Source organism: Zootermopsis nevadensis, unplaced genomic scaffold, assembly GCF_977971745.1.
Source record: "Zootermopsis nevadensis isolate Lab colony 2312 unplaced genomic scaffold, Znev_1.0 Znev_ptg000224l, whole genome shotgun sequence".
NCBI lineage: Eukaryota > Metazoa > Arthropoda > Insecta > Blattodea > Termopsidae > Zootermopsis > Zootermopsis nevadensis.
Window position 1 is genome coordinate 1 of NW_028259353.1, and position 132402 is coordinate 132402.

The 132402-nt window shown below is 37.4% G+C and overlaps 5 protein-coding genes, 1 long non-coding RNA gene, 3 other non-coding genes and 2 pseudogenes across 23 annotated transcripts; all 11 read right to left on the reverse strand.

The window, feature by feature from the left end:
• Window positions 1-4230: 4230 nt before the first annotated feature.
• Window positions 4231-4343, reverse strand: LOC147870670 (U5 spliceosomal RNA; annotated as a pseudogene).
• Window positions 4344-19116: 14773 nt separating this feature from the next.
• On the reverse strand, window positions 19117-19230 carry LOC147870671 (U5 spliceosomal RNA). Its single transcript, XR_015533254.1, has one exon. It is a non-coding gene; the product is annotated as a U5 spliceosomal RNA (small nuclear RNA).
• Window positions 19231-19658: 428 nt separating this feature from the next.
• On the reverse strand, window positions 19659-20796 carry LOC147870672 (uncharacterized). Its single transcript, XR_015533251.1, has 2 exons — window positions 20526-20796; window positions 19659-19765 (listed from the first exon to the last, which is right to left on the reverse strand). It is a non-coding gene; the product is annotated as an uncharacterized LOC147870672 (long non-coding RNA).
• A 4555-nt stretch (window positions 20797-25351) lies between these two features.
• Window positions 25352-34767, reverse strand: LOC147870673 (calcineurin-binding protein cabin-1-like). The gene is made up of 10 exons (XM_087342181.1): window positions 34756-34767; window positions 34164-34343; window positions 32611-32748; window positions 30649-30838; window positions 29950-30095; window positions 29360-29473; window positions 28866-29030; window positions 27297-27395; window positions 26624-26730; window positions 25352-25848 (listed from the first exon to the last, which is right to left on the reverse strand). Exons 1-10 carry the CDS (start codon window positions 34765-34767, stop codon window positions 25800-25802), a joined length of 1200 nt encoding a protein of 399 aa, XP_087198307.1. The 3' UTR covers window positions 25352-25799.
• Window positions 34768-38324: 3557 nt separating this feature from the next.
• Window positions 38325-66574, reverse strand: LOC147870674 (structural maintenance of chromosomes protein 6-like). Of its 12 annotated transcripts, none has more exons than XM_087342185.1 (11): window positions 66445-66574; window positions 63292-63397; window positions 53736-53895; window positions 53109-53304; window positions 52393-52551; window positions 51574-51734; window positions 49408-49497; window positions 48924-49106; window positions 47977-48099; window positions 41524-41714; window positions 38325-38756 (listed from the first exon to the last, which is right to left on the reverse strand). In XM_087342185.1, exons 2-11 carry the CDS (start codon window positions 63393-63395, stop codon window positions 38687-38689), a joined length of 1437 nt encoding a protein of 478 aa, XP_087198311.1. In that variant the 5' UTR covers window positions 63396-63397; window positions 66445-66574; the 3' UTR covers window positions 38325-38686. The 12 variants fall into 12 exon arrangements, with proteins under 12 accessions (XP_087198311.1, XP_087198313.1, XP_087198308.1 ...); XM_087342187.1 differs by lacking the exon at window positions 66445-66574 and adding an exon at window positions 66181-66229 and having other exon boundaries at window positions 53220-53304; XM_087342182.1 differs by lacking the exon at window positions 66445-66574 and adding an exon at window positions 66181-66229.
• On the reverse strand, window positions 63588-63700 carry LOC147870675 (U5 spliceosomal RNA; annotated as a pseudogene).
• A 14807-nt stretch (window positions 66575-81381) lies between the features above and the next one.
• LOC147870676 (uncharacterized) lies at window positions 81382-103160 on the reverse strand. 2 transcript variants are annotated; one of them, XM_087342196.1, is made up of 12 exons: window positions 100392-100408; window positions 99611-99695; window positions 89444-99472; window positions 86447-86843; window positions 85193-86061; window positions 84412-84496; window positions 84104-84273; window positions 83634-83718; window positions 83326-83495; window positions 82856-82940; window positions 82075-82159; window positions 81382-81936 (listed from the first exon to the last, which is right to left on the reverse strand). In XM_087342196.1, the coding sequence occupies exons 7-11, from the start codon at window positions 84228-84230 to the stop codon at window positions 82111-82113; spliced, it is 516 nt and encodes a 171-aa protein (XP_087198322.1). In that variant the 5' UTR covers window positions 84231-84273; window positions 84412-84496; window positions 85193-86061; window positions 86447-86843; window positions 89444-99472; window positions 99611-99695; window positions 100392-100408; the 3' UTR covers window positions 81382-81936; window positions 82075-82110. The 2 variants fall into 2 exon arrangements, 1 of the variants encoding a protein (XP_087198322.1); XR_015533252.1 differs by lacking the exons at window positions 81382-81936; window positions 82075-82159; window positions 82856-82940; ... (7 more) ...; window positions 99611-99695; window positions 100392-100408 and adding exons at window positions 101207-101408; window positions 103084-103160.
• Window positions 87032-87145, reverse strand: LOC147870677 (U5 spliceosomal RNA). The gene has a single exon (XR_015533256.1). It is a non-coding gene; the product is annotated as a U5 spliceosomal RNA (small nuclear RNA).
• LOC147870678 (U5 spliceosomal RNA) lies at window positions 100665-100778 on the reverse strand. Its single transcript, XR_015533255.1, has one exon. It is a non-coding gene; the product is annotated as a U5 spliceosomal RNA (small nuclear RNA).
• Window positions 103161-106900: 3740 nt separating the features above from the next.
• LOC147870679 (calcineurin-binding protein cabin-1-like) lies at window positions 106901-116312 on the reverse strand. Its single transcript, XM_087342195.1, has 10 exons — window positions 116301-116312; window positions 115697-115876; window positions 114144-114281; window positions 112182-112371; window positions 111499-111644; window positions 110909-111022; window positions 110415-110579; window positions 108846-108944; window positions 108173-108279; window positions 106901-107397 (listed from the first exon to the last, which is right to left on the reverse strand). Exons 1-10 carry the CDS (start codon window positions 116310-116312, stop codon window positions 107349-107351), a joined length of 1200 nt encoding a protein of 399 aa, XP_087198321.1. The 3' UTR covers window positions 106901-107348.
• A 6219-nt stretch (window positions 116313-122531) lies between these two features.
• On the reverse strand, window positions 122532-132360 carry LOC147870680 (structural maintenance of chromosomes protein 6-like). 3 transcript variants are annotated; one of them, XR_015533253.1, is made up of 5 exons: window positions 130973-131128; window positions 130486-130671; window positions 129528-129661; window positions 128789-128941; window positions 122532-123267 (listed from the first exon to the last, which is right to left on the reverse strand). XR_015533253.1 is itself a non-coding variant. In XM_087342197.1 (5 exons), exons 1-5 carry the CDS (start codon window positions 131069-131071, stop codon window positions 123215-123217), a joined length of 492 nt encoding a protein of 163 aa, XP_087198323.1. In that variant the 5' UTR covers window positions 131072-132356; the 3' UTR covers window positions 122532-123214. The 3 variants fall into 3 exon arrangements, 2 of the variants coding, with proteins under 2 accessions (XP_087198323.1, XP_087198324.1); XM_087342197.1 differs by having other exon boundaries at window positions 128922-128941; window positions 130973-132356; XM_087342198.1 differs by lacking the exon at window positions 128789-128941 and having other exon boundaries at window positions 130973-132360.
• Window positions 132361-132402: the final 42 nt, after the last annotated feature.

Consider the following 132402-nt stretch of genomic DNA (forward strand, 5'->3'; position numbering starts at 1 on the left):
ATTGGACGCACACTAAACTAACCAACCTATGCCACTTACGACTTTCGGTTTTGGACTTCGGGCTTTGGGTTCTGGGATTTCGGCTCTCGGCTTTTGGCTATTGCCTGTCGGCTTTGGGCTTTAGGCATTCTGCACTCCACTTTCAGCCTACGGCCTACCGGCTTCCGGCTTCGGGCCTCCAGCTTCCAGCGACAGGCTTCCGGCCTCCGGCCTCGGGCCTACGTCTTTAGGTTTCGGCCTACGGCCTACCGCCTTTGGGCTTTGGTCTTTGGAATTGGACTTTGGAATTTGATAAGAGATTCAACACATCTAGATACCCTTAACCTACTTCACATGCAGCCTTGACCAACATACGACTCCCAGCTGCTTGAAGCAGCCTCGGCTAAAGCACCTAATCACGTCAGCCGGTCGCCTACATTGGACGCACACTAAACTAACCAACCTATGCCACTTACGACTTTCGGTTTTGGACTTCGGGCTTTGGGTTCTGGGATTTCGGCTCTCGGCTTTTGGCTATTGCCTGTCGGCTTTGGGCTTTAGGCATTCTGCACTCCACTTTCAGCCTACGGCCTACCGGCTTCCGGCTTCGGGCCTCCAGCTTCCAGCGACAGGCTTCCGGCCTCCGGCCTCGGGCCTACGTCTTTAGGTTTCGGCCTACGGCCTACCGCCTTTGGGCTTTGGTCTTTGGAATTGGACTTTGGAATTTTATAAGAGATTCAACACAACTAGTTCCACCCCACCCCCCCACAAAAGACAGAAATGCATACAGAATCAGCACTCTTATTCTGCAGTTGATTGTACACCTACCGACAAATGAGAACACCAGATAATTCCGTAACCCACTTACAACCCAAGAGGCACACTGTTCCCACACAGAAACTTACAGCAATGATTCTTGCATTAAGGCATTTGAAGAGACTAAATATTTGCCATTATGAACTCAAAATCATTTTAGCATTCAAACATTAACTAAACCGAAGCACGACCTCACTACCAACCGAGACAAATATTCCCAATGCCAGTCTTCTTTCACATCTCTAAGAACGTGGCCACAAAGAATTATAGTGCCGACCCAAATGAACTACGTGATGCGCGGAAAGAACAGACCAGAGACATCACAGAACAAACTAGAAACCGAAACTCCCACATGGAAACATCCTCGCTACCAACTCGCTGCACATGAACTACATACGCCAGTCATGGCAGTAAGTTTCCTGTTCTGAAATCAACTCAGTCTGCCAACTGTTGCCGCACATACTCCAATGCTTCTCTGGCAAGCAGTACGCAGGTCAGGTGACACACAGCACGCCGCCCAGTAGAATCTGGAGGAACATTCTATTTCTTGTAATCCGCTACCCCTAGAAAGACAAAATACATTCACATTATACAAATCAAGATTCCTCCGTACATGCATCACACTCCTCTAAGAACAAAAAGTTTTACTTCTTCACACAGTTAACATTTCTACCTCAGCCAATGGACACACTCCTTCCACTTTCACAAGGCAAATTTTGTCATGATCACTACAAACAAACGGATACACAACTTACCAATTCAAATATGGGTATTGACACTCAAACAACAAGCTCCCTCTCTCACAGGCTCATACAAGAGCTCCTGACGTGTGCATGCCGCCCTAGGGAATGATTTCCCCTTCAATACTCTTTCACAAATTTTTGTACATAAACTGCATGTTTAATAACCTCTGCCTGTGTGACACAAACACAAATAAAATTCCAAGCAGAATACAACGTAATTTTATTATGTTCTACATAACTGGAGTAACATAACAGCAGTTCAGTTCAAATACTGGAAGGGAATAATGCTTGAAGCTTATAAGGTTAGATAAATAGCCAAACTCTTTCTTGTAGCCATATGAATGTTACTCCCTCATCCTGGCACTTGCTAAATTGAGGGACATGAATTCATTTGATTCTGCTACATAAATGGCACTAAACCAGAGTCATCACAGCAAAGACAGTAAAATAGTGGAAGCATGTGTGCGCATGAAACAAAATGGCTCTTTCCATTATCTTACACTACTTTTCTTATGCAATAGTTGGCCACCCTGATTCCAGAGTTAATATACACCCTATACATTTTTAAAACCAACAGTAACACCCACGCATCAAGGTCACAGGCACAGGTGATGCAACTACGGCAAACAGACCGGTGGACAAAACAGCCAAGTGCTCAATATAATGCACCAACATCCAGTGAGGTGTTACACAAATATGATTTTGTAAAGAACACGCCTTTTATGCTCAGTTAAAAACCATAATCTTTTTGACACTGATGACCTCTAGAGGTCAAAACCCATTTCGCATTAGCGTCCTTCAAAGTGGAGACAGTTTTGTTTGTATGCAAGGTTTTAAGATTACCTTTCAACCACACGACATGGCTGGCAACCTAAGAAGAATCTTACTTGCAAAGGAAAGCTCCAGGTCATACTGGCACTTACTTGTTACACTCCAGCTGCTACGACTACTTCTGCGCTCACCTTGAAGGCCCCAGGCTGCAACTGTTCCAGTCCTGAAAACAAAAATGTACAAAGTCCTTTGAAGACTAGTTGACTGGATTCCTGACATCACCATCACATTTTCTTCCTATTCCAGACACCAAATTCACCCTGAGCAACTTCTGTGGTAACCACTTTCATCTCTTAATTATTGTTATACACATTTTGGTTAATGTGTTTTTTCAGAAATACAATTATGTGAAAACTGAGCTCCAGAAAATGTTACTAGGAAGTGGAAAATGGCTGAGTGTTAATTGAAAGCACATTATCTTGGACCAACTAAACTCCCACATACAGTATGCACACGCACATAAAGAGGGGGCGAGTGACATGGGGTTTCTTAAGAACACAGGTCAAGTTTATGGTTGAATTTGGGTTGTGATATCATGTGGGCCCGCAAAGTGATGCTGCACTGCTCTTCAGACAAGCACAAACACAGGTGACACAATTTGCCACTCAGCAGACTCTGAAGAATTAAGTAAGCCTCTAGTACAGTGTTCCTAGAATGACAAAAAACATTCACATCCAAAATATCCAGTTTCCTGAATGCATACATACACAAACAATAACAGTAGAGATTCTTGGGCAATGACATTCCAGGCTTTTTACAAAAATAAAGTATGTTACAAACATATTTCCAACTCAGTCCTCAGTTATGAAGATGGCGATATGCGTTCAACCCACGAACAAAGGACAAGTAGCGGCTTTGTCATTACGCGTGAATCGAGTGAAGTTATTTACTTCTCAGAATGGCACGTGTAAAATACCCACAATATTAATGCATAAACGTACTCAATTTCCCTTGCCCAAGTCACATACATTCGAATATGCAGTCAATTTCTAGCGTTCTTCTTCCAATCACCGCCCGCACAACATTCGCAAACAACTCAACACAACACAACCTCAAATTGCAAAAAACGAATATGAACGTACGTTGCAGCGTCTTAAAGGATAACCGAATGACAACAGGAAAACCATAACGATCCACACTGCAATGAATATTCTGATTTAATACCTGGGTCCAAGAGTTACGAAGGGAACTGACCCTCAAAACACAAAGAAACTAAAACAAGGCGGGGTCCTGCGCAAGCGCAAGACATCGTCACTTGCCAGCAGTCACAAGTTTCGTGCAAGCAAGCCGCTCTCTCTCTCTCTCTCTCTAACCGAATTGCTCATGACTGAGCATCCTGACCCCACATGCGTTGCTTCAATAGGCCGTGTTCAATACACTCTCAATAAAGTATCACCACGGTACATAACACAGGAAAGCCGATTTCACTGCACTACACATCACTAGAAAATTATCAGGTCAAGACTTCCGATACACCTGGTGGTTTACTTTCATACTTTTACAGGTTCCCTGTGCTGAAAGAAATATTCTCTGTACATCGGAGAGAAGTAATGATGAACACTTACCCTTTAGACGGGCCGCTGGCACACGCAGCTGGATCTTCCTGCAAGCCAGACAGCTGATCCTGAACAACATGCTTTACTCTCTTTCTTGATGGACCAGGTTCCATTGCTGTGAACATACAACATGTATAAAGAAAATACAAGCAGTTTTCATCTAGGATTTGACATGGGCAATGGAATTTGTAATAGTGAATTGATAAGGACACGGTAGTGTTTGAGAATAATATTACGTTAGATCCCAAAACTGCACAGAAGTCTTCTTTTTTCTGACATTCTCAATACAACAAAGTTAAAAAAATAAATCAGTAATCTAAATGTAGGAATGAAACTGTATGAACCATATGTTCCCCTCAACAGAAATCTTCAGTAAAAGGCAAAAGATTTATGCGAATATCAAGGGAAACCTGAGTTTTTAAATAAGCTAAATAATGTAGAATAAAAAATTAGATAAAACCCCAAGCATTTGGGAAATGTGTGATTATTGACGTTGAAAGAAATACGAGTATAATGAAATAACAGTATGTAACGACGCCATGCTGCAGAATTCCGCCCCAAAACATGTAATGACACACACCCTACCACTTACAATCTGGTACCTTGAAACAGTGGGGTGCTTCCTCAAGTATAAACTTTAACCTTTTGCAGCTGAAACTCGTGCAAATAATATTTAAAAATCAACTTTCTTTTTCTAACAAAAAACAGCCTAATCAACTGGTGAATGCTCTTTAGCAAAATTATCAATGCTGATCAGCCTGCAAACTAGTATACCAATTCATCAATGAAGATGAACATGACAAAAATTTAAACCAATGGCAATGGTATATCACCTACGATAGATGTGACAGACATTAAGAGTGTCCCAAGTTACATCTGTCATTTCCATACGGTTATCTCTGCACGAATATCATAAAATGTAAATGTTGTGCATTGAGGGAATTTCTATAAAAGCCCATATTATATTGGACCAAATTGTATCCTTGTATTTAAATACGTGCTCAAAAGCTGTCATTACAATAAAAAAGTCATTCAAATTCTGAATGAAAGTTCTGTAACAAGTGAATAATATGGGCATGTGAATTCTTGCAAAGCAGAAGCAATCTCCTGACCAGCACATCAACATCCAGTCACAATCCCTGCAAGATTTCAACACTGGTATAGTGAAGATAGTTTCAACAAATGTTCTCAAACAAAATGAACAACAGCAAGACCAGCAACGAACATTCACATAAAAGACACACTGCACCTTAAATTCATGGGCAAGGTCTGTGTTGGAAAAGCTGGCAAACAAATCAAAAGAAAACACAAGATACACACACAGATTTCAAACTCGACGTAACATTTGGGTTGTGGGGCTTCCATAAAAATAAATCTGTAACAGGCACAGTATCTTCACTCTCAGTCTGAAGCCATTTTTCAGTTCACTGTCAATCTTTTCAAAACTTCTCATAGCACGCACCATGACATGAACTTTTGATTTCCTCATTTCTTACTAACTCTGGAGAAAGTTTCCCCATAATCAAACCAGTGTTACTGGACTCCCAGAAAACTATGCCCAAAATACGCCATCAGTAGGTCAGCCTGGTATATGGTGTTCTTTCAAGGATGGAATCACTCAATCCCTATCACATACTTTTATTATAAATTCTGTTGCCCATTTTCTGTTCTCAAATTTCCTAAGTACACGAAGCCTTTGTTTTACTGTCAGTAGAATTTTATTATGATTTTCATCCACCTTCTTTAGAACCCCCACCCCCACCCCACAAGTAAGTTGAAGGCCTATTTCACCTGTGCTTATTTAAAAAATTAGTAATGCATGAATATTCCAAACACTCATAATCAGGAGCTTACTGAACAAGTAAGAACCCATAAATTTCTCTTTCATGACATTATGCAATCATAATGTACAAAGTCAACAGATTTCTAGTACTTTCCTTTTGCAACCATGACAGGCCCAATATAGACAAGTTGGTGGGGAGTGGAAATATTCTACTTGAGTGTGCGCTTTGGAATACAGACAAATCACATATTGGATTAACTGACAATTCATCCTTAAATAGGAATGATCATACCAGACACGGATTACAACTTAATTCAGAAGGCAAGTAGAAGCTTGTGCAACTCACTGCTAATTAGATTAGGTGCAAACTGGATACCTGTAATCACTGATGTAAGATCTAACCCTTCTTTTAGGCTTAAGCCCAAATCTGTCACCAAATACCTGAAAGATGTCTACATCAATGCTAATAAACCAGTTCTAAATTCAGAATACAATCAAGATAACAATTCTGTGGTGCACCATCATAACATAAGAGGACTTTCAAACAAAACTGATCAACTATCAGTGTCCATTAATAATAAACACACACCCTAATCTGTGTTTAACCCAACACCAGAGGTAAAACTTGAAAATGTTACTTTTGGAAGTACTTACTCTAGATGAAACATGGTAAAAGAAGGTGCAAGTATTATTGCCAAAAAGAACCTAAAATTTAATTAGATAAATGTATTGTGTCACTAAAATAACAAGAAATAGATGCTGCATTGTGCAATTGGAATCTAAACATTCCAACATATATGTCCTAGCTATATATAGAGCCCCCACTGGCAATGCTGACTTTCCTAAACAAGTTACAAAGCATTATAAATTATCTTTATAAACCTACAGCACAACATCGTCAACTGTGGTCCCATTATCATCAATACAAATTATCTTATTGAAATTTACAATAAAAATGTGTAAAATGCTCGAGTAGCATCTTCCAATGTCATGGCAACAGTTAATTTCCCCATAAGAATCCAAAATTACTCCATCTGATCACGATGTATGACTTCTAGTAATATTAATAATAAAAAATCGATCTCCAGTTATCATAAGTACAGAATACCAATCAGACTCACAAATGAAGACACTATTAAAGAATGTATCTCTCATCGAATGAAAATTGGGAATGAGTATTAAACAGCCTTGATGTAGATTCAAAATTTAACACATTAATAAATAATCTCTTAAAAATGTATAAGCAAGTTTCACCACCAAAACAGTGATAAAATATCTGAAAAGAATGATTGGATCACAAAGATAAAAAAAGATTAACTAATTTGTCAATAGTGGAACAACCAAATAATGAAAATTCACTGCACGAAATATTTTAAAATACTTACTTCCTCGAGGTCTAAATCAGATTAAATGTGAGAATCAGACTAAACAACCTAGAGCAACCCAACAAAATAAAAGCAGTCTGGAAAACATGAAAAAATTAAATCATGGAAATATTCTACAGAAATATTGACCTCATTAATAAAGATAAATGATAATGTAATAAAAAATATTAAGCTCTTAGCAAATTATTTCAATATTTCTTAACAAATACAGAATAGATTAATAATCACGTTGCAAAAAAGAAGCAGAAGACGAACAAAATATGTTAGTTAAACAATCCCAAACACACGAAGTAGAATGATGGCGCCTTCGTCGTCGCGACCAGAGATGACATTATCAGAAACGCAGAGAGAACCACTATTCTCGTCAGCACTTCAAACACATGTGCAATATTTTTTGTTCTTCCTTTGTGTTCAAGTTGATTTTATTTTTCAAATTGTCTCCCTTTCTCTGTTGTTAAACATCAACTTTTCTCATGTTATACTGTTTAGGCTATCTCCATTCATCCTGTCTTGATTTTGCTACAACTGAAAACTATCCCCCTGCTATTAATGTTAATTTTCAGAATTCTTCATCAAAACATAGTTTATGCTGATTCAATTTGTAACTACATACATTCTCTTTGGTAGAGAATGTTAGGTTCACTATAACACTTTTTCAAATATTTCTGAAGTTGTAAAGTTGTTTCCTGGTCTTTAATATTCACACTGTGTACTTTCTTCGCATTAAATCTCTCCCTATTAAGCTTTTATGCTACTCACTGGTTTTGTAACAGTCACTCCCCAACTGTTGTAACCACTGGATATTGATCGTTATCTCAGTAAATTTCTAAGAAAGCTTTTATATCAAGTATAATTGAATGCTGTCTTTTGTCCAACAAGATGTGATGGATATGACTGTCTCTCTTCCTATCGGGAAACACCAAAATGTATTTATACATGTCTCAAAGTGGAACATCATATGCCTCACAGTCAGACTTTCCAATTTGGAAAATGTGTTATCTAATCACCCTAAACCTCTAAATTAGCACACTAAAATGAAGTGAAATTTTATTTATTTTCCTAATTCTTCTGTTTAGGGTAAAACTAAAGGATTTAATATAATTTAATTTATTTTTCACAATATGAAGCAATTAATTACATTTTATATTTTACGTAATTTTAAACACTGTTTTCAAGGCCACTTTCTCTGCTTTGCCATACCAAGGGTTCAAAAAACACTGCAGAATATCCACCATCCCAACAGGAGCCAAACCTTCTGCTGCATTAAAGATTTGTACCTATTCTATCTTCCTACTTATAAACAGGAACATAGTAAATTAGGACTCTACACTCAAATTCCAAAAATAGTGACCATCTTCATTTTCCACCACTTAAACTTCCTCTTTGGCCTTTCCTACCTCTCCTTCTTGTATCTGCCTAGTCTCTGTTCACCAGTCTACGTTTCTCATCCCCCTATCACGCTCAATCAAATTCAATGTTCACACAAATTCATACCCTGGACATATCAGGACAACCGTGAATGTTAGTATCATGTTCCCACTACCATTTGAGTCCCCAAAGTAACCACTTTCTAGATCGTTGCTAAAACACACACACAATTCCATTCAAATACTTATTATCACCATACAAGGTATCCATACAGCCTACAAACCACCTAATTCAGAAGCTGGCAAAGGAACTGCAACCAACGCTAAACATATAAATGACATACAGTTTATATGCTAAATAACCTATGAATATATCAGCACCAGAAAAACAAAAATCGTTTTCCCTTAACACACAACAGGCTATAAACTCTACATATTCAGCTCTCACAAAGCTACCTGCAAGAAGTGGGGTTCCTTCAATGTTATTGAAGAGATATATTACTGACCGCTGTCTAACAACTGACAATCTTGAAATATAGATAAGACATGAACTGCTCCGAAATCCGTAACACTTGATAACTATAAACAGAAGCAAAAGGGATACAACACTGTACCTCAGACACTTCAATATTCCTGTGACAATCTGACTTCAATGGTCTTATGCCTCGGCCCAGAATTGGAGTCCAGCTAGCAGCCTCAAGTATTCGCATTTAAATCCCTAGTTCTCATACATTAGAGGTTAACAAACTACTACCTCTGCATCTGCACCTCCACATTTCAAACGCACTAAGTCAAGTATGGCTCACATTCCCACAGAACATTCAACCCACTGCACCTCAAACTGAGGTCTCCCCATCTTGGGTTTGTGTGTGATATGTCACTACAGCTACACCAGGCATTGCCAAACATTTCAGCTCACGGGGTCCTCTTCAATGTTTTATGAGATTCCACACAGCAGCTCTCAAATCTCACAGTTTTAATATAAAATTATGTTTCAAATAACATGTCCGACAGCTACTTGTGTACTGCTGTTTAAATGAAATTCACATTTCATTAACATGTGGGAATATACAAGAATAACAAACAAACACCAAGTTTAAGCTTCGGAATTAGTAAAAATAGATGGTTATAATCTTTCATGCTCTTGTGATTGCCCCTAAAACTATTTTACCTCTTTCTAATGTGACCTATCGCAGACACTGACCCTGACACACTTGAGCTAAGCCATGACCAGAAGCCATGTTCCCTTGTGCTATATGCTCTGACCCGACCAATGAGACTTGTTAGCCAGGACAAACAGTAGCCACGTAGATGACACTAAACTGGGTCAAAAATAACAAAATTTAACATCTTCCCTCTTTTTATAAGTCTGCTTCCTCCTCCGAAACCCCAACAATTCCTGATGCATTTCTTGTCGCTTACACCCAAGCTAAAAGATCATCCAGCCTTCATTCGCATTAGAACCACTGAGTTTCAAACTGTTACTTCCTCATATTCATAATCACTCTCACATAAAATATTCAATTACACGACTTAATGGATTCAGGATTGTTAAATGCTCTTTCCTAGATCCTGCTGAAACTCTTATGCTCATTTAAGGTACAATATTATGCTTTCAAAGTTTTCCTATGCATGCTCTTTATGAACATTGAACTGTCTGCAATGAGTCCACACGTCAGGTTAAGGGAAACAAGCAGGAAACAAAATTAATTCAAAATAGACAACGACAATCTCAATCTGACTACTCTCTCCTTTTTATAACATTCAAGACAAAAATCTGACACCAACACGACAAGTGGGCATTAAACAACTGTTTCTGTGTGTGTGTTTACATTCATAGTTACTCAACCTGGTTCACACTCTCACAACCATTTCAGTAACATCCCCTCTTCTTCAAACTACTTGTTAATATGATCTTTGCCATCAGCTTTACATAACCTGTCTGTCCATTAAACAGTACAACTGCTTTATATTGCTAAATTATGAACATTATTGCTAACAAAAATTGTAAAACTGCACACGCATAGCTGCAAAGACATATAACTTTAAACAGAGTAATTCTTTGACAGATCCATAAGAAAATTCTACACTTGCCCTAAAAAAAGGGGAAACCTGGGATTCCACATGGACAACAAAGTATTCCTTACAACAAACAGTACAAACATCATCAATACTGGAAATTACATTTTAACTTTAAACGAAACAGTTTCTGACATGCCTTTAACCACTTTTACAATTTATATATATATATATTCAGAGATTATCAACAGTTTCTCAACACAAAGAAATAGCAAGCTTTGTTCTACAAAGACTTCTGACAGAACAGTGTATGTAATTTCTAATGCTGTGTGAAACCAAGAGATGAATTGTGTAACTATCACTGCACAAGGTATGTGATGTAGATTGGTTTATTTGTAAAGACAATCCCCAATAACTATTTGTCCCAGTGTGAGTACTTTCACCTTTCTTCAAGCATGTCTACCTTGAGGGTTTGTGACTTACAAAAGAAATGGCAATTTCACAAAGAGGCAAGCTTGGCCAATGTAAAATATTGCAATGTCATGCATTTCATGCAGGAGAATTGAAAAACAATTACCAGTAAAGGCGTGTAGAGGCACGCAGTGTTTCAAGTGACACAAGATAAGCAATGATACTTGTATTTTACCAGTCCTCAGACATCCTCCATCCATACTTCTGAAATTCAAGCAGAGTAATATGATCTTCTCAAAAACATTTAGCTGCTATACAGAGTAAAAACAGTATGCAATATTTTATCACAGCCAGTTATTTTAAATCCACGATCACATTCTTTCAAGGCCACTTGCCAAAACTGGGAAAAACTTCCCCAAATCCCTGTAAGACACCTCGATAATGAACTGTGGTTCAATAATGTGCTTGTGCCATTCATCATAGTCAGATGCCATAACAGAGAAGTTACTGGATATTTTATCCACACTAAACTTGATTATTCTTTAATGCATCCTTCTTTGAACACAAGGTATAGCAAATGAGGTTTACAGTAATACACCTTTACTCTAAGTATCTTAAAGCCAGTAATCACTAGGGGTTATAAGGACTAAATTAAAATTACAAATAGGTTGTAAATGCACAATAAGGGTGAAAGATACAGGCACTGTCAATTGAACATTCATGAATCCTTTCAAATCTGAACAACTTTTCAGTTACGCACAAGTCACATGTTGATATTTTAATGCCCAATTGTCTCTAAAAGCAAATATATCCTTATTTGCTCATTCATATCATATAGTGAATTATCACTAGTCTTTAACTATGCTTTTTCATTTTATTATACAATAAGTGTATAGTGAAAAGACACAATCACAACTCGTTTAATCAATACCTACTCATGAACATATAACGAACAATTCATGTCAATAAGGCAAACAGAACAGCAAAGCAATAACTCTGATCTGCCATTAAAAAAACTAACATAAATATAGGTATCCAAGAGCATGGCCCTATGGAAACTATGAAAACTATTCAGTATTGTTTTTGACATACAGGACTGCATATAAATACAAGAATAGCAAATTCCTATATAAATCTTGTGTATTATCATCAGGCATTCAACATCACGACAGTGACTGCAGATGCCTGCACTGTCCTCTTCTTCTGTGTCAAGCAAACGAGATCAAACTTTTAATTACTAAGAAAACTTTGTCTCTGGCACGCAACCTGATATATACTTAAAAGAACTCGACTCTATGATATTCAAACTGCAACATTCACTTCTACTCAACAGACGTCCATCCACATGGTTTCACCCATACATAAGAGATTCTTCACATACAAAAATCAATTCTCCATGAAATTTGTAAATACGGGTTCCAAAACTTTTAATGGTCACATTTCATGTACACTGTATAAGCATGTATGCACTTATTAGGTGTACATATATAAAGACATATATGCATGTATACATAAATGCAAAATGCTGCTCCATCAGTTTTCATTCATGGAAGACACATATACATATCAATTGCATGTAATACATGAAAATAGTAATATTACTAAATATCTCATATAATTTTGTAATTATATATATTTGCTTTAAACACATTAACTGGCTAGTTACTGTTGAAAACAATGTACATATGAAATAAGTTCCCTCTTTCAGTAATGCTTTGCTTTCTTAGCAAACATAATTTTATAATAATAATATATATATATATACATATAAACTATTTGAAAATGTGACTTCCTATATCACCATTCTTGAAAATCAAACATAATCACATAACTTGTAACATAACATAGTCAAAAGTATGATAATGATAAACTTTTCAAAACTGAACATCAGTCAGAAATGACTTGAAGCTTTCACAGTGACTAAATGTGATAAAATCTTCTCAGGCAACCAGCAGCATCAATCTGGAGCAAAGTCCAGCATTTCAGAAACCTACAGGGAATGATGCGACATGTCGCTGCTGTTTCTTGTTAAATACATAATCAATGCAGCCAGACCAATGAATGCATCTGGATCTTTGTGTCAGAAAGACCTGATCAGTATCGTCTAAAATCCACAAATCAGTCAAAAGTACCGCATCGTCTATTTTGTAGGATTATTTCACAGATCATGCAATTTCCAAACTTCTGCACGTAAAATATACAACGCCTCATCAAAATCAGCGTGAATACGAGCGCTTGAAGCATTTCAGTCAGTAATCACTTGTTTCACAGAAACGAGGCTACTAAACAAATGCTGACTCCATACTGTGCTATGGGCTCAAGAAGCCCTCCCTATTGTCATCAGCTAATTTGCAGATGCCTCAACAGCTGTCAAACACGTAAGATCATGCCATATCCATATCCACAAGACAGTCACTGTCAAGTTCATTACTTTTAGCTGGAACTTCTCTAGTTTTTTGTTAAACATTCCAAACATCCTGTTCATTTCACCTTATCAATTTGCTATTATTGCAATGTACGAGGTGCGATCAGAAAGTTTACAGACTGCGCCTATAAAAACCTGTACACTTATCTCAGGTATTAAATTCATCCATCACCCTCGGAGTAGTTCCCAGCGCCGCTGCCAAGCCTGGAAGCATCCCTGGAAATCTTTCTTTGTCAGCCTGTCAAGCACCATCTGCGATTCTGCCTGAATCTCTTCTATCGTCTCAAATCTCCTTCCCTTTAGCTGAATTTTCATCTTTGGCAAGAGGAAGAAGTCACACGGCGAATAAGGAGGGTGCGGGATGACAGCCATGGTGTTTGAGGCCAAAAACTGCCGAACTTTGAGGGCGGTGTGTGCTGGCGCGTTGTCATGATGCGTCGCATGTGGAGTTCTTCCTTTAGAATCAGCTGACAGGTCCCATAGCCTATCCCAACAATGTCGCACAAGTCGTTGATGGTACGACGTCGATCTTCGTAACATTTTCGGGCGTTGTGCTCGAAGATGGTCGTCCAGAATGCTCGTCATCATCGACAGAGGTTCGGCCATTTTTAAAACGTGAATGCCACACAAAAGTTTGCGGACTCCCCAAATGCTTGCTTTAGAATTTCATAGGTTTCCGTAGCCGTTTTGGCGAGTCTTTGGCAAAATGTGATGCACACGCCATTCCGAAATTGCAGGAGGGTCGGTGTAATGCACTACCAAAACGCCCGTAACTAAGAAACAAATGCTAATTCGATGATGCCGGCTGGCACACTGATTCACTATGATTGTAGGCCGCACCCCCTAGCGGCAGAAGCTCGTACTACATCCGGTTCGCCCTCTATTGACACAGTCTGGAAACTTTCTGATCGCACCTCGTAATCTGCAAACCGGATACTGTGCACCTGTTTTCCATTAATTTTTCTTGGAATAAACAGTGATAATTTCCCTCAAATGCACAGCTAACTGATATTCGTAACAGACACACGTTAAATTGCCTTTGAGGTATAAACTGCATTTTAAGTATTATTTACTGCTTACTTAAACCTCACAACAATAATGAATGACAATCTTATTATTAAGAAACAGATAAAACATAAACTGCAAGATTTGAGATTCTCAAATTGGCGAGTATGAAGATGGCTGTCATCCAGGTTGTAGTGCCGTGCTGGTAAACTTTCACCAGAATACACGACGCTACAATGCTGAAGACAGCCATTTTTAATGCTAAAATCCATTCAGAGACACTGGTAAACATCGCACACATTTTAGTGAACAAGGCTTGCAGGCATAACCTTGAAAACATAAAGAAGAAATGTTAAGCTTATTTCAGCAAGCTGATGACAGGATTATAGGAAGAGATGATTCACAGATTTCTTAGTGGCACTCACCTAAAGTAAGCAAACTAAAGTTATTATTGGTGTTTTCCCAGAACTGATAATTGTACCATTTGTGTGTTCATTTTTGTGCCTGTGCGTAACAGACATTTTCAAGCATATACAGTGAAACCTCGATGCATCGTTTCGGCGGGGGTGGGAAATAAAAACGATGAATACGGGAAAGCATTAAAAATTTAAAAAAAGCAATGTTTCTCTTTCAAAGTTACTTCTTTTTACCAAAAAAGTCTTTAATGGACAAATGGTTTGTCGAAACTTTACGTTTTAAGCCAAACAGAGACCTTTCCACATTCAAAATGTTTTCCTCGTCACGTTCAATAATATTATGCGCATAAAAGAAAGACTAAATCAAGCGTATGTAAACGCTCGTGCAATTTGCTGGATACTGCACGACTTTCACATTTCGTAGAAATGTCGTGTCCTTCGGATGAGCGGCACAATTATCTACAAACAGCAAAATCTTTCTGCCTTGTGTGCCCATGGAGGCATCCAGAGAACTTAAGAACGCCGTAAAGATGTCTGTGGTCATCCAAGCCTTTTTGTTGGCGTGATATTTCACCGGACGTTTTTTCATGTTTTTGAAACAACGCGGTTTTAGTGATTTTCCAACTACAATCGGAACCCGTTTGTCACTACCGTCACTGTTAACACACAGAAGAACAGTAATTCGGTGTTTTGCACGTTTTCCCCCGTGGCAAGATTCACCTTTCAATGCCAGCGTCCTATCCGGGAGGGCGTTGTAGAAAAGTCCTGTCTCATCCGCATTATAAATGTCCCTCCAGCAGACTCTCGAGCCACAGCTCCGTTCTTTCCACATCCACAGCAGCACTTTCGCCGGCTAACTTCTTGTAGACCATACCATGTCGTTCTTTAAATCTACTAATCCAGCCATTCGACGCTGCAAAATTTTCAATATTCAGTCTTGCGGCTATCGTCTTGGCTTTTTCCCGCAAGATGTTGCCATCAACAGGAATTCCTGAGGCCCGCGATTGCTGGTACCAAGTGAAGAGGACACTTTCTAGCTCACTGAAAGTTGATTTCCTTCCGGTTTTCCTTTTTTTGCATGAATTACCGCACTTGTCAGTTTGTTTTCGGATTTATTTCTTCTTTGCAATCATTGAATTTAAAGTAGATGGTGCTAATCCAAGGCGTTTAGCAAAGTCGATTCTTTTTTCAAATGCATTTTTCTCCACTTCTTCTATGATTTTTAATCTTTCTAGAAGAATTCTGACTTGTTTTACTGGGCGAGAGATGGTACAGGAATAATAACAAAATAATTAACAGTAGTAACAGGAATAACAAAATATTTACGGGAACAACTACAAAAGTATAGACTGGAACTATAACAGGAAGAATGGAAGTACTGTTACTGCCGAACACGACGAAACGTAGCCGTAGAAGACACTGAACCACTGGAAACGAGATGAACCAGAAGAATGAAAAGTGTCGCCGGCCTTTCCTTTGTACTTATAATAAAAGCATTTGTGAAGAAATTCACACTGCACATGCCATCTGGCATCGCTGGAACGAAATATGAGTGCACCCTGATTAAACTCATAAAATTTCTGACAATGAGCACCGACATTCACTCCAACTATCACCCCTGCACCGCTGACCACTCATTCCAAAAGAATCTGTGCTGGTTGGGCAACATAACATGTTACCGCTACTGCGTATTCCAAAAACATTGTGCGTCTTTCGGTATTAATTTATCTCAAAACCCAGCATTTTAAATTCTCAGAAACGATCATTGCGGGAAAATTGTGGGCCGGGACTAAGATTTTTAGACGATCGATGCCATAAAACGATAGAAGCGGGAAAATATAACATTATTTTATATGGGATGTATCCGGGACCGAACAAAACAGACGATGCATCCGGGAACAATGGATAGACGTTTCACTGTATGTAGACAAAATGTACCAGAAATTAAATTAAATTTACAGCACATGCAATAAGTGCGCTGCAACGATTATAAACAAAAATGATGAACACAACTTCGGACATCTTGTAGGTACAATTATCTGAATCTTATTATGAACCAATAAACAACTTGTCAATAATAACTTTTGCTGCTTCACTTTTGGCTCCATCTTCAGTAGATCCATATCCCACACCTGAGAACATACAGCATCACCTATTGGCATTTCTAACCTCATCATAGCATACACATTCACAAACATACCACTCTTCGTATACCCAGTGCTATGACTCAACTAACCAGTTTCCTGAAGCTTCAAATATTCTTCTTCTTGTTGCTTGATCACAATACACGTGTAGGTGTATAGGCCTCCCACAGCAACACCTCCTACATAGGAAGGAGCCGGCCAATTCCTGGAGAGACACATTGTCTCCAATGACGTAATGGGGTCGAGTGTGATGTCAGAGTTCCTAGCAAACAAAAGGACAGACGGTTATCAGGTCAAGACTTCAGATACACCTGGTGGTTTACTTTCATACTTTTACAGGTTCCCTGTGCTGAAAGAAATATTCTCTGTACATCAGAGAGAAGTAATGATGAACACTTACTCTTCGGAAGCAACTAAGATCCTGTCCAAAACTGATCTAGCAGCTGCTTCTGTTGCTTCCTCCGATGACCCTCCATACCCCACACCTGTGAACATACAGCATGTAGAAAGAAAATACAAGCAGTTTTCATCTAGGATTTAAGATGAGCAATGGAATTTGTAACAGTGAATTGATAAGGACGCGGTAGCGTTTGAGATTAATATTACGTTAGATCCCAAAACTGCAGAGTAGTCATTTTTGTCTGACATTCTCAATACAACAAAGTTAAAAATCAATCAGTAATCCAAATGTAAGAATGAAACAGTATGGTTCATATAAATATTAAAAATAATTTCAAAATTTTCTAGGGAAATTATAGATTACTATGACGACACAATATCATCACCTATTGGTATTCCTAACCACATCATAGCATACACATTCACAAACATAGCACTCATTGAATACCCAGTGCTATGACTCAACTAACCAGTTTCCTCAAGCTTCAAATATTCTTCTTCTTCTTCTTGCTTGGTAACAATACACGAACAGGTGTATGAGCCTTGCTCAGCGAGTCCTCCTTCATAAGAAGGAGACGGCCAATTTCGAGAGAGACACAAAGTATCTAGTGATATAATTGGGGTCGAGCGGGATGTCAGAATTCCTAGCAAACAAAAGGACAGACGGTTATCAGGTCAAGACTTCAGATACACCTGGTGGTTTACTTTCATACTTTTACAGGTTCCCTGTGCTGAAAGAAATATTCTCTGTACATCAGAGTGAAGTAATGATGAACACTTACTCTTCGGAAGCAACTAAGATCCTGTCCGAAACTGATCTAGCAGCTGCTTCTGTTGCTTCCTCCGATGACCCTCCATACCCCACACCTGTGAACATACAGCATCTATAAAGAAAAATCAAGCAGTTTTCATTTAGGATTTAAGATGAGCAATGGAATTTGTAACAGTGAATTGATAAGGACGCGGTAACGTTTGAGATTAATATTACGTTAGATCCCATAACTGCAGAGTAGTCATTTTTGTCTGACATTCTCAATACAACAAAGTTAAGAAATCAATCAGTAATCCAAATGTAAGAATGAAACAGTAAGGTTCATATAAATATTAAAAATAATTTCAAAATTTTCTACGGAAATTATAGATTACTATGACGACACAAAATCATCACCTATTGGTATTCCTAACCACATCATAGCATACACATTCACAAACATACCACTCTTCGTATACCCAGTGCTATGACTCAACTAACCAGTTTCCTCAAGCTTCAAATATTCTTCTTCTTCTTCTTGCTTGGTAACAATACACGAACAGGTGTATGAGCCTTGCTCAGCGAGTCCTCCTTTATAAGAAGGAGACGGCCAATTTCGAGAGAGACACAAAGTATCTAGTGATATAATTGGGGTCGAGCGGGATGTCAGAATTCCTAGCAAACAAAAGGACAGACGGTTATCAGGTCAAGACTTCAGATACACCTGGTGGTTTACTTTCATACTTTTACAGGTTCCCTGTGCTGAAAGAAATATTCTCTGTACATCAGAGTGAAGTAATGATGAACACTTACTCTTCGGAAGCAACTAAGATCCTGTCCGAAACTGATCTAGCAGCTGCTTCTTTTGCTTCCTCCGATGACACTCCATACCCCACACCTGTGAACATACAGCATGTAGAAAGAACATACAAGAAGTTTTCATCTAGGATTTAAGATGAGCAATGGAATTTGTAACAGTGAATTGATAAGTACACGGTAGTGTTTGAGATTAATATTACGTTAGATCTCATAACTGCAGAGTAGACATTTTTGTTCTGACATTCTCAATACAACAAAGTTAAAAAAATCAACCAGTAATTCAAATGTAAGAATGAAACAGTATGAATCATATGTTCCCCTCAACAGAAAACTTTAGTAAAAGGCAAAAGATTTATGCCTATTGTAGGGAAACCAGAGTTTTTAAATAAGCTAAATAATGTAGAAAAAAAATTAGATAAAACCCCACGCGCTGGGGAAACGTGTAATTATTTACGTTGAAACAAATACGAATTACATGAGTATGAATTACAGAATAATAGCCAAACTGATTTCAAGAAAATGTCTTTCATATTTTATACAATAATAACGAAGACATCACAGTTAAACAACTTTTCTTTTACAACCATAACCAAAAAAGTTAAGAGATTTCAAGAATTTCCCTTTCCCACCTGTTGTATTGATTATCAGGGCTAATGAAGGGTAGAAGATGCATAGATAATAAAAAAAGAGAGTTAATCCAAACTATTTTGTTTGGTGCATTCACAGAACTTCACAAACTGCTTAACGTTTCTTACACAACAGACCTTTTTTACGAAACAGTTTGTAATGCTCACTTGTTCTGAAATCTCTTTAGACTCTCCCTCATGACAGCATGAACTTCACTGTCATTTGTCTCACGGCAGCTCTTACAATGTCCGTCTGTCATGTGCCGGAAGTCCACTTCACACGCACCACTCTGAAGCCATTTTTCAGTTCACTGTCAATCTTTTCAAAACTTCTCATAGCACACACCATGACATGAACTTCTGATTTCCTGATTTCTTACTAGCTCTGGAGAAAGTTTACCCCATAATCAAACCAGTGTTACTGGACTCCCAGAAAACTATGCCCAAAATACGCCATCAGTAGGTCAGCAAGGTATATGGTGTTCTTTCAAGGATGGAATCACTCAATCCCTATCACATACTTTTATTATAAATTCTGTTGCCCATTCTTTGTTCTCAAATTTCCTAAGTACACGAAGCCTTTGTTTTACTGTCACTTGAATTTTATTATGATTTTCATCCATCTTCTTTAGAACCCCCAGCCCCACCCCACAGGCAAGTAAGATGTTGAAGGCCTATTTCACCTGTGCTTATTTAAAAAAGAAGTAATGCATGAATATTCCAAACACTCATAATCAGGAGCTTATTGAACAAGTAAAAACCCATAAATTTCTCTTTCATGACATTACGCAATCATAACCTACAAAGTCACCAGATTTCTAGTACTTTCCTTTTGCAACCATGACAAGCCCAATATAGACAAGTTGGTGGGGAGTGGAAATATTCTACTTGAGTGTGCCCTTTGCAATGCAGACAAATCACATATTGGATTAACTGACAATTCATCCTGAAATAGGAATGATCATACCAGACACGGATTACAACTTAATTCAGAAGGCAAGTAGAAGCTTGTGAACTCACTGCTAATTAGATTAGGTGCAAACTGGATACCTGTAATCACTGATGTAAGATCTAACCCTTCTTTTAGGCTTAAGCCCAAATCTGTCACCAAATACCTGAAAGATGTCTACATCAATGCTAATAAACCAGTTCTAAATTCAGAATACAATCAAGATAACAATTCTGTGGTGCACCATCATAACATAAGAGGACTTTCAAACAAAACTGATCAACTATCAGTGTCCATTAATAATAAGTACACACCCTAATCTGTGTTTAACACAACACCAGAGGTAAACTTGAAAATGTTACTTTTGGAGGTACTTACTCTAGATGAAATATGGTAAAAGAAGGTGCAAGTATTATTGCCAAAAAGAACCTAAAATTTAATTAGATAAATGCATTGTGTCACTAAAATAACAAGAAATAGATGCTGCATTGTGCAATTGGAATCTAAACATTCCAACATATATGTCCTAGCTATACATAGAGCCCCCACTGGCAATGCTGACTTTCCTAAACAAGTTACAAAGCATTATAAATTATCTTTTTAAACCTACAGCACAACATCGTCAACTGTGGTCCCATTATCATCAATACAAATTATCTTATTGAAAGTCACCATAAAAATGTGTAAAATGATCGACTAGCATCTTCCAATGTCATGGCAATAGTTAATTTCCCCATAAGAATCCAAAATTACTCCATCTGATCACGATGTATGACTCCTAGTAATATTAATAATAAAAAAGTCGATCTCCAGTTATCATAAGTACAGAATATCAATCAGACTCAGAAATGAAGACACTATTAAAGAATGTATAACACATCGAATGAAAATTGGCACTCAGTATTAAACAGCCTTGATGTAGATTCAAAATTCAACACATTCCTAAATAATCTCTTAAAAATGTATAAGCAAGTTTCACCACCAAAACAGTGATAAAATATCTGAAAAGAATGACTGGATCACAAAGATAAAAAAAGATTACCTAATTTGTCAATAGTGGAACAACCAAGTAATGAAAATTCACTGCACGAAATATTATAAGATACTTACTTTCTCGAGGTCTAAATCAGATTAAATGTGACAACCAGACTAAACAGCCTCGAGCAAAAAAACAAAATAAAAGCAGTCTGGAAAACATGAAAGAAATAAATCAGGGAAACATTCTACAGAAATATTGACCTCATTAATAAAGATAAATGATAATGTAATAAAAAATATTAAGCTCTTAGCAAATTATTTCAATATTTCTTAACAAATACAGAAAAGATTAATAATCACGCTACAAAACAGAAGCAGAAGTCACAACAAAATATCTTAGTCAAACAATCCCAAACACACGAAGTAGAATGATGGCGCCATCGTCGTCGCGACCAGAGATGACATTATCAGAAACGCAGAGAGAAAACCTACTCTTGTCAGCACTCCATTTCCACATCTACGAGCACACTTACAACGTATACCATTATTCGCGAGACTGTATTCAAACGTTCAACAGTCGACATACAAAGTACATCTCCACGATGCATTACCTTGATTTTCGCTTCTACGTTCTTTGGTCACCATACTCGAATACGTCACAAGATTTCGTAAAAGCATTCATAGCACGGACACATCATCAACAACACGAAGCTAAGAGTGCACGTGGTTTACGATAGCAATGAAAGCGACGTCGTGCGTTTAATCGGCCAGAATAAATTGTCAGTGACCTTGAAAGTGGTCGAAAATCAGGTTAAAGTTCTGATACTGTTACTATATAGTACGCGGGTTTACGGAACAATGAAACAACAATAACAAATCAAAATTTATTCACGACGGAATTAGGGGGAGGCTAAATTCCGAAAATGCCTGCTACTGCTCAGTTCAAAATATTTTGTCTTCACGACTGATTTCTAAGAACCTGAAGATTATAATATACGAAACAATAATTCTGCCAGTTGTCTTGCATCGGTTCAAAACGTGGTCTCTCACTCTAAGGGAGGATATTTGGGCCTAGGAGAGCAGACGATGGGGTCTGGAGAAAACTGCATAATGAACTTCAAAATTTATATTCCTCCCCCAATATTGTCAGGGTGATTAAGTCGAGAAGAATGAGATGGGCGGGGCATGTAGCGCACATGGATGAGACAAGAGGTGTGCACCGGGTACTGGTTGGGATACCCGAAGGGAAGAGACCGCTGGGTAGACCTAGACGTAGATGGGAGGATAATGTCAGGCGGGATCTATGGGAGACAGAAGTTGAAGGAGCCTGGATTTTGTTGGCCCAGGACAGGGCTTTGGTTAATTCGGTGATGAACCTTCGGGTTCGGTAAGCCATATAGTCAATTAGTTGGCGTCATAAGATATCATTTGCAAATAATATGTCGTGTAATTTGAAAGATGCAGTGTTGACAACCTTCTCTGACCCTTCAAAGTCCGGGCGTGCTGACCTCAGCGGGCCATTTGCAGCTGTGCATGTAATTGAAGACGAAACAATAAACTTGTCTTCAGTGGACAAGATAAAGACTTCCTGTCGCCCATATCAAAACAGTTGGTGATGGAAATCTTGAAAATGTATAAAAAGGTTTGCAATAACTACAAAATGCTTACCAAACCCCTTTCATCTTCTTATAGCTAATTACGTCTGTGTTACATTTGGTTAGTATCAGCCCTATAATTAGATGCGCGTACATAGGTATTCAACAATTAGTGAGATGCCAAGGTAACCCGCTCTAAAAAATGTCGAGCAAATGTGTGGAAACAAGCGCCGAAGTTGAGGCTTGAGTCATTAAATTGGTAATATTTGTCTCCTTGGCAACCTTAGATTTGTGCTGATGAGGAAATATCTTGATCACGTCCTGCTTGCAAAATGGCGAATTAAACACGTCCATGACGCAAAACCTTCTCTGAATACTTTGATATTCAGCTAGTCAAGAAATTTGTTTCTACAAAGGCTCATTTCCACGCTCACAGAAGATTAGGAGAGAAATGCATCTGCCAGAACATCATGCAGAAGTGATGGAATGATGACTGTAGGTGCTAAGGAGCTAGTTACTATGAGAAACTGGCAGAGTGCTGAGGCCACCAACCTGGTCACAAATACTTAGACACTCTGTACTGTGGACGTGGGGATTCCCCACTAAGTAAAGGAGAGCGCACCAAAATGCCTTACCTTGAGGAAACATCTCTCCATGACACACCAGCAGCAATCTCTATGAAACAACTTTAACAAGCAGAAACAGAACAGAATAAAGAATGCAACTTACCACAGAGGCCATTCCACAAAACAATACCTTTATATCTGACATTACGTCAATAAACAGTTTTACGATATGCGTTTTAGTGCACGCTGATTACTGAATTGACAGCGTGTCTACACAACAATTTCGGATTGTGGTCACAATGTTTATTAAGATCCCGGGACCCCTTCAACATGATAATCATATGCTGATTGACTACCCAATATCAAGATCAATAAGGTACCTTCTACCTCCAAGATTCATACGGAAAGGAATCTTCACTCACAGATGGCTCGAACACAAACATCCTGCAAAAGAGCTACACCACTTAAATTCCTCTCCCTTCCATTTCAGCATGTGCTTCTAAACCTGGTGAAAAAACTGTGTTTCTACTCTAGCTCAGACATCCCATGCTTCCTGGTAAATAACTCATATGAATAATCGTAAAGCATTTGCAATGGGTCCATGCGAAAGTTATCTGCTTCAAACATGTACACGACTTAGCAGTCTTGTCTCTTACATTCAAGCACTTAAAGAGACAATAGTGAAGATTAAAAATTAAGGTTTAAGCATGTAGTGGTCCTCAATAAACCATTCAACTTAAAAAAAATTTGTGCTGATGCAGTGTCAACCTCAATATATGTCAATAAATGTTTACCAGTCTGATAGCTTTTCTGATAAAGATTCATATGCAAAGGAATCTTTACTAACAGACAGCTCGAACACTCTAATATTTTAACAAACATCTTGCAAAAGAGCTATACCACAAGAAATACAACAACCAAGTTACAAAGGGCATTGTAATGATAAACAGTGCCACATATTCTTGGACAGACTTAACTCTATCACATGACAAGCACATCTAATACATCATATTGCTAGTGTACTTACACAATGCACGTCAAATTGAGACAGATACATCTGTAGAAGACAGGAGTGCCCTTCATGATCTCAGCCAATTTTCTGTTGAGATATGAAGTGAGCCTGCCAAGTGTACTGAACATAATCCACTGATTTCCTGGCAAGCAGTAGGCTGGTCAGGTGGCAGACAGCTTTCCCCCGAGTAAAATCCCAAGGATCAATTAATCTTCTTCTCCTCAGCTATTCCCATATTCTGTTTATTCCTGTGTCCCACTGCCTCAATTCCTACACTTGACCACCAATAAGAACACACGTAACTGTTGTTGTCAGTAACTTGCAAACGTTGTATTAAGAAGTAAAATATTACAACCTTTTGCGCTGCAGTGGCGTAACGCCGTCACGTCAATTGCCAGCTGACACTGGGTTACAAATTGTTAAAGAAGTTGCAATGAGGCATTCTTAAATATGTGCTCACAGTTGTTACTATATATAGTGCTTTATATTTAATAATAATCTAACCAGAGGCAAATCCAGACGTGCTTTCTTTGTAAATGGGACCTCTTCGAAAATATCCAAAGACACGGGCGGTCGTTTCTTCGTCACTCTCGGCTTTCCTAAAGCAAGTAAATACGGAATACGAAAGAAAATTATAAACCTGTTGAAACAACAGAGACATTTTAAGAGAATACTTACAAATATGGAACTAAAGAAAATTCTCAGTTTATTACAAACAACTTCCTAGTTCCACAAACATTTAAAAAGCCCCCACATAGTATTACAACAAAAATAAAAAAATTTGAAAATCATGTTTATTTCAGATAAAGACATGTTAAAATTAGCAGCTACAATCAATAAACACAAGCAAATTTCCACAAATGAATCACTCTTTCGCTCACTCACTTTCTGTTGGAATCTATAATTTAAAAGACTTGACAACAGTTTCGGGTACTCTAACAAAACTAATTCACAAGGCTGTCATACAACACACCTGCTGCAAGTTACTTTAATAAGCAATACGGTAGCTTATGACACAGAAACACGCTTACCCTTCTATTTCTCTCAAATTAGAAGCCATGAATGGTCCTGCGGCAGCATCCTTGAGCATTTTTTCAAACAGCGTCTTCAAATTGTCATCGAGCTTTCTGCCTTCATTCTGCTCCAAATATTTAAGTATGCAAGCGTGGATCCTATAGTAGACTTCTAAGGCTTCAACTGCCAAGTTCTGTGGATTACTGTAGCTTATCCTACGGGCATAACTAGCCTGCGTCTGATGAAGGTGTTCGCAAGCCTGCAATAAACGTCGCGTCTATATTCAACAGGCATACTCTTGTTCAGTTCATAGTTTGTTAATAAACCATTTTCTTATCAAGGGTTCTGGGCCTTTGTGCATATCAAGTGGTAGCACAGAGCGTGGTTTTGTGATTCTATCTAACTCAAGGTCTTCTGTTATTGCACTCACATTTTTTTCTTTTGTACTGATTATTGTGAATTGTTGTTAATCTGTCAGCTGTTTATCATCTTTACAATGGATCGTGCACTTCCGAATTTGGACTACCTCAGGAAGGATGAGCTGGAATATGAGATCAACATACGGAAGGTCACCGGCCTCCAAGAATATTTAGGTGATTAGCAGGCAGCGAGATTCACGCGTCCGCCTCGGACTCCATCAAACCTCTGGTGAGTTGTTAACCTTGTGCAATAAATTTAATCAGATCCAGGAAATAGAAACTTACATTTGGGCTGACAACATTTTTCCTAATCAGTACACCAGGATTATGATGCGCCTATGCCAGCTGACCTACGGGACTCGTGACCTTGCCGACAGGAAAGTTTCAGACCAGTCCAATCCTGCCTCCCTAGACAAATTGCCTGAGGGCATTTCCCACTTCGCGTCGTCTGTGGAGGAGTTTCAAAGCCATCTCTGCCAGCCCTCCCAGGATCCCACTCACAAACCCCATTCTCTTGATCATTTTACCTCTGACTCTAACCGGGCTCTTATTTCACAACACCAAGAATAATTATAATCCATTTATAAAAACACCAAGGAAGCCTACTGCTCTTACCTTTGCAAAATGGCTAAGGAAAACTCTTGGATTGTGGTCTCTCTTCTCTGCCACTTTACCCAGCGCTCATCTTGTATTCCACAATCCTCTCCTGCAGCATACCATATCTGTCAACATACACCAGTCCTGATATTTTAGCCACAAAAATTATAGCTGAAGTATAATCTATCATAGGACATATGACCGTCTAACAAAACAGCACGCCATTTCCGATGGACATGCGATTTCTCCTATTAAAGACAGGGCGAAGCATACCTAGTCTTTGAGCTGCCTTTCTGTATTTTGATGACAAATCAAAGGGAATTATCAAATGGGTAAACACGTGGAGAGATAAGAAATAGATACAAAATTTTAGTCAGAAAACTTGAAAGGAACAGACCACATGGAAGACAAAGGCTTGGATAAGGGATAATATTAAAATAGATTTTTAATAGTTCCTTAGGAATGGACTGGTCAGGGGCCAGTCGTACATACTTGGTCATCACGATAATGAACCTTCCGATCGCACGCAAGATGGGGAATTTCTTCATTACCCGAGAGACTACGAGCTTCTTACGATAAACTCTGCTCCATGGAGTTAGTCATATGAGATAAATGGCCTACATCTGCAATTTTAAAAATAAAAACACTCAGAACAGCGAAACAACAAACAAAGATTCACTTGACCGCTGACCTTGCTGGCAGTGGTGAAACACTTCTCTGCCGTGTCCAACATCTTCTCCTTTCGATTCTCCAATATCTCAAACATCTCCAGGCTGAGGCTGTCTGTTTCCTGCAGACACACAGTGTTCAATGGTTTACAAAAATTACAATGCAATAATGAGAATGTTTTGTTAATTAAATGGCTTCCCTGATGATGTGAAATTGTAGGTGCAGATAATGGCTATGTCTTCTGTTCTGTCTGTCAAAGATGACGCAGTGTTTCATCTCTGTGGAGAGTTTTGTTACAGCCAATCTCCAGTCTGGAGTCTCTAATGTGTTCCCAACTCCTGGTGGAGATATGAAGACCCATTTGGTCAAGTAAACCTTACTGCATTAGCAGAGGATCTTGTGCACGCCAATCTTTGAGTCTGGAGTCGTCTGCTTCGGTTCCACAGAGGACAGACAACTCCAAAATCAAGAACTGGGCATGTACAACAGGATCAGTCACACCTGCACCATCAGGGAAACCACTGAAATAAGAGAGCACCTTCAAAACTTCAACTGTAAAGATGTGTACAGACCGAGTAAAGACTCTTATCACCTTTCTAACCAGACCTACCACTCAGACACCTTCATCAAGCAACTGCTAAGCCTCACCAGCAGTGACTGACTCAGCAGAACTAACACACTTTCAACCACTGGGTCACTAAAACTCTTCCACCTACTTTCCTACTCACATGGTTCCTAAAATGTTTCTCATTGACTCTTCTCCTACTTCACTCTGAATTGCCTTTCTGTACTGTTCTGCTACAGCAAATGCGTCTGGGCCAAGTCTGAATGGTAAATAAAACATCGATGGAAATCATTCCAACAAGATGGCTATAGCACATCACAGATAAACCAGAGAGAGAGAGAGAAGCAAAAGACTGGCATGGTCACAATATCTCATACGCATTCCTCCTCTGGAGATATCAGCAAGTTTCTCACCACAAATAACATCAAGACAATGCAGTGGCTGAACAAGAAGAGTATTAACATACTGGGACAACTGAAAGATGATCTGGGAGGTGCAAGGACTGACTTTGAAGAGCTCACCAACATACTCCAAGAAACCACAGCAGGGTTAGGTTAGGTTCACAAGAATGTTGAATAACATTCAGAAAGGCCATCTTGCTTCTGAAGAAAAAACTATGCATGTCAGAAGGTCAGAAAAATATCATATAAGTGCGTCACTCTAACTTGTTTTTGCAAGTTTTGAATCAGTGAGCTTAATGGTGACGACATGAGTTTATACTTTACTCTGCATAAGTAACCTAACCTTCAAAGGTCAATGGTTGTCACAAATGTAGGCCCCAGTGAATCTGTAAATGTGTGTGTGTGTGTGTGTGTCAATAAACACCATTCCCTGATGGTGGAGATTATAAATCGTACCTCTGCTTCAAACTGATAGACCAATCACCTGAGAATATTCTATTGCGTACATCCTCCGTCATCAGCATCAAACAGTGGACAGCATTTTCAGTTACTTGTTATACGACTCTTGCTCTCAGTGAAGCTCAAAAGCGAGTTTACAGCTACAAGAAACGCTCTTTTATCTTACCTGTTTAAGCAGGCGGGAACAGAAGGAATGCACCATATAGACAAAGGAGCCGTACTCGATCCACATCAATGAATGATTCGCCTCAATATCCAGAGCACGCTGAAAGCAACGCTGAGCAGCAGACGCTTGACGCAAAAAGTCCATCTCGCTCTTCAATGGTTCACACTGCGACATAAAATTGTGTTGAACCTTACCTATTTACAAAATACTGATTGCTACTAGCAAAATTATACACATAGGAGTCTGCTCCCAGTGGCGGATCCGCTTTTCCCATGTGGCACTCCACTGGTCTCAGGACTCTGCCCCATGCAGTTGGCAAGTCAGAGTACACTCCAATGGCATAAGTCCATACCAAATTTCATCAAAATCCATCCAGTGGGTCTCAAGTTCAATCACGCAGACAGATATGACCAGCCACACACATGCATTCACTTCATGCACATCCTGCAAAAGTGATTACATTAAGTGGAACGCACTGTAAATATTTTACTTACAGAATTAAGTTTAGTTTCCAGTTGACTCCCACGAGCAAGCGCCATTCCTGCCCAGGAGTCGATGCGTACAGGATTGACACAAACATCCAGCAGGTAGTGCCTAATTGCCTTCCCCTGCAACAGACACTCCGCACTTTAACCTTGTGTTCACTGTTTCCACACTGCACGGCAATAATCGGTGTCAAAATCATTCAGATAACACTAAGGACTCTTCCACAAACACTTATGTATGTCCATTAATAATTCTGGAGAGGAACTTCAAAGGTTCGTGTTCGAGTCGAACATTTCATGTGCATGGCACAATTTTAAAATTTCAGTACAGAAAAGTAAGATATGGGTTTTACAGGAATTACCCCACACGACCTGAAGCAGTTACTGACAGGACTAAATTACAAGCTTCATACTTACAAGGACACTGAAGACAAAATCAAGGAAGAAATGCTAACAAAGTTTTGTAATGAAATGTCTGTCTTGGTGTTACAGTACAGAAGTGAAGCGAGGGCATTAAGGAAGGTAGAATATTCAAAAAGAGAATCCAAAGAAATTAAGATTAAAGGAAGCACAATTCACATATCTTATCAACTACTTACCCATTCATTAACTTTGAAATAATAGTCAGCCAAGAGGTAGAAGATCGCTGACATGGAGCGAGGCAACTGACTACGAGCATCTCCCAACACGGGAAAAGACGGGCTCGTCCCATCGATATATGCCATCACTTTTTCCACCAGATGTGCTGAAAGCAACACAAATTCATATCAGTTCTGTACGTGCTCGCAGTAGCCGATATAGATGGGGCAGAAGCAGGTACGTCAACATTGTGGAGCCCCTTGCGTGTGGTCGCTGTTACGACTAACAGCTGTTACCGGTACCGAAGTGTCAGAATGGAATACCATGCACGGTGGGCTAGCCAGCTCTTGGCAGATGTGGGCACAGAATTCTGCAGATGCTGCGATATTGTATGGCGAACAGACGGCATCCCGATCAGAGACACTTTGAGTGTCGCCGCGGGGTCGGGACCATTTGTGAAATATTTAAACACACAGCAGGGGGCTGCGCACGCTGATCGTTCTCAGATGGTGAAGACGGCCGGAGGCAAACTGGAGTTCCGTTTACAGTTTGCCTTACAATCCTTCGTATATGGCCTTACAGTACGACCCAACATGAAGATATTCCTTCTGCATTTCACGAAGTCAACCACGTCATTAAAGTGGCTATCACAGACAGCAGATATTGTCCTACAAAATTGCTTTTCTTTTTAAAAATCAGAGTAATAGTAAATATATCACCTGGATTATAATGAGGAGGTATCAGAGAGGCAATCCTTTTCAGCAGACATTCAACATCAGCGGTGATGCTAGTGACACGGTAGGAATCAAATTCTGGCAGTTCATCAGGCAGGTAGAACTGATATAACTGCATGCCCCGCACCCAAGTCAAGGGGACTTGAGGGACTCTGTGGTCCTGAAGGTAGCGCGCCTGTTGGGAGAAGAATGCCTTAGGACCTCAGTTTTGAAAAAAACATTTATGATGAAGTTAAGTATGATACAGCTTGTATTTTTGATTCCCTAAACGTCTGTGATAATAATGGATTCTTTATAAGAACGTTACTTCCGACAGTCATGTTTCACATTTACTGTGAATGCTGTTGTTGTTGTTTCCCCCCCCCCCCTTACTTCTGTCTTTCGTTTGCTGGTCTAGTCTTTGAGAGTACAAACTTTTTCATGATTCAAACACAGTTCATACATTTCAAACTTTCTAATATCTGTCGTATCCTAATTACGTTAGGTTAGTAGGTACCTTTCCCTGGTGACTTGTAACCGTCCCTTTCCGTCCACCACACGTCACACTGCTTGTTTAGTATACTCGTAGTCGTAGCCTGGTTTGCTCATATGATTACAGCTTCTTGACGTGGGATATGTAAAGATACAGAAAGGGATTGTTGATGATGGTGAGAGGTTGTCGGTGAGCACGAGTTTCCGACTCCCTGGGAATATACGGGAATTAGAAGGTGGAGCAGGTTTCTACACAAATGGACAACAAAGTCTTTCTGTGTTGCACTGATCGACGACACTTTATTTTTCCTTAATACGCGCAGGAACATATATATCTTTTAAGCACTATTCACGGAGGCAGCTGGATGGCTCGGCTGTTCCTTTGTTCTGTCGTACGTTTGTTAAGAAAAACACCCCCGCTCAACCGAAGGACCAAAACTTTAGAGAGCGCCCCGCAACCACGATCGCGCTTAAATACCCCTGCATTACGTAATTTGTCATTGAATTTGGCTTAAAAGCTGCGACCTGATTCGTTCCCCCACAACGGCGGGAACGCGCCTTAAGCTGAGCTCAAAGTCAATTGGTCCATCGCAATGATGCGATGGTCGTAATGCAGTCATCACCCCGCATCTGGAAGGGATGCACACTATTGGTTGGTTGGTGATCATTTCCTGTTAAGAGATTTTGGGCTCTATGAGATAATATTATAGCCATGGATATGTTGTTAAGGGCGTCCTACTATGTGCATGTACACAGTGTAGCACAGTTGTTACAACTTAGATATAAAATCATGTTTAAGACTGTACTACATTAAATCATACTACAATCTTAGTTAAGCAAAGATACATAGTGATTTTTTTGTTAAAAAAACATCAAATTTAAATTTTCATACAGTGATTTGTAAAAGAATAAAGAGAATGTGTTTTTAAGTATGACTTTAAATTTTTTTGCCATTCTTGATGGGAAATTTCCTAGTATTTGTAATCAACTATAATTCATCTTCAGAATTAACAAATTTAAACCTACACGCCCTTTTTTTTTGCTATCCAACTGGATCAGAATACGTGAAAGTGGGTGGTTCTTATGAACACAATAACCAACCTTAAGGTTCCTTATATACAGGGTAAATTCTTGGCCACATTAGCAGTTTTCAAATTCTTAAGATAGCTTATACGCTATGAAGTTAGTTAATTCGACAACCTAACTTTCATTTACTCTCTGATATACTTCTTGTTCATGAAGTTGAACAATCACCAAAGCAAAGATAACAATAGGTGCATACTGCTCCAAACAAAGTACACCAGTGTGTGAAGGGCACGGCACTGTGTAACGAATAGAGAACAACTATTTTAAGCATTTTTATATCAGTAGCTTCAAGTACAGTAAAGAGTAAATCATTATCAATTGTTTTAGAGTACTTAACAAATGCATAAGCTATAATGAATCCATGTGAAATCAGTAAAATTTTTACAATACCAATAGTGTTGTTCTTCTAAAGATTAAATGTTCCAATCTCAAGGAACCGTCCTCGATGGGCAAGACAGCGTACAGAGGCCAGCAGCATTTCCTCAGTGAGGGAGTTGAAAACAAGGTCCACACCTCTACCATTTGTCTCTGACATGATGAGTTGCTCAAAAGAGGTTTCTCGAGAGCTGCCAATATTGCGGTCCGTCAACTGGGAAAGAAGATTATATGCACACATGTTTGACAATTTGTATGCATTAAAAGCAAGAGAACTACCTTCAAATTACAAAACATTCTCAAAACGGAGCATAAGATGACTTTACACATCCATTGTGAAAACACTCTAGGAATCTTACCTTCAAGGCCAAGTCCTTTCAATACCTGTTATGGTTGCATGTCTTAAAAGCATATTATTTTACTTTTCATTTTCTGTCACTGTAGTCTAACCAGTGTTATAAATAGGGAAACCTGGAGGAAGAAAAATTTCCATTTCTGAATTTACATTCTGGACAGTAACGAATATTATGTATTCTATAAGGAACATACATCCATTTATAACTTGCAGGTCTAGAGAAAAAGTTCTGCACTTTCTTTAACAGTGATGTAACAGATTCTCCTTGCTGAACAGTCTCAACATCATACCAATGCAAATCCCTATAACATATGTGGTAAGTTAAAAACATTCCAGAATATTTCAAACAGTGTACTGTGCCTGGGTCAAAGGCATGGATCCTGTACTATCTCAATGCATGAATGAGAATATTAATTATGGTAAAAACAGAATTTATGATTCTAGCCACAGAACCAGTACTCAGTTCCTTGGTCCTAGACATTCTTGATCATCTCTCATATGTACAAAGAAAAACAGTATTTTGCCCAACACAGAGAAAACCAAAATGTCCCACAATCTTCTCATGTTGAGGCCCAAATTTCCCCCCATACTAAACACCAAAAATTCAGATTAGATATTTGGAACTTATGACAGCTGCTGCCACGTCATGCATCACTGAGAACCCCCAGAGTCCATCCAGGCCAAAAACAAAAATTTACAACCAAGAAACCAGACAAAAATTATGAATGTTCCTGGTGGAGGTATGGGAACATAATCTAACAGGACAAGCTGACAGCTGCCCCACAATCAGAAAGAATAAAACAAAGAATATAAATAGGAAAATAGCACACACGTTCAGTCCTCCAGCAGATGGCTGAGACAGTAACGCTGTCATGTGAGAAATTCCATAACAGAGCACATACTTCATTATTTGAAAGGGAACTCATTTGTTGCATTGTGACTAGAAATGTTTTGGCACTGACAGGCTTTCGTAGAAGGTGATTATGTGTATGCCCAACTGTTTGGTCATGATGTTGCCACAAGCAGGCAATGCAGAAAGCTGAGCGGGGATGGGGAGCAGTATTTGAGTTCTGTGACAGTATGTTTCACATCGAAACTTCGATTTTTAATGAAATTCACACATAACACTCAGAATCTGTAAAATAATTCAATTTATCATGGCGGAAAATCTCCCCTATGTGTGCATGAGATAGGAAATAGGCTGTTGAAATACCTGTGGAAACTGTTTCTTCATGAATGCCCGTTTCTCCTGCGTGCCAACAGTAGTGAACACTGTACAACCTGCGTGCAGACAGATGTTGATGGCTGCCTGGCCTACACCCCCGCTCTCTAAGTGGACCAGCACAGACTCACCCTTTCTCATGTGACCGATCATCTCAAGTGCATAGTAAGCCTGTTCACAATAAAGCAAAGCAATAAGTTTTTCTTTTTATGTTAAATTCTCTTTAGGTATAAAGGTGGCTCTGTTCTGGGTTGTTGCACTGTGTAGTTTGGTAGAGGTCTGCTGGTGTTTCGGAGGTGCATGTTTCCTGATGGTGGTGGCACCAGCCACCTCTGAAAGATCACAACTTTTATGAGCCTATACAGTAAAAGAACTCAGAAGATGAAGATTGCTGTCTTTTGGGTTGTTGCTCCCTGTAGTCTGATAGATTTCCACCAACATTTCAGAGGTCATACTGCCTGTCATCAGGGCAATGAATGTTAATCGCCCTTTTGACGGAGACAGTATGACTTCTGAACCGTTGGTGGAAATCTACCAGAGTACATAGCGTAACAACCCAGAAGATAGCCACTGCCATTTATACCTGAAATCTCATTTTCTTTAGGGGACTGGCCCTTGCCCAAGTACCATGTCATAAAGATAAATACAAGGTGTGAATGTTAAGATTCACAGTTTCTTGATCTCAAGATCACTAGTAGACCTGGGGGCATGATGAATCTCTTTTAAACTTACATGGGCTGGAAAACTTTACAAAAAAAAAACATCTGTTTTTTCAAACTTGTTAAATAGTTATACATACATCATACAGCTTTAATATGTTCCATTGATCCATAAGTTAGTGAGATGACAGTAGACATAATAAACCATGGATATTAAAAAAACACAATTCACAATTTATACATTGTTAAATAATTATCAATTATTTGCACTGACTGGAAATTCTTTTTAGATAACAAAATACATAATAATTCTGTTAATAACAATTGGAAAGTGTGTGTTGATTCACACATTAAACTGAATTTTGAGTGGATTCCATCTGACTTCACCATATCCAGTTATACATATTAATATATGAAAGTATTCAATATTATGTATTCGAAACCAAAGAACTTCAATTTATGTCAATAACTTGATCTATTATTTAGTTTAGATTTATTTCGGTGCAAATAAACCCTTCGTATCTTATTTTGTCGTCTGTTACAAGAAAGACATTCAAAAGTAAGCATGTTGCTTTGACAACAAAATAGTAATACAGAAGCTAGTAGAAGCAATTTCCACCAAAAATACAGCAGTTACATATGGCACGGGAGAAACAAATTTCTGCGAATAAAGAAATGAAACAATAACTGTTCTACCTATCATTATTCAAACAACTTTTTTAATTTGTTATAAATGAAACCACAGAAAGATAATGTGGATAGTTTTCTTTTGTCTAGATCTCGAATATATTATTTAAGCTACCTGAACATATTCACGCTGTAAGACACGAGGCCACGTGTTAGGAATAAGGTAACAAAGATGGAATTGACAAAATATGTAGTATATGCAGGAACTAATAAAAAATACATACAGACGTTTAGTTGGAAATAATAGTCACAACAGATATGCAGGCACAGAACTGACTATAACATTACAACAGAAATCAGAGACATAAATTTCAAATGGAGAGCCCAGAGGTGTCCTGTAACTCGTTGCCCATTCTGGTTATGTCCAGAGAACTCTAGCCCTTCAACACAAAAATTCTTTAGTAACAAATTCCAAGTTTTCCTGAAATACAAAAAAATTTGATGTAATATATAAAACAAACTATTACATTATGTGACATGGAGACATATATACGTGTGTGTGTGTGTGTGTCTGTGTGTCCCTCAGAATTTCATGTTGATTGTGCAATTTCTCACGAGGGCACAGGACGTTCTTTAATAGTGAATGGAGAAACCAGCATATAGACACAGAGGACAGCGTAGATTTTGAAAGCTGACAAGAGAATTGATGAGCAGTAGACTATTATTTAACTACATAATAATTACTATTGGTTGGTTGGTGATCATTTCCTGTTAAGAGATTTTGGGCTCTATGAGATAATATTATAGCCATGGATATGTTGTTAAGGTCGTCCTACTATGTGCATGTACACAGTGAGGCACAGTTGTTACAACTTAGATATAAAATCATGTTTAAGACTGTACTACATTAAATCATACTACAATCTTAGTTACGCAAAGATACATAGTGATTTTTTTTTGTTAAAAAACATTAAATTTAAATTTTCATACATTGATTTGTAAAAGAATAAAGAAAATGTGTTTTTAAGTATGACTTTAGATTTTTTCGCCATTCTTGATGGGAAATTTCCTAGTATTTGTAATCAACTATAATTCATCTTCAGAATTAACAAATTTAAACCTACATGCCCTTTTTTTTTTTTTTTTTGCTATCCAACTGGATCAGAATACGTGAAAGTGGGTGGTTCTTATGAACACAATAACCAACCTTAAGGTTCCTTATATACAGGGTAAATTCTTGGCCACATTAGCAGTTTTCAAATTCTTAAGATAGCTTATACGCTATGAAGTTAGTTAATTCGACAACCTAACTTTCATTTACTCTCTGATATACTTCTTGTTCATGAAGTTGAACAATCAAGCAAGCTCACTTGGCATTAAATTTTAAGTACATTTATTCTGGTCCCTCATCACTATAATGGAACTTTAAAGTAATCACATTACTGTGTACAAGAGTTGATCAACACCTGTCAGGGTCCAGATTTCCCTCCAGCCACCTGAAGCTGGAGAAATCTCCTCGGGTCATTATGCTGACATAGGCATGTGGCACAGTAACAGTGGCACAGCTGTCTAGTGGCAGGTGTCGGTATGACCCCCACTTTCCATCACTGTGTACATTCATAACAAGATCTTTAATGGGCGTGCTGATGTATCCAGAATAAAATAACACCTGAAAATATATACAAAATGTTTCAGAGATCTCATACTGAAATATACCTTCTGCTTGTTCACTTATATATTTAAGTTTCCTTGGCTTACGAGTTCACAATACCTCAGATTGGAAGAAACACATCGAGTATATTATTATTCCCAAATTAAGCTCTGCGTGCCTTGCCATGAGAACAGTCATACCACCCATGACAATAGATACTTTAAAGCTAGTTTACTTTGCTTATTTCCACTCTGTGGTGTCTTATGGATTAATCTTTTGGGGGAATTCAACAGACAGTAATAAAGTTTTTTACATGCAAAAGAAAATAATTAGAATAATGGCCGGTGTCAAAAGCAGGATATCCTGTAGAAAATTATTTCGTAAATTTAATATACTTCCACTTGCAAGTGAATTCATACTCTGCTTGCTATAATTTGTGGTGGAAAAATTGGATAATCTTAAAAGAAATACAGATGTACATAATTTAAATACAAGACGTAAACATGACCTATGTGTGCCAAATGCTAACTTTACTAAATATCAGAAAGGGGTGTACTATACAGGTATCAAGTTGTTTAATAATCTTCCACCAACAATTAAAAGTCTAAATTATGATATAAAGGTATTCAAGCCTGCATTGAAAGGTTACCTCTTCACTCACTCTTACTATTCTGTAGACGCTTTCATCTCTGCTGAAAATCCGTAAGCTTTATGTATATCTATAATCTATATGTAAAGTCACTTTTGTATTTCTATTTAAAATTCTCAGTATATGTACATTGATATGTGAAACACGTACTTGTTATTGTGTCGAAAATACAGAAGTTTATGTATATTGAATGAAGTCCTGAGGTTTATGTATATTGCAGAAAATGACTTGTTCTCCATCCTTTGATTGAGTCCTAAGAAGGATCTATGGAATGTAAATAAACTCTACGCTCTAACATACCTGAATACTGCACTTTCCTATCCAAGTCACAAACACTCCAGGTGCCTCATTCTGTCTGGTTCTTCACATCTCCAACTCCAAATAAGCTGCTTCCCCATCACGCACACAACTGATCTTCTGAAACACTGACATTCAGATAACTTTGTCTGCCATCTCTTGGTAATATTACTCCACACACTACAGATACAGTTCACGAGAAAGTTGCCACTAAGCACATCCCCTGATCTCAAACTCCTCTTTCAGACAGACAAGGCACTCACACTGAATCTATAACCGTACACCTCCTCCGAAAGCAAGGAGATCACACGAGGGCCTGAGGTCTTCCTTGTGGCATTGTGAGGCATGCTACTAACTCGTGATACTTGGTCACTAGGAATCTAAAGTGTGCGACCGTGGTGTGGTGGCCACATAACCAACATTACAACCTGTAACCCTAGCTGATTACTTCTACCTTGTCCACTGCGATAGGCTCTTACACAAACTTAAATAAACAGCTACTGAATTTCCACAAGCAAGTCACTAAAACTGAGGCTGCCAACACGTGTCTGTGGATCATCCCAACCGCATCGCCTGATGAATTGTGTCCATCATGCACAATGATCATGTCAGCTCCCGGTGCAAAGTCTTGCTACCTCTGTAGTAATGATGGACTCGTAAATGCGTAACGTCTATAGTATCCCATATGCTTGCAGGCACGCCTACCTGAAACAAAACCATGTACCGAAATAAACATCCGCATTGAGAGACCAGTATTAATTCTTACTACGAAGGCACTCTACACCACATTAATGATCAACTGGCCAACTAAACCGACCTTCCATGCAACCAAAATATTTCTCACTTTACGTCCTTCACACAAAGATGACACACATCAATTCTAATAAAATCAAATTAACTTCCACGCCATGGCAATATATATATATATATATATATATATATATATAAATATATGACAGTGAATCTGCACTAGACTCGTATTGCAGCCCACGATCACGCCGACCTCAGAATTCGCCATTCTCCTCATACGCAGGGACGGCAACGTCGAAAAAAACAGCGAACACATCCCGCCACCGCTGAACTAGCGATATTCGATGATCGTTATATGCCCACCCTGACGAACTCCTCTGCCATCTAACGACAAAAGGGCTGAAGTAGATGTCCTACCTAGCACACTCCACTGCACTGCCGAACGAAATGCTGCCTGAAATACCACTCCACAAATTGTAAAATCATAAGCAGAAACGGGGTTGCTGGAAAGTACTTCCGTAACCGCCATTAGTTACATCTTAGCCCTTAAAAATGACAGGAACTACAAACAAATGAAGGCGAAACACGCCTACCGTCACCTATAAGAAACCAACTACCAAACATAATCATAACCTAAAATCATTTATGAAACCAACCACACGGAACAACACCTAGGATCGTAAAATACAGCTCAATCAACTTAGCACGAAGCACTATGAAACAAATAACACACATTTCGTAACTAGATCGCCTACATTCTGGCACACATTGCCTCTCGGTCACCCGAATTGTTACTGAACCCAGCGACGTTTCACACCCTGCTTAGATCAAAACCAGACACAAATCTTTAATACCTACACGACTATCTATAACACAAGACACCGAGTGAAAGCGTCCACTGCTAACCGTAGTCTCGGACACGAACTTCCACTCGTCAGACTTCATGTTGGCATGTAGACACTCAACACCTCACGCGGATTCAGCAGCGACATCTTCCCTGTTTATTCAATTCTTGGAACTAAATTTGCAGAAACTAATAAGATGAAACGCGGGCTGCGTCAATTAATCAGGCCAACCAACATCACATATAGAAAACCAACTACCAAACATTTCCATAACCTAAAAATCTTCCATCATTTATGAAAACAGGTAGGATTTCGTAAAATACTGCACAATGAACTTAGCGCGAAGCATTCTTAAACGATTATTCCATATGTCGCCACGGGATTGTACTGCACGACTCTCTTTAGCACACCGACTGACTAAGCCCACTGGTAACCGTACTTACGAACACGAACTTCCCTTCGTCAGACTTCATTATGGCACTTGCAGCACTCAACACCTAATACGGACATTCCCTGCTCGATAATTTCTCACAACTAAATTTGCAGGAGGGCGTAGACCTTCTGCTTGTTCACTTATATATTTAAATTATATCCTTTTATTGAGACATGAATAATGCAGTCATTCGAACTGATGAATCTAATATGAATTATTCTAAGGCTCCTTATTATCATCATAATGTTACTAAATAAGTTTAATAAACATTAAAGTTCATTGTCTTCACACAAAAGGAACATGTATTTAATTCAACCTTTTGAAACTCCATGAAACAGAGTCTTTCTTCCAAGCTGATGGTCACTCAGCTAGTAAAGTAAGTCCCGCCTTTCAAGGAACACAAAGGTTTGTTGCCAACTGGTCCTTATTGTGAGCCACAAGAATACAGTTCACAGCTTCCTATCCTATTCCAATAAGATGAACTTTAATATTATCATTTCAACTAAGCCTCCATCTCCCATGTGGTCTGACTGATTAAATTTTTTTATCTGGATAAGTTTAAATGAATAACAATGAAGTGCCTGTTTCCATTTGTGATCCTTACAATTACTGATTCAGGATGCTAATCTACAGGTCATCCTCTCAACCACAATGCTGTAAAAGCTGGACCACATAGTATGTAACCACTAAACTCACTTCCAAACAAACATTTATTTTGACCTATCTAAAGAATTAAACAAAATTAAACTAACCAATTATAACTTTAAATTCATTACATAATTTCAGTGCCAATTCACAAAGTCTCTTGTTTTAATTTCATGCCAGAAAATCAGCTATCACTCCCAGAAAAGCAAGTAAGCTCTTATGCAACTGGGGAATGACAAAAATCAGCACATATTAAAAATTCTCTCTTTTTGATTCAGACAAAACTAAGTTACATTCATCTACAGAAAACTTATGAATGAAAAATCCACACTTTAGGTGCTACAGCAAGAACAGGATATACAATAACAGAGTCATAGCTCTATACCCTTAACATGACAAACAATCAAACATGCAATATTTGAAAATGAATAAGAAAAGAGTGAACCAACTCAAATCAGCTAATCTTCAAGACAAAAATGTACATTATAACATTTTATCTAAACATGAACAATTATGCAAATTTAAGACAGGTTTTATTTCAACAAAAATTCTGATTGTGGACTTTATTGTAATAGTGAAACTGGCATATGTTCCAAGAATTTATAAATAAGAACAATACATTAAATAAATCACCATTTCAGATGGAAATTTTATTTTAAAACATAAAATAATATTTATAAGTCAAAGAGATTAAATATTGCACAAATGTTCAAATCTTAGAAATCAGGTGAAAACTTGTTAACATGTGGTACTTTGTTCACTGGCAGTAAAAAGGTTCAAGTAGGAGTCTCTAACCTTACAAAGTTGGTCTCTGGCTCCTTGCAGATACAGTTCATGAGACCCAAAATGCCATTGAGTGGTGTATCCTGAGCTACAAGGATAATGCGATGCTTAGTGTTGCTTTGGATGACAGTCTGCATTTGTGGCAGCCAATCATAGTTCTGGACTGCAATGTAGATCACAACTGGATTTTCCACCATCAATCCCTGAAACAGATTCCACATACGCTTTCTACCAAAATATATATTCTAACAAAAAATCATTTAGTTTACCCAAAGTTTCTTGATGAGCTGATGATCATACTGCCACCTCTGGCTTAACTGGGATTACTTTTTATTAATCATTTTATGGAACAAATCAATGTATTACTTATACAGCATTAAATAACATAATAATTACACTGGATGAAGTGAAAAGTATAAAGAAGGATGATTCAGTATAACCTGTACATTGATTATGTTGTTGTGGGTTGTGATGCCTTGTAGATTTATAGGTAGAATCCAAGATTTCAGAGAAAACTACTGTTTCTACCTTCAGCCTTACACGGTGTCATAACCCAGATGACTATCATCATATTGTCATCTTTACCATAGTGAAAATGTCAGATCTCACAAAGCTGCACAGTGTTCAATACGTAGAAGGGTAAGCATGCTGCTCAGGCGCATGACTCAAACAAGTTAATTGCAGTTTCAGAGCATAATCATACTCTAAAACGGGTCTCTGATGCTCTTGTCAACCCAAGGTGGTAGATTTCCTCTTATATTATGAAATGGAATTACATAACTTGTAAAATTTACTGTAAAGACATTATCCTTATTTATACAAACTGAAAATCTCAGAATGCCTTTTCAGTAATTTCACTCACATCCATACTTATATCTTTTAATGGAGTTTTACTTTTAATCAGTTAAACACATACATATATAAAAGAGGCTAAAAAGCAGCATTACAGTAGACTTATAGCAAAATCAGACAATAAAATAAAAACAACATGGAACATAATAAAAAGGGAGACAGGGAAAATATATTTATCAGAACAAATGCCACCTCTTCTAATAAACAATGAAAAAGTAAATGATCCTGGAACAGTGGCTAATGCCTTCAATAAGTTTTTTCTAACAATTACTGAAAGCTTAAATTTAAATCAAACAGGGACAGAAGATGCTGTTTCCACTTTAAAAGCTGCATTTCCTGTAAACTTTTCTGGTTCTAATATCATTCCAACCACCGAAACTGAGGTGAAAAGTGTAATAAATTCCCTCAAATCAAAAAACTCATCAGGTTATGATGAAATAAGTAAAATTTTGAAGGCTTGTTCAGCTCTAATTAGTCGTCCATTAACCCACATTTGTAATCACTCATTATACACAGGCATTTTCCAGGACCACCTTAAAATATCAGTAGTACGACCACTGTACAAGAAAGGGGACAAAACCAATATGACAAATTACAGACCAATTTCACTTTTAACTACCTTTTCTAAAGTGCTTGAGAAGATTATGTACAACAGATTAAGTCATCATATGCATGCTAACAACATATTAGTCCAGGAACAACTTGGCTTCAGGAAATGTGTATCCGCTGAAGATGCTGCTTTCAAACTAACAGACAATGTTCTAAAATCTGTTAACCAAAAAATGCATGTTGGAGGAATTTTCTGTGATTTAGCAAAAGCTTTTGACTGTGTAAATCATGAAATTTTGTTGGATAAATTGCATTTTTATGGCATTCAAGGAATAGCAGCGCAATGGTTCAGATCCTATTTAACAGATCAAAGTAAAAGCACCTAAAAACAAACGAAATTTTTTCTCAAACTGGGGAACAATAAAACATGGAGTCCCCCAAGGGTCAATTTTAGGTCCCTTGCTTTTTATAATATACATAAATGACCTTCCTCCAATAATAAAAACAATAAATACTTCAACAGAACCCATAATATTTGCTGATGACACAAGCGTTATAATTTAAAATAAAAATTTTGATGATTTCTGTTCAACATCAAACATAGTTCTGTCTCATATGAGTAAATGGTTTACTGCTAACAAGCTGACCCTAAATCTAGATAAAATTTATAACAAATAACTCACCACAATGTGCTTCAAGTATTGGTTATGATGCGAAGTATATACAAGAGTCGATAAACACAAAATTATTGGGTTTGAAAATTGATAATCACCTAAATTGGACTAATCATATTGATGAACTGATACCTAAGTTAAGTGGCGCATGTTACGCAGTTAGATCTCTGTTCCACGTCAGCAACACTGACACACTCAGATCAGTATATTTTGCATATTTTCACTATTTAATGAAATTTGGAATAATTTTTGGGGGGAAATTCATCAAACATCAAAAAGATATTCACTTTACAAAAGAAAATTGTTAGGTTATTGGCTGGTGTAAAACCTAGGAATTCATGTAGAAGTCTATTTAAGAGATTAGAGATCTTAGCTCTCGTTAATGAACTTTATTGTAAATAACCAAGAACTCTTTCAAACTAATTCTGCTGTACACAGCGTCAACACAAGGAATAAAAATCAGCTTCATAGACCAATTGCCAGTTTTCAGAAGAGTGCATATTATGCAGGGATCAAAATTTTCAACAGTCTACCATCAAATCTCACAAGTCTTGTAAATAAAAAGGCACAATTTAAATCAGCATTGAAGAGATACTTAATTACACACTCCTTTTACTCTGTCGATGAATTCCTAATGTCTACAAGTAAGTCGTAATTTATCCTTTGTATTTTTGTGACATTTATATGACTTGTATTTGTATAACATGTATTGTATTATTATGACTTATTCTACATTCTATTGTCATCTGACTAACTTATGGATCCATGGAATGTAATAAAGATGCATGTATGTATGTATGTCCAATCAGGATAATACTTGGAGGGTGGTTTGGCATTAGATGTGTGTGTGTTTGTGTATGAGTAAGTGGCAGTACAGAACAGATTTATTTATTTTCATATCTTGGACCCCCATTAAATTACTTTAATAACCAAATTACAGTCTACTAGTGAAGGGAAAAGGTTGTGTTGTGTTTTGGAAAAAAAACACTTATATAAGAGCATGTGCGAATTCAATAGAACAATTTGCGCGGTCTTAGATTTATTTGCTGTGCTCCCATCTGAAACATGAATTCCTGCATTTACCCCAGTCAGGCAGAGAGGCCATTGGCAAATATATCTGGGGACAATGCCACAGAACGTCTGCATATATAATAAGATTCTCCGCATCATTTCCTATAATTGTGATCTGAACATGGCACGATATAGCATATACTTGAAGACGGCCGTCTTCCGGGTTGTTGCGCCGTGCAGTCTGGTAGAAGTTTACTGACGTTTCAGAGGTCCTTGCTGCCTCCATTATCAGGGCGATAGGTTACTCATAAAAAACAACCCAGTCTCACTGCCATAAAAACCTCAAATCCTACATAGCATATGGTTAGGTTAGTATGAAATGTGTATTTGTCTATATAATGATGCATTATCAAATCCACTATATTTACTGCATTTACTTAAAAGATATCAATACAATAAAATGAGGTGATACATGATTATCTCTGCACCTTTTATGTTCCCCATCTTCACAAAAAGGTTCACATTTCAGAAGGAAAAAAATTGAACGGGGAGGGGGGGGGGGAATGTACTAAAAAAGATGCTCTCCATATACATATAATTTTATGGAAGCTCTAATTTTATGTTTTCAAGCTAATTTATTCTTTTAAAATATCCATCGAAGCACAATATTATATCTGGATGAATTACTTTGTATTAGCAGATCGTTGAAATGTATGACTAAGTGATAGATCTCTTACATGTATAGAATTATAGTATCCTTTAAAGCAGAACACATTTTGTCACCCGAATATTAGTAATTTTAATTTCTGTTATCGTAACATGCTTGTATTTAATTCTTTGGATAAGTCGACATGACTATAAGAGAATGATAGATAAAAACACTTAACTTAAATCTTGAAGAATTCCGTATCTTTATATATTGTATGAGATTTTGATGATGATATTGGTTAATTATTAAATATCTAAGATTGTAGCACCTTATTGGATTGGGAGAAGATTTGGAAGCAGATTTCTGTACTGAAAAAGACAGTCCGAGAATTGGGCCACATGCAGTTCCAGATATTTACAGAAGTAAGGTTTAATAGAAATAAACAGAAATCAGGATTTAATAAAAAAATATGCCTGTAGTCTGTATATAATTTCATTACATCGTCACACTCATAGCTGTAAATATGTTTGTATATCCTCCGATTTGTGAAGTAGATTCTACTTCACTTGTATTTTAGATTTAATTTGTAGTTTAAACAAGACTACTGTGTTTTTACAAAACCTGATGATACATATATATTTATATATTTTAAATCTTGTCCGTCTAATCACAATAAACTCTTATTAAATATTAAAATATTACAATAATTAACATTTAAAATATATCAAATGATGTTCTTTATCGAAATATTCGATTTACATTAGACCATCATTTTTTCACGACATGTTTCAGTTCCTAAAAGAACTATCTTCAGGTGAATATAATTATATGAAGATTCAAATCAATAATAACTTAAATACAATTTCTATATATTATTTTAGCGCACATTTTTATCAGATATCAAACGATGTTCTTTTCCAGATTTTATTCCATTTTAATAGCATACTCGATGTTGTTCTGTATATGTACATCATGCTCGATATGACTTTGGTGTTAATTATTGTAATATTTTAATATTTAATAAGAATTTATTGTGATTAGACGGACAAGATTTAAAATATATATTTATTATATCACAATATGACGCAACTTTACCATCTCCTGATGATATATGTTTCTAGATTTTCCAAAGTACTCAATAAAATTATTCTTTTTTCCATTTCTGTTTGTTTGTTTGTTTATTTCAAAACCCAGTGTCGTCATTAGTTTTCACATGACAAAACTTCCTCACAATAAGAGTGTTAACCACTTTCTTGTCGAATGTAATGTTCGTCTTCTGGACTGAGGCTTGTAAGTAGATTGTAACATTTTGGATTGACGTACGTCCTCCATCTTCCAGGGTGAAGTGATGATAGATGCAGTATCTTTTACCAGTGTGTTCACGTCCACCTACTTACAAGTTTAATCGACATTCAAACTCAGAAGACAAACACTGACATCTTGTCATGAGAACCTCAGGTCTCATTTGAAATTTGTCATAATTATAATAATTTTTCTGAAAGGCGAAGCTGATTTACACGAGTATAACATACCTTTGAAGCAGAAGAAAAGAAAAGTCAATAATGAAGCAATCATGCAGTTTCAGCTTCTTCTGAAGAATGAAACAAGGGAATCCGTTTATGAAGAAAAGTAGAGAAAGTAGAGAGAGAAAGGTGAGTTTGGTTGTATCGATCAGGGCCCTGAAAACCAACCAGACCACTAACACGGCCCTTTTCAGGGCCCTGATCCATACAATCAAACTCACCTTTCTCTCTCTATTTTCTCTCCCTCTCCCACTCTCGCCCACGTGCTACCATTGGTCCAATCCCATAAATGCTCCCATTGGCTCGGGGCAGGCTACACCTTTCACTTCCCGGCCTATAAACCCAGCACCTCACACCCTATTGGCATATTCATCGCCCTGATGACGGAGGCAGTATGACCTCTGAAGCGTTGGGTTAACATCGACCAGACTACACAGCGCAACAACCCAGAAGACAGAAATCTTCATACTCATCGCCCTGATGACGGAGACAGTATGACCTCTGAAACGTCGGTAAACATCGACCAGACTACACAGCACAATAACCCAGAAGACGGATATCTTCAAGATACAAGCTCCTTCTTCTTCACTGTGTATTATTACCCCTGCATAGATCATCCATCCTGTAAGTAAAAATAATATATTATGATATTAAAAGGAAACACTGTCATATAGTTAAGCAGTGTTATTCTACTGACGAAATAAGCAACAGAAACATGTGAACTATCTATTTGTTAGCTAAACAACCAAATCATGCACACAGCAAGCTAATAAATGCAAGTGCTGGCACACAATATAAAAAAAACAGACTAGAATTGTATTCTCGTGAGCCTACTGACAAGGCAACACTTTTAATGCTGCAGAAGTTAACTATTAATCTGTATTTCATGATAACAGGTACACAAACTTAGTCGGTAAACAACGAACTTTTAAAACTCTTAAAATGGCATTGCAGGGGCTGGAAAAGATTTACCACTCACAGAATAGCAAGTATAATTTATGCAATATAAAGCATTAATGTGCACACATGCAGGCACACGTATGCGCACACACAACATCCTATCCAACTTCAAACTTTTCACCAAATGTAACAGCAAAAAAGATTAAATATTCCAAGAACCCTCCAACCCAACCAGACACTGAAGATGAACGTGGTTGATACAGAGAAGAGGCTTAGTATTCTATCTTGCTCTTAGTTTATTTAGTACCTGTGTATTGTAACATCCCCATGGGACTGAATGGCGGATACGCGTTGTGCGGTGAGGAAGATAAACTGGAAGTCTGTCTTCTGTCGGGGATGGTTCGATGATCCTTTGATGATTCATCATATCCTGAAATATAAAATATTTAACTAAAGAAGCAACAAAAACCTTAAAACAAGGACTTACAAAATCACCTATGAAATGCCAATGTAAGGATAACATTTATACAAAGCCTACTCTGCTTCCTATAAATCATGTGGCCTATTTATTCGTTCTACGTGTCGTCTGGTGACGGCGTAGCTTACAGTTCTCATACAATTTACTCTGAATACCATGCATGGCACAGGTCACATTTGAGGATTATGTCTACGATACCTCAGTCTTTGTGGAAATCACTATATTAAAATTAAAATTAAAATATGGTGTATACAGTCACACGCTAAAGTTAGAAATGTATTCCAACTATGAATTTGTGACTCATGAATTCAGAGTGAAAAGCAAACTAGAAGGGATTTATGTACAATGATTCTGTCAAAATAAATACATTAACATCATCACACAATTCTGTTGACCATACACATTTGAAAATATGCAAAATACTGGGCAAATAAATTGTAAAATATGGTACAAAAATCGATAAGGTGTAACATATACAGAAGAAGAATGCAGACCAGATACAGCGCAGAATTAAAACAAACAAGGCAGAGTTACAAGGGAACCAGGGAGATGCTGGCAAGGTGATGAGGCTGATAAAGGCATTAAGATACTTAATCCATGAAGACGAGAAGGTATAAATGAATGAGAAAATGAAAGCCACAAACAATCATTCAAGGCAGAATTGGCACAATGCCTGTACCAAGTACCACAAACTAATTTCTAGGTAACAGGAAACAAGAACAAAAGGATTTGCGAAGTCCTATTTCTCACTGTATTGTACTCTTTGCTGCTCTTACCGCAGAGAAATAAAATCCATCCAAGATATAGAAAGGTGGCTTAATAGCTTCCCAAAGGGCCATGATTAAACAAACAATGGCGTATGAACAATCTCCTGTAGGCATGATGTCTTCTACATGAGGGTCATTCATAGACGACACTTTCACTTCCGTCTGTTTTTGGTGATCAATCTTAATTTCACCCTGCAATCAACATTTGCCAAAATCAAAGTCTCTGAGGAGACACAAACACATTACAAATTAAAAACATAGTTAACAGAACACATAAGAGGCCACAAACATCAAACATCTGATTCAGCTTTCACTATCAAACCCCAAACACTTTTGCCTACATACGATTTAATTTACTTCTATTAATTTTTCACTTAAAATTAAATATCATCCCACCACACGTCTGACAATACGTTGGATTTGAGAGAGACTACTTGTCCATAAAACAGAAAAGTTGAGAAGTACTGTTTTAGAGAAATGTTCTGATTCTTACTTTGCGTCCGCACCCTTGGAGCAAACTCTCGAAAAGGGACTTCACTTGCAAATCAATCATATCACGTGGTTCGATCATGTTTTCTAGAACCTGAAACATACAAAACAGAAACTAAATAACCACAGAAGAAACAGTTCAAATTCCTATAAAATTAGACAACAGCTACTACAGTCTTCAAAAATGCAACTCAAAATACCTGGTAGGGCAGGAGTACCTGAACAGCTGCATTTTCACCTTATCCAGCGAAAAATTATTAGCCACAGCTACTAGGATTCATACTACCCACGTAACAAATATCAACAATTCAGAGGAACATACTGCCTCGATATTTTCAGCCCTAAAGATGGAAGCAGGACGTTCCTCAGGAATGTTGGTATTTACATACAAATCCACATGGATTTACAACCCACAAGACCAATATTTGCGGATTAACAACAACGGCTTCATGAATTCATATTTAACAACTTAACAAATGTTTAACAAGCTAAGAAATGTATGCACAGCGTAACAGTGATGGTCCAATGTCTGTGATGTCAGTTGTCTGGAATCAGCAACAATTGATCCATAACCACTGTGCCCCTGCCAGCAGCTTCCAAAGTCTGATTTCTCACTCAAATGAAAGTAGCATTTTTTAAAAAATGTGCATTTCTCATTTAATAGTACCACACCAAAGGAGTTGCACAGAAGTGGCACTTAATCATTGATTGCAAATGACACCGAGTTTATTACTTTCACTTACATCAAAACTTGATGTTGCAACTTCCAGTGCAAAATTTACAAGTGTAACTCATACTATTACAAAGATTTAACAAAATGTAAGCAAGCACGATAAATATGAAGTTGATGCAATGTTGCAATGTGTAGTCTGGTTGAAACTCGCCTACATCGCAGAGGCGCTTAATGCCTCCGAAACGTTGGTAAATTTCTACCATAACCTAGAAGACAAGTCACCTGATTTCTTGCTGCTTGCACATTACAATCTGCACAAATAGAAAACATTCAAATACAATCTTATTCTTCTTCAGTTGGTGGACCCTGGCTTCCTTACATACAATACAAAATTTCCCTGCCTTATTTTACTTCCCCTGAGTATTACAATTTTTAATAGTAAATGAGTAGTAATTTCTCTGGAATAAACACAGCATAAAACAAACAACCATTGCAGCAGTGTAGTTACCATGTGCTTTATACACAGGAGGTCCCTGGTTCAAATTTCAGCCTGGAGACCTATTATCCTGAGACTTCCCTCAGTCCTTCCAGGCACATCCTGGGTCAGTACCTTAAATTAGGTGAGGACAAGATAGCACTCCCTCCACACCCTTTCCCATCCATTATATATCATCTAATGCCATAAAGTCTTAACTAGTAGCTAATGACAGTGGCGAAAAATAAACCACAAACAAATAAAAATATAATTTTTAAAGCAAGTGACATCCACAAAATCCGTCACCAACGGCGTATTTCCTGAAAGGATAAACAGAAAGTGGGGATGAAATTCGAGTTTCTCACAGAGAACAGGTGAGTATCAAAGTCATGGAAGAACATATTTCCTCCAGTATGTTCCTCCAAGACAAAAGGTACCCACCTACAAACCCACATGGCAACAGACAGAAAATGGGATCTCAAGCCAAGTTAATTGTAAATTTGTCTGAATAAAATAAAACTGGTACTGCTGTTCAGTCTGATATGCATTCACTACAGCGCAGATGCAAATAAGTGCATTACACAATTTAATCATTTAAAGAGGAAATGACAGCCATCTGAATTGTAAAAAAGTTGTAACAAAACTCATTCTATTGTAAACATTAATCAACATTTGAACAGAATAACAACCTCTTTCTTAGATATTAAGGGACGGTAGACGGTAGACTACTGTCCCTTAATATCGGACACACAACACATCACTTACAACCCAATATAAAACATCCAAGCACAACCTCCAAATTTAAAGGAGAGACAAAACTTAAAACCAAACAAATCAATATACGCAACGCAAGATGTACAACAGTTTTTAAAATTGATAGACCTGATGATGATGTAATACACATTGAAACATGTCGTCAATACAAAAAATGTAACAAGATACTCTTTCTTAGAGTTTAAAATGGTAGTGACCTTTCGTTTATTTGACATCGACTCTGCACATGACCATTTTATTTGTCCTACCTTCCTTGCCTTCATAAAGAATTTGTACTTCTGAGAACTGCTACTGTTTAGGAATTCCAGGACATCTTCCCGATTCAGAATTGTTACAGGATTGTCAATTTGTATGTTGAATGCTGAAACAATTTTGTCCAGTTCTTCTTTTTTCCTGGAAATTACTTCACCTGCAACAGGAAACAAGTGAGAAATGATATACACAGTAATGTAACCCACTGACCCAAATGTGATCAACTGCTACTCCAAACAAACTATTTCATTGAGACGGTCGGGACCTGGTGCCAATTTAACGAAGATGAAAGGATAGGCAATGTGCCACTTACAGAAATCTTCAATATTTAAAAGCTGTAAATTTTGTAATATAGTAGAGTCAATCGAGACTATTAGTTTGAATGGAGTACAGTACATAAATCTTGTAAATCAACCTTCACCCAAGTTATTAATTCAATACATCAAGTAACGCGAGTTGAAATAAACTGAAACTTCCTATATAATGCTGTATATGGAGGAAGACCAACAGGACTCTCAGAAAAGAAGAAGCCTAATATGACACTTTTACGCAATTTCAGTAAAATGGGCCTGAAATCTGCGTATCTTTTTAAACAGCCAAAAATAGAACATATTTGAAACAAATATGACAAAACAGACATTTACACATAATCAGTGTGCATGGTAAAATGCCCTCTTAAAACACATATACAATCAGGAAGGGGACAAGTCATATTTTATTTATAAAAAACTAATTGTTTAAAGATAACAAATTTCTTGTTGAGAGCATCCAATATATGAGATGAAGGAAAAGCAGAGGGAAAGAAAGCCCAGTACCTTCTTCTGACTTTATTTCGTATGTGCCGCGACCAGTTGCATCGAAGCGTCTCCTTACAATTATATGGTCACCATATTGTTCTCTCTCGTAATTAAGGTGACCAGTATTCTTCAATGTCACTTCGATGGTAGCAGTGACTTTACCCTTCTTTATAAATTCTGGAAGAAACAGGAACAATTCTAAAATTCTGATACACACACTTAATCTTCCTTCCAATATCATATGAAATAAAATTAAAGTTTTGGACCAAATCCACTGTTCATTCAGTATTAGGTTAACTGAGGGGATCCTTCGCAATTCTCATGTTCTCTAATTCAGTCATTTGGGCTTGATGATATTAAACATCACGATCTTACAAAATTTACTTAATGGGTTGGCAATAAATACCATGGTATAATTTTTTTTATCAGTGCAGGAATGGTAAGTCATGGTAGGAGAATATCCAGCGCACAATATGCTGGATCTTCTCTGCCCCCTGAGTTACCAAGCTCACACATGTACACACTATGAATTATTTTATATAATCAGATTAAAGAAATTTAAAAACATAAATAATATGTACTGGGAAATTAGTTTTAAGGGAAGATAAGAGATGACAAATTTCAGTTCATTACCTGTGTAGACTGTACACTCAGACTTTTCAGACTGGACTAAATTCAAGCTAGATAAGCAAAGACTAAACCTATGACCTTAGCAACTTGTTACAATATGTTACCTTTCAAAGAGGTTCCTCTCTTAATAGCTCTTGGGTTACCTCCCAAACCAAGTACAAGAGCATAAACTATCGCAGTTTTGCCACTGCCATTCTTCCCAAAAACAAAATTACCTCTTCCGTTCAGACGAACCTCCAAGGATGAGTGGCACATGAAATTTGTTATGTATATTTTTTCAATGATCCCAGATTTTGGTTCCTGTAATGTCAATATTCTTTTAAAATAAAATTGCAGTAAACTCTACAAATGAGGCAAACTTGTCCCTGAGCACTAGAACCATGCTAGTTCAGTTGCAACACATCAATCACATTTATAATAATCAATCTTCAGGGGCTCCTATAATGTATAAAGTTCCACACTTTTCTGTCAATTCATGACACACAGATTGAAACTTCAATCTGCAGTACAACAAAAGTGGAACTCCAAGATCCAAATTCTTAAAATGTTCACACATGAATACACGACTTAGAAGAAACCCAGGCACCAAAACAAATATTTAGTAACATGGCAACCTGGTACATATTATAATTTATGCTCTGCGTGTGTAATCATGTGCCTATAAATAAGGACTCATATACAGTATATATTCACGCATGTACGCGCACACACACCAGTTACATAGAACTCACATTTGAGGGGTGTCCACTAGAACTGGATTCGTCTCCGTCATTATCTCTTCGGAATTTAGAGGTGCTCGGTGCATCGTCTGATTCTCGAACTCGCTCATCTCGACTGCCAGAGTTCTTTTGTTCAAGTGAAGCTCCTTTCACATTCATTTTTAAAGATGACCTACAGAATCAGAAACATGTGAGAACTACAACTTTACTTCTTAGATAATTTCATAAAAATGTAACAAACTTAATTTGACAGACTTCAACACAACTTACATGCGTAATACCTGTCTCATATAAACCGTACTTCTTGAATGAATTATCCTAGAAATAAGATAGAACTTTCTTTCTGCTGTTACGTCCTCCCTTACATCCAAACTAAGTAACCACATCTAAACAATTACTCATAAAACACACAAAATATGTAGCTTAAACTCAAATTTTAAATATTTCACGATACTGTATCACATCACTACTCGCTTACACAGGCCCACCTGACTCAATTCTCATTCAGCTAGACACTAGATGTACGTAATTTTTAATAGGTCTTATTTCATAAGGAATTCAAGAATAAACAAATATGCAATTTCCACATTTACTTCTAGTCAATCAACATAATCTGGACATGTGAAGGCCAGAGTGAGCGAGCAATTTCGCATGAGATACGGGTCAAATGCCATTTTTAGATCAATGAAATCTAAAATCCTACAATGAGCTGGGTTTATGGCTTGAAATAGAAATCTAAGGAATTCACACTGAATTTCTTGGTAAACATCAATTTGGAAGGCACGTACTTGGAGGAGCTGGTAATTATATAATTCCCCGTGTTACATGATGGTGTTCGCTCGACTCGCCACCAAAGTCAATTTCCATTTATGCCTGTGTCCTGCCAGTGGTCTCCTTACTTCAAACATGAGGTACACATTTCATATACCTCCAATGCGCGCTACATGTCTCCTCCATCAAGCCCTCCTAGATTTTATTATCGTAACAATATTTTTGAATACGCTGGATACTACGTGCAGAACGTAAAGCCTTTGTGTTTGCATTTCTGTACAAAAAGTGCTCAAAATCGTTTATATCGAGGGGAAAGTATGGAATTTGACATAAACCGACCAGTCCAAAAAAAGAATATTAATTAACAAGAAACAGAACAAGGGGGAACAAATTACAAAATATTCTATCAACTGGTTTCAAGGCACACATTTCTTTCTACTCGGATCCCAAATACATCCATCCACATTCAATTCGACTCGAATGTAGAGAAGTTTACACAGCCCTGTTTTAGTTGCAAAGAATAACAACATACTAGGTCTCTCTTCACACACGAACATGTTTTGGTCATTTAAAATTACGTAACTTCAGTATCGCAAACCAGACAGCGTCGAATGACAGAATAATTAGTTAATAATTAACCGGAAAGTATTCAGGATGGACGGCCAGTGGCGTAGTTTAAGGTACCATCCAGGCATCTTCCTGGAGATACTGAGGAAAATCATGAAATACCTCCATCAGAAAGCACGGTCTTTGGGCTGAGAACAGAGCCTCACAAATACGAAACCCGAACTGTAATTATGTGACTGCGATGATGTTCTTTGTCACTGAACAAGTAGACCTATTTTCTATACGTGTTTGAGGATTCTTACGTTAGTAAGGGAAAATTGACTGCATAAAAACGTAACAAATGGCTGCTCAGTCAATATGTTCTTGAAGAAAGGTACATTTATCATTAATTATATTACAAAAATAACGTTATATAAATCAATAATGGACTGAATCGTTTCCTTGGCTTTATAAACTCGTCATTAAAGAAAAACTAAGATGATTTTGGTAAGATCTGAGTTCCCCACGGCGACGAGTATGATGATGGGGGCACAAGGATCTGAAACGGCGGTCAATATCTACCAAACTATAAACGGCTTCCGTACAGACTAAACTTTTAGACGACTAATAGTGCCTTCCACTGACGTTAAATTGTTTCGACGGGTAAGATCGAGCGAGTTCACCCGGTGACTGCCACGACTGCACACTGGCCGGCAGAAAAGCAGCTCATTCATTACAATTGCAGTGCCTAATTGGGCACCTCCAAATACAAATTAGAGAAAAATCCGGGCCAGCCTTGTGACATATTCTGGCCTCCTGACGATAACTGACAGATACAATGACCTGAATGTTAACGCCATCCGCAAGTTAAAAATGAACTCGGACACGCTGTCAAAAATGTATCCCCTTTTAAACCGTTGCTCTAACACTTTTAAGTTTTTCATTCGGGCTACTACGGCAACCGCTGCTCGTTGTTGTCCCCATTTTAAAGAAGAACAATTAGGATTCTCTTAGCTCGAATGTGACTCCGATGCAGTTCGAAGAGCCTCACACAACAGTTAAATGGAGTATTCTAATTGTGACTGCGCGTGGTACGTGCAGCGCGTCCTTCGTTCGCGGATGAAAACGGCACCTGATGTGGAGGGCAGCTGCTAATACTTTAAAGGTTGCTGTGTATGCGAGTGGAAATGTATATGGATTCTGAAAGACTAAATATAATTAATTCATCAACACAAATTACAGGACAGAATTTAGCAATTAGTAAAACTCTTACTGGTGAATACCATAACATAAGTGTAAAAGTTTCAACCTGTAGTTTAATATCACCTTAGCTGTACACACAGCCACGTTGTTCACGATCTCGCAGTTTAACAGCTTTCAGTAGAGGGACAAAAATGTTTGGTACTGGTGAACAGTTGTAATTACAACTAATACTTTTGCTGCAATGTCACTGACAATTAAAAAAACTGGCACAAGAACAAATACAAATAAAAGCTTTCTTACTCAGACTAGTGACAGAGTCCTCAAGCAATACGGTACGATCCCTAACTCACAAAGCAAGATGCAATCAAGCCATGGCCAGTGCATGCCTTTCAAATTCCAATGCAATGCCAAATGTAGAATGACTTTCAATAAAAGATAATCATCACAAGGCACAGAAAGTATGATCCCAAAATCCTAACAAGCTGTCTTTTTATACTAAAACACATAAGCTCCATTAGGCCCTCATGCTATTGTCATTAAAGAAAAAAGTAACCATATTTATTCCTCTGTTACTTTAATAATGCTTTGTCATTTCCGAGGAACACTTATCATAAACTGGCAGGAACATTGTAAATTATAAATTGTACAGAATACAGCAATACCCAGAGGAACTGAGGAAAATAATGAAAACTGAAAAGTTAGGGTATCAGATTTGAATCCTGAGACTATGGTGAACTGGAAAGAGAGTAAAACAAAGCAGCTGTGGCATATTTTGTTATATAGTTCACTGGAATGATGAGAAAACCTCAGTCTTGACACCTGTAACCAATTTCAGGATGTAAGCCACATACAGCGGTATAAATTTTTCCTATTAATTATAGTTAATACATTCATTCCTCAATTTTTAAAGGCAGATATTCCCTTTTTTATTGCTACATATATAAAAATTAATTTCATACTCATTTAGAGAAAAATTATTATCGATATGGTAACGTGATACATTCACATACTAAATAAAACCTACAAGTAAATATGTAGTACACACACATTTAATATAATGAACACTGCTAATTTGATACTAATTAAAACAAATTATATAAACAACAAAATTATTATTCTTTAACCCACTGCTCCTCAGACTGTACAAGAAGAAAAACACAGTGAAATGTCACCTGTAATTTTAAACTGGGTTTAAGGCACTACAATCTACTGTTTAAAATGTTTTAAAAATAAATTTAAATGGTGGCATTTGACATCAATATATGACGATTCACTTGTGGGTACAAGTCGATTGCTGAGGTACCAACTGAGAAGCTACAGAATTAAATATGCTATCTTGTTATTTGTTTCATAGAGATCCTTGAAACAGCAAAGAGCATTCTCAGATTTTTTTGTTCAATATTTGGACCAAATACGTATGCTGCAGGACCCTTGTAAGGGGGGGAGACATTTAGACAGGGGTAGGGGTGATTTGACTGAAGAGTATCAATGGGATTAGCAGAGCAAGGTATTGTATCACCTGCCTGGAAAGAGTAGTAAACTATAGCACATCCCACAGTACTGCAGTATGATACAGCTTGCTTTTATGATATATAAAGAGTTCAATTTCTTCCCAATAAAAAATGACAATCTCATAAACTCGTGGGTATTTTAAGTAGAGCTGAAGTCTGAACTTCATTCCCTCAAATATATACACAGTCATAATGATATAAACAGGGGCATTTTAAACTGCCTTTAGACTGTTTAGTCCGATTTTGACATTCTGCAGGAAAACAAAATTCCTTTTAATTATTCCAAATTGTTTGAAAATTTCAAGTGAATGTTAGTTAGAGAATCCTTTCCTTAAAGTGGATGATTAGGTTAAAAATTAATCTTTGACGTACTGTCAAGCCTTAGAAGCATTTTGGACATACACAGTGCTATTTGTCTGAATATACAAACATTATAACAATATCATGACACAACAGGACCATATAGTCCTATTCAACCAACCACACACACACAAATTAATGGGACACTTAACCCTTAAAGCTTAGGAACATTTGTTCACACAGATCAACGCTTATATCGTCCAGTAACCGAGACCTTCAACAAAATGATGGACACCAAGAGAATTCAATGGATGTCATGGTATTGGCCAAATTTTATTTTAGATTTTAATTGAATTATTCTTATTACCAGATGCCATACTGCCACAACAAGCTGGTTCAATTTCACTGTCAAATGAGATTACTTCATCAGAGACACTCTTCAAAATTAGATGTTCTCTATTTCGTTCCTCAAGTTTCAACTAAACGTAACTTCAATACATATGTCAGTTTCTGTAAACATACGACGTAGGTCATTTACAGTATTCAAACTTCCAAAACAACAAAAATCACGCAACTACAAACAATGAATGAAGTATTATTTGTTGTGGCAACATTGCGTGTTTCATCTAGCTTACATTCAGATGTCACTGACAAGACATCATCCCCATGTGATCTTTTGGTAAAAATAACTTTCATAGGGTTGGTAATCTTAATTTCAATTTCGGAGTTGTGTGTGTGTTTGCTTACAGTTCAAAAAAATATATTCTAATTCATATGAAATTTGAAGTGCTTCTTCCTGGAAACCAAGAAGATATTTTAGAAAAGTCAAAAACTCAGTCCTGAATTTGAGTGCTGGTGATGGTGCTTCCTGTTGCTTGGAAACTAGACATGAAAGGACAGTGCCATGACCGAAATTGCTTTTTTCAATAAGCAGACCACAGTAAAAATGGCTGCAACTCCAAAAACAGAGATACGGGTGAGAAATGGCCAATGAATTTTGCTTACAAAACATCTTGTTCCTGCTCATAAGGTTCTTTTACATGCCCTAAAACTATGACATGAGACCGCCGGCTTTACTTCCCCTCTGAAGAAAGTTTTATCATCCTTAAAAGTCCACCGACCTTGGCTGGGTTTGAACCCGTGAACCCTGGGTCCAGTGGCGAAAACGCTAACCACAAGTCCACTGAGGGCAACTTAAAAGTACAATAGTCAAAACAAACAGGTAAGCAGATTAATACGGAGCAATCACATTATTACACATTATCAGACTTTCATCTCATCATGCTGACTTAAGAAGCAAGTAATGAATTCCCTATTTCTACCTGCTGACTCAGACGACTCCACCTTGATGTAGTAGCCTCCACATCTGATTTCACTGTCTGTGACATGATGCCATCATCCACAAAATGACGTCCAATATCCTGGATCTTGGCCAGGCGAGCTTCTAGATGATTTCGAATGTAGTTTTCAAGGTCCTTCAAAAGAATTGCTAAATCATTTACTTTCACAAAACATAAAAGTAGCTATAGTGACTTCGAAAGCGATCCAGGAATGACACTTTTTAGGATATAAGCCAAAAGACCGATCATTTGCAGGAATTCCATAATCTTCAAACACAACTCCATATAAATTGTTTGTTCTTTAATGTGTTTACTCATCAAGGAGATGTGCAGAAGACTGAAATAAGAATTATAACCTTGCAAGCTACCCTGAAAGACCATTTCCTCAGAACTCACTCTGATCCATAAATTTCAACAAGAGATGTGAAAATGAATATAAGCCAGTTCAGAATGTAACTGCTACATAGCCTGCAGATATGGAGTCTTCTCAAAGGTTTCAAACTCAGTTATTCTGACCGAGGATTTTTGTGGGGTCTCCTTAGTATTTTCACATAAATGCAAGAAAACTGCCCTAAAGTAGACTCTCCCCTCAAAACTACCCTACTCCTATTCATTCAGTTACGAGGGAAAAAAATGTGTTAATGCCTGCACTCATCACCTTCACAGTAAATAGTCTACATGCATTATCCTCAGAAGGTAAATTTCAGATTCACTGAATATGTAACATTTGAGGTTTCCACAGTGACAAATCCAAAGACAATGATCACTGGTAAACTTATACCAGACCACAGAAGACAGCCATCTTATGTCTGGTCATCTGACTAAGTGATTTCCCTAATCGCTTCTCTAGTTTGTCCAACCAATCCATTTCTTGGGCAACCAAAGCTGATTAAGGAAAATTCTCATATTTTATTCAATTACAGAAATTTCAAAAAAACAAAAACAGATGATAGCTGAAAATAAACTATAAACTCTTGCCTGACTTACAACATGACGTAAAGTCACCTGGTAATTAAACAATATCTTACTATTAAATAACACACGTAACATTTATGCACACTGAGTGGAAACATAGTGAGTATGCATATACTGAAAAACGTGAAATGATTCAGCATCTGTGCGTCAGTCACCAAGATCCAGTTATCATCTGACTTACTCATCACCCAAATGACTGAGGCTGCAAAGCATCTCAGCAATATTATGGTAAAATTAGGATGAGCGAAGAAACATAACCAGACTTTTCAGTAAGTTTGTTGAAGGAATCTGAGCAGTTGTAAGAAATGTGTGTCTTCCAAAACAATTCATCGAAGATCTCAATGGAAGCCCAGCGACACCAGAAACAAAAAGATCACAACATCAAAATGCTGATACGTTTTTCTAATTTCAACAGAAACAACCATTATAAAACTGTTAATATAAAAGTACATAAATCTAAACAGTTCTGTCAGTACAAAGTTCCTCTGTTACGGATGATGGCACAGTACAATCTGTTAAATCATTCTCCATAAATTCAAAATCACAGGATGTATCATTTAGAGGTTATGAATCTCGATGTAAGGTCATGTGTCGTACTTGCAATTTACATTTCTTAAAAACTAGCAGAACATATGAAATAAGCAATATTGCTATAGACATCTGCAACATTTCAGAAATATCTTTGACAGAAGAAACAATTAGCAGACCTCAAATAGGTAAGCTGTTTCAAAATTTAAAAAAAAATAAAATGACTTTCATCGAAGATACTGAAATTTTACAGTCCAACAGTAAAGCAGATAAAACGTTATACAAATTAGGGGACTTGTTTACAAATAAATCAGACATCTCACCAAATGTAAGTTAATAAGGATGGATTCTCATTCTGATACAAAATCTTAAGAACCAACATACTGCTGCAAAATTTGTCTCATCTGCTGACTTACAAGCGGAAGTAGAGTCAAGTCAATGTGTCAAAACTCCTGGAAAACTTCAGAAAGAACCTTATTTCCTTTCCAAGAAAATCAGAAGTGATAAAACAATGGTTCATGGGTAACCCCAAAACAAATCTTCAAAATTAACAGGTCTAGTATGATGAATCATAAAAGAGGCCAGACGAGTTCACTCAAATGCAAGGAGCACATAGAATGTCCTCCTCTTTTGATGTAAACAGAAATCTGTATTGGGAGTTTATTTCATATATAAGTTTTTCTAAATAAAATGTTGTGATTGCTTTCTTCACTCTGTTGTTTGTGCAGAAATTTCTGACAACCATTCCGGCTGTTGCGCATTTCTTAACATATTCCTCCGCATTTAGTATTGCGCGACTTTTCGTTCTTCCAAAAACTCAATTTAGAATTCAAAGCGAAAAGGTTTCGATGACATCAATGAAATAAAGGGGACAATCAAAGACTAGGTTTTCAAAATTCCACAGCAACTTATAAAATTACAGAAGCTCGGTATTTGCTGTAACAGGTTTGAAAGGGTACTTCCAAACAGAACAGCATCAAATAAGTACTGAGATAAAATTTCAGTATGGAAATTTAACTTGTCACATCTCGTGACACTGGCTATTAATGAAACAATAGGAATGTGATTCCTCACAGAAACTGCAGGATACAGAATGCCGGATCTTAAATGTAACAAAGATAATACAGAAGAACCAATAATAAATATGAGGACAACATGAAAACTATGAAAAGATGCATGAGAACAGAATTCCAAAGCCACTTTATCAACATAAACCGAAGAGTAGAACAATCCAGGAATGCCTGAAAAAAAAAACAGAATAACTTTAATCCCTGTATATGGGGCAGGCCAAAACTTAATCCATAATGTTGATGTTGATCACGATGAGACGAAACACCTTCAAAAACCAAAGATGATAAATTCAAGTTTTAGATCCTTTACAGCAACACATTCATAAAAACAGGCCAAATCTTTGGCAAGATGAGAGGACAGTATTACTTTTGACAACTTATTCCTGTCCGAAAAAACAAATAACAGTGTTCAAACATTTACCACAAGAAAAAATCTTAAAGAAATTTAATTTTCAATCATACATACACAAACAATAACAGTAGAGATTCTTGGGCAATGACATTCCAGGCTTTTTACAAAAATAAAGTATGTTACAAACATATTTCCAACTCAGTCCTCAGTTATGAAGATGGCGATATGCGTTCAAACCACGAACAAAGGACAAGTAGCGGCTTTGTCATTACGCGTGAATCGAGTGAAGTTATTTACTTCTCAGAATGGCACGTGTAAAATACCCACAATATTAATGCATAAACGTACTCAATTTCCCTTGCCCAAGTCACATACATTCGAATATGCAGTCAATTTCTAGCGTTCTTCTTCCAATCACCGCCCGCACAACATTCGCAAACAACTCAACACAACACAACCTCAAATTGCAAAAAACGAATATGAACGTACGTTGCAGCGTCTTAAAGGATAACCGAATGACAACAGGAAAACCATAACGATCCACACTGCAATGAATATTCTGATTTAATACCTGGGTCCAAGAGTTACGAAGGGAACTGACCCTCAAAACACAAAGAAACTAAAACAAGGCGGGGTCCTGCGCAAGCGCAAGACATCGTCACTTGCCAGCAGTCACAAGTTTCGTGCAAGCAAGCCGCTCTCTCTCTCTCTCTCTCTAACCGAATTGCTCATGACTGAGCATCCTGACCCCACATGCGTTGCTTCAATAGGCCGTGTTCAATACACTCTCAATAAAGTATCACCACGGTACATAACACAGGAAAGCCGATTTCACTGCACTACACATCACTAGAAAATTATCAGGTCAAGACTTCCGATACACCTGGTGGTTTACTTTCATACTTTTACAGGTTCCCTGTGCTGAAAGAAATATTCTCTGTACATCAGAGAGAAGTAATGATGAACACTTACCCTTTAGACGGGCCGCTGGCACACGCAGCTGGATCTTCCTGCAAGCCAGACAGCTGATCCTGAACAACATGCTTTACTCTCTTTCTTGATGGACCAGGTTCCATTGCTGTGAACATACAGCATGTATAAAGAAAATACAAGCAGTTTTCATCTAGGATTTGACATGGGCAATGAAATTTGTAATAGTGAATTGATAAGGACACGGTAGTGTTTGAGAATAATATTACGTTAGATCCCAAAACTGCACAGAAGTCTTCTTTTTTCTGACATTCTCAATACAACAAAGTTAAAAAAATAAATCAGTAATCTAAATGTAGGAATGAAACTGTATGAACCATATGTTCCCCTCAACAGAAATCTTCAGTAAAAGGCAAAAGATTTATGCGAATATCAAGGGAAACCTGAGTTTTTAAATAAGCTAAATAATGTAGAATAAAAAATTAGATAAAACCCCAAGCATTTGGGAAATGTGTGATTATTGACGTTGAAAGAAATAAGAGTATAATGAAATAACAGTATGTAACGACGCCATGCTGCAGAATTCCGCCCCAAAACATGTAATGACACACACCCTACCACTTACAATCTGGTACCTTGAAACAGTGGGGTGCTTCCTCAAGTATAAACTTTAACCTTTTGCAGCTGAAACTCGTGCAAATAATATTTAAAAATCAACTTTCTTTTTCTAACAAAAAACAGCCTAATCAACTGGTGAATGCTCTTTAGCAAAATTATCAATGCTGATCAGCCTGCAAACTAGTATACCAATTCATCAATGAAGATGAACATGACAAAAATTTAAACCAATGGCAATGGTATATCACCTACGATAGATGTGACAGACATTAAGAGTGTCCCAAGTTACATCTGTCATTTCCATACGGTTATCTCTGCACGAATATCATAAAATGTAAATGTTGTGCATTGAGGGAATTTCTATAAAAGCCCATATTATATTGGACCAAATTGTATCCTTGTATTTAAATACGTGCTCAAAAGCTGTCATTACAATAAAAAAGTCATTCAAATTCTGAATGAAAGTTCTGTAACAAGTGAATAATATGGGCATGTGAATTCTTGCAAAGCAGAAGCAATCTCCTGACCAGCACATCAACATCCAGTCACAATCCCTGCAAGATTTCAACACTGGTATAGTGAAGATAGTTTCAACAAATGTTCTCAAACAAAATGAACAACAGCAAGACCAGCAACGAACATTCACATAAAAGACACACTGCACCTTAAATTCATGGGCAAGGTCTGTGTTGGAAAAGCTGGCAAACAAATCAAAAGAAAACACAAGATACACACACAGATTTCAAACTCGACGTAACATTTGGGTTGTGGGGCTTCCATAAAAATAAATCTGTAACAGGCACAGTATCTTCACTCTCAGTCTGAAGCCATTTTTCAGTTCACTGTCAATCTTTTCAAAACTTCTCATAGCATGCACCATGACATGAACTTTTGATTTCCTCATTTCTTACTAACTCTGGAGAAAGTTTCCCCATAATCAAACCAGTGTTACTGGACTCCCAGAAAACTATGCCCAAAATACGCCATCAGTAGGTCAGCCTGGTATATGGTGTTCTTTCAAGGATGGAATCACTCAATCCCTATCACATACTTTTATTATAAATTCTGTTGCCCATTTTCTGTTCTCAAATTTCCTAAGTACACGAAGCCTTTGTTTTACTGTCAGTAGAATTTTATTATGATTTTCATCCACCTTCTTTAGAACCCCCACCCCACAGGTAAGTTGAAGGCCTATTTCACCTGTGCTTATTTAAAAAATTAGTAATGCATGAATATTCCAAACACTCATAATCAGGAGCTTACTGAACAAGTAAGAACCCATAAATTTCTCTTTCATGACATTATGCAATCATAATGTACAAAGTCAACAGATTTCTAGTACTTTCCTTTTGCAACCATGACAGGCCCAATATAGACAAGTTGGTGGGGAGTGGAAATATTCTACTTGAGTGTGCGCTTTGGAATACAGACAAATCACATATTGGATTAACTGACAATTCATCCTTAAATAGGAATGATCATACCAGACACGGATTACAACTTAATTCAGAAGGCAAGTAGAAGCTTGTGCAACTCACTGCTAATTAGATTAGGTGCAAACTGGATACCTGTAATCACTGATGTAAGATCTAACCCTTCTTTTAGGCTTAAGCCCAAATCTGTCACCAAATACCTGAAAGATGTCTACATCAATGCTAATAAACCAGTTCTAAATTCAGAATACAATCAAGATAACAATTCTGTGGTGCACCATCATAACATAAGAGGACTTTCAAACAAAACTGATCAACTATCAGTGTCCATTAATAATAAACACACACCCTAATCTGTGTTTAACCCAACACCAGAGGTAAAACTTGAAAATGTTACTTTTGGAAGTACTTACTCTAGATGAAATATGGTAAAAGAAGGTGCAAGTATTATTGCCAAAAAGAACCTAAAATTTAATTAGATAAATGTATTGTGTCACTAAAATAACAAGAAATAGATGCTGCATTGTGCAATTGGAATCTAAACATTCCAACATATATGTCCTAGCTATATATAGAGCCCCCACTGGCAATGCTGACTTTCCTAAACAAGTTACAAAGCATTATAAATTATCTTTATAAACCTACAGCACAACATCGTCAACTGTGGTCCCATTATCATCAATACAAATTATCTTATTGAAATTTACAATAAAAATGTGTAAAATGCTCGAGTAGCATCTTCCAATGTCATGGCAACAGTTAATTTCCCCATAAGAATCCAAAATTACTCCATCTGATCACGATGTATGACTTCTAGTAATATTAATAATAAAAAATCGATCTCCAGTTATCATAAGTACAGAATACCAATCAGACTCACAAATGAAGACACTATTAAAGAATGTATCTCTCATCGAATGAAAATTGGGAATGAGTATTAAACAGCCTTGATGTAGATTCAAAATTTAACACATTAATAAATAATCTCTTAAAAATGTATAAGCAAGTTTCACCACCAAAACAGTGATAAAATATCTGAAAAGAATGATTGGATCACAAAGATAAAAAAAGATTAACTAATTTGTCAATAGTGGAACAACCAAATAATGAAAATTCACTGCACGAAATATTTTAAAATACTTACTTCCTCGAGGTCTAAATCAGATTAAATGTGAGAATCAGACTAAACAACCTAGAGCAACCCAACAAAATAAAAGCAGTCTGGAAAACATGAAAAAATTAAATCATGGAAATATTCTACAGAAATATTGACCTCATTAATAAAGATAAATGATAATGTAATAAAAAATATTAAGCTCTTAGCAAATTATTTCAATATTTCTTAACAAATACAGAATAGATTAATAATCACGTTGCAAAAAAGAAGCAGAAGACGAACAAAATATGTTAGTTAAACAATCCCAAACACACGAAGTAGAATGATGGCGCCTTCGTCGTCGCGACCAGAGATGACATTATCAGAAACGCAGAGAGAACCACTATTCTCGTCAGCACTTCAAACACATGTGCAATATTTTTTGTTCTTCCTTTGTGTTCAAGTTGATTTTATTTTTCAAATTGTCTCCCTTTCTCTGTTGTTAAACATCAACTTTTCTCATGTTATACTGTTTAGGCTATCTCCATTCATCCTGTCTTGATTTTGCTACAACTGAAAACTATCCCCCTGCTATTAATGTTAATTTTCAGAATTCTTCATCAAAACATAGTTTATGCTGATTCAATTTGTAACTACATACATTCTCTTTGGTAGAGAATGTTAGGTTCACTATAACACTTTTTCAAATATTTCTGAAGTTGTAAAGTTGTTTCCTGGTCTTTAATATTCACACTGTGTACTTTCTTCGCATTAAATCTCTCCCTATTAAGCTTTTATGCTACTCACTGGTTTTGTAACAGTCACTCCCCAACTGTTGTAACCACTGGATATTGATCGTTATCTCAGTAAATTTCTAAGAAAGCTTTTATATCAAGTATAATTGAATGCTGTCTTTTGTCCAACAAGATGTGATGGATATGACTGTCTCTCTTCCTATCGGGAAACACCAAAATGTATTTATACATGTCTCAAAGTGGAACATCATATGCCTCACAGTCAGACTTTCCAATTTGGAAAATGTGTTATCTAATCACCCTAAACCTCTAAATTAGCACACTAAAATGAAGTGAAATTTTATTTATTTTCCTAATTCTTCTGTTTAGGGTAAAACTAAAGGATTTAATATAATTTAATTTATTTTTCACAATATGAAGCAATTAATTACATTTTATATTTTACGTAATTTTAAACACTGTTTTCAAGGCCACTTTCTCTGCTTTGCCATACCAAGGGTTCAAAAAACACTGCAGAATATCCACCATCCCAACAGGAGCCAAACCTTCTGCTGCATTAAAGATTTGTACCTATTCTATCTTCCTACTTATAAACAGGAACATAGTAAATTAGGACTCTACACTCAAATTCCAAAAATAGTGACCATCTTCATTTTCCACCACTTAAACTTCCTCTTTGGCCTTTCCTACCTCTCCTTCTTGTATCTGCCTAGTCTCTGTTCACCAGTCTACGTTTCTCATCCCCCTATCACGCTCAATCAAATTCAATGTTCACACAAATTCATACCCTGGACATATCAGGACAACCGTGAATGTTAGTATCATGTTCCCACTACCATTTGAGTCCCCAAAGTAACCACTTTCTAGATCGTTGCTAAAACACACACACAATTCCATTCAAATACTTATTATCACCATACAAGGTATCCATACAGCCTACAAACCACCTAATTCAGAAGCTGGCAAAGGAACTGCAACCAACGCTAAACATATAAATGACATACAGTTTATATGCTAAATAACCTATGAATATATCAGCACCAGAAAAACAAAAATCGTTTTCCCTTAACACACAACAGGCTATAAACTCTACATATTCAGCTCTCACAAAGCTACCTGCAAGAAGTGGGGTTCCTTCAATGTTATTGAAGAGATATATTACTGACCGCTGTCTAACAACTGACAATCTTGAAATATAGATAAGACATGAACTGCTCCGAAATCCGTAACACTTGATAACTATAAACAGAAGCAAAAGGGATACAACACTGTACCTCAGACACTTCAATATTCCTGTGACAATCTGACTTCAATGGTCTTATGCCTCGGCCCAGAATTGGAGTCCAGCTAGCAGCCTCAAGTATTCGCATTTAAATCCCTAGTTCTCATACATTAGAGGTTAACAAACTACTACCTCTGCATCTGCACCTCCACATTTCAAACGCACTAAGTCAAGTATGGCTCACATTCCCACAGAACATTCAACCCACTGCACCTTAAACTGAGGTCTCCCCATCTTGGGTTTGTGTGTGATATGTCACTACAGCTACACCAGGCATTGCCAAACATTTCAGCTCACGGGGTCCTCTTCAATGTTTTATGAGATTCCACACAGCAGCTCTCAAATCTCACAGTTTTAATATAAAATTATGTTTCAAATAACATGTCCGACAGCTACTTGTGTACTGCTGTTTAAATGAAATTCACATTTCATTAACATGTGGGAATATACAAGAATAACAAACAAACACCAAGTTTAAGCTTCGGAATTAGTAAAAATAGATGGTTATAATCTTTCATGCTCTTGTGATTGCCCCTAAAACTATTTTACCTCTTTCTAATGTGACCTATCGCAGACACTGACCCTGACACACTTGAGCTAAGCCATGACCAGAAGCCATGTTCCCTTGTGCTATATGCTCTGACCCGACCAATGAGACTTGTTAGCCAGGACAAACAGTAGCCACGTAGATGACACTAAACTGGGTCAAAAATAACAAAATTTAACATCATCTTCCCTCTTTTTATAAGTCTGCTTCCTCCTCCGAAACCCCAACAATTCCTGATGCATTTCTTGTCGCTTACACCCAAGCTAAAAGATCATCCAGCCTTCATTCGCATTAGAACCACTGAGTTTCAAACTGTTACTTCCTCATATTCATAACCACTCTCACATAAAATATTCAATTACACGACTTAATGGATTCAGGATTGTTAAATGCTCTTTCCTAGATCCTGCTGAAACTCTTATGCTCATTTAAGGTACAATATTATGCTTTCAAAGTTTTCCTATGCATGCTCTTTATGAACATTGAACTGTCTGCAATGAGTCCACACGTCAGGTTAAGGGAAACAAGCAGGAAACAAAATTAATTCAAAATAGACAACGACAATCTCAATCTGACTACTCTCTCCTTTTTATAACATTCAAGACAAAAATCTGACACCAACACGACAAGTGGGCATTAAACAACTGTTTCTGTGTGTGTGTTTACATTCATAGTTACTCAACCTGGTTCACACTCTCACAACCATTTCAGTAACATCCCCTCTTCTTCAAACTACTTGTTAATATGATCTTTGCCATCAGCTTTACATAACCTGTCTGTCCATTAAACAGTACAACTGCTTTATATTGCTAAATTATGAACATTATTGCTAACAAAAATTGTAAAACTGCACACGCATAGCTGCAAAGACATATAACTTTAAACAGAGTAATTCTTTGACAGATCCATAAGAAAATTCTACACTTGCCCTAAAAAAAGGGGAAACCTGGGATTCCACATGGACAACAAAGTATTCCTTACAACAAACAGTACAAACATCATCAATACTGGAAATTACATTTTAACTTTAAACGAAACAGTTTCTGACATGCCTTTAACCACTTTTACAATTTATATATATATATATATTCAGAGATTATCAACAGTTTCTCAACACAAAGAAATAGCAAGCTTTGTTCTACAAAGACTTCTGACAGAACAGTGTATGTAATTTCTAATGCTGTGTGAAACCAAGAGATGAATTGTGTAACTATCACTGCACAAGGTATGTGATGTAGATTGGTTTATTTGTAAAGACAATCCCCAATAACTATTTGTCCCAGTGTGAGTACTTTCACCTTTCTTCAAGCATGTCTACCTTGAGGGTTTGTGACTTACAAAAGAAATGGCAATTTCACAAAGAGGCAAGCTTGGCCAATGTAAAATATTGCAATGTCATGCATTTCATGCAGGAGAATTGAAAAACAATTACCAGTAAAGGCGTGTAGAGGCACGCAGTGTTTCAAGTGACACAAGATAAGCAATGATACTTGTATTTTACCAGTCCTCAGACATCCTCCATCCATACTTCTGAAATTCAAGCAGAGTAATATGATCTTCTCAAAAACATTTAGCTGCTATACAGAGTAAAAACAGTATGCAATATTTTATCACAGCCAGTTATTTTAAATCCACGATCACATTCTTTCAAGGCCACTTGCCAAAACTGGGAAAAACTTCCCCAAATCCCTGTAAGACACCTCGATAATGAACTGTGGTTCAATAATGTGCTTGTGCCATTCATCATAGTCAGATGCCATAACAGAGAAGTTACTGGATATTTTATCCACACTAAACTTGATTATTCTTTAATGCATCCTTCTTTGAACACAAGGTATAGCAAATGAGGTTTACAGTAATACACCTTTACTCTAAGTATCTTAAAGCCAGTAATCACTAGGGGTTATAAGGACTAAATTAAAATTACAAATAGGTTGTAAATGCACAATAAGGGTGAAAGATACAGGCACTGTCAATTGAACATTCATGAATCCTTTCAAATCTGAACAACTTTTCAGTTACGCACAAGTCACATGTTGATATTTTAATGCCCAATTGTCTCTAAAAGCAAATATATCCTTATTTGCTCATTCATATCATATAGTGAATTATCACTAGTCTTTAACTATGCTTTTTCATTTTATTATACAATAAGTGTATAGTGAAAAGACACAATCACAACTCGTTTAATCAATACCTACTCATGAACATATAACGAACAATTCATGTCAATAAGGCAAACAGAACAGCAAAGCAATAACTCTGATCTGCCATTAAAAAAACTAACATAAATATAGGTATCCAAGAGCATGGCCCTATGGAAACTATGAAAACTATTCAGTATTGTTTTTGACATACAGGACTGCATATAAATACAAGAATAGCAAATTCCTATATAAATCTTGTGTATTATCAGGCATTCAACATCACGACAGTGACTGCAGATGCCTGCACTGTCCTCTTCTTCTGTGTCAAGCAAACGAGATCAAACTTTTAATTACTAAGAAAACTTTGTCTCTGGCACGCAACCTGATATATACTTAAAAGAACTCGACTCTATGATATTCAAACTGCAACATTCACTTCTACTCAACAGACGTCCATCCACATGGTTTCACCCATACATAAGAGATTCTTCACATACAAAAATCAATTCTCCATGAAATTTGTAAATACGGGTTCCAAAACTTTTAATGGTCACATTTCATGTACACTGTATAAGCATGTATGCACTTATTAGGTGTACATATATAAAGACATATATGCATGTATACATAAATGCAAAATGCTGCTCCATCAGTTTTCATTCATGGAAGACACATATACATATCAATTGCATGTAATACATGAAAATAGTAATATTACTAAATATCTCATATAATTTTGTAATTATATATATTTGCTTTAAACACATTAACTGGCTAGTTACTGTTGAAAACAATGTACATATGAAATAAGTTCCCTCTTTCAGTAATGCTTTGCTTTCTTAGCAAACATAATTTTATAATAATAATATATATATATATACATATAAACTATTTGAAAATGTGACTTCCTATATCACCATTCTTGAAAATCAAACATAATCACATAACTTGTAACATAACATAGTCAAAAGTATGATAATGATAAACTTTTAAAAACTGAACATCAGTCAGAAATGACTTGAAGCTTTCACAGTGACTAAATGTGATAAAATCTTCTCAGGCAACCAGCAGCATCAATCTGGAGCAAAGTCCAGCATTTCAGAAACCTACAGGGAATGATGCGACATGTCGCTGCTGTTTCTTGTTAAATACATAATCAATGCAGCCAGACCAATGAATGCATCTGGATCTTTGTGTCAGAAAGACCTGATCAGTATCGTCTAAAATCCACAAATCAGTCAAAAGTACCGCATCTTCTATTTTGTAGGATTATTTCACAGATCATGCAATTTCCAAACTTCTGCACGTAAAATATACAACGCCTCATCAAAATCAGCGTGAATACGAGCGCTTGAAGCATTTCAGTCAGTAATCACTTGTTTCACAGAAACGAGGCTACTAAACAAATGCTGACTCCATACTGTGCTATGGGCTCAAGAAGCCCTCCCTATTGTCATCAGCTAATTTGCAGATGCCTCAACAGCTGTCAAACACGTAAGATCATGCCATATCCATATCCACAAGACAGTCACTGTCAAGTTCATTACTTTTAGCTGGAACTTCTCTAGTTTTTTGTTAAACATTCCAAACATCCTGTTCATTTCACCTTATCAATTTGCTATTATTGCAATGTACGAGGTGCGATCAGAAAGTTTACAGACTGCGCCTATAAAAACCTGTACACTTATCTCAGGTATTAAATTCATCCATCACCCTCGGAGTAGTTCCCAGCGCCGCTGCCAAGCCTGGAAGCATCCCTGGAAATCTTTCTTTGTCAGCCTGTCAAGCACCATCTGCGATTCTGCCTGAATCTCTTCTATCGTCTCAAATCTCCTTCCCTTTAGCTGAATTTTCATCTTTGGCAAGAGGAAGAAGTCACACGGCGAATAAGGAGGGTGCGGGATGACAGCCATGGTGTTTGAGGCCAAAAACTGCCGAACTTTGAGGGCGGTGTGTGCTGGCGCGTTGTCATGATGCGTCGCATGTGGAGTTCTTCCTTTAGAATCAGCTGACAGGTCCCATAGCCTATCCCAACAATGTCGCACAAGTCGTTGATGGTACGACGTCGATCTTCGTAACATTTTCGGGCGTTGTGCTCGAAGATGGTCGTCCAGAATGCTCGTCATCATCGACAGAGGTTCGGCCATTTTTAAAACGTGAATGCCACACAAAAGTTTGCGGACTCCCCAAATGCTTGCTTTAGAATTTCATAGGTTTCCGTAGCCGTTTTGGCGAGTCTTTGGCAAAATGTGATGCACACGCCATTCCGAAATTGCAGGAGGGTCGGTGTAATGCACTACCAAAACGCCCGTAACTAAGAAACAAATGCTAATTCGATGATGCCGGCTGGCACACTGATTCACTATGATTGTAGGCCGCACCCCCTAGCGGCAGAAGCTCGTACTACATCCGGTTCGCCCTCTATTGACACAGTCTGGAAACTTTCTGATCGCACCTCGTAATCTGCAAACCGGATACTGTGCACCTGTTTTCCATTAATTTTTCTTGGAATAAACAGTGATAATTTCCCTCAAATGCACAGCTAACTGATATTCGTAACAGACACACGTTAAATTGCCTTTGAGGTATAAACTGCATTTTAAGTATTATTTACTGCTTACTTAAACCTCACAACAATAATGAATGACAATCTTATTATTAAGAAACAGATAAAACATAAACTGCAAGATTTGAGATTCTCAAATTGGCGAGTATGAAGATGGCTGTCATCCAGGTTGTAGTGCCGTGCTGGTAAACTTTCACCAGAATACACGACGCTACAATGCTGAAGACAGCCATTTTTAATGCTAAAATCCATTCAGAGACACTGGTAAACATCGCACACATTTTAGTGAACAAGGCTTGCAGGCATAACCTTGAAAACATAAAGAAGAAATGTTAAGCTTATTTCAGCAAGCTGATGACAGGATTATAGGAAGAGATGATTCACAGATTTCTTAGTGGCACTCACCTAAAGTTATTATTGGTGTTTTCCCAGAACTGATAATTGTACCATTTGTGTGTTCATTTTTGTGCCTGTGCGTAACAGACATTTTCAAGCATATACAGTGAAACCTCGATGCATCGTTTCGGCGGGGGTGGGAAATAAAAACGATGAATACGGGAAAGCATTAAAAATTTAAAAAAAGCAATGTTTCTCTTTCAAAGTTACTTCTTTTTACCAAAAAAGTCTTTAATGGACAAATGGTTTGTCGAAACTTTACGTTTTAAGCCAAACAGAGACCTTTCCACATTCAAAATGTTTTCCTCGTCACGTTCAATAATATTATGCGCATAAAAGAAAGACTAAATCAAGCGTATGTAAACGCTCGTGCAATTTGCTGGATACTGCACGACTTTCACATTTCGTAGAAATGTCGTGTCCTTCGGATGAGCGGCACAATTATCTACAAACAGCAAAATCTTTCTGCCTTGTGTGCCCATGGAGGCATCCAGAGAACTTAAGAACGCCGTAAAGATGTCTGTGGTCATCCAAGCCTTTTTGTTGGCGTGATATTTCACCGGACGTTTTTTCATGTTTTTGAAACAACGCGGTTTTAGTGATTTTCCAACTACAATCGGAACCCGTTTGTCACTACCGTCACTGTTAACACACAGAAGAACAGTAATTCGGTGTTTTGCACGTTTTCCCCCGTGGCAAGATTCACCTTTCAATGCCAGCGTCCTATCCGGGAGGGCGTTGTAGAAAAGTCCTGTCTCATCCGCATTATAAATGTCCCTCCAGCAGACTCTCGAGCCACAGCTCCGTTCTTTCCACATCCACAGCAGCACTTTCGCCGGCTAACTTCTTGTAGACCATACCATGTCGTTCTTTAAATCTACTAATCCAGCCATTCGACGCTGCAAAATTTTCAATATTCAGTCTTGCGGCTATCGTCTTGGCTTTTTCCCGCAAGATGTTGCCATCAACAGGAATTCCTGAGGCCCGCGATTGCTGGTACCAAGTGAAGAGGACACTTTCTAGCTCACTGAAAGTTGATTTCCTTCCGGTTTTCCTTTTTTTGCATGAATTACCGCACTTGTCAGTTTGTTTTCGGATTTATTTCTTCTTTGCAATCATTGAATTTAAAGTAGATGGTGCTAATCCAAGGCGTTTAGCAAAGTCGATTCTTTTTTCAAATGCATTTTTCTCCACTTCTTCTATGATTTTTAATCTTTCTAGAAGAATTCTGACTTGTTTTACTGGGCGAGAGATGGTACAGGAATAATAACAAAATAATTAACAGTAGTAACAGGAATAACAAAATATTTACGGGAACAACTACAAAAGTATAGACTGGAACAATAACAGTAAGAATGGAAGTACTGTTACTGCCGAACTCAACGAAACGTAGCCGTAGAAGACACTGAACCACTGGAAACGAGATGAACCAGAAGAATGAAAAGTGTCGCCGGCCTTTCCTTTGTACTTATAATAAAAGCATTTGTGAAGAAATTCACACTGCACATGCCATCTGGCATCGCTGGAACGAAATATGAGTGCACCCTGATTAAACTCATAAAATTTCTGACAATGAGCACCGACATTCACTCCAACTATCACCCCTGCACCGCTGACCACTCATTCCAAAAGAATCTGTGCTGGTTGGGCAACATAACATGTTACCGCTACTGCGTATTCCAAAAACATTGTGCGTCTTTCGGTATTAATTTATCTCAAAACCCAGCATTTTAAATTCTCAGAAACGATCATTGCGGGAAAATTGTGGGCCGGGACTAAGATTTTTAGACGATCGATGCCATAAAACGATAGAAGCGGGAAAATATAACATTATTTTATATGGGATGTATCCGGGACCGAACAAAACAGACGATGCATCCGGGAACGATGGATAGACGTTTCACTGTATGTAGACAAAATGTACCAGAAATTAAATTAAATTTACAGCACATGCAATAAGTGCGCTGCAACGATTATAAACAAAAATGATGAACACAACTTCGGACATCTTGTAGGTACAATTATCTGAATCTTATTATGAACCAATAAACAACTTGTCAATAATAACTTTTGCTGCTTCACTTTTGGCTCCATCTTCAGTAGATCCATACCCCACACCTGAGAACATACAGCATCACCTATTGGCATTTCTAACCTCATCATAGCATACACATTCACAAACATACCACTCTTCGTATACCCAGTGCTATGACTCAACTAACCAGTTTCCTGAAGCTTCAAATATTCTTCTTCTTGTCGCTTGATCACAATACACGTGTAGGTGTATAGGCCTCCCACAGCAACACCTCCTACATAGGAAGGAGCCGGCCAATTCCTGGAGAGACACATTGTCTCCAATGACGTAATGGGGTCGAGTGTGATGTCAGAGTTCCTAGCAAACAAAAGGACAGACGGTTATCAGGTCAAGACTTCAGATACACCTGGTGGTTTACTTTCATACTTTTACAGGTTCCCTGTGCTGAAAGAAATATTCTCTGTACATCAGAGTGAAGTAATGATGAACACTTACTCTTCGGAAGCAACTAAGATCCTGTCCGAAACTGATCTAGCAGCTGCTTCTGTTGCTTCCTCCGATGACCCTCCATACCCCACACCTGTGAACATACAGCATCTATAAAGAAAAATCAAGCAGTTTTCATTTAGGATTTAAGATGAGCAATGGAATTTGTAACAGTGAATTGATAAGGACGCGGTAACGTTTGAGATTAATATTACGTTAGATCCCATAACTGCAGAGTAGTCATTTTTGTCTGACATTCTCAATACAACAAAGTTAAGAAATCAATCAGTAATCCAAATGTAAGAATGAAACAGTAAGGTTCATATAAATATTAAAAATAATTTCAAAATTTTCTAGGGAAATTATAGATTACTATGACGACACAAAATCATCACCTATTGGTATTCCTAACCACATCATAGCATACACATTCACAAACATACCACTCTTCGTATACCCAGTGCTATGACTCAACTAACCAGTTTCCTGAAGCTTCAAATATTCTTCTTCTTGTCGCTTGATCACAATACACGTGTAGGTGTATAGGCCTCCCACAGCAACACCTCCTACATAGGAAGGAGCCGGCCAATTCCTGGAGACACATTGTCTCCAATGACGTAATGGGGTCGAGTGTGATGTCAGAGTTCCTAGCAAACAAAAGGACAGACGGTTATCAGGTCAAGACTTCAGATACACCTGGTGGTTTACTTTCATACTTTTACAGGTTCCCTGTGCTGAAAGAAATATTCTCTGTACATCAGAGAGAAGTAATGATGAACACTTACTCTTCGGAAGCAACTAAGATCCTGTCCAAAACTGATCTAGCAGCTGCTTCTGTTGCTTCCTCCGATGACCCTCCATACCCCACACCTGTGAACATACAGCATCTATAAAGAAAAATCAAGCAGTTTTCATTTAGGATTTAAGATGAGCAATGGAATTTGTAACAGTGAATTGATAAGGACGCGGTAACGTTTGAGATTAATATTACGTTAGATCCCATAACTGCAGAGTAGTCATTTTTGTCTGACATTCTCAATACAACAAAGTTAAGAAATCAATCAGTAATCCAAATGTAAGAATGAAACAGTAAGGTTCATATAAATATTAAAAATAATTTCAAAATTTTCTAGGGAAATTATAGATTACTATGACGACACAAAATCATCACCTATTGGTATTCCTAACCACATCATAGCATACACATTCACAAACATACCACTCTTCGTATACCCAGTGCTATGACTCAACTAACCAGTTTCCTGAAGCTTCAAATATTCTTCTTCTTGTCGCTTGATCACAATACACGTGTAGGTGTATAGGCCTCCCACAGCAACACCTCCTACATAGGAAGGAGCCGGCCAATTCCTGGAGACACATTGTCTCCAATGACGTAATGGGGTCGAGTGTGATGTCAGAGTTCCTAGCAAACAAAAGGACAGACGGTTATCAGGTCAAGACTTCAGATACACCTGGTGGTTTACTTTCATACTTTTACAGGTTCCCTGTGCTGAAAGAAATATTCTCTGTACATCAGAGAGAAGTAATGATGAACACTTACTCTTCGGAAGCAACTAAGATCCTGTCCAAAACTGATCTAGCAGCTGCTTCTGTTGCTTCCTCCGATGACCCTCCATACCCCACACCTGTGAACATACAGCATGTAGAAAGAAAATACAAGCAGTTTTCATCTAGGATTTAAGATGAGCAATGGAATTTGTAACAGTGAATTGATAAGGACGCGGTAGCGTTTGAGATTAATATTACGTTAGATCCCAAAACTGCAGAGTAGTCATTTTTGTCTGACATTCTCAATACAACAAAGTTAAAAATCAATCAGTAATCCAAATGTAAGAATGAAACAGTATGGTTCATATAAATATTAAAAATAATTTCAAAATTTTCTAGGGAAATTATAGATTACTATGACGACACAATATCATCACCTATTGGTATTCCTAACCACATCATAGCATACACATTCACAAACATAGCACTCATTGAATACCCAGTGCTATGACTCAACTAACCAGTTTCCTCAAGCTTCAAATATTCTTCTTCTTCTTCTTGCTTGGTAACAATACACGAACAGGTGTATGAGCCTTGCTCAGCGAGTCCTCCTTCATAAGAAGGACACGGCCAATTTCGAGAGAGACACAAAGTATCTAGTGATATAATTGGGGTCAAGCGGGATGTCAGAATTCCTAGCAAACAAAAGGACAGACGGTTATCAGGTCAAGACTTCAGATACACCTGGTGGTTTACTTTCATACTTTTACAGGTTCCCTGTGCTGAAAGAAATATTCTCTGTACATCAGAGTGAAGTAATGATGAACACTTACTCTTCGGAAGCAACTAAGATCCTGTCCAAAACTGATCTAGCAGCTGCTTCTGTTGCTTCCTCCGATGACCCTCCATACCCCACACCTGTGAACATACAGCATGTAGAAAGAAAATACAAGCAGTTTTCATCTAGGATTTAAGATGAGCAATGGAATTTGTAACAGTGAATTGATAAGTATATGGTAGTGTTTGAGATTAATATTACGTTAGATCTCATAACTGCAGAGTAGACATTTTTGTCTGACATTCTCAGTACAACAAAGTTAAAAATCAATCAGTAATCCAAATGTAAGAATGAAACAGTATGGTTCATATAAATATTAAAAATAATTTCAAAATTTTCTAGGGAAATTATAGATTACTATGAAGACACAATATCATCACCTATTGGTATTCCTAACCACATTATAGCATACACATTCACAAACATACCACTCTTCGTATACCCAGTGCAATGACTCAACCAAACAGTTTCCTGAAGCTTCAAATATTCTTCTTCTTCTTCTTCTTGCTTGGTAACAATACACGAACAGGTGTATGAGCCTTGCTCAGCGAGTTCTCCTTCATAAGAAGGAGACGGCCAATTTCGAGAGAGACACAAAGTATCTAGTGATATAATTGGGGTCGAGCGGGATGTCAAAATTCCTAGCAAACAAAAGGACAGACGGTTATCAGATCAAGACTTCAGATACACCTGGTGGTTTACTTTCTTACTTTTACAGGTTCCCTGTGCTGAAAGAAATATTCTCTGTACATCAGAGAGAAGTAATGATGAGCACTTACTCTTCGGAAGCAACTAAGATCCTGTCCAAAACTGATCTAGCAGCTGCTTCTGTTGCTTCCTCCGATGACCCTCCATACCCCACACCTGTGAACATACAGCATCTATAAAGAAAAATCAAGCAGTTTTCATTTAGGATTTAAGATGAGCAATGGAATTTGTAACAGTGAATTGATAAGGACGCGGTAACGTTTGAGATTAATATTACGTTAGATCCCATAACTGCAGAGTAGTCATTTTTGTCTGACATTCTCAATACAACAAAGTTAAGAAATCAATCAGTAATCCAAATGTAAGAATGAAACAGTAAGGTTCATATAAATATTAAAAATAATTTCAAAATTTTCTAGGGAAATTATAGATTACTATGACGACACAAAATCATCACCTATTGGTATTCCTAACCACATCATAGCATACACATTCACAAACATACCACTCTTCGTATACCCAGTGCTATGACTCAACTAACCAGTTTCCTGAAGCTTCAAATATTCTTCTTCTTGTCGCTTGATCACAATACACGTGTAGGTGTATAGGCCTCCCACAGCAACACCTCCTACATAGGAAGGAGCCGGCCAATTCCTGGAGAGACACATTGTCTCCAATGACGTAATGGGGTCGAGTGTGATGTCAGAGTTCCTAGCAAACAAAAGGACAGACGGTTATCAGGTCAAGACTTCAGATACACCTGGTGGTTTACTTTCATACTTTTACAGGTTCCCTGTGCTGAAAGAAATATTCTCTGTACATCAGAGAGAAGTAATGATGAACACTTACTCTTCGGAAGCAACTAAGATCCTGTCCAAAACTGATCTAGCAGCTGCTTCTGTTGCTTCCTCCGATGACCCTCCATACCCCACACCTGTGAACATACAGCATCTATAAAGAAAAATCAAGCAGTTTTCATTTAGGATTTAAGATGAGCAATGGAATTTGTAACAGTGAATTGATAAGGACGCGGTAACGTTTGAGATTAATATTACGTTAGATCCCATAACTGCAGAGTAGTCATTTTTGTCTGACATTCTCAATACAACAAAGTTAAGAAATCAATCAGTAATCCAAATGTAAGAATGAAACAGTAAGGTTCATATAAATATTAAAAATAATTTCAAAATTTTCTAGGGAAATTATAGATTACTATGACGACACAAAATCATCACCTATTGGTATTCCTAACCACATCATAGCATACACATTCACAAACATACCACTCTTCGTATACCCAGTGCTATGACTCAACTAACCAGTTTCCTGAAGCTTCAAATATTCTTCTTCTTGTCGCTTGATCACAATACACGTGTAGGTGTATAGGCCTCCCACAGCAACACCTCCTACATAGGAAGGAGCCGGCCAATTCCTGGAGACACATTGTCTCCAATGACGTAATGGGGTCGAGTGTGATGTCAGAGTTCCTAGCAAACAAAAGGACAGACGGTTATCAGGTCAAGACTTCAGATACACCTGGTGGTTTACTTTCATACTTTTACAGGTTCCCTGTGCTGAAAGAAATATTCTCTGTACATCAGAGTGAAGTAATGATGAACACTTACTCTTCGGAAGCAACTAAGATCCTGTCCGAAACTGATCTAGCAGCTGCTTCTGTTGCTTCCTCCGATGACCCTCCATACCCCACACCTGTGAACATACAGCATGTAGAAAGAAAATACAAGCAGTTTTCATCTAGGATTTAAGATGAGCAATGGAATTTGTAACAGTGAATTGATAAGTATATGGTAGTGTTTGAGATTAATATTACGTTAGATCTCATAACTGCAGAGTAGACATTTTTGTCTGACATTCTCAGTACAACAAAGTTAAAAATCAATCAGTAATCCAAATGTAAGAATGAAACAGTATGGTTCATATAAATATTAAAAATAATTTCAAAATTTTCTAGGGAAATTATAGATTACTATGAAGACACAATATCATCACCTATTGGTATTCCTAACCACATTATAGCATACACATTCACAAACATACCACTCTTCGTATACCCAGTGCAATGACTCAACCAAACAGTTTCCTGAAGCTTCAAATATTCTTCTTCTTCTTCTTCTTGCTTGGTAACAATACACGAACAGGTGTATGAGCCTTGCTCAGCGAGTCCTCCTTCATAAGAAGGAGACGGCCAATTTCGAGAGAGACACAAAGTATCTAGTTATATAATTGGGGTCGAGCGGGATGTCAAAATTCCTAGCAAACAAAAGGACAGACGGTTATCAGGTCAAGACTTCAGATACACCTGGTGGTTTACTTTCATACTTTTACAGGTTCCCTGTGCTGAAAGAAATATTCTCTGTACATCAGAGAGAAGTAATGATGAACACTTACTCTTCGGAAGCAACTAAGATCCTGTCCAAAACTGATCTAGCAGCTGCTTCTGTTGCTTCCTCCGATGACCCTCCATACCCCACACCTGTGAACATACAGCATGTAGAAAGAAAATACAAGCAGTTTTCATCTAGGATTTAAGATGAGCAATGGAATTTGTAACAGTGAATTGATAAGGACGCGGTAGCGTTTGAGATTAATATTACGTTAGATCCCAAAACTGCAGAGTAGTCATTTTTGTCTGACATTCTCAATACAACAAAGTTAAAAATCAATCAGTAATCCAAATGTAAGAATGAAACAGTATGGTTCATATAAATATTAAAAATAATTTCAAAATTTTCTAGGAAAATTATAGATTACTATGACGACACAATATCATCACCTATTGGTATTCCTAACCACATCATAGCATACACATTCACAAACATAGCACTCATTGAATACCCAGTGCTATGACTCAACTAACCAGTTTCCTCAAGCTTCAAATATTCTTCTTCTTCTTCTTGCTTGGTAACAATACACGAACAGGTGTATGAGCCTTGCTCAGCGAGTCCTCCTTCATAAGAAGGACACGGCCAATTTCGAGAGAGACACAAAGTATCTAGTGATATAATTGGGGTCAAGCGGGATGTCAGAATTCCTAGCAAACAAAAGGACAGACGGTTATCAGGTCAAGACTTCAGATACACCTGGTGGTTTACTTTCATACTTTTACAGGTTCCCTGTGCTGAAAGAAATATTCTCTGTACATCAGAGTGAAGTAATGATGAACACTTACTCTTCGGAAGCAACTAAGATCCTGTCCGAAACTGATCTAGCAGCTGCTTCTGTTGCTTCCTCCGATGACCCTCCATACCCCACACCTGTGAACATACAGCATGTAGAAAGAAAATACAAGCAGTTTTCATCTAGGATTTAAGATGAGCAATGGAATTTGTAACAGTGAATTGATAAGGACGCGGTAACGTTTGAGATTAATATTACGTTAGATCCCATAACTGCAGAGTAGTCATTTTTGTCTGACATTCTCAATACAACAAAGTTAAGAAATCAATCAGTAATCCAAATGTAAGAATGAAACAGTAAGGTTCATATAAATATTAAAAATAATTTCAAAATTTTCTAGGGAAATTATAGATTACTATGACGACACAAAATCATCACCTATTGGTATTCCTAACCACATCATAGCATACACATTCACAAACATACCACTCTTCGTATACCCAGTGCTATGACTCAACTAACCAGTTTCCTGAAGCTTCAAATATTCTTCTTCTTGTCGCTTGATCACAATACACGTGTAGGTGTATAGGCCTCCCACAGCAACACCTCCTACATAGGAAGGAGCCGGCCAATTCCTGGAGAGACACATTGTCTCCAATGACGTAATGGGGTCGAGTGTGATGTCAGAGTTCCTAGCAAACAAAAGGACAGACGGTTATCAGGTCAAGACTTCAGATACACCTGGTGGTTTACTTTCATACTTTTACAGGTTCCCTGTGCTGAAAGAAATATTCTCTGTACATCAGAGAGAAGTAATGATGAACACTTACTCTTCGGAAGCAACTAAGATCCTGTCCAAAACTGATCTAGCAGCTGCTTCTGTTGCTTCCTCCGATGACCCTCCATACCCCACACCTGTGAACATACAGCATCTATAAAGAAAAATCAAGCAGTTTTCATTTAGGATTTAAGATGAGCAATGGAATTTGTAACAGTGAATTGATAAGGACGCGGTAACGTTTGAGATTAATATTACGTTAGATCCCATAACTGCAGAGTAGTCATTTTTGTCTGACATTCTCAATACAACAAAGTTAAGAAATCAATCAGTAATCCAAATGTAAGAATGAAACAGTAAGGTTCATATAAATATTAAAAATAATTTCAAAATTTTCTAGGGAAATTATAGATTACTATGACGACACAAAATCATCACCTATTGGTATTCCTAACCACATCATAGCATACACATTCACAAACATACCACTCTTCGTATACCCAGTGCTATGACTCAACTAACCAGTTTCCTGAAGCTTCAAATATTCTTCTTCTTGTCGCTTGATCACAATACACGTGTAGGTGTATAGGCCTCCCACAGCAACACCTCCTACATAGGAAGGAGCCGGCCAATTCCTGGAGAGACACATTGTCTCCAATGACGTAATGGGGTCGAGTGTGATGTCAGAGTTCCTAGCAAACAAAAGGACAGACGGTTATCAGGTCAAGACTTCAGATACACCTGGTGGTTTACTTTCATACTTTTACAGGTTCCCTGTGCTGAAAGAAATATTCTCTGTACATCAGAGAGAAGTAATGATGAACACTTACTCTTCGGAAGCAACTAAGATCCTGTCCAAAACTGATCTAGCAGCTGCTTCTGTTGCTTCCTCCGATGACCCTCCATACCCCACACCTGTGAACATACAGCATGTAGAAAGAAAATACAAGCAGTTTTCATCTAGGATTTAAGATGAGCAATGGAATTTGTAACAGTGAATTGATAAGGACGCGGTAGCGTTTGAGATTAATATTACGTTAGATCCCAAAACTGCAGAGTAGTCATTTTTGTCTGACATTCTCAATACAACAAAGTTAAAAATCAATCAGTAATCCAAATGTAAGAATGAAACAGTATGGTTCATATAAATATTAAAAATAATTTCAAAATTTTCTAGGGAAATTATAGATTACTATGACGACACAATATCATCACCTATTGGTATTCCTAACCACATCATAGCATACACATTCACAAACATAGCACTCATTGAATACCCAGTGCTATGACTCAACTAACCAGTTTCCTCAAGCTTCAAATATTCTTCTTCTTCTTCTTGCTTGGTAACAATACACGAACAGGTGTATGAGCCTTGCTCAGCGAGTCCTCCTTCATAAGAAGGACACGGCCAATTTCGAGAGAGACACAAAGTATCTAGTGATATAATTGGGGTCAAGCGGGATGTCAGAATTCCTAGCAAACAAAAGGACAGACGGTTATCAGGTCAAGACTTCAGATACACCTGGTGGTTTACTTTCATACTTTTACAGGTTCCCTGTGCTGAAAGAAATATTCTCTGTACATCAGAGTGAAGTAATGATGAACACTTACTCTTCGGAAGCAACTAAGATCCTGTCCGAAACTGATCTAGCAGCTGCTTCTGTTGCTTCCTCCGATGACCCTCCATACCCCACACCTGTGAACATACAGCATGTAGAAAGAAAATACAAGCAGTTTTCATCTAGGATTTAAGATGAGCAATGGAATTTGTAACAGTGAATTGATAAGTATATGGTAGTGTTTGAGATTAATATTACGTTAGATCTCATAACTGCAGAGTAGACATTTTTGTCTGACATTCTCAGTACAACAAAGTTAAAAATCAATCAGTAATCCAAATGTAAGAATGAAACAGTATGGTTCATATAAATATTAAAAATAATTTCAAAATTTTCTAGGGAAATTATAGATTACTATGAAGACACAATATCATCACCTATTGGTATTCCTAACCACATTATAGCATACACATTCACAAACATACCACTCTTCGTATACCCAGTGCAATGACTCAACCAAACAGTTTCCTGAAGCTTCAAATATTCTTCTTCTTCTTCTTCTTGCTTGGTAACAATACACGAACAGGTGTATGAGCCTTGCTCAGCGAGTCCTCCTTCATAAGAAGGAGACGGCCAATTTCGAGAGAGACACAAAGTATCTAGTGATATAATTGGGGTCGAGCGGGATGTCAAAATTCCTAGCAAACAAAAGGACAGACGGTTATCAGATCAAGACTTCAGATACACCTGGTGGTTTACTTTCTTACTTTTACAGGTTCCCTGTGCTGAAAGAAATATTCTCTGTACATCAGAGAGAAGTAATGATGAGCACTTACTCTTCGGAAGCAACTAAGATCCTGTCCAAAACTGATCTAGCAGCTGCTTCTGTTGCTTCCTCCGATGACCCTCCATACCCCACACCTGTGAACATACAGCATCTATAAAGAAAAATCAAGCAGTTTTCATTTAGGATTTAAGATGAGCAATGGAATTTGTAACAGTGAATTGATAAGGACGCGGTAACGTTTGAGATTAATATTACGTTAGATCCCATAACTGCAGAGTAGTCATTTTTGTCTGACATTCTCAATACAACAAAGTTAAGAAATCAATCAGTAATCCAAATGTAAGAATGAAACAGTAAGGTTCATATAAATATTAAAAATAATTTCAAAATTTTCTAGGGAAATTATAGATTACTATGACGACACAAAATCATCACCTATTGGTATTCCTAACCACATCATAGCATACACATTCACAAACATACCACTCTTCGTATACCCAGTGCTATGACTCAACTAACCAGTTTCCTCAAGCTTCAAATATTCTTCTTCTTCTTCTTGTTTGGTAACAATACACGAACAGGTGTATGAGCCTTGCTCAGCGAGTCCTCCTTTATAAGAAGGAGACGGCCAATTTCGAGAGAGACACAAAGTATCTAGTGATATAATTGGGGTCGAGCGGGATGTCAGAATTCCTAGCAAACAAAAGGACAGACGGTTATCAGGTCAAGACTTCAGATACACCTGGTGGTTTACTTTCATACTTTTACAGGTTCCCTGTGCTGAAAGAAATATTCTCTGTACATCAGAGAGAAGTAATGATGAGCACTTACTCTTCGGAAGCAACTAAGATCCTGTCCAAAACTGATCTAGCAGCTGCTTCTTTTGCTTCCTCCGATGACACTCCATACCCCACACCTGTGAACATACAGCATGTAGAAAGAACATACAAGAAGTTTTCATCTAGGATTTAAGATGAGCAATGGAATTTGTAACAGTGAATTGATAAGTACAGGGTAGTGTTTGAGATTAATATTACGTTAGATCTCATAACTGCAGAGTAGACATTTTTGTTCTGACATTCTCAATACAACAAAGTTAAAAAAATCAACCAGTAATTCAAATGTAAGAATGAAACAGTATGAATCATATGTTCCCCTCAACAGAAAACTTTAGTAAAAGGCAAAAGATTTATGCCTATTGTAGGGAAACTAGAGTTTTTAAATAAGCTAAATAATGTAGAAAAAAAATTAGATAAAACCCCACGCGCTGGGGAAACGTGTAATTATTTACGTTGAAACAAATACGAATTACATGAGTATGAATTACAGAATAATAGCCAAACTGATTTCAAGAAAATGTCTTTCATATTTTATACAATAATAACGAAGACATCACAGTTAAACAACTTTTCTTTTACAACCATAACCAAAAAAGTTAAGAGATTTCAAGAATTTCCCTTTCCCACCTGTTGAATTGATTATCAGGGCTAATGAAGGGTAGAAGATGCATAGATAATAAAAAAAGAGAGTTAATCCAAACTATTTTGTTTGGTGCATTCACAGAACTTCACAAACTGCTTAACGTTTCTTACACAACAGACCTTTTTTACGAAACAGTTTGTAATGCTCACTTGTTCTGAAATCTCTTTAGACTCTCCCTCATGACAGCATGAACTTCACTGTCATTTGTCTCACGGCAGCTCTTACAATGTCCGTCTGTCATGTGCCGGAAGTCCACTTCACAAGCACCACTCTGAAGCCATTTTTCAGTTCACTGTCAATCTTTTCAAAACTTCTCATAGCACACACCATGACATGAACTTCTGATTTCCTGATTTCTTACTAGCTCTGGAGAAAGTTTACCCCATAATCAAACCAGTGTTACTGGACTCCCAGAAAACTATGCCCAAAATACGCCATCAGTAGGTCAGCCTGGTATATGGTGTTCTTTCAAGGATGGAATCACTCAATCCCTATCACATACTTTTATTATAAATTCTGTTGCCCATTTTCTGTTCTCAAATTTCCTAAGTACACGAAGCCTTTGTTTTACTGTCAGTAGAATTTTATTATGATTTTCATCCACCTTCTTTAGAACCCCCACCCCCACCCCACAAGTAAGTTGAAGGCCTATTTCACCTGTGCTTATTTAAAAAATTAGTAATGCATGAATATTCCAAACACTCATAATCAGGAGCTTACTGAACAAGTAAGAACCCATAAATTTCTCTTTCATGACATTATGCAATCATAATGTACAAAGTCAACAGATTTCTAGTACTTTCCTTTTGCAACCATGACAGGCCCAATATAGACAAGTTGGTGGGGAGTGGAAATATTCTACTTGAGTGTGCGCTTTGGAATACAGACAAATCACATATTGGATTAACTGACAATTCATCCTTAAATAGGAATGATCATACCAGACACGGATTACAACTTAATTCAGAAGGCAAGTAGAAGCTTGTGCAACTCACTGCTAATTAGATTAGGTGCAAACTGGATACCTGTAATCACTGATGTAAGATCTAACCCTTCTTTTAGGCTTAAGCCCAAATCTGTCACCAAATACCTGAAAGATGTCTACATCAATGCTAATAAACCAGTTCTAAATTCAGAATACAATCAAGATAACAATTCTGTGGTGCACCATCATAACATAAGAGGACTTTCAAACAAAACTGATCAACTATCAGTGTCCATTAATAATAAACACACACCCTAATCTGTGTTTAACCCAACACCAGAGGTAAAACTTGAAAATGTTACTTTTGGAAGTACTTACTCTAGATGAAATATGGTAAAAGAAGGTGCAAGTATTATTGCCAAAAAGAACCTAAAATTTAATTAGATAAATGTATTGTGTCACTAAAATAACAAGAAATAGACGCTGCATTGTGCAATTGGAATCTAAACATTCCAACATATATGTCCTAGCTATATATAGAGCCCCCACTGGCAATGCTGACTTTCCTAAACAAGTTACAAAGCATTATAAATTATCTTTATAAACCTACAGCACAACATCGTCAACTGTGGTCCCATTATCATCAATACAAATTATCTTATTGAAATTTACAATAAAAATGTGTAAAATGCTCGAGTAGCATCTTCCAATGTCATGGCAACAGTTAATTTCCCCATAAGAATCCAAAATTACTCCATCTGATCACGATGTATGACTTCTAGTAATATTAATAATAAAAAATCGATCTCCAGTTATCATAAGTACAGAATACCAATCAGACTCACAAATGAAGACACTATTAAAGAATGTATCTCTCATCGAATGAAAATTGGGAATGAGTATTAAACAGCCTTGATGTAGATTCAAAATTTAACACATTAATAAATAATCTCTTAAAAATGTATAAGCAAGTTTCACCACCAAAACAGTGATAAAATATCTGAAAAGAATGATTGGATCACAAAGATAAAAAAAGATTAACTAATTTGTCAATAGTGGAACAACCAAATAATGAAAATTCACTGCACGAAATATTTTAAAATACTTACTTCCTCGAGGTCTAAATCAGATTAAATGTGAGAATCAGACTAAACAACCTAGAGCAACCCAACAAAATAAAAGCAGTCTGGAAAACATGAAAAAATTAAATCATGGAAATATTCTACAGAAATATTGACCTCATTAATAAAGATAAATGATAATGTAATAAAAAATATTAAGCTCTTAGCAAATTATTTCAATATTTCTTAACAAATACAGAATAGATTAATAATCACGTTGCAAAAAAGAAGCAGAAGACGAACAAAATATGTTAGTTAAACAATCCCAAACACACGAAGTAGAATGATGGCGCCTTCGTCGTCGCGACCAGAGATGACATTATCAGAAACGCAGAGAGAACCACTATTCTCGTCAGCACTTCAAACACATGTGCAATATTTTTTGTTCTTCCTTTGTGTTCAAGTTGATTTTATTTTTCAAATTGTCTCCCTTTCTCTGTTGTTAAACATCAACTTTTCTCATGTTATACTGTTTAGGCTATCTCCATTCATCCTGTCTTGATTTTGCTACAACTGAAAACTATCCCCCTGCTATTAATGTTAATTTTCAGAATTCTTCATCAAAACATAGTTTATGCTGATTCAATTTGTAACTACATACATTCTCTTTGGTAGAGAATGTTAGGTTCACTATAACACTTTTTCAAATATTTCTGAAGTTGTAAAGTTGTTTCCTGGTCTTTAATATTCACACTGTGTACTTTCTTCGCATTAAATCTCTCCCTATTAAGCTTTTATGCTACTCACTGGTTTTGTAACAGTCACTCCCCAACTGTTGTAACCACTGGATATTGATCGTTATCTCAGTAAATTTCTATGAAAGCTTTTATATCAAGTATAATTGAATGCTGTCTTTTGTCCAACAAGATGTGATGGATATGACTGTCTCTCTTCCTATCGGGAAACACCAAAATGTATTTATACATGTCTCAAAGTGGAACATCATATGCCTCACAGTCAGACTTTCCAATTTGGAAAATGTGTTATCTAATCACCCTAAACCTCTAAATTAGCACACTAAAATGAAGTGAAATTTTATTTATTTTCCTAATTCTTCTGTTTAGGGTAAAACTAAAGGATTTAATATAATTTAATTTATTTTTCACAATATGAAGCAATTAATTACATTTTATATTTTACGTAATTTTAAACACTGTTTTCAAGGCCACTTTCTCTGCTTTGCCATACCAAGGGTTCAAAAAACACTGCAGAATATCCACCATCCCAACAGGAGCCAAACCTTCTGCTGCATTAAAGATTTGTACCTATTCTATCTTCCTACTTATAAACAGGAACATAGTAAATTAGGACTCTACACTCAAATTCCAAAAATAGTGACCATCTTCATTTTCCACCACTTAAACTTCCTCTTTGGCCTTTCCTACCTCTCCTTCTTGTATCTGCCTAGTCTCTGTTCACCAGTCTACGTTTCTCATCCCCCTATCACGCTCAATCAAATTCAATGTTCACACAAATTCATACCCTGGACATATCAGGACAACCGTGAATGTTAGTATCATGTTCCCACTACCATTTGAGTCCCCAAAGTAACCACTTTCTAGATCGTTGCTAAAACACACACACAATTCCATTCAAATACTTATTATCACCATACAAGGTATCCATACAGCCTACAAACCACCTAATTCAGAAGCTGGCAAAGGAACTGCAACCAACGCTAAACATATAAATGACATACAGTTTATATGCTAAATAACCTATGAATATATCAGCACCAGAAAAACAAAAATCGTTTTCCCTTAACACACAACAGGCTATAAACTCTACATATTCAGCTCTCACAAAGCTACCTGCAAGAAGTGGGGTTCCTTCAATGTTATTGAAGAGATATATTACTGACCGCTGTCTAACAACTGACAATCTTGAAATATAGATAAGACATGAACTGCTCCGAAATCCGTAACACTTGATAACTATAAACAGAAGCAAAAGGGATACAACACTGTACCTCAGACACTTCAATATTCCTGTGACAATCTGACTTCAATGGTCTTATGCCTCGGCCCAGAATTGGAGTCCAGCTAGCAGCCTCAAGTATTCGCATTTAAATCCCTAGTTCTCATACATTAGAGGTTAACAAACTACTACCTCTGCATCTGCACCTCCACATTTCAAACGCACTAAGTCAAGTATGGCTCACATTCCCACAGAACATTCAACCCACTGCACCTCAAACTGAGGTCTCCCCATCTTGGGTTTGTGTGTGATATGTCACTACAGCTACACCAGGCATTGCCAAACATTTCAGCTCACGGGGTCCTCTTCAATGTTTTATGAGATTCCACACAGCAGCTCTCAAATCTCACAGTTTTAATATAAAATTATGTTTCAAATAACATGTCCGACAGCTACTTGTGTACTGCTGTTTAAATGAAATTCACATTTCATTAACATGTGGGAATATACAAGAATAACAAACAAACACCAAGTTTAAGCTTCGGAATTAGTAAAAATAGATGGTTATAATCTTTCATGCTCTTGTGATTGCCCCTAAAACTATTTTACCTCTTTCTAATGTGACCTATCGCAGACACTGACCCAGACACACTTGAGCTAAGCCATGACCAGAAGCCATGTTCCCTTGTGCTACATGCTCTGACCCGACCAATGAGACTTGTTAGCCAGGACAAACAGTAGCCACGTAGATGACACTAAACTGGGTCAAAAATAACAAAATTTAACATCTTCCCTCTTTTTATAAGTCTGCTTCCTCCTCCGAAACCCCAACAATTCCTGATGCATTTCTTGTCGCTTACACCCAAGCTAAAAGATCATCCAGCCTTCATTCGCATTAGAACCACTGAGTTTCAAACTGTTACTTCCTCATATTCATAATCACTCTCACATAAAATATTCAATTACACGACTTAATGGATTCAGGATTGTTAAATGCTCTTTCCTAGATCCTGCTGAAACTCTTATGCTCATTTAAGGTACAATATTATGCTTTCAAAGTTTTCCTATGCATGCTCTTTATGAACATTGAACTGTCTGCAATGAGTCCACACGTCAGGTTAAGGGAAACAAGCAGGAAACAAAATTAATTCAAAATAGACAACGACAATCTCAATCTGACTACTCTCTCCTTTTTATAACATTCAAGACAAAAATCTGACACCAACACGACAAGTGGGCATTAAACAACTGTTTCTGTGTGTGTGTTTACATTCATAGTTACTCAACCTGGTTCACACTCTCACAACCATTTCAGTAACATCCCCTCTTCTTCAAACTACTTGTTAATATGATCTTTGCCATCAGCTTTACATAACCTGTCTGTCCATTAAACAGTACAACTGCTTTATATTGCTAAATTATGAACATTATTGCTAACAAAAATTGTAAAACTGCACACGCATAGCTGCAAAGACATATAACTTTAAACAGAGTAATTCTTTGACAGATCCATAAGAAAATTCTACACTTGCCCTAAAAAAAGGGGAAACCTGGGATTCCACATGGACAACAAAGTATTCCTTACAACAAACAGTACAAACATCATCAATACTGGAAATTACATTTTAACTTTAAACGAAACAGTTTCTGACATGCCTTTAACCACTTTTACAATTTATATATATATATATTCAGAGATTATCAACAGTTTCTCAACACAAAGAAATAGCAAGCTTTGTTCTACAAAGACTTCTGACAGAACAGTGTATGTAATTTCTAATGCTGTGTGAAACCAAGAGATGAATTGTGTAACTATCACTGCACAAGGTATGTGATGTAGATTGGTTTATTTGTAAAGACAATCCCCAATAACTATTTGTCCCAGTGTGAGTACTTTCACCTTTCTTCAAGCATGTCTACCTTGAGGGTTTGTGACTTACAAAAGAAATGGCAATTTCACAAAGAGGCAAGCTTGGCCAATGTAAAATATTGCAATGTCATGCATTTCATGCAGGAGAATTGAAAAACAATTACCAGTAAAGGCGTGTAGAGGCACGCAGTGTTTCAAGTGACACAAGATAAGCAATGATACTTGTATTTTACCAGTCCTCAGACATCCTCCATCCATACTTCTGAAATTCAAGCAGAGTAATATGATCTTCTCAAAAACATTTAGCTGCTATACAGAGTAAAAACAGTATGCAATATTTTATCACAGCCAGTTATTTTAAATCCACGATCACATTCTTTCAAGGCCACTTGCCAAAACTGGGAAAAACTTCCCCAAATCCCTGTAAGACACCTCGATAATGAACTGTGGTTCAATAATGTGCTTGTGCCATTCATCATAGTCAGATGCCATAACAGAGAAGTTACTGGATATTTTATCCACACTAAACTTGATTATTCTTTAATGCATCCTTCTTTGAACACAAGGTATAGCAAATGAGGTTTACAGTAATACACCTTTACTCTAAGTATCTTAAAGCCAGTAATCACTAGGGGTTATAAGGACTAAATTAAAATTACAAATAGGTTGTAAATGCACAATAAGGGTGAAAGATACAGGCACTGTCAATTGAACATTCATGAATCCTTTCAAATCTGAACAACTTTTCAGTTACGCACAAGTCACATGTTGATATTTTAATGCCCAATTGTCTCTAAAAGCAAATATATCCTTATTTGCTCATTCATATCATATAGTGAATTATCACTAGTCTTTAACTATGCTTTTTCATTTTATTATACAATAAGTGTATAGTGAAAAGACACAATCACAACTCGTTTAATCAATACCTACTCATGAACATATAACGAACAATTCATGTCAATAAGGCAAACAGAACAGCAAAGCAATAACTCTGATCTGCCATTAAAAAAACTAACATAAATATAGGTATCCAAGAGCATGGCCCTATGGAAACTATGAAAACTATTCAGTATTGTTTTTGACATACAGGACTGCATATAAATACAAGAATAGCAAATTCCTATATAAATCTTGTGTATTATCATCAGGCATTCAACATCACGACAGTGACTGCAGATGCCTGCACTGTCCTCTTCTTCTGTGTCAAGCAAACGAGATCAAACTTTTAATTACTAAGAAAACTTTGTCTCTGGCACGCAACCTGATATATACTTAAAAGAACTCGACTCTATGATATTCAAACTGCAACATTCACTTCTACTCAACAGACGTCCATCCACATGGTTTCACCCATACATAAGAGATTCTTCACATACAAAAATCAATTCTCCATGAAATTTGTAAATACGGGTTCCAAAACTTTTAATGGTCACATTTCATGTACACTGTATAAGCATGTATGCACTTATTAGGTGTACATATATAAAGACATATATGCATGTATACATAAATGCAAAATGCTGCTCCATCAGTTTTCATTCATGGAAGACACATATACATATCAATTGCATGTAATACATGAAAATAGTAATATTACTAAATATCTCATATAATTTTGTAATTATATATATTTGCTTTAAACACATTAACTGGCTAGTTACTGTTGAAAACAATGTACATATGAAATAAGTTCCCTCTTTCAGTAATGCTTTGCTTTCTTAGCAAACATAATTTTATAATAATAATATATATATATATACATATAAACTATTTGAAAATGTGACTTCCTATATCACCATTCTTGAAAATCAAACATAATCACATAACTTGTAACATAACATAGTCAAAAGTATGATAATGATAAACTTTTAAAAACTGAACATCAGTCAGAAATGACTTGAAGCTTTCACAGTGACTAAATGTGATAAAATCTTCTCAGGCAACCAGCAGCATCAATCTGGAGCAAAGTCCAGCATTTCAGAAACCTACAGGGAATGATGCGACATGTCGCTGCTGTTTCTTGTTAAATACATAATCAATGCAGCCAGACCAATGAATGCATCTGGATCTTTGTGTCAGAAAGACCTGATCAGTATCGTCTAAAATCCACAAATCAGTCAAAAGTACCGCATCGTCTATTTTGTAGGATTATTTCACAGATCATGCAATTTCCAAACTTCTGCACGTAAAATATACAACGCCTCATCAAAATCAGCGTGAATACGAGCGCTTGAAGCATTTCAGTCAGTAATCACTTGTTTCACAGAAACGAGGCTACTAAACAAATGCTGACTCCATACTGTGCTATGGGCTCAAGAAGCCCTCCCTATTGTCATCAGCTAATTTGCAGATGCCTCAACAGCTGTCAAACACGTAAGATCATGCCATATCCATATCCACAAGACAGTCACTGTCAAGTTCATTACTTTTAGCTGGAACTTCTCTAGTTTTTTGTTAAACATTCCAAACATCCTGTTCATTTCACCTTATCAATTTGCTATTATTGCAATGTACGAGGTGCGATCAGAAAGTTTACAGACTGCGCCTATAAAAACCTGTACACTTATCTCAGGTATTAAATTCATCCATCACCCTCGGAGTAGTTCCCAGCGCCGCTGCCAAGCCTGGAAGCATCCCTGGAAATCTTTCTTTGTCAGCCTGTCAAGCACCATCTGCGATTCTGCCTGAATCTCTTCTATCGTCTCAAATCTCCTTCCCTTTAGCTGAATTTTCATCTTTGGCAAGAGGAAGAAGTCACACGGCGAATAAGGAGGGTGCGGGATGACAGCCATGGTGTTTGAGGCCAAAAACTGCCGAACTTTGAGGGCGGTGTGTGCTGGCGCGTTGTCATGATGCGTCGCATGTGGAGTTCTTCCTTTAGAATCAGCTGACAGGTCCCATAGCCTATCCCAACAATGTCGCACAAGTCGTTGATGGTACGACGTCGATCTTTCATTTTCGGGCGTTGTGCTCGAAGATGGTCGTCCAGAATGCTCGTCATCATCGACAGAGGTTCGGCCATTTTTAAAACGTGAATGCCACACAAAAGTTTGCGGACTCCCCAAATGCTTGCTTTAGAATTTCATAGGTTTCCGTAGCCGTTTTGGCGAGTCTTTGGCAAAATGTGATGCACACGCCATTCCGAAATTGCAGGAGGGTCGGTGTAATGCACTACCAAAACGCCCGTAACTAAGAAACAAATGCTAATTCGATGATGCCGGCTGGCACACTGATTCACTATGATTGTAGGCCGCACCCCCTAGCGGCAGAAGCTCGTACTACATCCGGTTCGCCCTCTATTGACACAGTCTGGAAACTTTCTGATCGCACCTCGTAATCTGCAAACCGGATACTGTGCACCTGTTTTCCATTAATTTTTCTTGGAATAAACAGTGATAATTTCCCTCAAATGCACAGCTAACTGATATTCGTAACAGACACACGTTAAATTGCCTTTGAGGTATAAACTGCATTTTAAGTATTATTTACTGCTTACTTAAACCTCACAACAATAATGAATGACAATCTTATTATTAAGAAACAGATAAAACATAAACTGCAAGATTTGAGATTCTCAAATTGGCGAGTATGAAGATGGCTGTCATCCAGGTTGTAGTGCCGTGCTGGTAAACTTTCACCAGAATACACGACGCTACAATGCTGAAGACAGCCATTTTTAATGCTAAAATCCATTCAGAGACACTGGTAAACATCGCACACATTTTAGTGAACAAGGCTTGCAGGCATAACCTTGAAAACATAAAGAAGAAATGTTAAGCTTATTTCAGCAAGCTGATGACAGGATTATAGGAAGAGATGATTCACAGATTTCTTAGTGGCACTCACCTAAAGTTATTATTGGTGTTTTCCCAGAACTGATAATTGTACCATTTGTGTGTTCATTTTTGTGCCTGTGCGTAACAGACATTTTCAAGCATATACAGTGAAACCTCGATGCATCGTTTCGGCGGGGGTGGGAAATAAAAACGATGAATACGGGAAAGCATTAAAAATTTAAAAAAAGCAATGTTTCTCTTTCAAAGTTACTTCTTTTTACCAAAAAAGTCTTTAATGGACAAATGGTTTGTCGAAACTTTACGTTTTAAGCCAAACAGAGACCTTTCCACATTCAAAATGTTTTCCTCGTCACGTTCAATAATATTATGCGCATAAAAGAAAGACTAAATCAAGCGTATGTAAACGCTCGTGCAATTTGCTGGATACTGCACGACTTTCACATTTCGTAGAAATGTCGTGTCCTTCGGATGAGCGGCACAATTATCTACAAACAGCAAAATCTTTCTGCCTTGTGTGCCCATGGAGGCATCCAGAGAACTTAAGAACGCCGTAAAGATGTCTGTGGTCATCCAAGCCTTTTTGTTGGCGTGATATTTCACCGGACGTTTTTTCATGTTTTTGAAACAACGCGGTTTTAGTGATTTTCCAACTACAATCGGAACCCGTTTGTCACTACCGTCACTGTTAACACACAGAAGAACAGTAATTCGGTGTTTTGCACGTTTTCCCCCGTGGCAAGATTCACCTTTCAATGCCAGCGTCCTATCCGGGAGGGCGTTGTAGAAAAGTCCTGTCTCATCCGCATTATAAATGTCCCTCCAGCAGACTCTCGAGCCACAGCTCCGTTCTTTCCACATCCACAGCAGCACTTTCGCCGGCTAACTTCTTGTAGACCATACCATGTCGTTCTTTAAATCTACTAATCCAGCCATTCGACGCTGCAAAATTTTCAATATTCAGTCTTGCGGCTATCGTCTTGGCTTTTTCCCGCAAGATGTTGCCATCAACAGGAATTCCTGAGGCCCGCGATTGCTGGTACCAAGTGAAGAGGACACTTTCTAGCTCACTGAAAGTTGATTTCCTTCCGGTTTTCCTTTTTTTGCATGAATTACCGCACTTGTCAGTTTGTTTTCGGATTTATTTCTTCTTTGCAATCATTGAATTTAAAGTAGATGGTGCTAATCCAAGGCGTTTAGCAAAGTCGATTCTTTTTTCAAATGCATTTTTCTCCACTTCTTCTATGATTTTTAATCTTTCTAGAAGAATTCTGACTTGTTTTACTGGGCGAGAGATGGTACAGGAATAATAACAAAATAATTAACAGTAGTAACAGGAATAACAAAATATTTACGGGAACAACTACAAAAGTATAGACTGGAACAATAACAGTAAGAATGGAAGTACTGTTACTGCCGAACACGACGAAACGTAGCCGTAGAAGACACTGAACCACTGGAAACGAGATGAACCAGAAGAATGAAAAGTGTCGCCGGCCTTTCCTTTGTACTTATAATAAAAGCATTTGTGAAGAAATTCACACTGCACATGCCATCTGGCATCGCTGGAACGAAATATGAGTGCACCCTGATTAAACTCATAAAATTTCTGACAATGAGCACCGACATTCACTCCAACTATCACCCCTGCACCGCTGACCACTCATTCCAAAAGAATCTGTGCTGGTTGGGCAACATAACATGTTACCGCTACTGCGTATTCCAAAAACATTGTGCGTCTTTCGGTATTAATTTATCTCAAAACCCAGCATTTTAAATTCTCAGAAACGATCATTGCGGGAAAATTGTGGGCCGGGACTAAGATTTTTAGACGATCGATGCCATAAAACGATAGAAGCGGGAAAATATAACATTATTTTATATGGGATGTATCCGGGACCGAACAAAACAGACGATGCATCCGGGAACGATGGATAGACGTTTCACTGTATGTAGACAAAATGTACCAGAAATTAAATTAAATTTACAGCACATGCAATAAGTGCGCTGCAACGATTATAAACAAAAATGATGAACACAACTTCGGACATCTTGTAGGTACAATTATCTGAATCTTATTATGAACCAATAAACAACTTGTCAATAATAACTTTTGCTGCTTCACTTTTGGCTCCATCTTCAGTAGATCCATACCCCACACCTGAGAACATACAGCATCACCTATTGGCATTTCTAACCTCATCATAGCATACACATTCACAAACATACCACTCTTCGTATACCCAGTGCTATGACTCAACTAACCAGTTTCCTGAAGCTTCAAATATTCTTCTTCTTGTCGCTTGATCACAATACACGTGTAGGTGTATAGGCCTCCCACAGCAACACCTCCTACATAGGAAGGAGCCGGCCAATTCCTGGAGACACATTGTCTCCAATGACGTAATGGGGTCGAGTGTGATGTCAGAGTTCCTAGCAAACAAAAGGACAGACGGTTATCAGGTCAAGACTTCAGATACACCTGGTGGTTTACTTTCATACTTTTACAGGTTCCCTGTGCTGAAAGAAATATTCTCTGTACATCAGAGAGAAGTAATGATGAACACTTACTCTTCGGAAGCAACTAAGATCCTGTCCAAAACTGATCTAGCAGCTGCTTCTGTTGCTTCCTCCGATGACCCTCCATACCCCACACCTGTGAACATACAGCATGTAGAAAGAAAATACAAGCAGTTTTCATCTAGGATTTAAGATGAGCAATGGAATTTGTAACAGTGAATTGATAAGGACGCGGTAGCGTTTGAGATTAATATTACGTTAGATCCCAAAACTGCAGAGTAGTCATTTTTGTCTGACATTCTCAATACAACAAAGTTAAAAATCAATCAGTAATCCAAATGTAAGAATGAAACAGTATGGTTCATATAAATATTAAAAATAATTTCAAAATTTTCTAGGGAAATTATAGATTACTATGACGACACAATATCATCACCTATTGGTATTCCTAACCACATCATAGCATACACATTCACAAACATAGCACTCATTGAATACCCAGTGCTATGACTCAACTAACCAGTTTCCTCAAGCTTCAAATATTCTTCTTCTTCTTCTTGCTTGGTAACAATACACGAACAGGTGTATGAGCCTTGCTCAGCGAGTCCTCCTTCATAAGAAGGAGACGGCCAATTTCGAGAGAGACACAAAGTATCTAGTGATATAATTGGGGTCAAGCGGGATGTCAGAATTCCTAGCAAACAAAAGGACAGACGGTTATCAGGTCAAGACTTCAGATACACCTGGTGGTTTACTTTCATACTTTTACAGGTTCCCTGTGCTGAAAGAAATATTCTCTGTACATCAGAGTGAAGTAATGATGAACACTTACTCTTCGGAAGCAACTAAGATCCTGTCCAAAACTGATCTAGCAGCTGCTTCTTTTGCTTCCTCCGATGACCCTCCATACCCCACACCTGTGAACATACAGCATGTAGAAAGAACATACAAGAAGTTTTCATCTAGGATTTAAGATGAGCAATGGAATTTGTAACAGTGAATTGATAAGTACACGGTAGTGTTTGAGATTAATATTACGTTAGATCTCATAACTGCAGAGTAGACATTTTTGTTCTGACATTCTCAATACAACAAAGTTAAAAAAATCAACCAGTAATTCAAATGTAAGAATGAAACAGTATGAATCATATGTTCCCCTCAACAGAAAACTTTAGTAAAAGGCAAAAGATTTATGCCTATTGTAGGGAAACCAGAGTTTTTAAATAAGCTAAATAATGTAGAAAAAAAATTAGATAAAACCCCACGCGCTGGGGAAACGTGTAATTATTTACGTTGAAACAAATACGAATTACATGAGTATGAATTACAGAATAATAGCCAAACTGATTTCAAGAAAATGTCTTTCATATTTTATACAATAATAACGAAGACATCACAGTTAAACAACTTTTCTTTTACAACCATAACCAAAAAAGTTAAGAGATTTCAAGAATTTCCCTTTCCCACCTGTTGTATTGATTATCAGGGCTAATGAAGGGTAGAAGATGCATAGATAATAAAAAAAGAGAGTTAATCCAAACTATTTTGTTTGGTGCATTCACAGAACTTCACAAACTGCTTAACGTTTCTTACACAACAGACCTTTTTTACGAAACAGTTTGTAATGCTCACTTGTTCTGAAATCTCTTTAGACTCTCCCTCATGACAGCATGAACTTCACTGTCATTTGTCTCACGGCAGCTCTTACAATGTCCGTCTGTCATGTGCCGGAAGTCCACTTCACACGCACCACTCTGAAGCCATTTTTCAGTTCACTGTCAATCTTTTCAAAACTTCTCATAGCACACACCATGACATGAACTTCTGATTTCCTGATTTCTTACTAGCTCTGGAGAAAGTTTACCCCATAATCAAACCAGTGTTACTGGACTCCCAGAAAACTATGCCCAAAATACGCCATCAGTAGGTCAGCAAGGTATATGGTGTTCTTTCAAGGATGGAATCACTCAATCCCTATCACATACTTTTATTATAAATTCTGTTGCCCATTCTTTGTTCTCAAATTTCCTAAGTACACGAAGCCTTTGTTTTACTGTCACTTGAATTTTATTATGATTTTCATCCATCTTCTTTAGAACCCCCAGCCCCACCCCACAGGCAAGTAAGATGTTGAAGGCCTATTTCACCTGTGCTTATTTAAAAAAGAAGTAATGCATGAATATTCCAAACACTCATAATCAGGAGCTTATTGAACAAGTAAAAACCCATAAATTTCTCTTTCATGACATTACGCAATCATAACCTACAAAGTCACCAGATTTCTAGTACTTTCCTTTTGCAACCATGACAAGCCCAATATAGACAAGTTGGTGGGGAGTGGAAATATTCTACTTGAGTGTGCCCTTTGCAATGCAGACAAATCACATATTGGATTAACTGACAATTCATCCTGAAATAGGAATGATCATACCAGACACGGATTACAACTTAATTCAGAAGGCAAGTAGAAGCTTGTGCAACTCACTGCTAATTAGATTAGGTGCAAACTGGATACCTGTAATCACTGATGTAAGATCTAACCCTTCTTTTAGGCTTAAGCCCAAATCTGTCACCAAATACCTGAAAGATGTCTACATCAATGCTAATAAACCAGTTCTAAATTCAGAATACAATCAAGATAACAATTCTGTGGTGCACCATCATAACATAAGAGGACTTTCAAACAAAACTGATCAACTATCAGTGTCCATTAATAATAAGTACACACCCTAATCTGTGTTTAACACAACACCAGAGGTAAACTTGAAAATGTTACTTTTGGAGGTACTTACTCTAGATGAAATATGGTAAAAGAAGGTGCAAGTATTATTGCCAAAAAGAACCTAAAATTTAATTAGATAAATGCATTGTGTCACTAAAATAACAAGAAATAGATGCTGCATTGTGCAATTGGAATCTAAACATTCCAACATATATGTCCTAGCTATACATAGAGCCCCCACTGGCAATGCTGACTTTCCTAAACAAGTTACAAAGCATTATAAATTATCTTTTTAAACCTACAGCACAACATCGTCAACTGTGGTCCCATTATCATCAATACAAATTATCTTATTGAAAGTCACCATAAAAATGTGTAAAATGATCGACTAGCATCTTCCAATGTCATGGCAATAGTTAATTTCCCCATAAGAATCCAAAATTACTCCATCTGATCAAGATGTATGACTTCTAGTAATATTAATAATAAAAAAGTCGATCTCCAGTTATCATAAGTACAGAATATCAATCAGACTCAGAAATGAAGACACTATTAAAGAATGTATAACACATCGAATGAAAATTGGCACTCAGTATTAAACAGCCTTGATGTAGATTCAAAATTCAACACATTCCTAAATAATCTCTTAAAAATGTATAAGCAAGTTTCACCACCAAAACAGTGATAAAATATCTGAAAAGAATGACTGGATCACAAAGATAAAAAAAGATTACCTAATTTGTCAATAGTGGAACAACCAAGTAATGAAAATTCACTGCACGAAATATTATAAGATACTTACTTTCTCGAGGTCTAAATCAGATTAAATGTGACAACCAGACTAAACAGCCTCGAGCAAAAAAACAAAATAAAAGCAGTCTGGAAAACATGAAAGAAATAAATCAGGGAAACATTCTACAGAAATATTGACCTCATTAATAAAGATAAATGATAATGTAATAAAAAATATTAAGCTCTTAGCAAATTATTTCAATATTTCTTAACAAATACAGAAAAGATTAATAATCACGCTACAAAACAGAAGCAGAAGTCACAACAAAATATCTTAGTCAAACAATCCCAAACACACGAAGTAGAATGATGGCGCCATCGTCGTCGCGACCAGAGATGACATTATCAGAAACGCAGAGAGAAAACCTACTCTTGTCAGCACTCCATTTCCACATCTACGCGCACACTTACAACGTATACCATTATTCGCGAGACTGTATTCAAACGTTCAACAGTCGACATACAAAGTACATCTCCACGATGCATTACCTTGATTTTCGCTTCTACGTTCTTTGGTCACCATACTCGAATACGTCACAAGATTTCGTAAAAGCATTCATAGCACGGACACATCATCAACAACACGAAGCTAAGAGTGCACGTGGTTTACGATAGCAATGAAAGCGACGTCGTGCGTTTAATCGGCCAGTATAAATTGTCAGTGACCTTGAAAGTGGTCGAAAATCAGGTTAAAGTTCTGATACTGTTACTATATAGTACGCGGGTTTACGGAACAATGAAACAACAATAACAAATCAAAATTTATTCACGACGGAATTAGGGGGAGGCTAAATTCCGAAAATGCCTGCTACTGCTCAGTTCAAAATATTTTGTCTTCACGACTGATTTCTAAGAACCTGAAGATTATAATATACGAAACAATAGTTCTGCCAGTTGTCTTGCATCGGTTCAAAACGTGGTCTCTCACTCTAAGGGAGGATATTTGGGCCTAGGAGAGCAGACGATGGGGTCTGGAGAAAACTGCATAATGAACTTCAAAATTTATATTCCTCCCCCAATATTGTCAGGGTGATTAAGTCGAGAAGAATGAGATGGGCGGGGCATGTAGCGCACATGGATGAGACAAGAGGTGTGCACCGGGTACTGGTTGGGATACCCGAAGGGAAGAGACCGCTGGGTAGACCTAGACGTAGATGGGAGGATAATGTCAGGCGGGATCTATGGGAGACAGAAGTTGAAGGAACCTGGATTTTGTTGGCCCAGGACAGGGCTTTGGTTAATTCGGTGATGAACCTTCGGGTTCGGTAAGCCATATAGTCAATTAGTTGGCTTCATAAAATATCATTTGCAAATAATATGTCGTGTAATTTGAAAGATGCAGTGTTGACAACCTTCTCTGACCCTTCAAAGTCCGGGCGTGCTGACCTCAGCGGGCCATTTGCAGCTGTGCATGTAATTGAAGACGAAACAATAAACTTGTCTTCAGTGGACAAGATAAAGACTTCCTGTCGCCCATATCAAAACAGTTGGTGATGGAAATCTTGAAAATGTATAAAAAGGTTTGCAATAACTACAAAATGCTTACCAAACCCCTTTCATCTTCTTATAGCTAATTACGTCTGTGTTACATTTGGTTAGTATCAGCCCTATAATTAGATGCGCGTACATAGGTATTCAACAATTAGTGAGATGCCAAGGTAACCCGCTCTAAAAAATGTCGAGCAAATGTGTGGAAACAAGCGCCGAAGTTGAGGCTTGAGTCATTAAATTGGTAATATTTGTCTCCTTGGCAACCTTAGATTTGTGCTGATGAGGAAATATCTTGATCACGTCCTGCTTGCAAAATGGCGAATTAAACACGTCCATGACGCAAAACCTTCTCTGAATACTTTGATATTCAGCTAGTCAAGAAATTTGTTTCTACAAAGGCTCATTTCCACGCTCACAGAAGATTAGGAGAGAAATGCATCTGCCAGAACATCATGCAGAAGTGATGGAATGATGACTGTAGGTGCTAAGGAGCTAGTTACTATGAGAAACTGGCAGAGTGCTGAGGCCACCAACCTGGTCACAAATACTTAGACACTCTGTACTGTGGACGTGGGGATTCCCCACTAAGTAAAGGAGAGCGCACCAAAATGCCTTACCTTGAGGAAACATCTCTCCATGACACACCAGCAGCAATCTCTATGAAACAACTTTAACAAGCAGAAACAGAACAGAATAAAGAATGCAACTTACCACAGAGGCCATTCCACAAAACAATACCTTTATATCTGACATTACGTCAATAAACAGTTTTACGATATGCGTTTTAGTGCACGCTGATTACTGAATTGACAGCGTGTCTACACAACAATTTCGGATTGTGGTCACAATGTTTATTAAGATCCCGGGACCCCTTCAACATGATAATCATATGCTGATTGACTACCCAATATCAAGATCAATAAGGTACCTTCTACCTCCAAGATTCATACGGAAAGGAATCTTCACTCACAGATGGCTCGAACACAAACATCCTGCAAAAGAGCTACACCACTTAAATTCCTCTCCCTTCCATTTCAGCATGTGCTTCTAAACCTGGTGAAAAAACTGTGTTTCTACTCTAGCTCAGACATCCCATGCTTCCTGGTAAATAACTCATATGAATAATCGTAAAGCATTTGCAATGGGTCCATGCGAAAGTTATCTGCTTCAAACATGTACACGACTTAGCAGTCTTGTCTCTTACATTCAAGCACTTAAAGAGACAATAGTGAAGATTAAAAATTAAGGTTTAAGCATGTAGTGGTCCTCAATAAACCATTCAACTTAAAAAAAATTTGTGCTGATGCAGTGTCAACCTCAATATATGTCAATAAATGTTTACCAGTCTGATAGCTTTTCTGATAAAGATTCATATGCAAAGGAATCTTTACTAACAGACAGCTCGAACACTCTAATATTTTAACAAACATCTTGCAAAAGAGCTATACCACAAGAAATACAACAACCAAGTTACAAAGGGCATTGTAATGATAAACAGTGCCACATATTCTTGGACAGACTTAACTCTATCACATGACAAGCACATCTAATACATCATATTGCTAGTGTACTTACACAATGCACGTCAAATTGAGACAGATACATCTGTAGAAGACAGGAGTGCCCTTCATGATCTCAGCCAATTTTCTGTTGAGATATGAAGTGAGCCTGCCAAGTGTACTGAACATAATCCACTGATTTCCTGGCAAGCAGTAGGCTGGTCAGGTGGCAGACAGCTTTCCCCCGAGTAAAATCCCAAGGATCAATTAATCTTCTTCTCCTCAGCTATTCCCATATTCTGTTTATTCCTGTGTCCCACTGCCTCAATTCCTACACTTGACCACCAATAAGAACACACGTAACTGTTGTTGTCAGTAACTTGCAAACGTTGTATTAAGAAGTAAAATATTACAACCTTTTGCGCTGCAGTGGCGTAACGCCGTCACGTCAATTGCCAGCTGACACTGGGTTACAAATTGTTAAAGAAGTTGCAATGAGGCATTCTTAAATATGTGCTCACAGTTGTTACTATATATAGTGCTTTATATTTAATAATAATCTAACCAGAGGCAAATCCAGACGTGCTTTCTTTGTAAATGGGACCTCTTCGAAAATATCCAAAGACACGGGCGGTCGTTTCTTCGTCACTCTCGGCTTTCCTAAAGCAAGTAAATACGGAATACGAAAGAAAATTATAAACCTGTTGAAACAACAGAGACATTTTAAGAGAATACTTACAAATATGGAACTAAAGAAAATTCTCAGTTTATTACAAACAACTTCCTAGTTCCACAAACATTTAAAAAGCCCCCACATAGTATTACAACAAAAATAAAAAAATTTGAAAATCATGTTTATTTCAGATAAAGACATGTTAAAATTAGCAGCTACAATCAATAAACACAAGCAAATTTCCACAAATGAATCACTCTTTCGCTCACTCACTTTCTGTTGGAATCTATAATTTAAAAGACTTGACAACAGTTTCGGGTACTCTAACAAAACTAATTCACAAGGCTGTCATACAACACACCTGCTGCAAGTTACTTTAATAAGCAATACGGTAGCTTATGACACAGAAACACGCTTACCCTTCTATTTCTCTCAAATTAGAAGCCATGAATGGTCCTGCGGCAGCATCCTTGAGCATTTTTTCAAACAGCGTCTTCAAATTGTCATCGAGCTTTCTGCCTTCATTCTGCTCCAAATATTTAAGTATGCAAGCGTGGATCCTATAGTAGACTTCTAAGGCTTCAACTGCCAAGTTCTGTGGATTACTGTAGCTTATCCTACGGGCATAACTAGCCTGCGTCTGATGAAGGTGTTCGCAAGCCTGCAATAAACGTCGCGTCTATATTCAACAGGCATACTCTTGTTCAGTTCATAGTTTGTTAATAAACCATTTTCTTATCAAGGGTTCTGGGCCTTTGTGCATATCAAGTGGTAGCACAGAGCGTGGTTTTGTGATTCTATCTAACTCAAGGTCTTCTGTTATTGCACTCACATTTTTTTCTTTTGTACTGATTATTGTGAATTGTTGTTAATCTGTCAGCTGTTTATCATCTTTACAATGGATCGTGCACTTCCGAATTTGGACTACCTCAGGAAGGATGAGCTGGAATATGAGATCAACATACGGAAGGTCACCGGCCTCCAAGAATATTTAGGTGATTAGCAGGCAGCGAGATTCACGCGTCCGCCTCGGACTCCATCAAACCTCTGGTGAGTTGTTAACCTTGTGCAATAAATTTAATCAGATCCAGGAAATAGAAACTTACATTTGGGCTGACAACATTTTTCCTAATCAGTACACCAGGATTATGATGCGCCTATGCCAGCTGACCTACGGGACTCGTGACCTTGCCGACAGGAAAGTTTCAGACCAGTCCAATCCTGCCTCCCTAGACAAATTGCCTGAGGGCATTTCCCACTTCGCGTCGTCTGTGGAGGAGTTTCAAAGCCATCTCTGCCAGCCCTCCCAGGATCCCACTCACAAACCCCATTCTCTTGATCATTTTACCTCTGACTCTAACCGGGCTCTTATTTCACAACACCAAGAATAATTATAATCCATTTATAAAAACACCAAGGAAGCCTACTGCTCTTACCTTTGCAAAATGGCTAAGGAAAACTCTTGGATTGTGGTCTCTCTTCTCTGCCACTTTACCCAGCGCTCATCTTGTATTCCACAATCCTCTCCTGCAGCATACCATATCTGTCAACATACACCAGTCCTGATATTTTAGCCACAAAAATTATAGCTGAAGTATAATCTATCATAGGACATATGACCGTCTAACAAAACAGCACGCCATTTCCGATGGACATGCGATTTCTCCTATTAAAGACAGGGCGAAGCATACCTAGTCTTTGAGCTGCCTTTCTGTATTTTGATGACAAATCAAAGGGAATTATCAAATGGGTAAACACGTGGAGAGATAAGAAATAGATACAAAATTTTAGTCAGAAAACTTGAAAGGAACAGACCACATGGAAGACAAAGGCTTGGATAAGGGATAATATTAAAATAGATTTTTAATAGTTCCTTAGGAATGGACTGGTCAGGGGCCAGTCGTACATACTTGGTCATCACGATAATGAACCTTCCGATCGCACGCAAGATGGGGAATTTCTTCATTACCCGAGAGACTACGAGCTTCTTACGATAAACTCTGCTCCATGGAGTTAGTCATATGAGATAAATGGCCTACATCTGCAATTTTAAAAATAAAAACACTCAGAACAGCGAAACAACAAACAAAGATTCACTTGACCGCTGACCTTGCTGGCAGTGGTGAAACACTTCTCTGCCGTGTCCAACATCTTCTCCTTTCGATTCTCCAATATCTCAAACATCTCCAGGCTGAGGCTGTCTGTTTCCTGCAGACACACAGTGTTCAATGGTTTACAAAAATTACAATGCAATAATGAGAATGTTTTGTTAATTAAATGGCTTCCCTGATGATGTGAAATTGTAGGTGCAGATAATGGCTATGTCTTCTGTTCTGTCTGTCAAAGATGACGCAGTGTTTCATCTCTGTGGAGAGTTTTGTTACAGCCAATCTCCAGTCTGGAGTCTCTAATGTGTTCCCAACTCCTGGTGGAGATATGAAGACCCATTTGGTCAAGTAAACCTTACTGCATTAGCAGAGGATCTTGTGCACGCCAATCTTTGAGTCTGGAGTCGTCTGCTTCGGTTCCACAGAGGACAGACAACTCCAAAATCAAGAACTGGGCATGTACAACAGGATCAGTCACACCTGCACCATCAGGGAAACCACTGAAATAAGAGAGCACCTTCAAAACTTCAACTGTAAAGATGTGTACAGACCGAGTAAAGACTCTTATCACCTTTCTAACCAGACCTACCACTCAGACACCTTCATCAAGCAACTGCTAAGCCTCACCAGCAGTGACTGACTCAGCAGAACTAACACACTTTCAACCACTGGGTCACTAAAACTCTTCCACCTACTTTCCTACTCACATGGTTCCTAAAATGTTTCTCATTGACTCTTCTCCTACTTCACTCTGAATTGCCTTTCTGTACTGTTCTGCTACAGCAAATGCGTCTGGGCCAAGTCTGAATGGTAAATAAAACATCGATGGAAATCATTCCAACAAGATGGCTATAGCACATCACAGATAAACCAGAGAGAGAGAGAGAAGCAAAAGACTGGCATGGTCACAATATCTCATACGCATTCCTCCTCTGGAGATATCAGCAAGTTTCTCACCACAAATAACATCAAGACAATGCAGTGGCTGAACAAGAAGAGTATTAACATACTGGGACAACTGAAAGATGATCTGGGAGGTGCAAGGACTGACTTTGAAGAGCTCACCAACATACTCCAAGAAACCACAGCAGGGTTAGGTTAGGTTCACAAGAATGTTGAATAACATTCAGAAAGGCCATCTTGCTTCTGAAGAAAAAACTATGCATGTCAGAAGGTCAGAAAAATATCATATAAGTGCGTCACTCTAACTTGTTTTTGCAAGTTTTGAATCAGTGAGCTTAATGGTGACGACATGAGTTTATACTTTACTCTGCATAAGTAACCTAACCTTCAAAGGTCAATGGTTGTCACAAATGTAGGCCCCAGTGAATCTGTAAATGTGTGTGTGTGTGTGTGTGTCAATAAACACCATTCCCTGATGGTGGAGATTATAAATCGTACCTCTGCTTCAAACTGATAGACCAATCACCTGAGAATATTCTATTGCGTACATCCTCCGTCATCAGCATCAAACAGTGGACAGCATTTTCAGTTACTTGTTATACGACTCTTGCTCTCAGTGAAGCTCAAAAGCGAGTTTACAGCTACAAGAAACGCTCTTTTATCTTACCTGTTTAAGCAGGTGGGAACAGAAGGAATGCACCATATAGACAAAGGAGCCGTACTCGATCCACATCAATGAATGATTCGCCTCAATATCCAGAGCACGCTGAAAGCAACGCTGAGCAGCAGACGCTTGACGCAAAAAGTCCATCTCGCTCTTCAATGGTTCACACTGCGACATAAAATTGTGTTGAACCTTACCTATTTACAAAATACTGATTGCTACTAGCAAAATTATACACATAGGAGTCTGCTCCCAGTGGCGGATCCGCTTTTCCCATGTGGCACTCCACTGGTCTCAGGACTCTGCCCCATGCAGTTGGCAAGTCAGAGTACACTCCAATGGCATAAGTCCATACCAAATTTCATCAAAATCCATCCAGTGGGTCTCAAGTTCAATCACGCAGACAGATATGACCAGCCACACACATGCATTCACTTCATGCACATCCTGCAAAAGTGATTACATTAAGTGGAACGCACTGTAAATATTTTACTTACAGAATTAAGTTTAGTTTCCAGTTGACTCCCACGAGCAAGCGCCATTCCTGCCCAGGAGTCGATGCGTACAGGATTGACACAAACATCCAGCAGGTAGTGCCTAATTGCCTTCCCCTGCAACAGACACTCCGCACTTTAACCTTGTGTTCACTGTTTCCACACTGCACGGCAATAATCGGTGTCAAAATCATTCAGATAACACTAAGGACTCTTCCACAAACACTTATGTATGTCCATTAATAATTCTGGAGAGGAACTTCAAAGGTTCGTGTTCGAGTCGAACATTTCATGTGCATGGCACAATTTTAAAATTTCAGTACAGAAAAGTAAGATATGGGTTTTACAGGAATTACCCCACACGACCTGAAGCAGTTACTGACAGGACTAAATTACAAGCTTCATACTTACAAGGACACTGAAGACAAAATCAAGGAAGAAATGCTAACAAAGTTTTGTAATGAAATGTCTGTCTTGGTGTTACAGTACAGAAGTGAAGCGAGGGCATTAAGGAAGGTAGAATATTCAAAAAGAGAATCCAAAGAAATTAAGATTAAAGGAAGCACAATTCACATATCTTATCAACTACTTACCCATTCATTAACTTTGAAATAATAGTCAGCCAAGAGGTAGAAGATCGCTGACATGGAGCGAGGCAACTGACTACGAGCATCTCCCAACACGGGAAAAGACGGGCTCGTCCCATCGATATATGCCATCACTTTTTCCACCAGATGTGCTGAAAGCAACACAAATTCATATCAGTTCTGTACGTGCTCGCAGTAGCCGATATAGATGGGGCAGAAGCAGGTACGTCAACATTGTGGAGCCCCTTGCGTGTGGTCGCTGTTACCGGTACCGAAGTGTCAGAATGGAATACCATGCACGGTGGGCTAGCCAGCTCTTGGCAGATGTGGGCACAGAATTCTGCAGATGCTGCGATATTGTATGGCGAACAGACGGCATCCCGATCAGAGACACTTTGAGTGTCGCCGCGGGGTCGGGACCATTTGTGAAATATTTAAACACACAGCAGGGGGCTGCGCACGCTGATCGTTCTCAGATGGTGAAGACGGCCGGAGGCAAACTGGAGTTCCGTTTACAGTTTGCCTTACAATCCTTCGTATATGGCCTTACAGTACGACCCAACATGAAGATATTCCTTCTGCATTTCACGAAGTCAACCACGTCATTAAAGTGGCTATCACAGACAGCAGATATTGTCCTACAAAATTGCTTTTCTTTTTAAAAATCAGAGTAATAGTAAATATATCACCTGGATTATAATGAGGAGGTATCAGAGAGGCAATCCTTTTCAGCAGACATTCAACATCAGCGGTGATGCTAGTGACACGGTAGGAATCAAATTCTGGCAGTTCATCAGGCAGGTAGAACTGATATAACTGCATGCCCCGCACCCAAGTCAAGGGGACTTGAGGGACTCTGTGGTCCTGAAGGTAGCGCGCCTGTTGGGAGAAGAATGCCTTAGGACCTCAGTTTTGAAAAAAACATTTATGATGAAGTTAAGTATGATACAGCTTGTATTTTTGATTCCCTAAACGTCTGTGATAATAATGGATTCTTTATAAGAACGTTACTTCCGACAGTCATGTTTCACATTTACTGTGAATGCTGTTGTTGTTGTTTCCCCCCCCCCCCTTACTTCTGTCTTTCGTTTGCTGGTCTAGTCTTTGAGAGTACAAACTTTTTCATGATTCAAACACAGTTCATACATTTCAAACTTTCTAATATCTGTCGTATCCTAATTACGTTAGGTTAGTAGGTACCTTTCCCTGGTGACTTGTAACCGTCCCTTTCCGTCCACCACACGTCACACTGCTTGTTTAGTATACTCGTAGTCGTAGCCTGGTTTGCTCATATGATTACAGCTTCTTGACGTGGGATATGTAAAGATACAGAAAGGGATTGTTGATGATGGTGAGAGGTTGTCGGTGAGCACGAGTTTCCGACTCCCTGGGAATATACGGGAATTAGAAGGTGGAGCAGGTTTCTACACAAATGGACAACAAAGTCTTTCTGTGTTGCACTGATCGACGACACTTTATTTTTCCTTAATACGCGCAGGAACATATATATCTTTTAAGCACTATTCACGGAGGCAGCTGGATGGCTCGGCTGTTCCTTTGTTCTGTCGTACGTTTGTTAAGAAAAACACCCCCGCTCAACCGAAGGACCAAAACTTTAGAGAGCGCCCCGCAACCACGATCGCGCTTAAATACCCCTGCATTACGTAATTTGTCATTGAATTTGGCTTAAAAGCTGCGACCTGATTCGTTCCCCCACAACGGCGGGAACGCGCCTTAAGCTGAGCTCAAAGTCAATTGGTCCATCGCAATGATGCGATGGTCGTAATGCAGTCATCACCCCGCATCTGGAAGGGATGCACACTATTGGTTGGTTGGTGATCATTTCCTGTTAAGAGATTTTGGGCTCTATGAGATAATATTATAGCCATGGATATGTTGTTAAGGGCGTCCTACTATGTGCATGTACACAGTGTAGCACAGTTGTTACAACTTAGATATAAAATCATGTTTAAGACTGTACTACATTAAATCATACTACAATCTTAGTTAAGCAAAGATACATAGTGATTTTTTTGTTAAAAAAACATTAAATTTAAATTTTCATACAGTGATTTGTAAAAGAATAAAGAAAATGTGTTTTTAAGTATGACTTTAAATTTTTTTGCCATTCTTGATGGGAAATTTCCTAGTATTTGTAATCAACTATAATTCATCTTCAGAATTAACAAATTTAAACCTACACGCCCTTTTTTTTTGCTATCCAACTGGATCAGAATACGTGAAAGTGGGTGGTTCTTATGAACACAATAACCAACCTTAAGGTTCCTTATATACAGGGTAAATTCTTGGCCACATTAGCAGTTTTCAAATTCTTAAGATAGCTTATACGCTATGAAGTTAGTTAATTCGACAACCTAACTTTCATTTACTCTCTGATATACTTCTTGTTCATGAAGTTGAACAATCACCAAAGCAAAGATAACAATAGGTGCATACTGCTCCAAACAAAGTACACCAGTGTGTGAAGGGCACGGCACTGTGTAACGAATAGAGAACAACTATTTTAAGCATTTTTATATCAGTAGCTTCAAGTACAGTAAAGAGTAAATCATTATCAATTGTTTTAGAGTACTTAACAAATGCATAAGCTATAATGAATCCATGTGAAATCAGTAAAATTTTTACAATACCAATAGTGTTGTTCTTCTAAAGATTAAATGTTCCAATCTCAAGGAACCGTCCTCGATGGGCAAGACAGCGTACAGAGGCCAGCAGCATTTCCTCAGTGAGGGAGTTGAAAACAAGGTCCACACCTCTACCATTTGTCTCTGACATGATGAGTTGCTCAAAAGAGGTTTCTCGAGAGCTGCCAATATTGCGGTCCGTCAACTGGGAAAGAAGATTATATGCACACATGTTTGACAATTTGTATGCATTAAAAGCAAGAGAACTACCTTCAAATTACAAAACATTCTCAAAACGGAGCATAAGATGACTTTACACATCCATTGTGAAAACACTCTAGGAATCTTACCTTCAAGGCCAAGTCCTTTCAATACCTGTTATGGTTGCATGTCTTAAAAGCATATTATTTTACTTTTCATTTTCTGTCACTGTAGTCTAACCAGTGTTATAAATAGGGAAACCTGGAGGAAGAAAAATTTCCATTTCTGAATTTACATTCTGGACAGTAACGAATATTATGTATTCTATAAGGAACATACATCCATTTATAACTTGCAGGTCTAGAGAAAAAGTTCTGCACTTTCTTTAACAGTGATGTAACAGATTCTCCTTGCTGAACAGTCTCAACATCATACCAATGCAAATCCCTATAACATATGTGGTAAGTTAAAAACATTCCAGAATATTTCAAACAGTGTACTGTGCCTGGGTCAAAGGCATGGATCCTGTACTATCTCAATGCATGAATGAGAATATTAATTATGGTAAAAACAGAATTTATGATTCTAGCCACAGAACCAGTACTCAGTTCCTTGGTCCTAGACATTCTTGATCATCTCTCATATGTACAAAGAAAAACAGTATTTTGCCCAACACAGAGAAAACCAAAATGTCCCACAATCTTCTCATGTTGAGGCCCAAATTTCCCCCCATACTAAACACCAAAAATTCAGATTAGATATTTGGAACTTATGACAGCTGCTGCCACGTCATGCATCACTGAGAACCCCCAGAGTCCATCCAGGCCAAAAACAAAAATTTACAACCAAGAAACCAGACAAAAATTATGAATGTTCCTGGTGGAGGTATGGGAACATAATCTAACAGGACAAGCTGACAGCTGCCCCACAATCAGAAAGAATAAAACAAAGAATATAAATAGGAAAATAGCACACACGTTCAGTCCTCCAGCAGATGGCTGAGACAGTAACGCTGTCATGTGAGAAATTCCATAACAGAGCACATACTTCATTATTTGAAAGGGAACTCATTTGTTGCATTGTGACTAGAAATGTTTTGGCACTGACAGGCTTTCGTAGAAGGTGATTATGTGTATGCCCAACTGTTTGGTCATGATGTTGCCACAAGCAGGCAATGCAGAAAGCTGAGCGGGGATGGGGAGCAGTATTTGAGTTCTGTGACAGTATGTTTCACATCGAAACTTCGATTTTTAATGAAATTCACACATAACACTCAGAATCTGTAAAATAATTCAATTTATCATGGCGGAAAATCTCCCCTATGTGTGCATGAGATAGGAAATAGGCTGTTGAAATACCTGTGGAAACTGTTTCTTCATGAATGCCCGTTTCTCCTGCGTGCCAACAGTAGTGAACACTGTACAACCTGCGTGCAGACAGATGTTGATGGCTGCCTGGCCTACACCCCCGCTCTCTAAGTGGACCAGCACAGACTCACCCTTTCTCATGTGACCGATCATCTCAAGTGCATAGTAAGCCTGTTCACAATAAAGCAAAGCAATAAGTTTTTCTTTTTATGTTAAATTCTCTTTAGGTATAAAGGTGGCTCTGTTCTGGGTTGTTGCACTGTGTAGTTTGGTAGAGGTCTGCTGGTGTTTCGGAGGTGCATGTTTCCTGATGGTGGTGGCACCAGCCACCTCTGAAAGATCACAACTTTTATGAGCCTATACAGTAAAAGAACTCAGAAGATGAAGATTGCTGTCTTTTGGGTTGTTGCTCCCTGTAGTCTGATAGATTTCCACCAACATTTCAGAGGTCATACTGCCTGTCATCAGGGCAATGAATGTTAATCGCCCTTTTGACGGAGACAGTATGACTTCTGAACCGTTGGCGGAAATCTACCAGAGTACATAGCGTAACAACCCTGAAGATAGCCACCTCCATACTCACTGCCATTTATACCTGAAATCTCATTTTCTTTAGGGGACTGGCCCTTGCCCAAGTACCATGTCATAAAGATAAATACAAGGTGTGAATGTTAAGATTCACAGTTTCTTGATCTCAAGATCACTAGTAGACCTGGGGGCATGATGAATCTCTTTTAAACTTACATGGGCTGGAAAACTTTACAAAAAAAAAACATCTGTTTTTTCAAACTTGTTAAATAGTTATACATACATCATACAGCTTTAATATGTTCCATTGATCCATAAGTTAGTGAGATGACAGTAGACATAATAAACCATGGATATTAAAAAAACACAATTCACAATTTATACATTGTTAAATAATTATCAATTATTTGCACTGACTGGAAATTCTTTTTAGATAACAAAATACATAATAATTCTGTTAATAACAATTGGAAAGTGTGTGTTGATTCACACATTAAACTGAATTTTGAGTGGATTCCATCTGACTTCACCATATCCAGTTATACATATTAATATATGAAAGTATTCAATATTATGTATTCGAAACCAAAGAACTTCAATTTATGTCAATAACTTGATCTATTATTTAGTTTAGATTTATTTCGGTGCAAATAAACCCTTCGTATCTTATTTTGTCGTCTGTTACAAGAAAGACATTCAAAAGTAAGCATGTTGCTTTGACAACAAAATAGTAATACAGAAGCTAGTAGAAGCAATTTCCACCAAAAATACAGCAGTTACATATGGCACGGGAGAAACAAATTTCTGCGAATAAAGAAATGAAACAATAACTGTTCTACCTATCATTATTCAAACAACTTTTTTAATTTGTTATAAATGAAACCACAGAAAGATAATGTGGATAGTTTTCTTTTGTCTAGATCTCGAATATATTATTTAAGCTACCTGAACATATTCACGCTGTAAGACACGAGGCCACGTGTTAGGAATAAGGTAACAAAGATGGAATTGACAAAATATGTAGTATATGCAGGAACTAATAAAAAATACATACAGACGTTTAGTTGGAAATAATAGTCACAACAGATATGCAGGCACAGAACTGACTATAACATTACAACAGAAATCAGAGACATAAATTTCAAATGGAGAGCCCAGAGGTGTCCTGTAACTCGTTGCCCATTCTGGTCATGTCCAGAGAACTCTAGCCCTTCAACACAAAAATTCTTTAGTAACAAATTCCAAGTTTTCCTGAAATACAAAAAAATTTGATGTAATATATAAAACAAACTATTACATTATGTGACATGGAGACATATATACGTGTGTGTGTGTGTGTGTCTGTGTGTCCCTCAGAATTTCATGTTGATTGTGCAATTTCTCACAAGGGCACAGGACGTTCTTTAATAGTGAATGGAGAAACCAGCATATAGACACAGAGGACAGCGTAGATTTTGAAAGCTGACAAGAGAATTGATGAGCAGTAGACTATTATTTAACTACATAATAATTACTATTGGTTGGTTGGTGATCATTTCCTGTTAAGAGATTTTGGGCTCTATGAGATAATATTATAGCCATGGATATGTTGTTAAGGTCGTCCTACTATGTGCATGTACACAGTGAGGCACAGTTGTTACAACTTAGATATAAAATCATGTTTAAGACTGTACTACATTAAATCATACTACAATCTTAGTTACGCAAAGATACATAGTGATTTTTTTTTGTTAAAAAACATTAAATTTAAATTTTCATACATTGATTTGTAAAAGAATAAAGAAAATGTGTTTTTAAGTATGACTTTAGATTTTTTCGCCATTCTTGATGGGAAATTTCCTAGTATTTGTAATCAACTATAATTCATCTTCAGAATTAACAAATTTAAACCTACATGCCCTTTTTTTTTTTTTTTTTGCTATCCAACTGGATCAGAATACGTGAAAGTGGGTGGTTCTTATGAACACAATAACCAACCTTAAGGTTCCTTATATACAGGGTAAATTCTTGGCCACATTAGCAGTTTTCAAATTCTTAAGATAGCTTATACGCTATGAAGTTAGTTAATTCGACAACCTAACTTTCATTTACTCTCTGATATACTTCTTGTTCATGAAGTTGAACAATCAAGCAAGCTCACTTGGCATTAAATTTTAAGTACATTTATTCTGGTCCCTCATCACTATAATGGAACTTTAAAGTAATCACATTACTGTGTACAAGAGTTGATCAACACCTGTCAGGGTCCAGATTTCCCTCCAGCCACCTGAAGCTGGAGAAATCTCCTCGGGTCATTATGCTGACATAGGCATGTGGCACAGTAACAGTGGCACAGCTGTCTAGTGGCAGGTGTCGGTATGACCCCCACTTTCCATCACTGTGTACATTCATAACAAGATCTTTAATGGGCGTGCTGATGTATCCAGAATAAAATAACACCTGAAAATATATACAAAATGTTTCAGAGATCTCATACTGAAATATACCTTCTGCTTGTTCACTTATATATTTAAGTTTCCTTGGCTTACGAGTTCACAATACCTCAGATTGGAAGAAACACATTGAGTATATTATTATTCCCAAATTAAGCTCTGCGTGCCTTGCCATGAGAACAGTCATACCACCCATGACAATAGATACTTTAAAGCTAGTTTACTTTGCTTATTTCCACTCTGTGGTGTCTTATGGATTAATCTTTTGGGGGAATTCAACAGACAGTAATAAAGTTTTTTACATGCAAAAGAAAATAATTAGAATAATGGCCGGTGTCAAAAGCAGGATATCCTGTAGAAAATTATTTCGTAAATTTAATATACTTCCACTTGCAAGTGAATTCATACTCTGCTTGCTATAATTTGTGGTGGAAAAATTGGATAATCTTAAAAGAAATACAGATGTACATAATTTAAATACAAGACGTAAACATGACCTATGTGTGCCAAATGCTAACTTTACTAAATATCAGAAAGGGGTGTACTATACAGGTATCAAGTTGTTTAATAATCTTCCACCAACAATTAAAAGTCTAAATTATGATATAAAGGTATTCAAGCCTGCATTGAAAGGTTACCTCTTCACTCACTCTTACTATTCTGTAGACGCTTTCATCTCTGCTGAAAATCCGTAAGCTTTATGTATATCTATAATCTATATGTAAAGTCACTTTTGTATTTCTATTTAAAATTCTCAGTATATGTACATTGATATGTGAAACACGTACTTGTTATTGTGTCGAAAATACAGAAGTTTATGTATATTGAATGAAGTCCTGAGGTTTATGTATATTGCAGAAAATGACTTGTTCTCCATCCTTTGATTGAGTCCTAAGAAGGATCTATGGAATGTAAATAAACTCTACGCTCTAACATACCTGAATACTGCACTTTCCTATCCAAGTCACAAACACTCCAGGTGCCTCATTCTGTCTGGTTCTTCACATCTCCAACTCCAAATAAGCTGCTTCCCCATCACGCACACAACTGATCTTCTGAAACACTGACATTCAGATAACTTTGTCTGCCATCTCTTGGTAATATTACTCCACACACTACAGATACAGTTCACGAGAAAGTTGCCACTAAGCACATCCCCTGATCTCAAACTCCTCTTTCAGACAGACAAGGCACTCACACTGAATCTATAACCGTACACCTCCTCCGAAAGCAAGGAGATCACACGAGGGCCTGAGGTCTTCCTTGTGGCATTGTGAGGCATGCTACTAACTCGTGATACTTGGTCACTAGGAATCTAAAGTGTGCGACCGTGGTGTGGTGGCCACATAACCAACATTACAACCTGTAACCCTAGCTGATTACTTCTACCTTGTCCACTGCGATAGGCTCTTACACAAACTTAAATAAACAGCTACTGAATTTCCACAAGCAAGTCACTAAAACTGAGGCTGCCAACACGTGTCTGTGGATCATCCCAACCGCATCGCCTGATGAATTGTGTCCATCATGCACAATGATCATGTCAGCTCCCGGTGCAAAGTCTTGCTACCTCTGTAGTAATGATGGACTCGTAAATGCGTAACGTCTATAGTATCCCATATGCTTGCAGGCACGCCTACCTGAAACAAAACCATGGACCGAAATAAACATCCGCATTGAGAGACCAGTATTAATTCTTACTACGAAGGCACTCTACACCACATTAATGATCAACTGGCCAACTAAACCGACCTTCCATGCAACCAAAATATTTCTCACTTTACGTCCTTCACACAAAGATGACACACATCAATTCTAATAAAATCAAATTAACTTCCACGCCATGGCAATATATATATATATATATATATATATATATATATATATATATATATATGACAGTGAATCTGCACTAGACTCGTAATGCAGCCCACGATCACGCCGACCTCAGAATTCGCCATTCTCCTCATACGCAGGGACGGCAACGTCGAAAAAAACAGCGAACACATCCCGCCACCGCTGAACTAGCGATATTCGATGATCGTTATATGCCCACCCTGACGAACTCCTCTGCCATCTAACGACAAAAGGGCTGAAGTAGATGTCCTACCTAGCACACTCCACTGCACTGCCGAACGAAATGCTGCCTGAAATACCACTCCACAAATTGTAAAATCATAAGCAGAAACGGGGTTGCTGGAAAGTACTTCCGTAACCGCCATTAGTTACATCTTAGCCCTTAAAAATGACAGGAACTACAAACAAATGAAGGCGAAACACGCCTACCGTCACCTATAAGAAACCAACTACCAAACATAATCATAACCTAAAATCATTTATGAAACCAACCACACGGAACAACACCTAGGATCGTAAAATACAGCTCAATCAACTTAGCACGAAGCACTATGAAACAAATAACACACATTTCGTAACTAGATCGCCTACATTCTGGCACACATTGCCTCTCGGTCACCCGAATTGTTACTGAACCCAGCGACGTTTCACACCCTGCTTAGATCAAAACCAGACACAAATCTTTAATACCTACACGACTATCTATAACACAAGACACCGAGTGAAAGCGTCCACTGCTAACCGTAGTCTCGGACACGAACTTCCACTCGTCAGACTTCATGTTGGCATGTAGACACTCAACACCTCACGCGGATTCAGCAGCGACATCTTCCCTGTTTATTCAATTCTTGGAACTAAATTTGCAGAAACTAATAAGATGAAACGCGGGCTGCGTCAATTAATCAGGCCAACCAACATCACATATAGAAAACCAACTACCAAACATTTCCATAACCTAAAAATCTTCCATCATTTATGAAAACAGGTAGGATTTCGTAAAATACTGCACAATGAACTTAGCGCGAAGCATTCTTAAACGATTATTCCATATGTCGCCACGGGATTGTACTGCACGACTCTCTTTAGCACACTGACTGACTAAGCCCACTGGTAACCGTACTTACGAACACGAACTTCCCTTCGTCAGACTTCATTATGGCACTTGCAGCACTCAACACCTAATACGGACATTCCCTGCTCGATAATTTCTCACAACTAAATTTGCAGGAGGGCGTAGACCTTCTGCTTGTTCACTTATATATTTAAATTATATCCTTTTATTGAGACATGAATAATGCAGTCATTCGAACTGATGAATCTAATATGAATTATTCTAAGGCTCCTTATTATCATCATAATGTTACTAAATAAGTTTAATAAACATTAAAGTTCATTGTCTTCACACAAAAGGAACATGTATTTAATTCAACCTTTTGAAACTCCATGAAACAGAGTCTTTCTTCCAAGCTGATGGTCACTCAGCTAGTAAAGTAAGTCCCGCCTTTCAAGGAACACAAAGGTTTGTTGCCAACTGGTCCTTATTGTGAGCCACAAGAATACAGTTCACAGCTTCCTATCCTATTCCAATAAGATGAACTTTAATATTATCATTTCAACTAAGCCTCCATCTCCCATGTGGTCTGACTGATTAAATTTTTTTATCTGGATAAGTTTAAATGAATAACAATGAAGTGCCTGTTTCCATTTGTGATCCTTACAATTACTGATTCAGGATGCTAATCTACAGGTCATCCTCTCAACCACAATGCTGTAAAAGCTGGACCACATAGTATGTAACCACTAAACTCACTTCCAAACAAACATTTATTTTGACCTATCTAAAGAATTAAACAAAATTAAACTAACCAATTACAACTTTAAATTCATTACATAATTTCAGTGCCAATTCACAAAGTCTCTTGTTTTAATTTCATGCCAGAAAATCAGCTATCACTCCCAGAAAAGCAAGTAAGCTCTTATGCAACTGGGGAATGACAAAAATCAGCACATATTAAAAATTCTCTCTTTTTGATTCAGACAAAACTAAGTTACATTCATCTACAGAAAACTTATGAATGAAAAATCCACACTTTAGGTGCTACAGCAAGAACAGGATATACAATAACAGAGTCATAGCTCTATACCCTTAACATGACAAACAATCAAACATGCAATATTTGAAAATGAATAAGAAAAGAGTGAACCAACTCAAATCAGCTAATCTTCAAGACAAAAATGTACATTATAACATTTTATCTAAACATGAACAATTATGCAAATTTAAGACAGGTTTTATTTCAACAAAAATTCTGATTGTGGACTTTATTGTAATAGTGAAACTGGCATATGTTCCAAGAATTTATAAATAAGAACAATACATTAAATAAATCACCATTTCAGATGGAAATTTTATTTTAAAACATAAAATAATATTTATAAGTCAAAGAGATTAAATATTGCACAAATGTTCAAATCTTAGAAATCAGGTGAAAACTTGTTAACATGTGGTACTTTGTTCACTGGCAGTAAAAAGGTTCAAGTAGGAGTCTCTAACCTTACAAAGTTGGTCTCTGGCTCCTTGCAGATACAGTTCATGAGACCCAAAATGCCATTGAGTGGTGTATCCTGAGCTACAAGGATAATGCGATGCTTAGTGTTGCTTTGGATGACAGTCTGCATTTGTGGCAGCCAATCATAGTTCTGGACTGCAATGTAGATCACAACTGGATTTTCCACCATCAATCCCTGAAACAGATTCCACATACGCTTTCTACCAAAATATATATTCTAACAAAAAATCATTTAGTTTACCCAAAGTTTCTTGATGAGCTGATGATCATACTGCCACCTCTGGCTTAACTGGGATTACTTTTTATTAATCATTTTATGGAACAAATCAATGTATTACTTATACAGCATTAAATAACATAATAATTACACTGGATGAAGTGAAAAGTATAAAGAAGGATGATTCAGTATAACCTGTACATTGATTATGTTGTTGTGGGTTGTGATGCCTTGTAGATTTATAGGTAGAATCCAAGATTTCAGAGAAAACTACTGTTTCTACCTTCAGCCTTACACGGTGTCATAACCCAGATGACTATCATCATATTGTCATCTTTACCATAGTGAAAATGTCAGATCTCACAAAGCTGCACAGTGTTCAATACGTAGAAGGGTAAGCATGCTGCTCAGGCGCATGACTCAAACAAGTTAATTGCAGTTTCAGAGCATAATCATACTCTAAAACGGGTCTCTGATGCTCTTGTCAACCCAAGGTGGTAGATTTCCTCTTATATTATGAAATGGAATTACATAACTTGTAAAATTTACTGTAAAGACATTATCCTTATTTATACAAACTGAAAATCTCAGAATGCCTTTTCAGTAATTTCACTCACATCCATACTTATATCTTTTAATGGAGTTTTACTTTTAATCAGTTAAACACATACATATATAAAAGAGGCTAAAAAGCAGCATTACAGTAGACTTATAGCAAAATCAGACAATAAAATAAAAACAACATGGAACATAATAAAAAGGGAGACAGGGAAAATATATTTATCAGAACAAATGCCACCTCTTCTAATAAACAATGAAAAAGTAAATGATCCTGGAACAGTGGCTAATGCCTTCAATAAGTTTTTTCTAACAATTACTGAAAGCTTAAATTTAAATCAAACAGGGACAGAAGATGCTGTTTCCACTTTAAAAGCTGCATTTCCTGTAAACTTTTCTGGTTCTAATATCATTCCAACCACCGAAACTGAGGTGAAAAGTGTAATAAATTCCCTCAAATCAAAAAACTCATCAGGTTATGATGAAATAAGTAAAATTTTGAAGGCTTGTTCAGCTCTAATTAGTCGTCCATTAACCCACATTTGTAATCACTCATTATACACAGGCATTTTCCAGGACCACCTTAAAATATCAGTAGTACGACCACTGTACAAGAAAGGGGACAAAACCAATATGACAAATTACAGACCAATTTCACTTTTAACTACCTTTTCTAAAGTGCTTGAGAAGATTATGTACAATAGATTAAGTCATCATATGCATGCTAACAACATATTAGTCCAGGAACAATTTGGCTTCAGGAAATGTGTATCCGCTGAAGATGCTGCTTTCAAACTAACAGACAATGTTCTAAAATCTGTTAACCAAAAAATGCATGTTGGAGGAATTTTCTGTGATTTAGCAAAAGCTTTTGACTGTGTAAATCATGAAATTTTGTTGGATAAATTGCATTTTTATGGCATTCAAGGAATAGCAGCGCAATGGTTCAGATCCTATTTAACAGATCAAAGTAAAAGCACCTAAAAACAAACGAAATTTTTTCTCAAACTGGGGAACAATAAAACATGGAGTCCCCCAAGGGTCAATTTTAGGTCCCTTGCTTTTTATAATATACATAAATGACCTTCCTCCAATAATAAAAACAATAAATACTTCAACAGAACCCATAATATTTGCTGATGACACAAGCGTTATAATTTAAAATAAAAATTTTGATGATTTCTGTTCAACATCAAACATAGTTCTGTCTCATATGAGTAAATGGTTTACTGCTAACAAGCTGACCCTAAATCTAGATAAAATTTATAACAAATAACTCACCACAATGTGCTTCAAGTATTGGTTATGATGCGAAGTATATACAAGAGTCGATAAACACAAAATTATTGGGTTTGAAAATTGATAATCACCTAAATTGGACTAATCATATTGATGAACTGATACCTAAGTTAAGTGGCGCATGTTACGCAGTTAGATCTCTGTTCCACGTCAGCAACACTGACACACTCAGATCAGTATATTTTGCATATTTTCACTATTTAATGAAATTTGGAATAATTTTTGGGGGGAAATTCATCAAACATCAAAAAGATATTCACTTTACAAAAGAAAATTGTTAGGTTATTGGCTGGTGTAAAACCTAGGAATTCATGTAGAAGTCTATTTAAGAGATTAGAGATCTTAGCTCTCGTTAATGAACTTTATTGTAAATAACCAAGAACTCTTTCAAACTAATTCTGCTGTACACAGCGTCAACACAAGGAATAAAAATCAGCTTCATAGACCAATTGCCAGTTTTCAGAAGAGTGCATATTATGCAGGGATCAAAATTTTCAACAGTCTACCATCAAATCTCACAAGTCTTGTAAATAAAAAGGCACAATTTAAATCAGCATTGAAGAGATACTTAATTACACACTCCTTTTACTCTGTCGATGAATTCCTAATGTCTACAAGTAAGTCGTAATTTATCCTTTGTATTTTTGTGACATTTATATGACTTGTATTTGTATAACATGTATTGTATTATTATGACTTATTCTACATTCTATTGTCATCTGACTAACTTATGGATCCATGGAATGTAATAAAGATGCATGTATGTATGTATGTCCAATCAGGATAATACTTGGAGGGTGGTTTGGCATTAGATGTGTGTGTGTTTGTGTATGAGTAAGTGGCAGTACAGAACAGATTTATTTATTTTCATATCTTGGACCCCCATTAAATTACTTTAATAACCAAATTACAGTCTACTAGTGAAGGGAAAAGGTTGTGTTGTGTTTTGGAAAAAAAACACTTATATAAGAGCATGTGCGAATTCAATAGAACAATTTGCGCGGTCTTAGATTTATTTGCTGTGCTCCCATCTGAAACATGAATTCCTGCATTTACCCCAGTCAGGCAGAGAGGCCATTGGCAAATATATCTGGGGACAATGCCACAGAACGTCTGCATATATAATAAGATTCTCCGCATCATTTCCTATAATTGTGATCTGAACATGGCACGATATAGCATATACTTGAAGACGGCCGTCTTCCGGGTTGTTGCGCCGTGCAGTCTGGTAGAAGTTTACTGACGTTTCAGAGGTCCTTGCTGCCTCCATTATCAGGGCGATAGGTTACTCATAAAAAACAACCCAGTCTCACTGCCATAAAAACCTCAAATCCTACATAGCATATGGTTAGGTTAGTATGAAATGTGTATTTGTCTATATAATGATGCATTATCAAATCCACTATATTTACTGCATTTACTTAAAAGATATCAATACAATAAAATGAGGTGATACATGATTATCTCTGCACCTTTTATGTTCCCCATCTTCACAAAAAGGTTCACATTTCAGAAGGAAAAAAATTGAACGGGGAGGGGGGGGGAATGTACTAAAAAAGATGCTCTCCATATACATATAATTTTATGGAAGCTCTAATTTTATGTTTTCAAGCTAATTTATTCTTTTAAAATATCCATCGAAGCACAATATTATATCTGGATGAATTACTTTGTATTAGCAGATCGTTGAAATGTATGACTAAGTGATAGATCTCTTACATGTATAGAATTATAGTATCCTTTAAAGCAGAACACATTTTGTCACCCGAATATTAGTAATTTTAATTTCTGTTATCGTAACATGCTTGTATTTAATTCTTTGGATAAGTCGACATGACTATAAGAGAACGATAGATAAAAACACTTAACTTAAATCTTGAAGAATTCCGTATCTTTATATATTGTATGAGATTTTGATGATGATATTGGTTAATTATTAAATATCTAAGATTGTAGCACCTTATTGGATTGGGAGAAGATTTGGAAGCAGATTTCTGTACTGAAAAAGACAGTCCGAGAATTGGGCCACATGCAGTTCCAGATATTTACAGAAGTAAGGTTTAATAGAAATAAACAGAAATCAGGATTTAATAAAAAAATATGCCTGTAGTCTGTATATAATTTCATTACATCGTCACACTCATAGCTGTAAATATGTTTGTATATCCTCCGATTTGTGAAGTAGATTCTACTTCACTTGTATTTTAGATTTAATTTGTAGTTTAAACAAGACTACTGTGTTTTTACAAAACCTGATGATACATATATATTTATATATTTTAAATCTTGTCCGTCTAATCACAATAAACTCTTATTAAATATTAAAATATTACAATAATTAACATTTAAAATATATCAAATGATGTTCTTTATCGAAATATTCGATTTACATTAGACCATCATTTTTTCACGACATGTTTCAGTTCCTAAAAGAACTATCTTCAGGTGAATATAATTATATGAAGATTCAAATCAATAATAACTTAAATACAATTTCTATATATTATTTTAGCGCACATTTTTATCAGATATCAAACGATGTTCTTTTCCAGATTTTATTCCATTTTAATAGCATACTCGATGTTGTTCTGTATATGTACATCATGCTCGATATGACTTTGGTGTTAATTATTGTAATATTTTAATATTTAATAAGAATTTATTGTGATTAGACGGACAAGATTTAAAATATATATTTATTATATCACAATATGACGCAACTTTACCATCTCCTGATGATATATGTTTCTAGATTTTCCAAAGTACTCAATAAAATTATTCTTTTTTCCATTTCTGTTTGTTTGTTTGTTTATTTCAAAACCCAGTGTCGTCATTAGTTTTCACATGACAAAACTTCCTCACAATAAGAGTGTTAACCACTTTCTTGTCGAATGTAATGTTCGTCTTCTGGACTGAGGCTTGTAAGTAGATTGTAACATTTTGGATTGACGTACGTCCTCCATCTTCCAGGGTGAAGTGATGATAGATGCAGTATCTTTTACCAGTGTGTTCACGTCCACCTACTTACAAGTTTAATCGACATTCAAACTCAGAAGACAAACACTGACATCTTGTCATGAGAACCTCAGGTCTCATTTGAAATTTGTCATAATTATAATAATTTTTCTGAAAGGCGAAGCTGATTTACACGAGTATAACATACCTTTGAAGCAGAAGAAAAGAAAAGTCAATAATGAAGCAATCATGCAGTTTCAGCTTCTTCTGAAGAATGAAACAAGGGAATCCGTTTATGAAGAAAAGTAGAGAAAGTAGAGAGAGAAAGGTGAGTTTGGTTGTATCGATCAGGGCCCTGAAAACCAACCAGACCACTAACACGGCCCTTTTCAGGGCCCTGATCCATACAATCAAACTCACCTTTCTCTCTCTATTTTCTCTCCCTCTCCCACTCTCGCCCACGTGCTACCATTGGTCCAATCCCATAAATGCTCCCATTGGCTCGGGGCAGGCTACACCTTTCACTTCCCGGCCTATAAACCCAGCACCTCACACCCTATTGGCATATTCATCGCCCTGATGACGGAGGCAGTATGACCTCTGAAGCGTTGGTTAACATTGACCAGACTACACAGCGCAACAACCCAGAAGACAGAAATCTTCATACTCATCGCCCTGATGACGGAGACAGTATGACCTCTGAAACGTCGGTAAACATCGACCAGACTACACAGCACAATAACCCAGAAGACGGATATCTTCAAGATACAAGCTCCTTCTTCTTCACTGTGTATTATTACCCCTGCATAGATCATCCATCCTGTAAGTAAAAATAATATATTATGATATTAAAAGGAAACACTGTCATATAGTTAAGCAGTGTTATTCTACTGACGAAATAAGCAACAGAAACATGTGAACTATCTATTTGTTAGCTAAACAACCAAATCATGCACACAGCAAGCTAATAAATGAAAGTGCTGGCACACAATATAAAAAAAAACAGACTAGAATTGTATTCTCGTGAGCCTACTGACAAGGCAACACTTTTAATGCTGCAGAAGTTAACTATTAATCTGTATTTCATGATAACAGGTACACAAACTTAGTCGGTAAACAACGAACTTTTAAAACTCTTAAAATGGCATTGCAGGGGCTGGAAAAGATTTACCACTCACAGAATAGCAAGTATAATTTATGCAATATAAAGCATTAATGTGCACACATGCAGGCACACGTATGCGCACACACAACATCCTATCCAACTTCAAACTTTTCACCAAATGTAACAGCAAAAAAGATTAAATATTCCAAGAACCCTCCAACCCAACCAGACACTGAAGATGAACGTGGTTGATACAGAGAAGAGGCTTAGTATTCTATCTTGCTCTTAGTTTATTTAGTACCTGTGTATTGTAACATCCCCATGGGACTGAATGGCGGATACGCGTTGTGCGGTGAGGAAGATAAACTGGAAGTCTGTCTTCTGTCGGGGATGGTTCGAAAGTAAATTCATGATCCTTTGATGATTCATCATATCCTGAAATATAAAATATTTAACTAAAGAAGCAACAAAAACCTTAAAACAAGGACTTACAAAATCACCTATGAAATGCCAATGTAAGGATAACATTTATACAAAGCCTACTCTGCTTCCTATAAATCATGTGGCCTATTTATTCGTTCTACGTGTCGTCTGGTGACGGCGTAGCTTACAGTTCTCATACAATTTACTCTGAATACCATGCATGGCACAGGTCACATTTGAGGATTATGTCTACGATACCTCAGTCTTTGTGGAAATCACTATATTAAAATTAAAATTAAAATATGGTGTATACAGTCACACGCTAAAGTTAGAAATGTATTCCAACTATGAATTTGTGACTCATGAATTCAGAGTGAAAAGCAAACTAGAAGGGATTTATGTACAATGATTCTGTCAAAATAAATACATTAACATCATCACACAATTCTGTTGGCCATACACATTTGAAAATATGCAAAATACTGGGCAAATAAATTGTAAAATATGGTACAAAAATCGATAAGGTGTAACATATACAGAAGAAGAATGCAGACCAGATACAGCGCAGAATTAAAACAAACAAGGCAGAGTTACAAGGGAACCAGGGAGATGCTGGCAAGGTGATGAGGCTGATAAAGGCATTAAGATACTTAATCCATGAAGACGAGAAGGTATAAATGAATGAGAAAATGAAAGCCACAAACAATCATTCAAGGCAGAATTGGCACAATGCCTGTACCAAGTACCACAAACTAATTTCTAGGTAACAGGAAACAAGAACAAAAGGATTTGCGAAGTCCTATTTCTCACTGTATTGTACTCTTTGCTGCTCTTACCGCAGAGAAATAAAATCCATCCAAGATATAGAAAGGTGGCTTAATAGCTTCCCAAAGGGCCATGATTAAACAAACAATGGCGTATGAACAATCTCCTGTAGGCATGATGTCTTCTACATGAGGGTCATTCATAGACGACACTTTCACTTCCAACGTCTGTTTTTGGTGATCAATCTTAATTTCACCCTGCAATCAACATTTGCCAAAATCAAAGTCTCTGAGGAGACACAAACACATTACAAATTAAAAACATAGTTAACAGAACACATAAGAGGCCACAAACATCAAACATCTGATTCAGCTTTCACTATCAAACCCAAAACACTTTTGCCTACATACGATGTAATTTACTTCTATTAATTTTTCACTTAAAATTAAATATCATCCCACCACACGTCTGACAATACGTTGGATTTGAGAGAGACTACTTGTCCATAAAACAGAAAAGTTGAGAAGTACTGTTTTAGAGAAATGTTCTGATTCTTACTTTGCGTCCGCACCCTTGGAGCAAACTCTCGAAAAGGGACTTCACTTGCAAATCAATCATATCACGTGGTTCGATCATGTTTTCTAGATCCTGAAACATACAAAACAGAAACTAAATAACCACAGAAGAAACAGTTCAAATTCCTATAAAATTAGACAACAGCTACTACAGTCTTCAAAAATGCAACTCAAAATACCTGGTAGGGCAGGAGTACCTGAACAGCTGCATTTTCACCTTATCCAGTGAAAAATTATTAGCCACAGTTACTAGGATTCATACTACCCACGTAACAAATATCAACAATTCAGAGGAACATACTGCCTCGATATTTTCAGCCCTAAAGATGGAAGCAGGACGTTCCTCAGGAATGTTGGTATTTACATACAAATCCACATGGATTTACAACCCACAAGACCAATATTTGCGGATTAACAACAACGGCTTCATGAATTCATATTTAACAACTTAACAAATGTTTAACAAGCTAAGAAATGTATGCACAGCGTAACAGTGATGGTCCAATGTCTGTGATGTCAGTTGTCTGGAATCAGCAACAATTGATCCATAACCACTGTGCCCCTGCCAGCAGCTTCCAAAGTCTGATTTCTCACTCAAATGAAAGTAGCATTTTTTAAAAAATGTGCATTTCTCATTTAATAGTACCACACCAAAGGAGTTGCACTGAAGTGGCACTTAATCATTGATTGCAAATGACACCGAGTTTATTACTTTCACTTACATCAAAACTTGATGTTGCAACTTCCAGTGCAAAATTTACAAGTGTAACTCATACTATTACAAAGATTTAACAAAATGTAAGCAAGCACGATAAATATGAAGTTGATGCAATGTTGCAATGTGTAGTCTGGTTGAAACTCGCCTACATCGCAGAGGCGCTTAATGCCTCCGAAACGTTGGTAAATTTCTACCATAACCTAGAAGACAAGTCACCTGATTTCTGGCTGCTTGCACATTACAATCTGCACAAATAGAAAACATTCAAATACAATCTTATTCTTCTTCAGTTGGTGGACCCTGGCTTCCTTACATACAATACAAAATTTTCCTGCCTTATTTTACTTCCCCTGAGTATTACAATTTTTAATAGTAAATGAGTAGTAATTTCTCTGGAATAAACACAGCATAAAACAAACAACCATTGCAGCAGTGTAGTTACCATGTGCTTTATACACAGGAGGTCCCTGGTTCAAATTTCAGCCTGGAGACCTATTATCCTGAGACTTCCCTCAGTCCTTCCAGGCACATCCTGGGTCAGTACCTTAAATTAGGTGAGGACAAGATAGCACTCCCTCCACACCCTTTCCCATCCATTATATATCATCTAATGCCATAAAGTCTTAACTAGTAGCTAATGACAGTGGCGAAAAATAAACCACAAACAAATAAAAATATAATTTTTAAAGCAAGTG

Coding starts and splice junctions, on each gene's coding strand:
- LOC147870673 (XM_087342181.1), bottom strand. Junction 29,474..29,949: donor ATTTCAAAGTTAATGAATGG/GTAAGTAGTTGA, acceptor TGTCTGTTGCAG/GGGAAGGCAATTAGGCACTA. Junction 25,849..26,623: donor TCCTTAGCCATTTTGCAAAG/GTAAGAGCAGTA, acceptor CGTTTATTGCAG/GCTTGCGAACACCTTCATCA.
- LOC147870674 (XM_087342182.1), bottom strand. CDS start 66,214: ATGAGAGATACATTCTTTAATAGTGTCTTCATTT. Junction 53,896..63,291: donor GCCAGCGGCCCGTCTAAAGG/GTAAGTGTTCAT, acceptor CTGATTCTGTAG/GTCATCTTTAAAAATGAATG. Junction 49,498..51,573: donor TCTTTATGAAGGCAAGGAAG/GTAGGACAAATA, acceptor TGTATGTTTCAG/GTTCTAGAAAACATGATCGA.
- LOC147870676 (XM_087342196.1), bottom strand. CDS start 84,230: ATGTGTCTCTCCAGGAATTGGCCGGCTCCTTCCTATGTAGGAGGTGTT. Junction 83,719..84,103: donor TTTGAAGCTTCAGGAAACTG/GTTAGTTGAGTC, acceptor GTATGTTCACAG/GTGTGGGGTATGGAGGGTCA. Junction 83,496..83,633: donor ATCTTAGTTGCTTCCGAAGA/GTAAGTGTTCAT, acceptor TTTGTTTGCTAG/GAACTCTGACATCACACTCG.
- LOC147870679 (XM_087342195.1), bottom strand. Junction 111,645..112,181: donor ACCTCCTCATTATAATCCAG/GTGATATATTTA, acceptor TGTTGCTTTCAG/CACATCTGGTGGAAAAAGTG. Junction 108,945..110,414: donor GTTCCCACCTGCTTAAACAG/GTAAGATAAAAG, acceptor GTGTGTCTGCAG/GAAACAGACAGCCTCAGCCT.
- LOC147870680 (XM_087342197.1), bottom strand. CDS start 131,071: ATGTTTCAGGATCTAGAAAACATGATCGAACCACGTGATATGATTGAT. Junction 129,662..130,485: donor ATGGATTTTATTTCTCTGCG/GTAAGAGCAGCA, acceptor TTTATATTTCAG/GATATGATGAATCATCAAAG. Junction 128,942..129,527: donor GGGGATGTTACAATACACAG/GTACTAAATAAA, acceptor TTTTACTTACAG/GATGGATGATCTATGCAGGG.